This window comes from Camponotus floridanus, unplaced genomic scaffold, assembly GCF_003227725.1.
Source record: "Camponotus floridanus strain SB8 unplaced genomic scaffold, Cflo_v7.5 scaffold165, whole genome shotgun sequence".
NCBI classification, from domain to species: domain Eukaryota; kingdom Metazoa; phylum Arthropoda; class Insecta; order Hymenoptera; family Formicidae; genus Camponotus; species Camponotus floridanus.
Genome location: NW_020229287.1, coordinates 1 through 106397, shown reverse-complemented (window position 1 = coordinate 106397; position 106397 = coordinate 1). Strand labels below are relative to the sequence as shown.

Here is a 106397-nt window from a genome sequence, read left to right as displayed (position 1 = left end):
TTTTGTACAAATATATTTTATATTTAGCTATGCATTGTAACGAGTGTGTAATCTGAAATATACTAATAATTATTAGTTTAATTATAATTAAAAGAAAGGGGAAGGTGTTTTATTCTTTCTTGCGTTCCAATTACCGCACTTTATTGGCTCTTACTTGTCAATTTTTAATTACCTTTTTTTTAAGCACCGTTTCAACGATATTCATTCTGAAATATAAAAATCGATTTTTTCAGTGTTATTTCGCTATCTTAATGATCATATCACAAAACAAAACATAAAATATGTCTCTATTAATTTAACTTAGACTATAATATATCCAAAGTACAATCAAAATCAATATATCAAAATCAGAGAGATATATTTCCGATATTTTCCTTGTGAAAGAACGTTGGCGTACAGTGAATAACCATGTTTACCGAAAAATTTTAAAATCATATATCTATATCTCCTTTTAAAATGAGAGAGTTGAATCAATTTTGATCGAAATAATTTGAGCAATTTTAAATGAAATATATTAAATCGTTTATTTTTAAATAAATAAATTATAGGATAATCTCGAATTATTTTGATATATTTCTGTATATATTGTATTCAAATTAGAAAATTTGAATACTCGAATTAGTATTCAAATTAAAATATTTCAATCAATTTTTTTCATTCTGTCTTGAAAAGCAGTGATCCTTCCTTACTTCAACCTTACTTCTTATCTCCTCCCTATTTCACTTTTTGTTCTTTGATATAAAAATCAGGTTTAGTTTTAGCATAAGTGTGCTTATATAAAGCAACCGCTTTTAATTTTAAGCAGTTCATAATTCATCGAATTATGACTATTATGATCCCGTCAATCTCTCAATTCAATCTGAAACAAGGCGCGGTGTTTTTATCGCAATTAATTGGTACGCTCGACAGATTTTTGTCTCGATAGATAGATTTAGAGTGGATATTTCATTACCCCTTTCGATCAAAAGGAACTTGTTTGATCGAACAGTAACCAGCTCTTTGATCGCGTTTTTTTTGCGAAACGTCAAGTACAGAATTATTAATGACATTCTAGCTAGTCGGATATTCTCAGCATGGAGGCAAAAATGTTAGATATTTTTTGACATTTCGGAAACTGAGATAATGTTAGAAATAAGACAAAAATAACATGAAAGATAACACATGACAATAAAAATAACAAAATAACAAAATATTGTTGCAAATTAATGTATTAATAATTTCATTTTGAAAACTTTTCTTACGTGAATGAAATTAATCAAGTGAATTTCAGAAACTTAATATTCAATAAGATTAACTTTAAAGTGAAACAAAAAGAAAAATTGCAATTACAATCGCGTCTTACATAAAGATGTACATATCTGTGTTCTTTAATGGAATATCAAGTATCACGTAATCGCGGACGTGCCCATTGGATCGATGGGTATTACGTCGAACGTGAATCGCTTGCCGATTTTGCTGATAAGGTAGAACATACCGAACAAATTTATAGTAGTGTTCAGTTCCGTGTTACAGAATTTCAATTCAAAAAAATCTGTTAGCTGTATTACTACCATCTCTATCTGTCAAATATTTCATTAAGCTTAATTATTTGACGTAACAATTATTTTCTCAAAAGATAGCAACATTTTTATCGAATCAAACATTTATAATTGTATTTCGTGAACATACGTATATATTTTTAAAGAGAAAACTTCAAATTTATCAAAAGATTCTTTAATTTTACAAAATCAAATGAATATGTGTATTCTGCTGTTTGCAATATTTTATATTTCACTTTTATTAACATCGCCAATTGTACTTAAATGGATTTTGCTATAACTACTTGCGTAACTACTTGAAATTATAGCAGTTACGATTTACGTACTTCGAGTTTACCGAAGACACATTCGGTATTCCACTAATAACTCATCAATAATTAATTTCCAGATTTAGTTGCTTATCTTCCTCAATAGATCTGCCTTACTGAGCAGATCTATATATCTCTTGTTTTATATAATATTGTATAAAAAGTTAATAGCATATATCGTAGGAGAAAAATTAAAATAAATCACGTACGAAATTAATAAAAGAAAACGTTTTTTAATTTGTATTTCCTTAAAGTATTGTAAAAAGTATATCTCTTAATATTTTTTTTAAATGTACATTTTCCGTGATGCATTAGAAAGAAATTGTTAAGATAAAATATTATTAAAATATTAAATACGAAAAAATAAAATAACTTCAAAATATTTATTTATAAAGAAAATAAAATAATTTAAATCAAATAAAATACAATACTCGAGGTTTAATCTAACAAACATAATAATGAATAATTGAATGCAAAGGCAAAATTTTTTCTTCATTTTAGATTATTCAGATTTATTGCGAATTTAAGAGAATTGCATTACACGAATGAAATTAAATAATTTTGTAAAAGTTTTCTTTTGCCCCCTTTTTAAAGTATATTTGTGCCCTAGATTTATGTTACTTCTCGGAGTTTCAATTAAATACTTGATGTAGTCGAGTCGAAATTATTCCGACGCACGGTTATAAAGTCAAATAATGATACGGAGGGGTCGGCAGAAACCGTGGGTGTGTACTATGTGTTAAATCTCACATCAATAAAACCGCCGGTTCCCAGACTGCTTGTCCCCTACGTTTCATATCGGATCTACGCATATAAATAGGCAATATATATACGTGTAGGCGCAATTGGGATAACATGCAGTTCGGTCAATTCATTTCTCAAAGGTCAGATTTTCCGGAAAAAGGAGTTGTATACATGTGCATAATGTCTCTCTCCACCCATTCTCCTCCTTTCTTTCTCTTTCTCTCTTTTTATCCCCCTCCCCCCCCCTCTCTCTCTCTTTCTGTCTGTATATATATTTTTTATTTAATATTAAATCTTCGAATTATAGTGTGCACTAATTATATTGAAAGTGAAGTAGAGACAATTTTGCTATTCCATTCAAAAAACCTTGAACCTTGAATCGCGCATTATTAAGAGATGTTCATTATTAATAATTCGCGGTTTTGAAATAATGAAAATTATCCCCACTTTATTCTCAAATCTCGAGATTCAGGGTCGCAGCGAAATTATTTCGTTCATTATTTTCCAGCATATGACCGAGGAGATAGATGCTGCATTGTTGCACAATTGTACCATTACCCCCACTTACGCTATTCATGCACTCTTGCATCTAGCATGTAAGGGTAGGAATTTTGCGTGCTATATATTTCAAGGTTTGCTATTACGGGATTCCAGTGCGTATATAGTACATTCAATAGTTTAATTATTTATTTATTAAAACTATTTAATTTGTTTTCGATAAATAGCAAAAATATTTATTTCGTAAAATTAGCATAATTTTTTCGAAAAAGAATTGATTACAATTAATATATTTACGAAGAACTAAATCGAATCATACCATTGTATATAAAGATTTATTTTTTATATTTTAATGTTTTTATATTTTTATAGAATTAAGTTAGATTTAACTTGTTAGATATTTACATACATTATCGCATATTCACATATATACTATATATTTATAGTATGTATCTTTTATTTTTATTGTTGTTTTTATTTAATTTTGCAAACAAGTCTTTCTAATCCATTTTATCAATATCTAATATATTGTTTATATAATAGTCATTATCTATAAATAATAATTATAAAATGTTGTCATTTTTAAAAAGACAATAAAACACGCTAGAATAAAAAACCCATTAGATCACTGTAGTTAGAGATATCAAACTAACAATGATCGTGACTTAAAATAATAACGATTGGCTGGTTCGGTTGAGGAGATAACAAGCGTCTTCCGCCGACAATTGCACGATGATCCATTTATAAGTTACTCTGATCGCAAGTAGAAGATGCTCGCATCTTGTCACACAGGATGCATCCTCTAATCTGTTGATTTGCCGCGATCAATAACGTGATTTAAGGACTAAATTCTGTCTTATTCGAATCATAACTATATTGTTCACAGTTAAATATCTTGCAAATATCAATTTTATCGATTAAATACAATTCTTTTCTTATGTTGTTCTACACACGTATTGGCTGCATAAATTTTTAAATCCTTTAATAAATTAATATATAAAACAATTGGATTGAATTTATCGAAAATTTAAAAAAAATTTTAATATAAATGTTTGCCTGTTTTTAGCTCATTATGATATCTAAAACTGTCAACTCTCGGCAATATTGACTTCGTATGTACAAAATTATATATCAGTATAAATTAGACATCGGTTTGATTTGTTCACCGAACAAGACTCTTGAAAACCTGACAATCCGGATCACTGTGGTTGGCAATCTTATCCATTACCAGATCTCGGTCTTGATTTGCAAGATTCTAGTTTCAGACTAATTATAGAGAAAATTTTATTACATTAAAATAACTTTTATATTTATTTTTAAAAAACCATTTTAAAAAGATCTATTTTCCATTTTCTATTTTAAGTGGATGTTCATTTTACATTTTCAAATAGACTCTATTTTGCATTTTCTATAAATAAGTTCTGGCTCAAATAAGTATGGACAGCTATTTTATATATCTGGTTGTAATAAAGTTAATCAGCACTTTATTGCTAAAAAAGTAGGGATATATCAGTTTGAAAGACAGAGAGAAAGAGAGAGAGAGATTTATATCAATTTTAATATTTTTTCCTGAAAATTTGTTTTAATTAAAGCGTAATATTAAATATTTTTTGTGTAACCCAATCACAGTGTTAAAAAAATAACATAATGAATCAATTCGACGACTTTATTATTATTTAAATCGATAGAAATAATAAGTCTTTTAAAGTAAGAAAACAAATTAGACACTACATTACTACATATTAATAATGTAGATAAAATTTTGTTGAGCATATAAAATAAAGTTTTTGACTTCACAAGAATTAAATGATCTGAAGAATTATCTCTTGAAAGCTGTTTTAACTATCGTCATACGTACAATACTTTTTAGATGCAGACACATCACTTACCTAGTCTAACTTACCTAGTCTAACTACTAATTGATCAACTTAATTTTTAATATTATTGAGCAACTTAAATTGGATAATTTACTATAGACTTGGAATTAATCGATATTTTCATTTTACCTTTGTAGTCCATAATTTCGCAATGTCAGTTGTTCCATATATTCTCTTTGTAGTCCGCTTATGAATACTGCATTGACTACTATAGTTAACACAATCAGTAAATTCTAGTGAGCAAATGAATAAGCAACTATGATGAATTACCACACTACCATAAATTCTATGCACTTTAGTAATGAAGTAATACACGAAATATTGTCTAAAATATATGTACCTTTAAAGATAATGTTTCTCAAGTGAGAAGAAGATAACTTGAAAATCTCTAAGTAAGATATACATATCTTACTTATTGGATTTTCAAGTTATATATATATATATATATATATATATATATATATATATGTATAATCAAGTTATATATATATATATATATATATATATACATATGATATATATATATATATATATATATATATACGTATATATATATATATGACTTAATGCCAATTAATTAAGACTTTATTAATTGCTTTATAAAAAATAATTTATTATCGTTTCTATTTTTAAGAAATAATTAATTATCGTTATTATTTTTAAAAGTAACTTTTTTTTACTGTTATCGTTATTTAAATAATAACGAGTTATTACAATTCCCATTATATTTTTAATATTAATATACTAGATCAGACTTTTAAACATATTTAAAATTTACATATTTTTAAATATTTTATATTAATATATAACAAAAGGGATATAATTGTGATCGTTATTAATATAAACTGTATAATAATATTCATAGAAATAATTGATAATCAAGATTGAATTTTGTATACATGCATAAAAAAAATATGATATAAATATGATAGAAAAGTAAATAATAAATTAAATACAATTTATTTTTATCATATTATTGTCGAGTGTGTGAAATATTTTTCGCGAAACAGGATGCGAAGCCGCGACGAAGGACAGGGATAGAATCGGAAATTACGAAGCAGGCTAAACGAAAATAACCAGGGCTGATGCAGGTCATTGTTTACGTCACTAGAATCCGGTAACTTTTATTGGTGTTCTTTACGATGGCCCTTCTTTATTTGCACACAGATCGACTTTGACGAAGATCGGCGCACCCTGACCTTTTATTTGCAATCGCGATTATATTATATCTAACAATAAGATGCAATTTTTAGGCTGACTGTGTCAACGAAAATCTCTATTATTTTATTAAACAATAAAAAAATCTGATTGAAAAAATTATTTTTCTCATTTATATTTCTTTCTGTTCTTATTTTAGATGGTATGATGATCAAAGAATAACCATCTGCATTGATGTGTACGATATTCGAATGTTTGGATAACGTAATAAAAATAATAAAAAGAAAAGAGTTAAGATAAAGTAAACTAAATGTGATAAATAAAACACTTAATATCAATTTAAAAATATTTTCTCACATATAAAAGATATTAAATACTTTTTAACTTATAATTTTTTTAAATATATAAATATATTAATCGATTAATGTTCAACTTATTGATTAACAGAAACTATACAGATTTATCTTACCGAAGATTTTATTTCTCCTTATTCAAATTATTTTCTACATTATATTTAAAAAAGCAATAATCTGTAAAAAATTAAAAATAAAGAGCATAACAAGCTATACATACATATAAATAGGACACTTTAACTTTATAATCTAACTATTCTCTATTATGTGTTCAATCATCGAAAAATATTTTTAACAAAAAAAAGTTTCACATGTTCTACAAGAATGCTGCATGTATAGATTTTTGGTATATATAGCATATAAATATTTTACATTTAAATATTTTTTTCCATTTTTTTAATACAAGATCATACGAGATCATATAATTTTTTCTTGTATAAATTAATTTTTCTCATCATTCTATGTATAAAAGTATTAATGTTGAGTTATCAAAAAAATCAAAATTTTATGAGGAACATACATAACTCATAAAAAATGAATATAATATTATTAAATATAAAAGACTAATACAATGATGTTTTATAATTCTTTTTGAATGCTTGTTTCAGATGAGTCTTCTGGTCTCTCACATTTGGAGTGCTTGATTAATAAATTCCTTTGCCTTTCATATTTAAAGCGTTTTATTAACGCGAATTATTTTTATCTTTTATATTTAGAAGATTTCTCTTCAAATTCAATTGATTTGACACTTTATAATTTTTTTTATGGGGATATATTAAAAAAATTATACTCACTGTGGAGCTAATGAATCCAGTTGATATAAGAAATCGTATCATCAAAATTCTTGCAGGTACTTCTAAAGAAGTACTTCAAAAAATTGCGATTCCATTATGTCCAAGACTTTGAATATGCATTAACAGTGAATAGTGGTTCGAGTAAATGTTATAAAAAGAAAGAAAGAGGAAAAGAAACATTGAATATATCGTGAAAGATAAAAGGATTCACATTAATCTCAAAACGGCTGAAAAAGGTGAATCTACTTTATTGAATAGTATAAATACTCTATTATCACATATTTCTTACATATAAATAGACAAGAGAATCACCATATCTATTTTTTTTATTTCTTTAATAACAATAGCATTTATGTATCTCATTTTGAAAGTGCGTTTGTACTGTAGTATTTAAATAAAATAACACATATTAAATTTAATGACATGACATCTATATTTAACTTCAATATTTAAATATTTCAATTAAAAAAATAATAATGTAGTTGAATGGTTTAGTCAAGTTAACAACTTTTTTTCTTAGGGTGGTCCTCTTAACCGATCATACACAATGCATCTATCTTACAACTTTCCTTCATCTGTTTGCGAGAGCGATCACGTCGAGCCGCTTGCGTGAACCATCCCAGCGATTCCGAGCCCGGGTAGATTCGTAAGAAATCGATACGCGGCAAACCTGCCACCTGCTGGCAGCCTCAGTCCACCCTCGTACAGGTTACGCCGGTAGCTTCTTTGCGTTTGTTTCTAGGGCACAGAAATCAACCCTTTAAGAATCCAGGGGTCTCTTCCGGGATTGCAAATAAAGGCTTTAAGTTGCATCTACCTACTCGATTCGATCTCTTTTCTTGCTGTCATCAGCTACCTGTTTCTATCATTTCCCTAAACAATGATCGCGAGCTGTCGAGACGAGCTTCCTGTCACTATGCAAATTAGGATATGAATACGGATGCAATACGTATGGCGAAATTGCGAATACCTCTAATGCACGAGTTACGTCGAAAACTCAGAGCGAATGAATAATTTCGGTACGCGACAAGTCAATAGGCGTGCTATAGCTTTTTCTCTTAACAAAAAAAGAAGAACGATAAAGGGAGAGAGAGAGAATAAAAAAATATTATTAGTAATAAATATATATTTTCCAAAAAATAAATAATACCATTATCCATTAAAAACACAAATATGTAACAAGTTGAATAGAAGATTATCATATAATGTATATCAAAATGTGTAAATTAAATTTTTTTTGTTTAAATTAAGCAAATTATCAGAAGGTTTTACTCCATTTTTGAAACATACTGTTATTTACTATTTAAAATTACATTGTTACTTACTGTCTAACTTAGATTTCACATTTAATACTAAATTTTAGATTTTATATTTAATACAGAAACTTTTGAATTAGAAATCTATATGTAAATTAATAAAAACAAAAATTATAAAGTTGATTATTCGGCACTTAAATGATCTTCACCTGAATAATCTTTGCAGATGACATTTGAATCAAACTATAAATAGAATGATAAACCGGAGCACGAAGTACGGAGAATGTAACAAATAAACCTGCTAAATATACATCATGATCCATAAAATGTTTTTAGCATTGACCATCTTTCACATTTAAATAATAAATTAAAATTTATAAATATAACTTGAATAAATATATATTGAAAGTTATAAATATTATTAAAATATTTATAAGATGATGTTTTTATAATTGTCATAAATTTTAAAATATTTTTATAAATTAATAAATATAATTATTGTTTTCCATATCTATATCTATATATATATATATATATATATATATATATATATGCATAATTATATACATAAATGGGTTATGTAGAGAGAGCTTTAAATGACGACATAAATAACAGCAATATCAATAAAATAGCAAAACTACCATCTTATGTATATTTAATTTTATGTTTTTATGAAGAATTTTACAAACACACACCGTTTTTAATTCTTGCTAAACGATCATTGTATTATACAAAATGATGTGAGTATCACATTTATTTATTTCTTATTCTTTTATTCTTTTATATTTATTTAGATTAAAAATAAATTAAAAATAAATTTCTTATTAATAAATTATCTTTAATATCTTATAATTATTTTTATAAAAGCGCAGATTGAAATTATTCTATATTAAAAAGAGAAAAATTCAGATAATTTTGCTCGAACAAATTAATCGCATTAAATATAAAAATAATAATTAAATAAATTGTTGCCTAAATAGAAAATTGCTTTCAAATTTTTGCCTAAATAAAAATTTGCTCTCAAATAGTCATGAAACTCCTACAGAAAAAGAGAAATATATAAAACAAATTTATACATAATAAAAAGCTTGTTTTTTGACAAAATATTTTGTATAATTTCTTTGTTCTTTTTAAGAGAAAATACGTCTATCTCTCCGTAAGAGAAAATACGCCTACCTTTCAAAAAATCAAAGTACGATCATTTCATCAATTTTGACCTAGTTTTGTAGTTTGAATCCTCCTAAAAATTTTAGATCAAGTATTTACTCGACTTATTTTTTCACATCGTGCCAGTCCAAAGTGTAATACGAAGCGGTAAACTTCTTCAAGCTCGAAAAGATTAAACAGAGAGAAAAGGAAATGTGGTGCGGCTGTACGAGAGGCGCGTCAGTTTATACGAAGACACGAGCAGCGGGTGTTGCGCTCGCACAGATATTGATCGCTCAGGTCACGCAACAGGCTGCTTGTCAGGACACCACTTGTCAGGTTGTGTTCCAAGGTAGCAGCCTGAAGGACCTTCTACGATATAATCCACAAAATCGAGAATCTATAATAATTTATAAGATGATGTCAACAGTACATGTGATACAGATGATTGAACATTACATGATTTCGAATTGTGCATACTCAGGTGCATTTCTATGTCGATTTGTCAACATTATCGATCAAGTTAATATCGTTTAATAATTTCTATGCTGCTTTCACTAAATTTTCGTACGAAATTACAGGAAAAATAGATAGATTCATATGCGCACGTAAAATAATAGTTTTTATTTCACAATATTATTACATGATTTAATGTATATGAAAAGTGCTGAGTATATATTTTGCTGAGTATATATTTCTTCACAATTGAAAAAATAAATTTTTTAAATTTTAATAATAAAAAAATTACGTTTTTCTTTTGTTATTTTTCTATTAATTTCTAAAGTCTTCTCTAGGAAAATGGTTTTATATGACAAATTTTTTATGTAAATTTTAATTTAAATAAGCCAACGAGTTAGTTTTAAAAAAATTTACTTTGAAAAGAGAATAATGAATGTGTAAATATAATATTTTAATAATTATAGGTATAAATATAATATTTTGCATAAAAATAATTAATGCTTAATTAATATAAAAACGTAAAAATATTTAATTATTAGTCAAATAAATTTCATTGACATATAAATGAAAAATCAAATAAAAAAGTCATCTCTCTACTTGTTGTATAATATTATTCATTTTCGTAGATAACACATCTACACATGCATGTAAATTATTATAAAATTCGAGATAATTTTTGTTTCCTTGTGTGTATCCTCTAAATGCAAACAAGCACTTTGAAACAAAAGAACCAATATCTGAAAAGAAGCAATTCGACATTGAAGTTGAGCCGCTTCATGCATAATCGAGATCTGCATATTTGACAATGGAATAAGTAGCTTTTTCCGCGAAACCTTCGGGAGATCCTTAATAAGGCAAAAACATTATTAAGAGTCTCTGGAAAACCTTAATAAGGTTTTCGCCTTATTAAGGGTCTCGGGAGAACCTTAATAAGGTTTTCGCCTTATTAAGGGTCTCGGGAGAACCTTAACAAGGTTTTCGCGTTATTAAGAGTCTCCGGAGAACCTTATTAAGGTTTTCGCCTTATTAGCGGTATCGGGAGAACCTTATAAAGGTTTTTGCCTTATTAACGGTCTCCGGAGAACCTTATTAAAGTTTTCGCCTTATTAAAAATCTCCGGAAAACATTATTAAGGTTTTCGCGTTATTAAGGGTGTCCGGAGAACCATATTAAGATTTTCGCGTTATTAAGGGTCTCCGGAGAACCATATTAAAATTTTCGCGTTATTAAGGGTCTCCGCAGAACCTTATTAAGGTTCTCATGTTATTAAGGGTCTCCGGAGAACCTTATTAAGATTTTCGCATTATTAAGGGCCTCCGGAGAACCTTATTAAAGTTATCGCGCTATTAAGGGTCTCCGGAGAGCCTTATTAAGGTTTTCGCGTTATTAAAAGTCTCCGAAAAACCTTATTAAGATTTTCGCGTTATTAAGGGTCTCCGGAGAACCTTATTAAGGTTTTCGCGTTATTAAGGGTCTCCGGAGAAACTTATTAAGGTTTTCGCGTTATTAAGGGTCTCCGGAGAACCTTATTAAAGTTTTCGCGTTATTAAGGGTCTCCGGAGAACCTTATTAAGGTTTTCGCGTTATTACGGGTCTCCGGAGAACCTTATTAAGGTTTTCGCGTTATTAAGGGTCTCCGAAGAACCTTATTAAGGTTTTGGCGTTATTATGGGTCTCCGGAGAACCTTATTAAGGTTTTCGCTTTATTAAGGGTCTCCAGAGAACCTTATTAAGGTTTTCGCGTTATTAAGAGTCTCAGGAGAACCTTATTAAGGTTTACGCATTATTAAGGGTCTCCGGAGAACCTTATTAAGGTTTTCGCGTTATTAAGGTTCTCCGGAGAACCTTATTAAGGTTTTCGCGTTATTAAGGGTCTCCGGAGAACCTTATTAAGGTTTTCGCGTTACTAAGGATATCCGGAGAACCTTATTAAGGTTTTCGCGTTGTTAAGGATCTTCGGAGAACCTTATTAAGGTTTTCGCGTTATTAAGGGTCTCCGGAGAACCATATTAAGGTTTTCGCGTTACTAAGGATATCCGGAGAACCCTATTAAGGTTTTCGCGTTATTAAGGATCTCCGGAGAACGTTATTAAGGTTTTCGCGTTATTAAAGGTCTCCGGAAAACCTTAATAACGCGAAAACCTTAATAAGGTTCTGCAGAAATACTTACTAACGCGAAAATCTTAATAAGGTTATCCGGAGACCCTTAATAATGCGAAAACCTTAATAAGGTTCTCCGGAGACCCTTAATAACGCGAAAACCTTAATAAGGTTCTCCGGAGACCCTTAATAAAGCGAAAACCTTAATAAGTTTCTTCGGAGACCCTTAATAACGCGAAAACATTAATAAGGTTCTCCGGAGACCCTTAATAACGCCAAAATCTTAATAAGGTTCTCCGGAGACCCTTAATAACGCGAAAACCTTAATAAGGTTCTCCGGAGACCCGTAATAACGCGAGAACTTTAATAAGGTTCTCCGGAGACACTTAATAACGCAAAAACCTTAATAAGGTTCTCCGAAGACGCTTAATAACGCGAAAACCTTAATAAGGTTCTCCATAGACCCTTAATAAAGCGAAAACCTTAATAAGGTTCTCCGGAGAACCTTATTAAGGTTTTCGCGTTATTAAAGGTCTTCGGAAAACCTTATTAAGGTTTTCGCGTTATTAAGGGTCTCCGGAGAACCTTATTAAGGTTTTCGCGTTAGTAAGGGTCTCCGCAGAACCTTATTAAGGTTTTCGCGTTATTAAGGGTCTCCGGAGAACCTTATTAAGGTTTTCGCGTTAGCAAGGGTCTCCGCAGAACCTTATTAAGGTTTTCGCGTTATTAATATTCTCCGGAGACCTTTAATAACGCGAAAACCTTAATAAGGTTCTCCGGACACTCTTAATAACGCGAAAACCTTAATAAGGTTCTCCGGAGAACCTTATTAAAGTTTTCGCTTTATTAAGGGTCTACGGAGAACATTATTAAGGTTTTCGCGTTATTAAGGGTCTTCGGAGAACCTTATTAAGGTTTTCGCGTTATTAAGAGTCTCCGGAGAACCTTATTAAGGTTTTCGCGTTATTACAGGTCTCCGGAGAACCTTATTAAGGTTTTCGCGTTATTAAGGGTCTCCGAAGAACCTTATTAAGGTTTTGGCGTTATTGTGGGTCTCCGGAGAACCTTATTAAGGTTTTCGCGTTATTAAGGGTCTCCGAAGAACCATATTGAGGTTTTCGCGTTATTAAGGGTCTCCGGAGAACCTTATTAAAGTTTTCGCGTTATTAAGGGTCTCCGGAGAACCTTACTAAGGTTTTCGCGTTATTAAGGGTCTGCGGAGAACCTTATTAAGGTTTTCGCGTTATTAAGGGTCTCCGGAGAACCTTATTAAAGTTTTCGCGTTATTAAGGGTCTCCGGAGAACCTTATTAAAGTTTTCGCGTTACTAAGAATATCCGCAGAACCTTATTAAGGTTTTCGCGTTATTAAGGATCTCCGGAAAACCTTATTAAGGTTTTCGCGTTATTAAGGGTCTCCGGAGAACCTTATTAAGGTTTTCGCGTTATTAAGTGTCTCCGGAGAACCTAATTAAAGTTTCCGCGTTATTAAGGGTCTCCGGAGAACCTTATTAAGGTTTTCGCGTTATTAAAGGTCTCCGGAGAACCTTAATAACGGGAAAACCTTAATAAAGTTCTGAAGAGATTCTTACTAACGCGAAAACCTTAATAAGGTTCTCCGGAGACCCTTAATAACGCGAAAACCTTAATAAGGTTCTTCGGAGACCCTTATTAACGCGAAAACTTTAATAAGGTTCTCCGGAGACACTTAATAACGCGAAAACCTTAATAAGGTTCTCCGGAGACCCTTAATAACGCGAAAACCTTAATAAGGTTTTCCGGAGATCCTTAATAACGCGAAAACCTTAATAAGGTTCTACGGATATTCTTAGTAACGCGAAAACTTTAATAAGGTTCTCCGGAGACCCTTAATAACGCGAAAACTTTAATAAGGTTCTCCGGAGACCCTTAATAACGCGAAAACCTTAATAAGGTTCTCCGCAGACCCTTAATAACGCGAAAACCTTAGTAAGGTTCTCCGGAGACCCTTAATAACGCGAAAACTTTAATAAGGTTCTCCGGAGACCCTTAATAACGCGAAAACCTCAATATGGTTCTTCGGAGACCCTTAATAACGCGAAAACCTTAATAAGGTTCTCCGGAGACCCACAATAACGCCAAAACCTTAATAAGGTTCTTCGGAGACCCTTAATAACGCGAAAACCTTAATAAGGTTCTCCGGAGACCTGTAATAACGCGAAAACCTTAATAAGGTTCTCCGGAGACTCTTAATAACGCGAAAACCTTAATAAGGTTCTCCGAAGACCCTTAATAACGCGAAAACCTTAATAATGTTCTCCGTAGACCCTTAATAAAGCGAAAACTTTAATAAGGTTCTCCGGAGAACCTTATTAAGGTTTTCGCGTTATTAAGAGTGTCCGGAGAACCTTATTAAGGTTTTCGCGTTATTAAAGGTCTCCGGAGAATATTAATAACGCGAAAACCTTAATAAGGTTCTGCGGAGACCCTTGCTAACGCGAAAACCTTAATAAGGTTCTCCGGAGACCCTTAATAACGCGAAAACCTTAATAAGGTTCTGCGGAGACCCTTACTAACGCGAAAACCTTAATAAGGTTCTCCGGAGACCCTTAATAACGCGAAAACCTTAATAAGGTTCTCCGGAGACTCTTAATAACGCGAAAACCTTAATAAGGTTCTCCGAAGACCCTTAATAACGCGAAAACCTTAATAATGTTCTCCGTAGACCCTTAATAAAGCGAAAACTTTAATAAGGTTCTCCGGAGAACCTTATTAAGGTTTTCGCGTTATTAAGAGTGTCCGGAGAACCTTATTAAGGTTTTCGCGTTATTAAAGGTCTCCGGAGAATATTAATAACGCGAAAACCTTAATAAGGTTCTGCGGAGACCCTTGCTAACGCGAAAACCTTAATAAGGTTCTCCGGAGACCCTTAATAACGCGAAAACCTTAATAAGGTTCTGCGGAGACCCTTACTAACGCGAAAACCTTAATAAGGTTCTCCGGAGACCCTTAATAACGCGAAAACCTTAATAAGGTTCTCCGGAGACCCTTAATAACGCGAAAACCTTAATAAGGTTCTCCGGAGAACCTTAATAACGCGAAAACCATAATAAGTTTCTTCGGAGACCCTTAATAACGCGAAAACCTTAATAAGGTTCTCCGGAGACCCTTAATAACGCGAGAACTTTAATAAATTTCTCTGGAGACCCTTAGTAAAGCGAAAACCTTAATAAGGTTCTCCGGCGACCCTTATTAAGGTTTTCGCGTTATTGAAGGTCTCCGGAGAACCTTATTAAGGTTTTCCCGTTCTTAAGGGTCTCCGGAGAACCTTATTAAGATTTTCGCGTTATTAAGGGTCTTTTGAGAACCTTATTAAGCTTTTCGCGTTATTAATGGTCTCCGGAGAACCTTATTAAGGTTTTCGCGTTATTAAGAATCTCTGCAGAACCTTATTAAGGTTTTCGCGTTAATAAGGTTCTCCGGAGACCTTTAATAACGCGAAAACCTTAATAAGGTTCTCCGGAGACTCTTAATAACGCGAAAACTTTAATAAAGTTCTCCGGAGACCCTTAATAACGCGAAAACCTTAATAAGGTTCTCCGGAGACTCTTAATAACGCGAAAACTTTAATAAGGTTCTCCGGAGACCCTTAATAACGCGAAAACCTCAATAAGGTTCTCCGGAGACCCTTAATAACGCGAAAACCTTAATAAGATTCTGCGGAGACCCTTACTAACGCGAAAACCTTAATAAGGTTCTCCGGAGACCCTTAATAACGCGAAAACCTTAATAAGGTTCTCCGAAGACCCTTAATAAAGAGAAAACCTTAATAAGGTTCTTCGGAGATCCTTAATAACGCGAAAACCTTAATAAGGTTCTCCGGAGACCCATAATAACGCCAAAACCTTAATAAGGTTCTCCGGAGACACTTAATAACGCGAAAACCTTAATAAGGTTCTCCGGAGACCCTTAATAACGCGAAAACCTTAATAAGGTTCTCCGGAGATCCTTAATAACGCGAAAATCTTAATAAGGTTCTCCGGAGACCCTTAATAACGCGAAAACCTTAATAAGGTTCTCCGGAGACCCTTAATAACGCGAAAACTTTAATAAGGTTCTCCGGATACCCTTAATAACGCGAAAACCTTAATAAGGTTCTCCGGAGACCCTTAATAAAGAGAAAACCTTAATAAGGTTCTTCGGAGACCCTTAATAACGCGAAAACCTTAATAAGGTTCTCCGGAGACCCATAATAACGCCAAAACCTTAATAAGGTTCTCCGGAGACCCTTAATAACGCGAAAACCTTAATAAGGTTCTCTGGAGACCCTTAATAACGCGAAAACCTTAATAAGGTTCTCCGGAGATCCTTAATAACGCGAAAACCTTAATAAGGTTTTCCGGAGTACCTTATTAAAGTTTTCGCGTTATTAAGGGTCTCCGGAGAACCTTATTAAGGTTTTCGCGTTAGTAAGGGTCTCCGCAGAACCTTATTAAGGTTTTCGCGTTATTAAGGGTCTCCGAAGAACCTTATTAAGGTTTTGGCGTTATTATGGGTCTCCGGAGAACCTTATTAAGGTTTTCGCGTTATTAAGGATCTCCGAAGAACCTTATTAAGGTTTTCTCTTTATTAAGGGTCTTCGGAGAACCTTATTAAGGTTTTCGCATTATTAAGAGTCTCCGGAGAACCTTATTAAGGTTTTCGCGTTAGTAAGGGTCTCCGCAGAACCTTATTAAGGTTTTCGCGTTATTAAGGGTCTCCGGAGAACCTTATTAAGGTTTTCGCGTTATTAAGGGTCTCCGGAGAACCTTATTAAAGTTTTCGCGTTATTAAGAGTCTCCGGAGAACCTTATTAAGGTTTTCGCGTTATTAAGTGTCTCCGGAGAACCTTATTAAGGTTTTGGCGTTATTATGGGTCTCCGGAGAACCTTATTAAGGTTTTCGCGTTATTAAGGGTCTCCGAAGAACCTTATTAAGGTTTTCTCTTTATTAGGGGTCTTCGGAGAACCTTATTAAGGTTTTCGCGTTATTAAGGGTCTCCGGAGAACCTTATTAAGGTTTTCGCGTTATTAAGGGTCTCCGGAGAACCTTATTAAGGTTTTCGCGTTAGTAAGGGTCTCCGCAGAACCTTATTAAGGTTTTCGCGTTATTAAGGGTCTCCGGAGAACCTTATTAAGGTTTTCGCGTTATTAAGGGTCTCCGGAGAACCTTATTAAGGTTTTCTTTTTATTAAGGGTCTCCGGAGAACCTTATTAAGGTTTTCGCGTTATTAAGGGTCTCCGGAGAACCTTATTAAGGTTTTCGCGTCATTAAGGGTCTCCGGAGAACCTTATTAAAGTTTTCGCGTTATTAAGGGTCTCCGGAGAACCTTATTAAGGTTTTCGCGTTATTAAGGGTCTCCGGAGAACCTTATTAAGGTTTTCGCGTTATTAAGGGTCTCCGGAGAACCTTATTAAGGTTTTCGCGTTATTAAGGGTCTCCGGAGAACCTTATTAAAGTTTTCGCGTTATTAAGGGTCTCCGGAGAACCTTATTAAGGTTTTCGCGTTATTAAGGGTCTCCGGAGAACCTTATTAAAGTTTTCGCGTTATTAAGGGTCTCCGGAGAACCTTATTAAGGTTTTCGCGTTATTAAGGGTCTCCGGAGAACCTTATTAAGATTTTCGCGTTATTAAGGATCTCCGGAGAACCTTATTAAGGTTTTCGCGTTATTAAGGGTCTCCGGAGAACCTTATTAAGGTTTTCGCGTTATTAAGTGTCTCCGGAGAACCTTATTAAGGTTTTGGCGTTATTATGGGTCTCCGGAGAACCTTATTAAGGTTTTCGCGTTATTAAGGATCTCCGAAGAACCTTATTAAGGTTTTCTCTTTATTAAGGGTCTTCGGAGAACCTTATTAAGGTTTTCGCGTTATTAAGGGTCTCCGGAGAACCTTATTAAGGTTTTCGCGTTAGTAAGGGTCTCCGCAGAACCTTATTAAGGTTTTCGCGTTATTAAGTGTCTCCGGAGAACCTTATTAAGGTTTTCGCGTTACTAAGGATATCCGGAGAACCTTATTAAGGTTTTCGCGTTATTAAGGATCTCCGGAGAACCTTATTAAGGTTTTCGCGTTATTAAGGGTCTCCGGAGAACCTTATTAAGGTTTTGGCGTTATTATGGGTCTCCGGAGAACCTTATTAAGGTTTTCGCGTTATTAAGGGTCTCCGAAGAACCTTATTAAGGTTTTCTCTTTATTAAGGGTCTTCGGAGAACCTTATTAAGGTTTTCGCGTTATTAAGGGTCTCCGGAGAACCTTATTAAGGTTTTCGCGTTATTAAGGGTCTCCGGAGAACCTTATTAAGGTTTTCGCGTTAGTAAGGGTCTCCGCAGAACCTTATTAAGGTTTTCGCGTTATTAAGGGTCTCCGGAGAACCTTATTAAGGTTTTCGCGTTATTAAGGGTCTCCGGAGAACCTTATTAAGGTTTTCTCTTTATTAAGGGTCTCCGGAGAACCTTATTAAGGTTTTCGCGTTATTAAGGGTCTCCGGAGAACCTTATTAAAGTTTTCGCGTTATTAAGGGTCTCCGGAGAACCTTATTAAGGTTTTCGCGTTATTAAGGGTCTCCGGAGAACCTTATTAAGGTTTTCGCGTTATTAAGGGTCTCCGGAGAACCTTATTAAGATTTTCGCGTTAGTAAGAGTCTCCGCAGAACCTTATTAAGGTTTTCGCGTTATTAAGGGTCTCCGGAGAACCTTATTAAAGTTTTCGCGTTATTAAGGATCTCCGGAGACCCTTAATAATGCGAAAACCTTAATAAGATTCTCCGGAGACTTTTAATAACGCGAAAACTTTAATAAAGTTCTCTGGAGACCCTTATTAAGGTTTTCGCGTTATTAAGGGTCTCCGGAGAACCTTATTAAGGTTTTCGCGTTATTAAGGGTCTCTCGAGAACCTTATTAAGGTTTTCGCGTTATTAAGGGTCTCCCGAGAACCTTATTAAGGTTTTCGCGTTATTAAGGGTCTCCGGAGAACTTTATTAAGGTTTTTGCGTTATTAAGGGTCTCCGGAGAAACTTATTAAGGTTTTCGCGTTATTAAGGGTCTCCGGAGAACCTTATTAAGGTTTTCGTGTTATTAAGGGTCTCCGGAGAACCTTATTAAGTTTTTCGCGTTATTAAGGGTCTCCGGATAGTTTTATTAAGGTTTTCGCCTTATTAATGGTCTCTGGAGAACCTTAATAAGGTTTTCGCCTTATTAAGGGTCTCGGGAGAACTTAAATAAGGTTTTCGCTTTATTAAAGGTCTCTGGGGAACCTTAATAAGGTTTTCGCTTTATTAAGAGTCTCGGTAGAACCTTAATAAGGTTTTCGTTTTATTAAGGAACGGTTCGGATTTTCCTTATTAAGGATCTCCCGATCTCGCGAAATCATACTTCGCTATTCATCTCATCTTTTCGTTCGATGTATCTTCATCTCTTTTTTATCTCTAATATTAATTTATATTTTATATATATCTGATAATATAGACTTTTATAATATACATTGGCCTAGAAAACTTTTACATTATTGTTACATTTTTAATACTTTTCGAATTACAGATATGACTAATATGAAAGACTATTTCAAAAACATATATTTTAGTTATTTTTTTATGGCTAAAATTAAATAATAAAAAAAAGTAATTTATATAATAAAATCAAAAATTATTAAATATTCACATTACATGTTATTATTATTATATTTTAATAACTATTTATACTTAATAATAAGAGAGAGAGAGAGAGAGACCACAAAATTTATTTATATTAGAAATTTATTTAATATACAAACGTTTTGCTTTACAACGCTTGTGTTATCGAGATTCACGTAGCGTGGAACACAACCCGAAATTGTGTGTTTCCTACTGAAAACATTCGTAGTTGTGACTTCGTGGTTCATGTTCATGTTTTATGTTTATAGAGGACGCATCACTTTCAGGTATCACCTAAAAGCGGAGCATGACATCTCTCGTTCTTCTCTCTGTTCCTTATTTCTCTAAAGCTGTTCGTGTTGTACACGAGTATATACGTGTCACTCAGTCAACCCGGTATTTGTTCGCAAGAAAATTTTGGATTTTTATTTCCTAATATCTTAGAAAAACCAACAAATATGACAGCATTAGCAGTATTACATAAATTTTGGTTGGAATATGCGAAAAATACACCTAAGAAACTCAAAATTATCGATGCGTACTTATTGTACGTGTTTCTTACGGGTGTTACTCAATTCATTTATTGTTGTCTTGTCGGCACATTTCCTTTCAATAGTTTTCTCAGTGGTTTCATATCTTGTGTATCCTGCTTCATTCTAGGAGGTAATGTGTTATTTGTATCATTTTATTTGCTCTGCATCTTTTTTGCATGCTTCAGAAATTATTTAATCAATTCTATGTCATCAATTATATGTCTATTTGAAATATTTTTGATATATATATGTACTAAGAACATATTAAATATATTTTATTAAGAACATATTAAATATATTTTATTAAAAAATTTTTATTTTAGTAGCCATATTCATCTTCATTTATTTTCAATGAATTGAATTGATTGTTGCATAATCTAATATTTTATTACACATAAAGTAATAGTCTCTTGATACATAATTTGTAAATGTAAATATACATATATATATATATATATATAAGTGTGTATATTTATTTTGTTTCAGTTTGTCTTCGATTGCAAGTTAACCCACAGAATAAAAGTCAATTTCACGGCATAAGCCCAGAAAGAGGATTTGCAGACTTTATCTTTGCACATATTATTTTACATATTGTTATAATGAATTTTATTGGATAAAAGGTACACAAGATACAATATGTTTATTAAAATAAATCAATGTATTATGTATGTTAAAGAATATATATATTTCTGATATATATCATGCTTTTTTGTATTTGTGATTATAATTCATAATTATTTAATAAAATTAATGAAAATAATTGTTTTTTCTCTTCTCTTTTTTTAACGGAGAGATAATATATGAAATTATTTTACCATCTTGTTTATATTAAATATGCATGTATATAGATTTATATGTAAATCTTTGTATAATGAATAAAAAAAGAGGTATAAAAATGCTTTATGTGCAATATAAATTTATTAGATGATATATTCTTTCAATACCCAATTGTTTAATTGCACATATATAGATGTAATTAAATGATTGAGAATTGGAAAGATTGGAAATTATGCAAAACGAAAAAGATTGATTCACTATATATTAAATGTATGTTAAGAATTATAAGAGTGCTATAATGTTTCTGAATAATGAATGACGTATATATATATATATATATATATATATATATATATATATAATTAAATATATTAGAATATTAATACATATCAAATATTACTAAATATTTTTTCAATAATAATGTTAATCAAAATCAGTTTTTCTATAATTACAAATATTATATGTCACTATTAATTCTTATGTCTATACTGGATGTATTAAAAACTGTACAGACAAAATAAAAATAATTTTTCTTAATATAAGTTAAAAATGTTGAGTAACATTTTTTCATACAAAATTAATTGGAAACAAAGCCTTGCGTGAAAGTTTTATTCTATCCTTTTTGTATTTACTTACTATTTGTATAAAGTCTCCTCTGTTTCATTTATTGTTTTATATTTCTTATAAATATATAGAATTTATATATAATATATACTATAATATACATGTTGATATATATATTTAGAGAATTATGTTATTGTTTTTATTCATAAAATTAAAAAGATTGGTTTTTATTAAGGTTTTTAAAATAATATTTTTATGTAATCTTTTAGTCATCTACTTCTCTTATTATTTTAGCATACAATAATAAAATGTATTTATTATATACCAACAATTATATAGGAATTTTTATATATTATTTAGAATAGGTAAATATAACTACAACAATCTATAATACATTTTATTTATCTTATTGATTGTGTACAATGCCAAGTGAAAGATAAATATAACATTAGAGAAGATATAGGACACCTCTCATATTTACAAAGTGCGTAAGGAAAAATTCATAATCTACTAGATATAACTTTTTGAGAGATTTAGAAAAGCATTATTGGACTGTTTTTTTAACTTAGTACCCTTCTTCAACCAGCTAGATATTATATTTCTTAGAAATAATATAATTCAATTAATCTTTAGTTGTATGAAAATATTCATTTCTAATTTTCCATATTTTATTTACATGTGAGGCAAATATAATAAAAATATAAATTAAATTATTTTAATAATTTTTAATGAGATTTACTTTTATGAAATAATATAATTTAAACATTTTGAGAAAAGCAATTATTATTAATATAATATTGTAGGGAGGCGAGAGAGTTCTAACAAAAATAATAAATTTTATACAATATAAAAATTACAATGAAAAAAATTGCCTCAAACAAAAATTATCTTACAATAGTTTATCACTTATTTCCCATTTGTATGCAACTCTTACACATTGATAAAATAAATATTTTGATGAATGCATATAGTTTCAATATAATAGTAAATGTCCGCGCTGATTTTAATAAAATAAATTTTTCCTCATTTATTAGGTGTAGATTTACACTAATTTTTATAATGTACGAATATTGTACAGATAAAATGATCTACAATTTGCAATCTTAATTTTAAAAGATATTTTGATGAATTTGAAATCTATTTTCTTTGAGCGAAAATGTTAAAGCGTTTATAATTTAGGAATTACAAATCAATGAAAAAAAAAAAAGATTTTTCAAACTTTAAAGAAATGAGTAGATAACGATATAATATTTAATTAATTTTAAATGAATTTTGAAAAATAGAACTTTAATTAAAAAGTTGATTATTAAAATATAATATTGAAAATTTCAGAAAACCTGTCATTAAAAATGATTGCGAATTGCAGAACATTACATATTTATATCCTACAAATATTTTTGAATATATGTTATGAATGCGTACATGTGTGCATATACGAATATACATAAATCTTTGTGTCACAAATTCTATCACATAATCATAAATTTGAAACTGAAAGTGTAGATGTTATTAATATTAGATTGTTGATGTTATTAATATGTAGATGTAATTAATAAGCCGTAAAATATTAAAGTATATATATTCTTTTTTTCTCGAAAACGTGTGTATATGTGTGTGTAAATGTTAATGTGTAAAATTAAAAATAATGCTCAAATACAATAAAAGTTACTCATTAATTATTATATAGAGCTTAAAAGATAATGTTTTATATTAAACTTTTTCAGAGATAAATTCCCTTTACGATGCAAAAGCAATGAAGAATAATTTTTAGTTTAAACAATATTGAACAACATGATAAATTATGTATCTTTTATGACTAATATCGCTTTTATATAAGATTATATGACTATAATTTAATAAATTTAATAAATTCTACTATTAGGATAGTTTCTTTATATGCTATTATGATAAAAATAAATATATAATTTTGATGAGCTTAATTTCTGGTATTATAGATATGTGTGACAAAGAATTTTCTGCAAATGTCGCATTTTCTTTATTTGTGAATAAATGTTAGGATTATTATTGGGTACTTCTAATATAAAAAAAATCTGAACTCTATATAAAATTTTACGATTACGTTTTTTCAATTTTAAAAAATTGAATGAAATTTTCAATTTTTCAATTTTATATTCAATATTATTAAATACTCCATGAAAATATTCAAATTTAATAAATTTCCAGACTCTATTCCATATTATACATGAAACCAAATTTTACACAATATTTACAATTTGTTATTTTAAAATTTTTGTGAAATAATTTACATATACTTTAGAGAGAGAAAGAGAGAGAGAGAGAGAGAAAGTATAATCATCAATTTTAGATTAAAATATAATAATATGAATTTTACAACAAAATTTTGACAAAGATACAGTCAAATTTTAAGGAAACATTTCCGAATATATAAATATAAATATAAATATAAATATAAATATATATATATATATATATATATATATATATATATAACACACATCAATTTTGTATGTATATGTATATCCAATTCTTTTTCTTTTTCAAGCAATTATTAAAATTCTACTAAGTATAACTAAATCAATGCTTATTAAATTGGCACATTTCACACTTTCACTTCACTTATGGCACTAAATACATACATTAAATTAAGATTTGGTATAATTATTACAATTAAAGATTATACTCTGATGTATTTGTATGTAAATTATTTACTGTTATCTTAAAAATTATATGAGGAGTATTGTACAAGAAAATTAAGATAATTTAAAATAAGATTTTAATCTGTTCAAAAGTGAATGACAATGCAACTTATATAAGCTTTATCAAAGAGCCCTTAATAAGATTAACTGTATCTTCTAACAATTTATTTTCTAAACTGTATGTATTATACATCACTGTAGGCATTAGTAAGTTTCACCAATGGTATGGTGTTTAAGTAAGATTGCGTAAAAATCTTAATCTTTCATCCTCTAATTTATTTGACTCATTGTAGATTTTTCATCACTACAACATTGAGTGGTTAGCACAATGTTAATAATCGTTTATGAGTATATCATTCACAACCTCTCGATATTCTTAGCAAAATTGTCATGCCTAATCTCTTGATTGTGACTTTAACTTGCCGTTTCTTTTTTTTCTTTTTTTTTTTTGGAACATTAAGAGCACTAATTGTTAAATACGCAAAACATTTTTCATTACACTCTTGCTGTATTTAATGATCAGTCATCAGCAAAGAGTACATATGTTGTCTATAATCTTGTTTATCTGAAAAGAAAAAATTTGCAGCCTGCCAATTTTACATCAACTATAAAACACTCTAAACTGAACTAAATTCAAAATAATATAACAAATCTTATATGGCTGCTTTTATTTTATTTAAGATATAATATTTTCAATATTCATTATCTATAAATTTGTCGATTCAATTTCAGATTTCCGATGCTTCTCTAGATATCTTCTACGTGCTGTTAATCGCATATGTTCTTTTCGTCGTTGAAGTATAAGTTCTCTTTCAGCAGAGGATTTCGAGAAACGTCCACCAAGATTGGAAGGTTCTTCTCCACTACAAAAATAATATGTGTGTGCATATATATATATATATATATATATATATATATATATATAAATTTTACTTAAGAAATGATTATTAGCTAAATTATTAGCATGAAACATTTTTTTATCTCTCTAGGTTCTTGATTTTTTATTTAAGATTCCTAATCTCCAATATATGCATTTAAAACAATTATGTAACAATTATGTTTATATTTGTTCAAATAATATCAGTTTATGATGTTTCTTTAGAGAAGATTTGATATTTTTTAAATTTCTAACAAAAGTCGTTAAATAAACTAATAGCAAATAAAATAATAACAAATTCATACGTGTAATCAGAACAATTATTAATAAATAAAAATGCTAGGATATACAATATTTTCTATACAATAATTTATTTTTTATATTTTAAATATAAATTATTTTTTATATCTTCATTACCTATCAGCAAATGGAATATCGAATCTAGGATCCGACGAATTTTGGACTGAAGAACTAGGCATAATATTTGTCATGCTCATTTGCGTCTGTGGGACGGATTCTGCTTGTGGTTCTTCGATTACATGATGCGGTATAGTTAATACTCCATCAAGTATATTTTCAATTGTCCATTCGATTGATCGAGTCATTCTAAGATCTTCCAGAATCACATTGCGAGGATAATGAGGGAAAAGTTGCTGAACCTAACAAAGAATGTTTTTTTCTTTTTTGTTATTTCCGCAAATATAGTTACTTAATATATATTGTGCTCTCCTTTTTAGAAATTAACAATTAACAATTAATAAAATAAACAATTTTTATAAAATTTTCTATAAAATATTTTGTATAAAATAAAAATTCATATAACTCAGTCTTATACAACTCAAAATTTAAATTTTATAAAAACAAATACCTGTCTTGCCATAGCGTCCATCTGAGAATTAGTATGTGCCAATGTAGAGATGTTACCACGTAGTCTGTTATGTGAGACTTCGACGGAAAAACTAGGTAACCAAGATACATATCTTGAGCCGTCGAGAAAGAGAAAAAAATGATTGCCATTTCTTCTTGTAGGCGTCTGTGGTTCAGGTGGTATTTCCGGAGTATTCTCCCTATGATTTGCTTGCATACTCAAGGCCAATCGGCAAGTGGGACACGATGTGTCCTGTTCTAACCAGGATTGTAAGCACGAATTGTGAAACAAGTGTGCGCAGGGTAACTTACGAGCGCTTTCCATTTTTTCCCAACATATCGCACAATTATCAGAGTTCTCGGCTAATTCATCTTGCGAAGCCATTGGATAACTAAAAATGCAAGAAATTACAACTATTTCAAAAAATTGTAATTTCATTTTTTTAAAAATTATTAGTTTTTATATGTTTCGTGTATACGTCTTTGAATTTACTTCAAATAATTCTAATGTTATGATAAAATTAATAATGCAATCACACTAATATTATAACATAAGTATATTACATACTTTTGCTCCATATGATTTAATACAGCTAAATAATTCCTGTGCTTCGTGATTCTCCGTTGTATCTCGTAAAATAGATATCTAAGTTGCATACAAATCACTAATGATGCCATGCTCAGAAAAATGTTACTCCATAAAAGCATGTGACAATGATGAAGAAAGTCGACTGCCAACACAATCAATTCCGAAATTAAATCCGTATAGTAAGTCAAAGGACCACGTTTATCCCAGGAGCGTTGTGCTGAAGTACCAGCGCCACGTGTATCATACAAATGAATTACATAACGTAGCATCACATGAATAGTACGTACTCCAAGCAGGATGCACTGTTATAGACCGGAATAAATAATCATTATAAACTAGATAAGATTAATCAAGTATTAGGTTGCTTTTATGTAATAAATTTTGCATTTCTCTTTCAATCTTATTTTAAAATGTAAGAGATTCTTAAATTATAATTGAGAACCAATTTGATGTAATTTAAATAAAGTATAATAAAATAATATAATAAAATATATTTTTTATATTTAAAAAGAAATGTGATTTTGAGTTTTTCATTCATTTCTACATATTATTTGTATCTGAGCTTTATTTGTTTAAGAAAGAACAAGAAATACATGTATATAAATTTTTTAATATTATTATTACATTATTAACAGATTTTTAATTTAAACAATGTTGAATTTGAAATTAATACTTTTTCTTGACGAAAAAAACGTTTCCAAATTATAAGCAATTTGAAAACGTTTTTGAAAGAAAAAAAGAAAAAAAAAACTTTTTTGCTATAAACTCTAAACTAAGCTTCAAATGAATTGAAAAATTATAATAGTACTTCTTAGTTATTTTTAAACACACATTATCTTTTATCACATTATCTTTTAAACACACATTATCTTTTATCTAGAATTTTAATCTTTTTAATTTTGTATAAATAAATAACATTAAAAATTGAATAATATTCTGATAATGATGACTGTATACAGTGCTACGATTTACCTCAGCTGCCATAAAAGCAAAAGTGTTGAAAGATATGAAGAAAAAGACTGCTGCAGTACATAATAGAAGCATGAATGAAGATAGAGCAAGAATTGCCGCCAATAATCCGAGAAGTCGTGCATGACTCCATCCTGGTGTGGTAGGTGAAAAAGATAACTGAAATATAAAAATTATAAATTGAGCATTATTTTTCTTGAAATGTATAACAATTTATTAATTGTTAAATCTTAAATATTTTTAACCAAACATTTTAAAATATGTACCAACTTTTATCTTACGTTAATATTTGTATATGTGAGTGAATAAATGAGCATGTGTATGAGTGAGTGTACATGCACAAATTACTGAGCGTGCATGCGTGTGTGCGTAACTAAATGCGTAATAAAAAATGTTTTTATATTTTGCAAGATGAGAGGTGGCTAAAATATTTCTCTACGATACTTTCATTTTTATTATTATACTCACGTATTCAAATCGGTCCTTGCAAAGCTGACTAAGAAGACTCAGAAAGCCGAGTGCCGTAAACCATGCCCACCAGAGTACGACCTCATCCATGTATTGTACATTCAAAACGCCAAAAACAAAAATAAATTTGTAAAAAACAAAATTCCAAAATTTATCCTTCAAATGTTGTCTTTCCGAAACACGTAGTTCGCCAAACACAAGCTTCTGAATAGATTTGCCAAGAAGAATCAACACACAATAAGCCATGTTGATCAAAGTCTATGGATAAAAAAAGGTTGTTATTAAATATATAATAGATATATCATATGAAAATATGTAATTTATTAGAAATATCTACAAAATAAAAAAAATATATATTATAATTTTCTTAAAAAATTTCTCGCATTTATACACGTACACAGTTATATTCTTCAACATAATTCGAAAATATTTAAAATTTTTTAATAAAAATTTATTAATTGGCATATGAATCTTGTAAATCTAATTTCAGTCCTTTTAGTAATGATAATTTTAATTTTTATACATAATAAGAAATAAATTATAAGAAATAAATTATACATTTTAATTAGATTTTAATTCATAGTTTTTTTTTCCACAACTAGCTCTTGGTATCTTATGCATATTAAAAACAAAATAAAATAAATGTTTTCTGATATGTATGCTACACAAATAATGAATAGTCGCAATAACTATATTGTTTGTTGCCAACTAGCAAAAAGGCCATCTAATTTTAAAACTCAAATTTTCTGTTTCAATGTCTGCCAAATATTTCGAAATATGTGAATTATTTAAAGTGCAAATTGTTGGAAGATTTTGACGTGAAAAGTTGAAATACGTCATAAAATAGAAAAAGAAAATTTTAATAAAATTATGCAAATTATTTTACATTTATTTGATATTAAATTAAATTAAACTTTTAAATATATTATCTTTTTAATATTATTATGTATTGAAAAATATCGAATTAAATATATGAAGACTTTTTCACTTTATCTTGCTACACAAAAAATAATTTTTTAAATTCATAAAATATGTTTAATTTTTCTAATACATCAGACAATGTTAAAAAATTACATAATGTTGTATAATATACTGATTACGTACTTTCTCTTTTCGCACAAAAGTATTTCGCAACGGGAAATATTAAACACAATATTTTAGATAGGGTAATTATGATAAGTGTATTAGTATTCATTAATAATGACTAAATTCGCTCAATTACTAAATAATATTGTTATCAAATAACAAGTGCAATAATGTGGAATCCTTCATCTCGAAATAGTATTTTATTTGAACTTTTTCTTTTATTATGTTGTGTATAACACAGAAGCAAAGTATTACATTTACATAACACAAATGCGGAACGTGGAACACAAGTTTTGCATTAAGAGTTTCCTAAATATAGTATAATGCATAACTCAGTTTAGAATATCTATTCAATATAGCTAGACATAATCGCAATAGTTGCATAATCTTGAACTTATAACAAGATACTTAATGTTATGAAATAGAAAGAAGAAAATGTAGTGTTCAAGCTGTTGTGTAACAATCAGGAAATATTGATTTTTTTTTCAAATAGAAAAAAAATCATTAGACATCAGAACTATCGATTTTATTTAGATCGCATGATGCAAATACATTAATATCATGTAAAACTGTTATTAAATTTCTCCTTACATAAATCATCTGTTTAATCGTCATTTTTTCACGATATATAATAATTAATGCATCTTTACTTTATTATTAAAAAAAAACGAAAAATGTTTAAAAAATTTCATAATTTTTATAACTAAAAAGTAGATGATATAAAGGATTTTTATAAAATTTTGTTTGCTATACATAATAATATGTATGTGTTGTAAAATTTAAAAGTACATATACTTTAGATATTGGTAGAATTTAGAAGAACATATTTCAAAATTTTTGATTATCAAAAAATCTTTGAAAAATGCGAAAGATTCAAATAAGGAATACATGAAAGATTTAAATACATATACGTATTTTATATTTAAAATACATGTTTTCAAATTCAGTAATTTTGAATAATCATACCCATATGCAGACAGGTTCATCAACCATACATTCTAAAAGTTCTTTGAAATGCATGCCAAGACTTCTCGGATCCGTCGGATTGATTTCATCTCTGGTTATAGCATCGATATGCGTGTGATTCGTTCTCCAAGCAGGATCCTTGATTATTTGAGTGGCATAATATATAGAACAGGATAATATGGCGAAGCTTATGGTGGTGTATAACCGGAGGTTCGGAACCGGTAATCGGTCTAAAAATTCCATCGGCATGATTGGAAGAATTTTGAAATATTTCTAATCGTTGAAGCACCTTTTAAATCTGCAATCAAATTTAAATTGTATTAGATTTTTAAATTCAAAAATTATTTCCTCTTATAAATCTTATACATTTATTTGCAATTAATTATGATAATTTTGTAATTAAGTAATAATAAAGATTTAAAAAATATTTATAAACAATTATTAATTTTTATTTGATAACGATATATTTGCAATAAAATAGTTTTACACATTTTCTGGTATTCACATTGAGAGTCAACTTAAAGAAAAAGATGTTAAATACATTTAATATCATTTTCCTTAAATTAAATAAGAATATGATATGAAGAATATAATATTAAATAATTATTTAGTCTATATTCTATTTCTAGTACATATGTATATTCATTAAATTGTTCTCTAGTTTGTTGCTCTATCATTATCATAGAAATTTTATTACTCATAATAATGTGCAATTTCTATATTTTTCGCAATACATATAATCAACACAAATAATCAATGTACTGCATTCTTTTCAACTAAAAAAAAAATTGAATTTTATTAGAATGTTGAATTTTTGGCACACAATGATTGTCAAACCAATAATTATAAAATATAACTATAAAAATTGAAGAAATATTATAAGGAACTATATTATAAGAAACATTTATTAAAGATAATTTAGAGATATCACATAAAAGTTATAAATAAGTTATAAATAAGTACATATAATAGTTATATATTATAGCTATTATGTATTTCAAAACATTATATTTAATGCAACTGCATTTTGTGCGATATCTCTAAATTATCTTTAAAAAATGTTTCTTAGTATTATAATATTTCTTGAATTTTTATATTTTACAACTATTGATTTAACAATCATTGTGTGCCAAAAATTCAACATTCTAATAAAATTTAATTTTTTTTTAGTTGAGAAAGAGAATGCAGTACATTGATTATATTATACATACATATATATATATATATATATATATATATATATACCCAATATATATAACTAATAACATCTTATGTCTCCCTCGAAACCCTACAAATTTTGTCTAAAACATTTTTTTCTAAAACCCTATTACTTTGAGATATCAGCCCGTTCTAACTAAAATGAGACACCCTATATATATATAGAATTTTAACAATAATTATTTAATCATATATAAATATATATATCGTAAAAACAGTTTTATAAAATTATTTCCTAATCTTATTTCTATATAACTAATTGTGAGTACAATAGTTTAATCCTTAGATTGAACAGTTTTGATATTATATTGTACGGTCCTCGACGATGCACATCGATTGACATGTCGAGTCACAGGTAGAAAGCGCCTTTCACGCAGCAAAATCGGTAAAAGGGTTAACGCAAATGTATTGCTACCTACAAAGCGTATGAACAAATAGTACGTGAAATAATTCGATTCGAGTGAATATTTTCACTATATTGACTTTGTGATTTTTTTTAATCATCAAACATTTTATACATATAATTAAATTTATTTTAGATATATGACCTAAAATTATCATGTTCTTTTAAGGAGGAAAACCACTGTGAAAATTTCAAAATATCGATTTTTTTTTTACTTTTCCGAAAGTGTCCAGTTTTGAAAATATGCCTGTCAAATTTCATAGGGAAATAATAAAAATTGACGAAGATATGTTCATTCTAGTGGCAGGTATGCGATCTTCTAGCACATTATTGTTACATTGTCCAATTTTTCGACTTTATTTCTAGAAATAAATATTTGTAGATTTCAAAATCTTTAGGAGATCTTATTTAGAACGAAGAGTCATATCTTAATAGGGAGGATCATATTTCAATAAAGAGTATTTTAAATAGCGAAGCAAAACCGTAAGAATTAGACATCTAGATCTTGAATATTCTTTAATCGAATATGTGCAATTCGTTTACGATTTGCTTGCCATTAGAATTATTTGTGATTATAATAATTGCAGAAGATTCTTTTCTGCCATAATGGATAAAAAAAATGATAAAATACACATATCACGCTTGAGAAGAGATCGAAGAAGCTAAAAATCTTTTTGGATTTTACATATATGGCCTTAGAATAAAATGTTTAAAAGTAAGTTAAAATACATTCCAGATTTATAATATAAAAAATCAATTTTAAAATTTTAAATGCGTTTTTCTCGAAACTATATTTTTCGAGGTGACATTGAACATCGATATTTCATTTCCTAATAACTCGATTTTCTTGAAATTAAAAAAAAAATATATCTATCGAATTTTTTCGTCATTTTTAATTTATATTTAACTGGCAGTAAAATATATAATGAGATTGGAGGGGAGAGGTAATCTGATAACTCACATTGCCAATTGGCTAGTCAAACACTAGAACTTTCTGATTGGTCAATTGTGCTAGTTACTCTACTAGGCATCGATCGATATGTGTGGATGCGTGCTAACAGCACCCTCTTAATAGCGCATATGACAATGTAATTCTTTTCTAATTAAAGTTACTATTTGTATATAAAACTAATATGTATTATTATTGAAAAAAACCTATATAAATTAATTTTTTATTTTTAAATTAATTGTATGTTGTCACGATCAAGCTCATTTTTTTAACAAATTCGCAAAAAATTGTGCCATGTTGCACCATTGGAAAATTTTCACAATTCTTTTCATTTCTTACCTAAAATAATTGTATATATAAAATGAAGAACGTAAATAGTTTTGTAACATATTTATCAAATTTTTATAGCTATTGTATAATTTCTACAATTATATATACGGTTATAGAAACATAATACAATTATACACACACATACAGACATTATCCCATTTTAACTTAATTAGATACTGTAATATCTCGAAAACAATGTATTAAAAAAAAAATTCAAATAAAAGTTGTAGGGTTTGGAGGGGAAAAAATGATGGAAATATTAATTGACTTTGAGGGTAGGCGTTAAGGCCTCCCCCATATTCCATGTAAAAAGTTAAAAGGATAGCCAAAAATTGAATAGTTTATATTTAATTTTGATATCTTATACTTTAAGTTGACATAATTTTACACCAACTATAAAATATTTCTAATTGTAAAATATTTATTTTTCGACTATCTTACTTCACATTTATGCACAGAATAATGAGAAGAATCAATTGATGTAAAGAAAATACATAATTGTTCTTAAGAAAATATAAATCTGCAACAAATAGCTACATTTTTTTTAACATTTTCGAATTCTTGTTATTTGTGCTAGATAAACGCAACAATTTTTCTTGATAAAAAAATATCATGAATTATTGATTTTTAATATACAATAGAAATTTGAAAAACTAATTTTTATTTTTATCTTTGATAATTCATGACATGAGTTATGAATTATGTATGTATTTTTTATACTATAAAGACTGCACAACATTTAACAAACATATTTAATATTAGAACTAACAAATATCTCCCACTTTTAAAGTTTTAATCATAATTTTTAATCTCTGTGAATTTCGATACTTTTTTGATTGGTATATATTCGACTTTGTTAATACAATTTGTGGAATTGGATTCATTATATTACAATTTGAAAGCTATGAGAATATTTCATATTCGTAAAAACTTATATTCATAATCTCTATTACATATTAAAAACCAATGATTTGATGACTCTTTATTATAAGAAGAATTGTTATACTCATCCAACACACACACAAAATTCGATAAATTCAAAAATATTTGTGCATTCCACCTTTTTGAGCAGATTTTTAATCAATCTTTACAATTATCTGTATTTTTCTGTTTATTCTTTTCAATAATTAGCACAATATATTATAACCTATAGAAATTCAATAAATATGTTACAAAATTATTGTGCTATTTTTATGTTTACACATTTTTTTTAACTAAAAGGAACAGAAAATAGCGAGATATTTTAACAGCACAAGCTTATGCTAATTTAAAAAAAAATGACCTGAATATGAAAACGCGTAAAGCTAGTAAGAGTTACATTTTTAAAAATTGTTTCTAATAGACTTTAAATTGTATTAAATAACGTAAAAAAACTAAAAACATAAATTAATTTATACAAATTTAACACAAAAAAGAATGATTAGAAAATTATTAATTTAAGAAGATGCGAGTTTATAGTCTTTCCTGATAAAAAAAGAAACATCAATGTAATATAATAAAATTTTATCGTTCGTAGCATAAATCTTATTCGACATATCGGTTTAAAGGACAAAAAAAGAGAAGGTGCAGAAAAATGTAAAAGTATAAAGAAGTATATGAAATAGATGGCCACATACACAATGATACCAAACAAAATTACCCTTCGTGGCTGGCGTCAAAACACATTTCCTTAAATGTGTCGCATAACCAATATCGTCAATGCTGGTGATAGTTATTTTTGTCGTCTGTGTAGTTGTCGGAGTAGCACTCTGTACGTATACACTTATGCACAGTTAAATGAGAAATGAACGATGAACACCGGTTCGCGAACCATACGTGACAATAAGAACAAGCAAGATTAAAAAAGTCTCGAAGGCGAAGGGAAAAAGAAAGCGAAAAAGATCGCACGAGAGATAAGACTCGTCGTTACGAGGAAGTGGGAAGGGTAAGATAAGCTAGAGACGGAGCATGGCGGAAAGAAGGAGAGAGGTAAAATATGACTTCCACGTCGAGAGAGACAGGCAGGGTTTTGTTCTCGACATGCATACGCGATGAATAAACTCGAGTCTTTTTCCGAGGCTGGCTCCTTCCTTATACGTCGCCGTTATTGCGGGCCCGACAGATGACGTCTGACGTACATCGCGAACGTATCGCGAAATCTCGATGGAAGACCTCGAAACTCGACGCGACACAAGTGCGCCTCATCGATTAGCACGACGGACGGATAGGCGAATATTCTCTCTTTACGTTGCCGTAGATACATCTGCGATATATCCCTCACAATTTGCGCGATAACAGTGGGTAACGCGGCATATCGCGCCTCGCGTCGTCAACCGACCGCTAATTCACTGCTAATTGCAGTTAACACACCGGGACTATCGGGACCGGGAGCTTAACACCGCACGCTGTCGGAAAGGAGACTGAATGCTCGATCGGTAACGCGACAGCGCAAAGTCGTACGTAGAGACGGCGGGGGCGTCCCGATTGACCGCAGCCAATTATATCGACCTATGCCTAGGATAACCAGCAACGATTAACCAATCAGAGAGTCCTATTTTGAATTGGCCAATTGGCGACGTGGTCAATCGGATCCCACCCAGAGGCGGCCATTTTCAATTGGGCAAACTACTTGGGCGTTTTCGATTGGTCGGATTTAATCTGCTCCAGGCTAGTTTACAAAACATCATTGACCAATCGCGGCTGTTTAAAGAACGGACTTCAGTCGTATCACGCCGCGATAAAGAACGCTCCGGTGTCACTAGCGTACTACACTAGTGCAGAAAGTTCAGTAACAAAAAACTAACCTATAAAGTCGGTGATTCTTCTACTCTCCTCGCGAAAGAGCTAACGTCCTTATCTCTGATTTTAAAACGAGTTTTTGTGAATTTTAAGCTTTCAACACATCACATTGGACATTATACACGTTTCAACTACACCTCTCTCTAACATTCGTGTAACGTATCAAACATGTAACGGTAAATTTGCGATGCAGTAGGGTATGTATGTACAATTAAAGACTATCTTGTATAAATTTACAATAATATAATTAAAATAATAAGACAGTTATTGTTACAAGTTATTATATATAGTTAATCAAATAACGCTAATAATAATTCGTAAAATTAATTATTTTCTTTATTTATGTTAAATTGCGTAAATTTATACAATCTTTTCTACTGCATTCAACTAAATTCATTATTCAAATTTTTTTCATTTTTTCTTTTTTTCAGAATTACAATAAAGTGGAATATTCGTCGAACAGAGAGATTGACAAAGATCTAGCGAATTGTGCGTAAGAATGTCGCAACAAAGTGCTATCGTGCAAACAACTAACACAGGTTCCGAGATGACACCCATGCTCGGAACTTTGCAGTCTGTAGGTCCTAATAATCAGGCATCCTCGGTTCTGCCCAATATGCAAAGCAATGTCAGTGGCACCACGACAACTACTATAGCACAGACGCAATCTCAACAAACACAATACGTTTCGCAGTCTCCGAAACAAGTATTACAACAATCATCCACTCCAAGTTCCTTCAGCGATTTTCCACAAGTATGTAGTCTATGTAAACATAAAAATAAAATCTTTATATAATTTATTTCTTATATACGCTACTTATAATTAAAAATGATTAGCATTGTATCTTATAATACAAGTTTCCTTATTTACCTTGTGTATTATGTAATATGATTTATCACTTTGTTTTAATCACAGTCATCTTAATGTATTATACTTTTTTAATGTAACATTTAGCAGCATTTACTACGTGACTACTATTATTATACTGTTGATTTTAGTTTTTAACAAAAACAAGATTACAAGATTTGGTAAGGGAAGTAGATCCTACCGAACAGTTGGATGAAGAAGTGGAGGAAATGCTTTTACAGTTAGCGGACGATTTTGTAGAAACAACGGTAAATGCAGCTTGTCTATTGGCTAAGCATCGTCATGCGAATACAGTGGAAGTTAAAGATGTACAGTTACATCTGGGTGAGTCATATATTTTGTATTATTTATAATACACTATTTAAAAGAAAATAGATTATAAATTAGAAATATAAATTTGATTGCTCGTTGTCTCTTTCAAAATAAATTTGTCCTTGTTCATATGTTTTAAGTCTTTATACTCACTTCAATTGTTCCATTTAGTTTTCAAAAATTATCAATTAATTAAAACTATTAAAATTGCTTAATTTGATACTATTTTTAAACATTATACATCATTATCATAGCATTCTTATCAAGAAAGTTTGTTTTTATAAGTTTCATTTATATTATGTCTTTATAAATTTTGAGTGCTTTAAAATATATTACTTAAAAAAAATTTTGTTCACTGCTATAAATTGCACAAAGAACACTGATGCTATTTATATCTGATATTTTAATTTTTAGAAAGAAATTGGAACATGTGGATCCCTGGTTTTGGTACAGATGAAGTACGTCCATATAAACGTGCTACTGTCACTGAAGCACATAAACAAAGATTAGCACTTATACGAAAATCTATCAAAAAGTATTGAATCATTTCTAAGTTACATTTCATTAATTTTAATTATCAAACTATTATATCTTGTATATTTTTAATTACTGTTGCCTGATAGTTTAGAATAATTAAAATATTCATCACACATCAATTTTTTTCCACAAAAGTGCCAATATTATTATAGTTTTACAATAAATTATAAAAATGTATTTGTGTTATGAAAAAATGTAAATATGTTCAAGCTTTTCTTTTGTAAATATTTATGTAACATAAGCCATATTTCCAAGGAATAATTGTGAATAAATAATATGTAAGTATATACACACACATGTTATTTTATCTATAAAATATTTCTCCTATATATAAATTAAATTTTTTTAAAATATACATGTGGGAAAAAATAATTATCTTGAAAAGTGGGAAACTATAATTTTTTTTACCATATATATCGCATCCTTGAAATTAAAAAATTGTTATTACTTTTCCGCATATTTATATATTAAGGAATAATTTATATATTAAGGAATAAAGGAATTTTCACTTTGTTTTAAATACTACTATATAAGAACAAAAAAATTATATATAAAACGTTTTTTACAAAATAGTATTTAAAAATGTAGAATATGTTATGAATCTTATACATAGATATTATACATGAAGGAATAAGGTAGAACAACATATCATTCACATACGCAAATTTATAAAGATTATACAAATATAAAGAAAATGTTCGCAAGCAGATTCTCATCGAGCAGGTATTAAAAATATATAATTATCTGTGTTTGTATGCCTATTATATATCATTATATATATGCGTCATAATTCAAATAGCGCTGGCAATGTTTCCGACCCGTGTTAATTTTTAATCTTCGGTTAATTATTATATTAGGTTTATCGTCGTTAACATACTCTCGATCGAAATATTTCGTTTTATATATGGCAAGTTTTAACAAAAACACATTTAGAAACAGTTTTCTCCAATTTTCAAGTTATAAATATCGGAAACAATAAAAATTTGAACATTTTGCAAACACAGTTATCGATTACAGTATAGACAGTCAAAACAATCCATCAGAATAATCCTATTTCTTTTTTAAGATTCACTTGTTTCCAGTTTGGAAGCTGTTGAAATTCTTCCTTGCTCATTCCCAATAGTTCCTAAATCATGAAACATATCATCTATAGTTTTTTTGAGACAAATTGTTAATATGTTATTTTTTTTGTTATTATCAATATATGTTTATATGTTATTGTTAAATATAACAAAAGTATTTTACTAGTTTTTATATATTATTAATATATGTTGCCTTATACGATAAAACAAAAGAAGGAAAAAAAATTATATAAACATAGGTCCAGAAATAAGTCGTTTCCGAATTATAGCCATTTTTATAATAAAAAAGTCGTAATTTATAGTCCGCTTGACATCCCTCTTTTTTAAATTTTTTTATTTTAAATTGAAATTTAAAAATTTTTAATTTAGATTTAAATTTAAATTCAAATGTAAAAATTAAAAATTTTAGTTTAAATTTTAAATTTAAATTTAAATTTAAAAATTCAAATTTAAATTTTTAAATTTGAATTCAAATTTAAAATTCAAATTCAAATTTTTAAATTTAAATTCAAATTTTTAAATTTAATTTTAAATTTAAATTCAAATTTAAAAATTTAAATTTGAATTTTAAATTTGAATTCAAATTTAAATTTTTAAATTCAAATTTAAATTTTTAAATTTAAAATTAAAATTTGAATTTAAATTTAAAAATTTAAATTTGAATTTAAAAATTTAAATTTGAATTCAAATTTAAAATTCAAATTTAAATTTAAATTCAAATTTAAATTTTTAAATTTAAATTCAAATTTTAATTTTCAATTTAAAAAAGAGGGATGTCATGCGGGCTATAAATTACGATTTTTTTAATATAAAATGGCTATAACTCGAAAATGATTTATTTCCGGGCCTATGTTCATATAGTTTTTTTCCTTCCTTTTATTGGATTTCGAATCACTTCCTGAAGTACTGCGGGCGATTTTCCGTACATCCTGTGTGTGTATATATATATATATATATATATATATATATATATATATATATATATATATATATAGAGAGAGAGAGAGAGAGAGAGAGAGAGAGAGAGAGAGAGAGAGAGAGTTTATATTCACAAATCAAAAATATATATACATGATACTAACTTGAAAGTGTTGTTGTGATAAATACAATTCTAAACGTGTAGGGTCGACTCCGTCTGGTAAAGGTCTTTGCAATAACTGAGCAGGAGGATATATGCTTTGTGTTAAGCGAGCCAATTCATTCTCTGCAGTTAACACTTCTCCTGGATGTCGGCCATCCTGATATGTTTAATAAATATACATTAGAAATATAATATATAAATTTCATACACTTGAAATATGATGAATCATACATGCATAGAAAAACGAATTTATTACTTTAAAATTAAATCCTTGTTTCTAGCAGAATATAAAAAATATAAAAAGATTTGAACAGAGAAAAAATATAATATACATATATATATATTTCTTTAAACATACTTCTATATTTAATTCAGCAACATCATCCCGATACATCCATTCAGGAAAGAGATTTATAAATTGCAAAGGTTCTAAACCAGCCCATACTAAATATATTGGTAAATTCGTTGTTTGCACATTTCGAGTCTTTCGCCAATATTGTATCGCCAATGTCATCGCTGCTCTTCTCTCAGCCTGCCAACGGATAGTTTTACTTCCAGATTGATCTTCCGTTCCATTATCAGGCCACCATCCTTGCCAAATCCAAATCACGTTTGTATCATCCAATAAAAATAAGGCTGAAAGAGAATTGCAGATTTCGATATAAGAATGTTATGTAACAATTTTGCTAAAAATTTTCGTAATAACATCTTCATATTTTATTTTAAAAATTATTGAAATATATAAAAATAAAATTAAAACTTAGAAAAAATAAAAAAAAATAAATAAAAATGTCGCAAATAAAAATGTAACAAAATTGGCTATACATTATTTAGAATCATTATTAAGTATCATTTTAATATCATTATTTAGTATCATTTTAATGTTTTAAAGAAAGTATATTTGTTTATATTTAGTTCATAAGTTAATTTGTAACAATAACAATTTGTAATAATTTGTAACAAAAAACAAACAAAAAAGGAGAAAAGTGAGGCTGATAGAAGAGAAAGTTTTAAAAAAGTACATTAGAAGCTTCCAGTTTATTTGATAAAATACTAAATTACAAAATACTTCTCTTTGTCAAATAAAATAAAAACTTTTTTCAAACCAGGATTAACGACTATATGCTTATCTACGAATTAATATTTGAAGTGCACTTTTAGAAATATCATACCTGGTTGATTCGCTTGATATAAATCATCCTGTGAAAACGGAAACGGTGTCGTGAGATCTGCACGATGGGAACATAATATTTCCATTGCGCGAAAGGTTTTAGAAATACTCGATAGATGATAAAGTCTTGGAGTATGATCTTGTATTTCAGACGTTTCCAACGACCAGTATAATTTTTTATTCATACCACCTAATGCTGAAAAATACAAAATAATACGTCGTTAGAAAAACGACATTATTCTACATTATATTTTTCATTTTTTTGTCTGTTTAGATTGCTAAATTAAAATTAAAAGAGCTATATAGAGAAGAAAGAGATCTAAATTGTTTCTTAATTAATTTGTAAATACATAATTCTACACCAGAATTTTATTTTTTAAATATATAATTTAAGAAAAAATATATTGTGTATAGGGTACCTACTCTTTCAAAAAAAAATTCCTTGAAAATCTTTTCTTTCTTTTCTTTCTTTATTTTTATATCTAATTCTAAGTAAAGCGAATTTAATAATTATTTATTTTATAGAGACATCTCTCGAGTTTATATAATTCTTGTAATATATAATTCTCACTTCTCATTTATATGTTATCAATGTCTGTCACTCTGAGTAATGTTGTGAAGGTTGTTTTAATGGACAGTCATTGTTTATTAAAAAATTATAAACAAAAAACTTTATGGATAATGTGTAATTTTATGACACCGTATACATTTCACTTTGACTTTTACTGAGTAAACTTTGTTTCGTTTTGCAAAGTACAGTTGGTATATGGTATCATGAAATTACATTAGACGTTTTTTATTTATAACTTTTTAATAAGCAGCAATCACCGACTAAAACGTTCAAAACATTATTCAGATTGATGAGCTTGATAACCTATAAGAATTATTGAAATTGGGGAATGTGTGGTCCCTATAAATAATTACCAAAAAAATTGAATAGTTTTCGTAAGATAATCATTTCTCATTTATATAACATTTTTATTCTTCCATCATTAAATATCGTAATAAAAATCATCAAATTCATATATATATAATGATTGATATTATAATATTATATTTATATTATTTGAAAATGTTAAAAAATCATATAGAATTCAATTTGCTAAATTTAATGTCTTTCTCACAAAATAAACTTGTAAATATACACAAGGTGTTTCCTTTAACTCGAGCACATAGAACAGATGTTTTCTTTAATGATACGAAACAGAGATATTCTAAGTGCTTCAGTTAGAGAAAACATGTATAAAAATAATATATTTTTAAGACAATGATTTTATTATTATGAACATTAGTGACCTCAAAATATTTTATAATTAAAATCTATCATAAAGGCGCACGTGTTTCTATCATAAAAGCGCAATGTTCACTAAAAAGATCACTCACCGTTACTAAATTCTTCAGGCTCCGAACCTTCATAAATTTCATGAATTTGTATATTATCCTTGTTTGACAATTCGACTTCCTCTGGTCGATTTTTCTTCAATTGATTTGCTGCTTTTATTGCATTCTAAAAAAGAGAAAAAGAATGAGACAAAGTAATCTGTGTATAAAATAACATCTCAGAGAAAAAAAAAACAAAAACAAAGTGATATAGAAAAAGAAATAAAATTAAAATAGAGAATAAATTCTAGAGAATAAATTTAAGAATGCAGCCGATTCATGTCCTTAGACAACATGAATTTGTAAATATAAATCCTCCATATATTGGAATATTTATATATATATATATATATATATATATATATATATAATTACATAATATATATGATATAAAAACTAAAATTAAAAAAAGAAACTACCACTATTTAATTTCTATTATTTATATTTGTTATATTATAAGTACGCAAAATGCGAGATTTATTGCAAAACTCTAGCCACGTGCACATAAATATTAATTAATATTGTACGTTTATTATATAATAATAATAATTTTTATTGTTTATTATATAATATTTATAATATATTAATATATTAATATTTATTATATAATAATAATAATTTTTATGGAAATTAATGGAAAATACCTCTCTAATATGGCGTAATGAGTTGTTTCCATGCCAGACGTATATTTTTGCACTTTTGGTGTTTAACAATACAAAAGAACCTCTACTTCTCAATTGTCGAGTGCTACAAGAGACTTCAATCAAAAATGTCTCAGAACTTAAAGTACCTCGGCAAATGTACAATCTCCATTGCTCATGTTTTTTCTCAGATTTCTTACCACTGTGCACTATCATCTTTCCAGAGAATAAATTTAAGAATGCAGCCGATTCATGTCCTTGGACAACATGAATCTGTAAATATAAATCCTCCATATATCGGAATATTTATATAATTACATAATATCTTTCGCTAAAAATTACAATAAAAATATATATTGCACTTTCAATATTTCAAAACAGAGAATTTAACAGAGAAATTTTTCCTTCTCAATAAAATTTCATAAAAATTCCTTGATTTTTTTCAGATAAAAAAGAAATCCTTGGAAATTCTAGGTTTTCCATATTTTTCCAGAAAGACATTTTGTCATTATAATCTGATAATAATTTCTTAAGTTATACTATAGCGCAATTTTTGCATTGATTATGCACATCACAATTATAATGCGATTTTTGTGTAATATACAGAAAACAGATTTGTACTTTATAGTTATATCGATAGAAGTCTCTTTATTAGAAGTCTATTTATATCAAATAAATGAAATAATTCTAGTAGCACATATATGATTGTTTTTTATTATTCTCACCTGAGGGCCTCGATCATTGCCCAATTCGACTGTTAGCAACGCTGCAGCACCTCTTTCATTCAAAGATGCATTTCTGCCCTGCCAAATAAAATATACGGATCTATCTCGACCCTTTGCCAAGTGTTTAGACGGCAAACCAGTGAGTTCCCTACCTATGAACACAAAAAACAAAAATGAACATGTAAAAATAATTGTATACTTTAAGAAAGTTAAAACTTTTATAATTAAAAAAATTTACACAAACATAGACTACGTTTACACGACTTGATTTACGCCGAAGTTCTAACATTGATATTATTACTACTGACGTTAGATGCCGTGTTAAACGCTCTTTTACGAAATGAAGTTATTACATCGATGTAGGAACTCAAAGTCGTTTGGCGAAAAGGCTTAGCGTTACTACATCGACATAAAAAGAATGTATAAACGGCCACAGTGTAACGATGGCAATAACGCCGTTAAAATTAAACATCTTAACTTTCTCTTGTTTGCAAATTTAGTATCACTTCATTGGTATCATTTCTTGGACTCACTTCACTCGAAAATTATTAAGTTATTTTAGCTTGGTGAGGATAGGACAAGCTTGAACGTATAAACACAACTCACTTTAAATAGGAGTTATAATATCAGCGTTATTAAATCGTAATTTGAAGCCGTGTAAACGTAGTCATATACATAAAGAGCTTATAAACTATAAGTTTATAAACTTAATAACTTTTTTAAACTTACTATTAGAAAATAAAGATTATGTTACAAAGTTAAAGTATAAAGGTAAAAAATTTTTCATTTCTTTTCTAAATATTTTTAAAAAATATGTGAATTTAAAACACGCTATAGAAATAAGTTCTTCAATTTCACGAAATTATATAACAAAAGACTTACCAGTAATAGTAACAGAGTACAACCATTGAATGATATAACTATCACCAGAATAGAATTGTCCAATAGACGATTCATTTAAAAGTGCATGCGAGAATTCATCGATATGCCATACCATCACGTTTGTGGTAACGACGACATACTCTTTCCTTAGCTAAAATCAAATAAAATGAAACTATTAGTTAGTTTTGTAATTAGTCGAATATTGATTATACATATATATATTTTTTTATAAACGAAAGTGTATTAAAAAACGCTTATGTCTTTATTAATAATTTAATTAAATTACTTTATAATTTTTTCAAAAATTCTCTGATTCTCCAAGTATTTTTCTTCAAAATTCTAGATAAAGAAAATATTCTAAAGATTTTTGGATGAAATTTAAAATAAATTTTTTATTATACGTATGTTTTCTAATGTGTTTTCCACCTATACAAAATAAAAATATAAAACCTTTTATAAATTTTAAATTCCAGATTTGTAAATGTACTGAAAAGAAAAAGTTAATAAACTTTTGTGAGATAAACATTTTTCATAATATTTTTATTTATTATTTATCATTGAAAATGGTCTTAAAAAGAATATATACTGCATATAACAATATTTTAATACATTGAATGTATAAACGTATAGATATAACAAATAAATATATATTTATAATATATACTAAATACATCATTCACTTGGCTTATCAATTGTTTACATTATAAGAATAAACTAAGAGAAAGATATAAAAAGAGAATATAAAATTTTTTAATTTCCTGAGTTTCAATAAAAATTCCATAAGTATTCCCTCATCTAAAAAAGAAATTCCTGAGACGTTTTCCACGTTTTTCATATTTTTCCAAGAAACAGACACCTTATATATTTTGCCTTCAATATATAAGTGTATAAATAAATTTTCCAGTATTTTTTATAAAATTTAATATTCATAAAAAATTGTGAATAATTTATTTATACACTTAATATACATAAATGAAGAAAAAATATTTCTTAAATCGTACTAATAAAAGAACAAATTACCTCGTTATCGTAATAACCAGTGCCTCTACCTAAATGACATCCTTCTAAGATTAGATCAACTGAAGTAGTGTTCGGTAACCACATATCGTCGTTATCATCCAAGTGTATATTTATAACACCATCGATTTGTCGTATATTGTCCTTTCGACCTCGCGCCTTTATCACATTTGTGACATTAGGCCAATCGAGAAATTTCTCTCGGAAGAGTATCGTCTCCACGTGTTGTGTCAATTTAGCAAGTAAACACCACTCAGGTCTGCTCTTGGCGGATTTTACGGATGAACTGGAACTTGTCCGATTACCGATTAAACGAGCCGCGTTAATCGGACAAACAGTACATTCGCTGTAATCGTATCCATCATTCCACATCTCCGTGGCAAGTCGTGTGGCGAGCTTCTTTTTGTCCGCCGTAACTCCTTTACCACTCCAAATATACATCTCGGTGCCAAAGTCAAACACTAGGATCTTTGCGAGAAGTATAAAAAAATACATACAACATAATATAATGCCTTATGTATTTCTAGGACGTAAAAGAGGACGCAAAAAAAGGCAAATAAGGAAGACAATTTTTAAATGAAATTTAAACCAAAAATAGATTTAGTAAAAATAGATTTCCGGTTTTGAGCATATCCAATCAATTTTGCAAAAAGAGAGAGAGAGAGAGAGAGAGAGAGAGAAGAAAGGGAAAAAGGAAGAAGGATAGAAGGAAGAGAAAGAGAAATGAAACAAATTATCAAAAAATTTATTGTTTAGACATGCACAACCGAGATATTTCGATAACGATAAACTATTATGTAATTAAAGTTTTAATGTACTTGAAATTTGTAAAAGTATGCAAGTGTGTAATTATAAGTAGCAATCTTTACGACATTTTTTATTCAGCAGTAATTTTGGAGATTGTAAAATGTAGATATAAAAAATCAAAATAGTTACAATTTAAAATCACATACGTTTCATAATATTTTTATCTTTTATTTTTTTTAATTCTTTAATCTAACCACAAAATAAAAATAAATCGTTTTTTTAAGGACTAATTGATTAATTAAAAAGAACCCTCGGTTCTGGTTGCCTTGAATAATTGAGAATAAACACAATATGAATGTTTTCATTTTTCACTATTCATTATTCTCTCCAAAATTCATAACTTTATATTGTGAACTCTGTAAATCTTTATATCTTTCAATCTTTCTGTAAAAAGCCTTATATGTAAAATTTTTAAAAATATTTTAAAATATTTTAATGATTTACTGGTAAAATTTCCGAATGGAGAATATAACCGTAATGATTTACCCAATATATATTCAGCACTTTTACTCATTTAATATTTTAAGAACTCTCTCTCTCTCTCTCTCTCTCTCTCTCTCTCTCTCTCTCTCTCTCTCTTTCTCTCTCTCTCTCGCTATATTTTATTTAGCAGATTTTATAAATATTTTATATTTTATGAAATAGTGAATTATGAATTATTTAAATGAAAAGTGAATTATGAATTATCTAAATAATAATTATGTATTTTAAGATGAAATAAGCAATTACCTTGTTCTTATCGAGCATTTCAATCTTAGGTAATGTACCCCAGAACTTTTCATGCGGCACTAACTGTTCATTTTTCAATTCATATACCATATTTGTATCGATAATAGCAGATTCATAGAGTTCATCTTCATCAGGATGACCAGCCTCGACAACTATAATAATATTATTGATGGGCATATAAAAAAAATATAATGTTGCATTACAAAACAATAAGAATGCAAGACATACCATTGAGTCTTTCATTATTGAACACACCAAGATACTTCCAAAATTGTTGGACTTCATCCTTCGTACAGTTTAATTTATCTTCGTTTACAGAAATAATTTTAGTCGCTTGACAACCTAGATCCTTTCGTTGTTGAATGCTCAACGCGATCTCAACGGCACGGGTTTTTTCAATGATATTGCTGTATCTCCCTATGTAGTTGAAAATCTGTGATGCCGAGAGCCAATTTTATTAACTATTAGTAATTAGTAAAAAAGAAAGAAAGTACAAAATCCGATCGATAAATATTCTACACTCTAATACAAATCTACTATACAAATTGTTCTATTTCGACTTGGACAATTTTAACTGTAATAATATCTCGAAAACAATGCAAAAAATGTTCCATACAAAAATTATAAAGTTTTAAGTAGCGCATCATATAGTAATATTAATACGATCTTGAATAACGTTATCAAAGTTAAGATATATTACAGTGTCCAAGTTAAAAACACCCTATAGATCTGACTCATATATAGTCACCATATGTATATATATCATCATAGATGATCATTATATATTTGATATCTATTTCAGAATGATTAATATATTTTCTATATTGCTACTTATTTTGTTAAAAAAATGAAAGTGTCAACTAGTATGTTGTATTTTATTATATATGTATATAATTTTATATATGTATATTTTATATATTATTACCTCCGATTTCGTTACTAATAAATAATTATCACCGCTATTGATACTCTCGGCGATAGGCTCAACCAGTCTAACTTGAACATGTCGTCTTCCTTTAACTAATATCAACATTATATCTTTATATGGTTGCAATTTATTCGCGGATACATTTGTTTCTGATATATTTTTCAGAGTCACTGTGCTAAAGTCTTCGGTAGACGCTAAACCAGCGAGAGCCTCAACAGAGAAGGAAGAATTCTTTGCGACTGAAACATTAATTAATTAAAAAATTTTGAATCTTAATCGAAACATTTTGAAATGTGCAAATAAGATGTCTAATCTCAAATTTTGCAAAAAAATACTGATCCTTCATTCAAAATGTCAGATAAAAAAATAAAGATTTAAAGATTTTTTTGATGCAATTTTGTAAAATATATATTGAGTAGTTAGACGTAAAATTTTTTTAACGAATTTAGATAAATATCTAATTCAGAGAACATTTTACTCTTTTAATAGAATACAAAATTATATTCATTTTTCACTTTTTTAATACAATACAAAATTATTATTAATGCAATATATATTTTAAGAATAAATCATCAAGGAATTTTTTTTAACTCTGAATAAAATTCCCAATAAAATTCCATGAGAATATTTCCTGGTTTTTTAAGGTACAAAAAACACTTTGAAAATTTTGGGTCTTTCATATTTTTCTAGAGAATAAACACCTTTATAAAGCGGCAAAGAAATTTAGATATGCTCACGTTTTTCTACGTTAAGGTTTTTGATCGTTCTCGCGACTATGTCTGTACGAATCTCGGTATATTCTGATCTTAAATCGGTGCGTGCTGCGAGAACTTTTAGAGGATTTCTCGAAGTGGCTCGTCGACGTTGCGTTCGTATGTTTCGTTTTTGCACTAATCTGTCGAGAAAATGTAATTTAGATTCTAGATATATTTACATACGCATACCAAAACATTTCGAACGAGTTGGACTTTTTTTCCTATTTTCTTTCTTTTCTTTTTTAATCTTTTACAAGTGATAATAAAAAGCACAAATTTACAATTTGGATTGCGGTGCAATTATATCGAAGTCATTTTCATCTAAATCAAGACATTCGGTTTCGCACTTTTCCAATGATACATTGCTAAAGAAAGAGGTAAACGTTTCATCATCCGTTTTAAGTACCGAAACAGTTGGCAACAAGACGTGTTCCGCTTTACATTCTTCACCTATAAAAATTACATATAAAAATTATATATAATAATCTATAACTTTTTATATATAATAAACTTTAATTTCATTAAATAAAAATTTATCGAAAATATTTAAACTAAAAGAAAAATCACATTTGTCGTTAGTTCAACTTTTTAGTAAGAATATTAATCACATCTGTCCCAACAATTCAATGACAAAAATATTCCTGTTAAAACTGCTAAAATAATATTATAAATTGTGTGAATATTTTCCTTCGTTCTCTTTAGAATGTAAATCGTCAGCGAGATTAAAAGTACAATATTTTTAATAGCCATTTAAAGCAAATTTTGATGGAAATTATATCAATACCGCTGTCGTCGCTAGCAGGTTCAGAGAAACTAGTACGCATGGTTGAAGACAAATCTTTGCATGGACTTGTAGGAGTTGATACTGCACCTGTGAAAAGATATATAATTCTCACCAAGTTCTGTTCTTATTTAGTATTCAATCAAGAATTAAATCTATCTATTATTTATTAAATATCTCTCCCGTTTTTTACCTTTTCTCGTTTTGAATCGCTGCGGACGTGGTACTTTTTTCTTTTGATTTGAAATATTCGCTATAGTGTCCGTGAGAAATGATGAATTTTCGTCTTTCGATTGGACCACTTTCATTTTACCAGCAACAGTGAAATTAATCGCGTCTGGTATCACGATTCTATTCTTCCAGCTTTCCATGGAGGACTCTAACTTTTCGATGCAGTCGGCCAACACACCTGACTTGAGCATCGTGTTCTCGTCCGCGCTCAATAATTTGTCAAATGATTCATTAGTTTTGCCATCGGCCACGCGTTGCTTCCAACTTGTGTTACCACTGTGACGTAGTGCGGCCAATCGATCGGCAATACTCACATTCGGCATTTCGCTCGTTTCTATGGATGCTATTACCTGGGTCGCACTGCGACACGGTTGTTCCAAACGTTGTTGTGCTTTTCGCCTCTCATTATCCCGCAAGTGTTGATGGATATTCTTGGTTAATGAATTAAAACATTGTGTAATATCAGTATGTTTTTCATTCTCAATAATATTATGTACCTCATAATCATTGGACGATGACGATCCCTGATCATCGTCGTCAACGTTTAGTTCCGCTATTGTTCTCTTCTCTTTTTTGTCATCGGCACCTTTTTCGTTGTCCTCATTATCATTGTTATCGTTGTCGTTGCGAAGATCCGATATCCTATTCGATTTGTCTATCGATAAATTATTATGCCACTTATCATCGCGTTTCATTAATATTCTATTGTTCGAAATGGTATCAATATTACAGTTATTTATGTCATTCAATAGAATTTTCTCATTCTGAAATATCGCAGTTTTATGAGAAGGCACTGTAGCTCTGTTTTCTACGTTATCACTTTTCTTAGAAACAATTGCTTGCGTATCGTCGCAAATGTATTGTAAATTGTGTTGCGTCACACTAGTCGTTATGTCGGAACTATCATCTAATCCCTCACAGAATTTAGCAGTTTCACTGCTTTGATTTTGACTCTCGATATCACATGAGTTTCCTTCACTTTTCGATGTTGTTGCACCATTCGCGTTTTGAATAGGCTTCAAGTTAAGATTACTCTTTAGAATAGAACGAAGAGACACTTCGGAATTCGACAAGATAGCTGGTTGTTCCGATTCCTCAGATTCCCTCTTGAGCATAGGCTTTGTCAATTTCGCAGTTTGCAGTTCTGCGACTTTAGTACAAAGATTTTTCGTATAACCAATGGACGATTTTAGAATACTTTTTGGTAAATCTTGCTGCAACATGCTTGTAAGCGGCGATGCATAAGGTGGTCTCTCATATTCCTTTGAATGCTCTGAAAAAAATAAATTGTTATTATTGTTTATTTTGTAATTGTTATTGCTTATTCACATATAAGTTTTTTTATAATCGATATAGTCTTTCTAATTGGTGTATTTTCTCAAAATTTTCTCTTTCCTTTATAAAATTAGTCAATTCTTATTAAAAATGATATGAGAAAAAAGAATATGATAATATTTTTATTAGAGAGCTCTATATTTCAAAATATAAATATATTTAATCTTTTTAACAAAATAAAAGTTTTAATTTATAAGTTTTAATCTTAATTTAGTAAGTTTTGCAGACTAATTTAATATCAAGTCTTAAACGCTTCCTGATTAATTTGTATGCGAAAAATAATAATTACTTTCGTGATCTTCAGACTCTCGATAGGAATAAAAGATATTGACCTACATTATTTCTCAATCAATTACGAAGATTCACTGTACATAAATTATAGTAAAGCATTCAAAGTTCGTCTTGGTTTTCTATCTTATAACCGAAATAATGATATATTGTCTTGATTAAAAGAATAATTGTACATTTTTCTGAAATGAAAAAGTTACTTCACCACATACATAATAAAAATTGTCGATACATTGGGCATCTTGAAAATTGAAATCTTGAAAATTAAACTTAAACAAAGCAAAATGTTTAAAAATAACAGTAGCTTCATAAAATGCCTCTTGTATTAATTAACTTAAAAAAAAATAAATTTAAACAATATGTCTTTACGTTTCAATCATTAGATTAGATATTGGCTTAGATTCGGTGTACGATGTCAATCCAAATTCTTTTGATTCAAAATTTTCTTGATAAAGTTGAATATTTTTGTAAATTCTAAAAAAGCTACATAAAAATAAAAGCTAATTCAAAGCTTTAAATGTAATTTATTCCTTTCCCTTATCAAAATTAATAAGAATTAATCATTTTAGAAGCGAAAATATTTTTCATGTTTATCAATGTAATCGATACAAATATTATTTTATTTAATACTTGCCTCCGATTAAGGTTCGAATTTGATGATTTACATTCAGTGAAGATATCCGAGACGCCACTTCAACCTCCTCGGAAGTTACAGGCTGTGTTTTGTAGCGTGTGGATAATCGTTTATTCTGAGTTAATCTTTTCTGATATGCAGCAGTATTTGAAGTCGTAATCTTTTGATCGAAAAGTCGCACGCGTTCGGCTAAGCTGAGTTTAGATGGTTCAGGTTCGTTAGCAAGTGTTCCCGAAATACTCAACGCAACGGTGTTGCGCTGATTCTGTAAAACTGCCTCACGCACTTCTTGAGAAGTTACCGGTTGCGTGTTAAATCTTTCGCAGGCCTGCGTCTTTTTACGTTCGCGATAACGTTGAACACCGCGAGATGATTTCTGCATAGATATATGTTGAGAATCACCAGTTGTAGCGCTCACCTTCTCCTGTAGGGCCTTAAAGTGTTGTGTCATCTTTGACACGCTATTGTTGCGATGAATAGTAGCAGAATTCTCCTGTATATCCCGCCGATCCTCCTTGTTTTTCATTTCTTTCTTGTCAGTCGTCTGAGTAAGATTCTCTATTCCATCGCGATGATTGTCGGTGTCTACGTCGGTGTCGAGCTTCACGAAATATACATGAGAATCCATTTTATTCTTCTCCTCCGTATTATTCATATGATTTTGTTTGATTTGACAGGATTTCCCACACGACAGCTTACTATCCTCAACTGCACAACTAAAAAAAAAAAAACGTATAAAACATAAATATAAACAAAAACATAAAAACACACTAATATTATATACATATGTATATATTAATAACTTATATTCATAAACTCATTTATTTTTTTAAACAAATCACAAATCACAGCACCGTGGAACGTTTATTCATAAACACATTACACATGACTATCCTCGATTTCTCGTAGCTTTGAGATTTGTGTGCAGATGGTCTATAATTAAACTTGGCATGGACTCAAAGTATCACTAAACTCATACATTATTTATAATAAATTGTAAAAGATCCAATTTTCAAATAATGTTGTATAGCGCAAGAAAATTTTCTATCATATCAACAGAATCAGAATTTGACTCAATTCTTTTATTGGAGTGATGCTGTAGAAAAAAAATTGTATATACAAAGATCTCACTTGTATATCAAATGGCTAGACATAGACTTTTTTAAATTTGAATTTAGATAAGTGAATTTTATTGAGAGAATTTTTTCACTTTTCTACTAATTAAAAAATATGTAGTTATATTAATGCACTCTTAAATAATTAAAATTAAAAAATTTTGTTCCATGTAGGAACAAATATTTGTCACACAAAAGTTGTAAAAAATATTGAAGCATCCCTTCATTCACTAATAATATAAAAACAAATAGAATTTAAGTATTAATAATAATACAATCTTACATCAAGATTCTAAGATCTTTAAACTAGAGTTTTTAAATAAGGTGTTTACTCAAATTTTGTAAAAAAATTCTTGAAAATTTCATAATTTTTTAACTTTACTTGTTCAAAATTCTATGTAAATAAAATTTTTTAGAGACTTTTAAGTGCAACTTTCAAAATTTTTTTTATTGTGTGTGTTTTCTAACGTTTTTTTATTTATACAAAGAAAAAATAAAGAGTTCCTCTTTCAAGTGTCAAAGGTTTTAAAAATGTTTCAAAAGATTTAAAAATATACTGAAAAAAAACTAAATAGCTTTCATAAGAAAAACATTTTTTATTTAACATTTTTATATTTTTATCACTAAAAAGTACTATAAAAAATATTGCATATTCTATATTTTATTAAAGTAGAGATGGATATATATTTATAATATATTTCAAGTACATATAATTTGCAAATTGGCCAATTAGTATAAATTATTAATTGCTTACAATATAAAAGCAAAATTGGACGCGTTGAGCAGAGAAAAAACTAACTTAGCAACAATCGAATGTGATTGATTCATACTTTTAGATCCAGTATACTAGCATTGAATGTTATAAGAATACAGTTTTCTGAAACACACTCGTCAGAGAGATTGTTTTTTTTTTAAATTGTCTGAATTCCAATAAAATGAGAATTCCTTTTCATTTTTCAAGGATCAAAAAATCCTTGAGAATTCTAAGGGAGTTTCTGTTAAGCAACTTTCCTCCATGACATAGAGTATTTTCATATTATCGATACAAAAAAATAAAGATTTAATAAATTATGTGTTACAAAATATTTTATTGATATTTGAATGTTCTAAGTATCATTAATTCACATAATTGTATATTTGTTGTTTGTATATAATGTTTTAATAAAACAATTATTCCTTCATATTCTATCATATTAATTTAAACATACCTATTTTCTGCATAGGAGATGTCACATACATCGGGTCGATCGGTTGTGAAACTGCAACTTGCAATTGTCGATGTATGCAATACATCGATTGGTGAGCTTGACTCGAGAGACCTTCGTTTAGTTAAGACGCGGATTGACTCGACACAATCGTCGTCGTTGATGGATCGCGCGTGGCCCACGGATTGGGCTCTCTTTCGCAAAAATGAGTTTGTCGTTATGTCGCGCGTATCATCATGATAACGACTACTGCTCGATTGCTTCAATATAGGTCGTACATTCTCGATTTCAGTTGCTCGATTTTTTAACGCGGACAATTTTCTCGGTGAAGTTGACTCTGTCTCATAACCGCCCTCTTCGTATGAATTTTTCCGTGAAGACTTTAAAATTGTCTTCTTTGGCCTATCATGCTCGTGTTCATCCGAGTCTGTACTTAATTTCTTCTTTAGTATAGGTCGAGGCTCGAGAGACGAAACATCACCTCCGGCAAATTCTTCCTTGCCATATTTTTTCTTTAAGATCGGCCTCACTTCAGATCCATCAAGACCATCGGAAACTAAACTCGTAGTCGTATTAGCGATTGTGTTTCCACCTGCATTCGTGTTTACGACATCCGACACAATAGTCACATGATGATTAACACTATTAGCGCGCACATTGTTTGCGAGTTTTCGTTTTAGAATACTCTGCGGCTCTGGAAATCCTAATTGCAATTGGTGAATCTCTCTGTCATCTTCTTTAGACGATTTGCGCTTCAATATCGAAGCAGGCTGTTGATCAGGACTCTGATCTCTCTTGACGATTTCATCTAATGATGATCGCCTTTGATTTTTTAAGATTGGCCGAAACTCCGAATAGTTGTTATCAGCAAAGAAAACATCGGGAGAACAGCTACGACGACGTAATATCTCACTTTCATCTAGACTGCTCCGTTTCTTCAGGATACCGTGTCTTTTGTGAGAGACAGGTTCCACGACAGACGGCGAGAAAGTTACTGGTGACGGCACGTGAGGGGAACTGCTGGATGACGTTTGACGTTCGCTTCCTTCGCCATCGACTGTTTTATGTTTAAGGATTGAAATTGGCGCATGCTTCGACACGTTACACTTTTTTGGCGAGGTTGACATTTTCTCGGTCGAATGATTCGCGTAGCCTGTAGCAGATGCGAGTCTTTCCACACGTTCCATGGTAGCTCGCGTTAGCGCCGTTAACATATCCACTTTGCGTGAAACCTCCGAATCGTCACTACTGAAGAATGAAAGTCAATTTTAATTATAATTAGTTACGCTTTCTTTCCAATATTACTTTTGCTAATAAAATACTAATGGAATGAGATGAATGCAACATCTATATAATATATTTATATACAAGATATTCTATTTTACAATTTCCATATTATTACTCATAACGATTGATGTATGTTAAATTTTAGTTAAATATTTTGTTTTAAGAACATTAGAATGGTTTTGTTTCAGATAAAAAGACACTTTAAAAATTAGAATTTTTATTTTTGTATAGTATTATATGTTTCTTTAAAAATAAATCAATTTTCCCTCATTTAATCCCATTTTGATCATTCTGTATGTAAAAATATTTAAAAAATTAATATATTTTATACATATATCTGTATATTCAAAACGTCTGGTCTTGTAAAAAATGTCCTAATCTTTCAGATATTTTTTAAAATTCTAGATAAACAGATTATTTCAAAGACTATTTGATGCAAGTTTCTAAAATAAATTTCTTTATTGTATGCGTTTTCTAATATTTTTATGAAAATTACAAGGAATACACACACGCGCGCGCGCGCGCGCACGCACGCACGCACGCACGCACACACACACACACACACACACTTATTTTTAAAAATATAATTCATAATTTGCTTACAGCACATATATGCAAGCGTATATGCATGTATCTACAAACAGGTATATATATTTCTTCATTTTTTTGAAACAACATAAAATATCTTATACATTATTTACTTTCTTTTCATTTCACTTTATATTCAAGAATAATGAAAAAATTGATTTATATAACAAAAATATAATTTAAAAAGATAAAATTGAATTATATAACTGAAAATATATAACTGCATTTAGAATAAAAATATATTATTGACAAAATATTATCCTCAATATCAAATAACGTTTATATTTCAAACATTATCCTTACGTTTCAAAATATTTTAACGTATTATTCAAAATAAGACATTCTATATGTACATAGATATGTAAAATGCAGATTTATCTTAAATGCTTCGTGTAAATACATCGATTATTGTATATATATACCTAGGTTGCTGTATAATGGAACGCTTTGTGCTGACAGTAGACGCAACAGATGATGATGGGAAAGTCTTCGAGAGATTCTTCATATTGCTACATTGAGCTTCACTTATCTTTGAATCGATATACTTTCTGCGTGGACTAGCAATTGTTACTTGATGATTGCTACAAGAACCAATAGAACTTGATATTTCAGATACTTGATTTTGTTTGTTAGATTGCCTTCTAAAGCGTCTTTCGTTGGAATCCACTAAAAATTATATATATCGAATTATTGAAAAGAGAGAGAGAGAGAGAGAGAGAGAGAGAGAGAGAGAGAGAAAGAGTCTACAGTAATATAAAATTAATCTTAAAGTATTTTAGTTAACAGTCATTTTATAAATTGTATAACGTAAAAGTATATGTACATATGCTCGCATATATACATATGGCACATAAAAATCAAATAGTTTTTATTAGAAACTTCCACAAAACTATTTTCCCTTTAAGTAATTTTGATTTTATCGTGTTTATGATTTTACATCAAATTTTTTTATCATTTATCTTTATTATTTTTCAAAATATTTTCTATTATGATTTTTTCTATTATGATTTTCTCTAAACTATTATGAAGAAGTATAAAAAATAATTGTAGAAGTATTTTTATACAATTTTCGGTATTTTAAGAAAATATTTCATTACAAAAATCTATTATTAAAAAATAATAAATTAATAAATTTCTTACCATCTCTTGAATAATCTGTAGACACTGCTTCTACATGACGTGATTTATTTAAATAAGATTTTCGTTTGTAGGTCTTATCTCTTTCCTTGATAGGATTCACGGTAACACCATCATCTAAAGATGTGGAATTTTTCTATACACAGAAATATACATTATAAAAATATCTGCATATATACACAATACATAATAATACATGTACATATATGTATGCATAATTATGTATGTATTTATGTACAGTGTTTCATTTTAAACAGTTTAGCTGAATATCTCGAAACTAAGTTCGATAGACAAAAATGTTCCAGACAAACTTTTTATAAGATTTTGAGAGGAAAAAAGTTAGTGATCTTGTTTTCAATTAAAGTCATTTTTCAGGATTATATAAAGATCAATCTTGTTTTTTTAAATAGAGAAGTATTTTTTATAGCAGATTCTCTGAAAAGATTGCTTAATTTTGCATAAAAGAAACTTCTAAGATATGTATCTATTATGTTTGTATAGTTTTTTATGTATGTACAATTATTTTACTTTTGTATTAAAACTTTTCCCTATGAACTTATGTTAACTTTATATTAACTTATGAGTATTCATTGTGGAAGAGAATTGTCAATATTATGAGTTGGTTTATCTTTCGTGTCATTATAAAAAATCCTAAAACACTTTATACTAATATTCTATTATTTATACTAATTTGTAACTTTGATTTTATTTTGTAATTTTGAAATTTTATACATATTTCTAAGAAAATTGTGAAAATTATTAAAATCAAAAATGTTAAATAGTTAAGAAATATATTAATTTTTAAACAATAAAAAATATTACCTTTAATTTAACAAAAAATGATTTCTTCCAAAAGTAATTCCCATGAATTGTATTTCATTCATTACTTTTGATATACAAATTTATTATTATTGTGTATTTGTATTATTATGTATTTGAATCATTTAATTATCAATCAACACTTCATCAATCAACACTTCAAAATCAGTTTTTAAATTAAATGTTTATTAAATGATCAAAATAAAAATAAATAGATAGCAAAATATAAATTTTAGCATTTAAAATCTATAGCTATTAATAGTTAAAATTCTTATAGCAATTTACTTAACTAATACTACTTGCAGTAAAATGTGTATCATTTTATGATTTTTATCATATAGATGATACTGAATAGTTTTCTCGGTAGCGTATAAAGTAAGATTTTGTTACATCTTACAATAACGTTTTTATTTAGTTTCGCTATTATTTAGTTTCGCTATTATAAAAAAATAGGCAAAGAGACTTTAGATATTGAGCAAAAAATATTAAATATTAAATATACATATGTTATGTATTATTAGATATTATTATATCTAACATTTGTATGTAATTATCAAATAATAATAATAAATACTTACTTGTTTAGTTGATGAATTGCACCTTTGAGAACCAGGAGCTTCTGATCCACGTTTTTTAGATAATGTTACATCCATTTCTAAAAAGAAATAATTATATAATACCTATATAATAATTATGTGTATAAATAAATGAGTGTGTGTGTGTGTGTCAGTTAGATAACATCAATTCTCACTACATGTTTCCAGAGAAAAAAAATTGTTTCCAGATAACTATTAGTAATTAATTCATAATCAATATATTTTTTGATTGAATTAAATTTAACCAAATATATAAATGATAATAAAATTTATTATTTTTTTAGCTATTTTTATATAAAAAGTAAATACATTTTTTGGAAAGTCAAATGAATATGTTTTAGATAAATTTAAAATATATTTTTATACCTTTGAAATTTTCAATGCATAATATATTATAAATATATTAAAACATATAATAGAATTATAATACTGTAATAATATATTGTATCATAGAATGATATTGACTTATTAATAACATACTTATCATAGTTAATAACATTTCGTCAAGTTTATACATGTATATCCCATATTAAATATTAATATATTAATGTATTAATACATTAATATATTAATGTTTTAAATGTTTTATTTCAAATAATATAAAATATATATAATCTACCTTTTGAAAATATAAATAGGAAAAAATAAATATCAGACATTAAAAAATTATTAAATAGACTAGAAAAAAAAATGATACAGTCAATAGTACAATATCATATTTTTTTAAAAGAAAAATACTTTATAGTTTAGAAAATATTGGGATACAAAAAATATGTAAAAAATATATGTAAAATTAATATATAATTAAAATTATATAATTTTTAAAACATAGATAACTTAAAATATTTACTCACCGTTGGATAACATTATAGAAGCAGCTCGTAATCTAGAGGTTTTGGTTTCACGAATTTGAGTAGTTTTACAAATTGCACAATTTTTATTTTTATTCTCCTTGGACTCTATCTTAGAAATTATTTTATTATTCTTCTCCGCTGTAAGACTACATTGCTTCTTCTTTACTGTGAAATTAAAGGCATAAAATTAAAGACATGTGAAAGCAAGATATCTGAGGTTTACACAAGCAATTGTTTAAAAGTATTGGTATAAATTCTAAAGTATTATTATTTTTTAATCTATCAAGATACAATTTGAGAAAATATAATCAATTAATATATATAATCTATAGCTTTTGTACTTACTAATATTAGAGGAACAAGTAGTCACATCTTCCTTAATCAATGATTCAATGTTCTTTTGATCATAATGCTGTAATTCGCCACCTTGCAAACAAATATTTTGATTCACCAAACGTGTCGTAGTATTTTCCGTCTTACTTGACAAATTCTCCTCGCTAGCTGCCATCAAAACTGTGGTACCAGTAGCTACCATTACTGAAAGTGCGATATATTTTTATAACTTATTTACAATACTACTTTAATATATGCACATTATTACAGGATTATATTTTTTAAGTGATCAAAATTCAGAGTTTAAAATATATTGGGATTTTCTCTTAACTAGCTTACCAGTTTTAGTAGATGCAATTAAACATATGTATGTAGTTTTTTGAAGAGAGCAATAAGAAATTATAAAAAATTGTTATAAAAGAGACAATTCTCAATATTAAAGGCATTAAATTCTTACTCACTTAATGTGAATTAATTTGAGTTTCCTTGCGCTGCGGCCATAATTTCACTTTCGAAAACTTTCGAAAGAAATTGTTGAACAATAGAGAACATAGCACAGAGATGACGCATACTACTATTATGACTAATTGTAAGTTATCACAGTTACTTAATAAGTACTATGTATAAAATGATATAACTCGCGAGACAATCGTATAATTTATATAATAAGCTTAAGCAAAACATTTATATCACATTTACATCAAGAATGAAAATTGATGATTGAAGAAAAAGTGAACATTTTTATGAAAACGATGTCATTCTAACGAACTATATCGAACTGATCGAACCGATCATATCAATGGGTGCATTTAACGCGATTAGCTGAGAAAACTGTTGAGTTGTCAACATGTAATATTCAAGTTTAGGTTGCACACTTTCTACTCCGTTTTCAGATTCTGCCATAGAGCTTACATATATCTAGAGATGCCCTCGGCCATAATTTTCTTTTGTTTGCGCGCGCGTTTCTAACGTTGCGCCATTTTTCAAAATCTCACTTGCTACTACTCGCTTATTAATTAATCTTAGGTCCGTGTTCATAGTCGAAACTTGAGCCCGCGGCACACGATACGATTTTTCATACCGATTATATTAATATATTATTCGTTGCGACTCCGGAAACTCGACACGTTTGCTTTGACTTTTCGATTTTTTTTTATTCGCTTGTAGACAATTGTAAGATTTTAATTAAAAAATATTTGTGAGCCTTTCGTTGTAAAATAAAAAATAAAAATGACTGTTGAGTTGGTTGCTCTCATTTTTAATTTCAATCCTATATAATAAGCATTAAAGTTTTATTTTCGTACGATTGATAAAAGAGAGAGATAGAGAGAGAGAAAGAGAGAGAGATTTTATACTTTTATCGATATCGTGAAAAATATAATCAAAATATATATGCAAAATCTAATGTAATGCATATCGAACTCTGCTGAAGTCTCTTTAATTCGATTTTCTCCCATTATAAATGGTTGTTTCTCTGTAAACTATAATTTCGCTTATTCCTATTCCGCTTACTCAGTATATGTGATGTAATCGTGCATAAAGTGAAAGAAAGGCAAAAATTCTATAATATTAATCGATTAAATCGATTATGTATCTAATATATTTTTATTTTCCATATTAGAATATATAAGAATGTGAGGATTGAAGAAAAAATTTAAAGCTCGATTTCAACAACTGCTCAACAGGAGAATTCGATTTTGTATTTGAATATTGTGACTGTAGTAATGAAATCAATAAATAATTGTATCAACTAAAATATTTTATATAACAATGTTTAGATATGTTAAAAAACACGCACGCGTACTCATATGTATATACATATATACAAAGAGTACGCACGCATATATACATATACATACTCAATATATAAATTCTAAAATATAAATTTTTACATAGAAAATTATTTTACATAGGAAAATGCGTCAAATATGAATTATTTGGTTTCGAAAGATTACATACTGTGTTCATCAGAAAGACACATTCTATAATCGGCACAATTTTATATACAGAATAATAAAGGGAATAGGGAACTGTAAGAATAAACATGTAATTCTGGATCTACCATTTAAAAGAAATCCCTTAAAATCTCAAAAGTAATATTTAATTAACAAAAACAAAACTGTATCGAACACAGATTATACTTCTTCAAACCAAATAATCTTTATTTATTGGAAACATTTTTCTATATAACATATATCTAAAATATATATCTTAGAATTTATTGAGAATACTAATTTTTAATGATTTCTCTATATGTGTATATCTATGTGTATATAATACATGTATACATGTGTGTATAAGTTATATATATATATATATATATATATATATATATATATATTATTAGCTTAGATAATTATATTTTAAATGGTTTTAATGTATAATTTTATAATAATAATTATGTAATATGTATCTATTATATACACTTTTTATAATAATAAATGATATACTAATCAGTCATGAAAAAAGAAGTTTTTCTTCGTGTAGGATCTAAAACAAATTCTTGTATTAATTTATATAAACAACAAGTCAATGGAAAATTTAATTTGCAATATATATAAAAAAAATATTGTTCCTATTTGGCTAAATGACGAATGATGTTCGTTCTCTCTCAAAGTAACGTATAAAGGATATGATAAAAATCACACATATTGTATTTCTCGATTTTAAACAGAAGGAATCGTAAAAGAAGAAAAATGTCGTTTGTTTAAATATTAAATTTCAAAGATATAAAATATTAACAAGCTTCATTTTTAATATCGTTCAATTTAAGTAGATTTTAATTTTAATTTCTTAAATAACAATAATTAAAATTAATGTAAAAATACAATGATTTAATAATAACTTTCGCTATAAAATTTTTGTTATTGTAAGAGAAGTCAATTTCAAATTTACAATAGCAAAAAAAACATGATAGAAATATGCAAAGTTTAAAATTAAATTTAAAATTTTAAGTTTAACATATATTGTATTCCTTATGCATTAACTTTTTATACAATATAATTTTTTCAATATATACATGCCCATGATACAAATGTATCTTTATCATTTAAAAATACTTTTTATAAAGACTAACCGATTGGCAAATATATTAGGGCTATTCGCAACCTTTGACCTTAAAAGCAATTAATCAATCAAGCATATCCTACACTCTACACTCATGTTTATTTTAACTTAATGTACGCATATATATATATATATATATATATATATATATATATATATATATAATGTATGTGTATTTGCGTGTATTCGTGTGTGTGTGTGTGTGTGTATATATATGTATATGTATATTACATTTAATTATTTATTTACATAATTGCAATTTTTATCATAGAGATATTCCCTTTTCAAAAATTTCAATGCAAGAAATTAACATAAAATGCAATACTTAGCCAGAAATACATGATACAATGCTTTATGTCAAGTATTAATATGTGATAAGTGTAAAGATAACAATTATTTGTATGCTACATAATATAGATATCATATAGAAAATGTAAAAAATATACTATTAGAAAAATTAAAAGAATTTCTGGAATACTTGTTATACAAAATATTCTCTCTATAAAAAATATACAAGATAAGCTATCTAATATTGTGTATCATAATTAGTTGAAATTATTTTATTACTCTTTTACTATTTCTTAAATCTAAAGTAAAAGAAAAGGGCTTCAAAAGAAATTTTACATGATTACAAGAACAATATAGCATATGTGAAAAGTACCAAGATAATCTTTATTTTTTTAAATAGTATTTTGGTTTTCTCTTTCTTCTTTAATAAAAATCATCCTATATGATACCAAATAATCATATAGTATTAAAAAGCTATCTATGTGTGTGTATTATGTTATATAATACATACATCATATTGCACACATAGCAAACATTTCATATAAATATATAGATGTATATCTATATGACATTTTTAACGCAACCAGTAAAATTACTACATATACTGCTAATTCATGATGAGTGCAATAAAAATATACATGAAATAACTCTATCAATAAGTAAGCGATGTATGTCAGCAACGTTAATTTTAAAAGTTTTAAATCTATCAATTTTTGCAAAAATGAATAGTAAAAACTCTACAAGAATCTAACATATTTGTTTAAATAATATAACAATTGAAAATAACTGACAAATATATAAACCATAAAAGTGACAACAAGCTAATAAGAGCAAAAGCGTGAAAAATGGAATGCACAAATTATAATTAATGGTACATTAATATGGAAATAGCGTTTATAATATTCGTCGAACATATTTTCCTATGCGTAAATTATATTCAGTAAATTGGGATAATTTTTGATAATCATTTAAATCATATGAAACATATTTAAATGTCAAATATCAAATAGAGTAGGATAGAAATGTGCGTATGAAATTAAAATGTTGTCAATAAAGAGAGATTGAAGTGTTATTATTGTTAAGTAAAAGATATGAAAAATAAAATAAAATATTTCACGCCATTTTAAATTTTCCGGCATAACTATATCCCTCTAAAATGTGCTTTTATCATCATTACTAAACTGAATGATGTAACGAGACAACATGTGTGTATAAGACGTATGAAAAGTGTTTGGTAATAACAGTATCACCTTTTGTTTACAGATAGAGCAGATTAAATTAAGTTAAGAAGTCCTTTATCATTTTGCAGTTTCTGCAATAATTAATGAGAAATTAATTTTTAAAAAATCGATCAATTCACAGAATTGATTAATAACGTATATACATGACATAATTTTACATGAAATTTATGTATATAATATATACATAGCATAATTTGACATGATTTTGCATGAAATCTTGCATGATCTCTCTTAAAATATTCACTTTCTATTATTTTTCTATTATCTTGCCTCAATATTTCTATATATAAAATAATAAGAGAAATTAATTATTGAATTAATTATATAAAGAAAATACATAGTTATTTTTAAGAAAAAAATATGTAACAAACAGCCTAATAATCGACATACATAAAAAATTATAAATAATGAAAAATGAATATTTTACATTTTATATATTATGTTTTAAATTAGAGGATATAAAATATCTCGTAAACTATTTAATTTTTAGCCATTCTACCTTTACAACTTTTAATGTCGAATGTTGTAAGAAATCGATTTGTATAAAAAAATTAGAATAGTTCCAGTTAAAAAAAAATCTTTATTTTTATTTTCACATGATCTTTAAAAAAATCACCTTAGTAAACTTAAGATCATTCACTTTTTTCTCTCTTAAAACTATAAATTTTGTCTGAAATATGTTTTTATATGATATCAAGTTTTAAAGAAAATGTCTTGCAATACTTTATAAAACACTTTAATAGTATATATAAATGGTGTAATTTCAATGTTTCAATAGAAATCAAATTTGGGGATAACACGACATCATGCTTTGTGGAAAGAATATCATCAGAAATCGAGCTCACCTGCGAGCATGGTAGGAATGCGGCAAAAGTTGAACATACACTGCCATTTCAAAAATATAAAACAAAAGTACAGCAGAAACATAACATGGTTATCATAATAATGATACAAAAATGATATTACACGCACGCACACACACACATATGTATATACATATTTATAAATATAAATTATAACATAGTTTATAGAATTAATTAAACTTTAACGATCAATTCCGAATTTGTTGGAATTGAGTCAGAAATAAAAAAAAGCTGATAAAAATAAATACTTTTAATCGTGTTAGTCGCGTCTTGCAGATTTTATTTCCTGTGACAGAAATTTAAATACGAAATAGATACACCATATAGTGATAAAGAAAAAGAACTATAACTAAAACATATTTTAATATTGCTGTGATCTTTTAATAGTACTTAATTTTGCTAATTCTGCCATTATTTTATAGACGGACCATGCTGTTTCTGCTGTCCTGAGATAACAATTTGTACTTAATTTTTGCCGCATTTTTGTTGTTGTGCTTGCAAATGAGTATAATTTCTAATCAATATTTTGCCAATATAAATGATGATGTCATACTGAATTTTGATTTACTTTCTATTGACATATTATGTCAACATGCAATGCTCAAGTTCTGCTATTTTTATGCCAAGAATTTCTGCTTAAATTTTACAAGCACATTTTATATTTATATATAATATTATATATGTGTATATATATATATATATATATATATATATATATATATATATATATATATATATATATATATATATATAAATATAGTACATATTTATAGTATAAGTATATCACGACGCAAAGATTGCTTATTTTCTGCTACGCATTTCTGTTGACACTAACTAAAATAGCGGATTATGCGCAGTTGTTGCCAGAGGTCTATATAATATATAGCACATAATTTGCAATATATGATTTTGATAGACTTAGCTATATAGGATCATGATTGAATTTATTGGTATACTGATGACATATTGCTAGCATTTTGCTATTTTGTATATACATATCATTGAATGAAAACCAATCAAGTGTGCTTACAAATACGTAAAGAGAGATAGACTGTAAAATAAAGAAAGTAAAACAACTTCAGAGAATATATTAAGAGAAGCCACAGGAAATGAAAAAAATGATTTAAAGAAATCTATTGAAAATCTCTTTTGACATTTTGATTTTAAATGCATATTTCTATCCTCTATGTATTATTTAATGCTTATGTTTGATTATGACATGTATGATTTAATAATTCAATCAAGATAGTCCAAACACAGATCTAAAATGTTCTATATTCTAAGTATATTGTATTTTTATATTAATATACTATCAATTTACGCATTGACTTCTGTGCTTTGGTCCTTATTAGCCCCTTTTCATCGATTAAATATAATCTTTTAGCTTTATTGGATTTGATTGAAATCATATAGCCATTTACAATCTTCTATTTACATAAAATATACACACACATAGTTATTTTAAAAAATATAGATTATCTTAGAGAATTTGTATAAGTATATGATATCAAAATTTTTTTCAGCATATGTTACCTTAAAACCACATATATACACATATCCTTATTTCAAACTAATTTTTGACCAATAAAATAGTAAAAGAATAATTATATACGAAGTGAAAATATTAAATGGTTTATCTGTATATCATATTGTAACAACTACAAAATTCAAGTAATAAAAAGTCATTTAAAAAAATTAAATATTTGTAATAATAAACGAAAAATGTATTCCATTCATGACTTCATTGTATAAGGATAATCAAATCATATATTCGTACATCCTGTCATTATACCAAAAATTATTGCACATATATTTTTTACACATGATAATTCTTAATAGAAATGCTGTTCACAATTAATATTTCTTTACATTATAATTTTATATTTTAAGTAGTACACATTATACATTGTTTAATGTGTACATTCTTGTCATTAATTTTTATTTACTGCAACAACATTATCACAATGTGTGATTACAGTAAAATTATTTTATATAAATCTACTCCTGTTGTAAATTGTACTGGCACAAGGAAAACAAAAATTTGTTTATACCGAATACAAATAACAATATCTTTCCTTATTTTTCGATTCCTTATAACATATATTCAATAATACAAATCAGAAAATTTAAAATTGTTTGCCTACGCGCATGTCTAACACAATACATATATATATATATATATATATATATATATATATATATATATATATATATATATAATGAAAAGGAACATTGCAAATTATAATAAAGAACAATAGCATTTGGTGCACATGTACTGCAAATAGAATGCATGTAGGACAATTCAGTGATTTTTTTTTCCTGCACATCTACAACAAATACTATTGTTAATACTTATTAACAAATGTTATACTAATGAACAAATTCTCTTATTAAAATTTTATTTGATGAGTTTTTTCAATAATTATTCACTTTAGTTAAACCTAAAGAAAATAAAAAATATATTACAATTTGAGAATTATTAAATATGCAAATAATTAAAAATGTTTTAGATGATATAAATATATCTAATAAATCTCTTCTTATTTACAACTTTGTGTTATAAATAAGATGGCTCTTATCTTATCTCTCAAAGTAAACATTAAAAATGATATAATACACTGAATGTTATATATATACATACAAATATAATAACACAATAATGTTATTATATATATGAAGGATGGCAATTTTAAAATACCGTTTGTGTATGCAACATTATGTATGCAACGCGTATGTGCAATACTGAAATAGTGATAAACAGTGTATGTTACACTAGGAATGTAACGTAATGTATAAAAAAATGTTACATTATTTGTTAGTTGTCGTCAAACAGTAATACATGAAATCAATTGCTGACAAAGTTGACTGTATTGCAATTGGTCCCCGCTAATCCTACGCATTTTTATTCCTTTCACTTCTCTTTCTTCCGATTCACATACTCTAAGTTCAATTTGTACGCCACCTGGATATTCTAAGCTAAGTCCACTACCTTCTACTTCTTCCGTTGAAAATATAAAACCTTTTGGTGGCGCTCTTGCATCTATTATTTGTTTGACACGACCTAATATAGCTTCAGAATTTAATCTGCTCGATTCATCGGACAAAGTAACTTCGACTTCGGTAGGTATTGTATTAGTAAGTGGCCTACCAATACCGCGTGTGATACTGGGTCTCAAAGGATCGCATGGCTCTGAAATAATAAAACTCGGAAGAGTGTTATAATGAGGTAACGCGTCTTCGAGCGAGTCAGGTGATGGAGACGGAGAAGGTGAACAATTAATTATCGTTACTTGTCCTCCAAGAACATCTGTCACTGAAATTTGTGGTGGTACCTATAAGAAAAATTTTTAAATTTAGAATTAAACATCATAAATCAGTTGTATAAAATACTACATATAATATAAAAAATTTGTTTTATTTTTTTTTATTTTTTTTTTCTTCCAAAGAAAATCAGAAAACCAGAAAAATCACAATTTTTCACTATTACAGAGTAGAAATGTTAATGCAATGTTTAAATGACTTTGCAACAATAGATTAAATAGTTCTCTCTCTCTCTCTCTCTCTCTCTCTCCCCCCTCTCTCTCTCTCTCTTCACCGTAGAGAGGACGTATCAAACATCGCTCCTTAAAAATGATTAAACAGATTAAATAGAGAGAATGATAAAAGTTGTTGAAATCATAGTATGGACGGAGATTAACCATCTCGTCGGGATATGCAGTTTTATGAATTGCAAAGAGTTTTTTCTTTTCGGGATGAAATATTAAAGTCTCGACAGGTAGACATAACAGGTAGACAAAAGTGCTGATGTGTGAAAAGTGAAAAACTCACAAAGGCCCATTTGAGAAATTTATAATTGAAATTGAAATTGAATTGTGTAAAAGATGCATGTATGAAAAAGATCATTGGCGGGGAGCTTCAGGGATAGATGGGGATCAACAAGATCTACAAGATCGATTACAACAGCAAGTAGTGGAAGTAGAGCAACAGACACGGGTGAATCTTCGAGTATCGAAATAAAAATAAATTCGATTATACGAGAACAATGAAAGATGAAGTATCATGTAAGAAAAGTTAAAATGCTGATTAAGAAAGCAGTCTAATGATTGGGAAATAGTAAATAAAAGTAGGAAGATTTGAGAAGAATAATGCAAAGAGATGTTGACAGTTCACTTGAAAAAGTGCAAAGAAACAAAGAAGTGAAGCAATAAACAGGAAGAAAGAAGAAAATATTATAATTAGTATTATAAACCTAAGGTGCAACACGGAGGAAAATAAAGCTACTAAAAAGTTGATAAAAGAAAAAATAGATATCGCAAGAATATGACTATGAGAATAGATTCTAAATCAATTATAGATAATGTAATACGATTTACAATAACATGTACAAATTGATGTTGAAGATAAGTGGAAATTAAATAAGAACATTTTCTTTTTTTAACCATATATTATTTATATTATTTACTGACAATAGAATTTGATTTAAAACTTGAAAGATGAACTTTAAAAGGAAAATAGATTATATAATTCGCAAACTTTAAAATTTATTGCAAAAATAAAATATAATAAAATATAATAAAATATAAGTTTTTCATAATATAAGTCTTTATTACCAAAATTTCCTATTTTTTTATGTAGAATCAAAATTTAAAATAAAAAAATCTCATTTTTAAAATCTTATTTTATTTTAAAATATATTATTTTCACGAAAACCTTTATTTATAATCTTAGATTATTTTATGGTTCAAACCGAGAGTTAAAGCATTATTCAAAAGAGCATAGCAATTTAGTCAAAGTAAAAAATATTAAAAATATTAAAAAAGTATTAAAAAATTATTTAAATTTATTCTAAGAGTCTATATTTAATGGTCTATATCTAATTAAAAAAGAAATGGTTTGGATATCACAATAAGAAAGTACATTTAAAAATAAATTTTTCATTTGTTTCTTTCAAGTGTACATATCTTACTCTTTTGAAATTTCTGTCATACTAATAATACTTTATATCACAACAAAACTTTTCATACATACTGAATTGATTGTATACATACCCTTGGTATTTCTACAGGATGTTCTTCTTGTATCATATCCAATGCTGGGCTATTACTAGGGGAATAACTCACAGGAGTAGTAGCAGGTGATCTATGATGTCTAAGTGGACTTAGATCTAAAGGTGTTGCCGGTGGTTGTGCCGGTGTACCGTGTACAATACTACCCTGCACACCGACTGGCGTCGTAGATAGACCACTGAGACCTATATCATTAATAAAAAACAGAAAAAAATGATTTTACATGTATTAATAATGAATTTACTTTTACAAAAATTTTTCTTTTATTTCAGATTTTAAAATCAAACTGAGAGGTTTTATCATGTATAGTGAATATTTTTATTGAACAGTTCAAAACCAACATCAACTGTCATTTACATACCATATTGTCATATTATTATAAATATTTTTAAAATATCAAAAATACAAAATTGATTGTATGTTTAAATACAGCAAACTACTATAGAAATATATAATAAACATCCTTCAGAGTTATGACAGTATAGTTATTATTTTGAAAATCCGAAATAAACTTATGATAATGCATATGTGTTAAATTAATAAAATATTCTTTGGAAAATGGAATTAATACCTTGCGTAATTGCTGCTACACCTCTTTCATGTACAGGAGATCCAGGAATACTTGCAGGGCTATGTGAAGGTGATGCCAATCTTTGTAACTGTTGATACTCTTGTTGAAGAGCTTGGATACCTGGTCCGGGAGCACCCGATCCTTCTGATGCCCGACGGACAGGTGAGTATCTTTCAGTAACAACATGACTGCTTGGCTCCTTATATGAATCCCTATTATTCACTAAAATAAAAATCCAAACATTACAAATATATTCTAGCATCATCAAATATTGTATTTGTGCATTGCATCCAAAATTAATTTATATAAATTGCAAAATTTCACTAATTCACATAAGCTAATACTAGCAAAATATTTTTATATTATATAAGATTTAAGAGAATTTATCATATTTAAGAGAAAAAAATTTTTTTTTCATATTAATATCAGAAAAACTAATTTGGAATAAAAGTTAGAGAATTTTTCCTTCTTATAAGAGGGTGTATATCCTATAATTATAAAGCAATTTTGTTTTGTGTAAAAAAATTACGAGGTATTAAAGTCACTCGTATTTTTTAAATGTTACTACACATGAGTTTGTTATATACACACACACACACACACACGCACACGCACACATATATTAAAATTTCCTCCCTCTCACATCACGCACGCATACGCATGTATGCACACGCATGTACACACATACACATACATTCTGTAAAAATATTCAAGCAGAGTTATATAACACATAACACATGTATTAAGAATTCAATAGTTTATTTATATTTTTACTCAATAATCTTCTTTATGATTGTATTACATTTTAAGACTTACCTTTCGTAACAATATTGTATAATTTGTACATAAATTTTATAGATTTGTTTTTAATAAAAGATGTATTAGAAGATATATACTATAAATTATAGCACTATCCTTATTATATTAATATTAAAAATACCTCCAAACACATCTTGTGCAATTACACAAAAAAATAATTCATAAATTAACAAAAGTGCAAAAATTACCAGTACTAGTGTGATATAATGAAGATTTCCTGTGGTGTGGAAGTGTTGATCCTCTAAGATGAGTTGGTAACAATCGCGATGGTAGATAAGCTCTATTCATCCTAGCTTCTACCTCCATTACCAGTTCCGGGTTTATAACTACATGCATATTACCAACCAACGAGGCATGGAAGTGCAGTGGACACAAAAAACCATGCAAAATCAAAGATAAAACTGAATAAAAAATGTATAAATATTTAAAAAACTAAAAATATTTGAAGGAAATAATAAAAACATAAAAAAAATATAATGGAGATAATAAAAACATAAAAGTTGCAAAAAGCTCGCAAAATTAATGAAATAAATATTACATCTATAGTATATTTATATGTTACAATCAAAATTATCTTTAAAAAATGTTATATAAAGAAGTGTATTTAATGTATATTTCAGATATATTGAAAAAATTATTGTACAAAAAAATATTGCTTTAATATTTGTTTCATTACTTAAAGTTGCTCTTTCTATAAAAATGATAATATAAGAAAAGTGTACACGAATTGGAAAAAGAATTATGTATACTATAAAATTTAATTATCCTATTACTATGTTTTAAAATTGTTATAATCAGAGAAATAGAAAAATATAAATGTGTATTATATTTAAATATTTGTTTTTATGTATCTTAATATGATTGTAGCATCTGTAAGATGTAGTTTTTGATAAAAAATTTTCAAAGGCTGTATGTGTGTGTGTGTGTGTAAATAAAAATGTATATCAATAAAAATGATAGCAAAATATATTGAAATCTCTCGAAGACTGCGAAAGAATGTTGTATCCCTTCCACGTACAAAGCCACACACTAAACTAAGTAATATGAGTAGAGATAATGGTTCAGTTACACAGCAATACATAAAACTGCGAATACGCTATACTCTCTCCCGATGATCTAGAAAGAGTATATGCAAGTTTCATGAATAACTGTCATGTGAAATGATCCTTTCTATGGTCAAAGATTAACTAATAAAATATAATATTTTTCGTATAATATTTTGCATGAACATATGAATTTAGCGCCTTTTTATCTTTTGCTACAAATTCCTTTCTATTCAAAAAGCAAGATTCAGTTTTACATAATTTTCAATTTTACTGTTATTAATTAAACTTTGATCGCTTTCCTTACAAAAGTAATGATATCAGAAAATTGCGCTCATTAAAATTGAAAAATGTATATAGAATTTATACAGGGTGTCCTAGACCACCCCTCCAAGATCAAACCAATGACACCATCTTATGTTCCCCTCAAAACCATACAATTTTTGTCGAAAACGTTTTTCTCTAAAATGCTTAGTTTTTGAAAGAAAAGGGGTGTACGGGTGGTCTAGGACACCCTGTATATATAGAATTTATTCTTATATTATTCTTTGATTATTATTATTTCAATATTAATATTATATTAAATAATATATAGTATTATGATTATATATTTTAAATATTGTGTATACGCTTTTTAATATAATTGTAGAAAAGATAAGATATATTCTTGGAAAAAAATTCTCAAAATAATCATATCAATTGCAATAAATGTATCACGTGTAATAAAATATAATAATACAATTAAAATAACAAAAGTTAATGCAAATAAATTAGTGCTGCTATATTTGCTGAAATTATTTTCATGTACATTTGCATTTTAATATTTTAATATAGCTCTCTAAAAAATTTAAAAAGTAGATCTATACATGTTGTTATATAAACGAATTGAAGAAAAAAAATGTGTATATAAATATATATATATATATATATATATATATATATATATATATATAATAAAATAGTTAAGTCTAGCTAAATTAAGTGAGCATGTAAAATATATAAAGAAATGGAAGTCGATTGTAATTCCTAATAGAAAATAAAGAAGTCTTGAAAGAAATTGTGAATCATAAATCATTTCAGCGAGAAAAAATTATTTAAAAAATTATTAAAAAATGAGCGGTATGAGTTATATCATGAAAATTATAACATTTCTTATTCAATTGAATATAGCAACTTTTAAATAATAAGGATAAGAAAATCGATGATTTCTTTTAAAGATAAAATAGATACATATACTAATAACTAAAAGAAAAATTACTATATTAAAAAAAGATTCTTAAAGTATATTCCATTTTTGACAGATTAAAACTGCCTCCTCGAAGAAAATGCAATTTTTATTTATAATTAAATTTCTTTAATTTTAACTTTCCTTCTAAGGAAATTCAAACTCTCTTTATTTATAAATTTATTTTTGGTTCTCATTTACATATGAGTACACAAGTACACAAAATAAACATTCAATAAAAATTCTAATTTCTTTGTTACACAATTATATGATATTAAAAGTGAAAATTATCTTTTTCTTTGCACTAAATTCAAATAAATTAATGTTATTGCATAACATTATTTACATTCCATAATATAAATTTGGTAATATATAAAAAAATTCAATTTCTTATGCTCTTTAATAAATAAATGTCCAAAATAATCCAAATAAATAATCCAAAAATTATTCAGACTTTGATGTTGTAAGTATTTCGAAGTGTTTAATTGATCAATCAGGATTAAAAAATTTTTGTTTCTTTTGTCTTGATCGATCAATCAAATATTTTAAAACATTTATAACATCAAATAAAATAAATTTTTAATAATAATATAATAATAGTAATAATAAGTTTACAATCATATTATATAGATTAAGATATACAGATTTATTGATTAATTTATATTTTATTAATCTGTGATACCAAAATATGACATAGGTAAAAAATTAATTTTTATTTATATTGTGCAAAGAAGAAATCTACATAAATTTACGTTGTATATATAATTCTCACAGGTATTAAAGAAAAAGTTTTAGTATCATTAAAGAAAAATATCTGGAGAAATATTAAACATTTTAATGTTAAAATCGTTTGAACCACAATTCATTATAAAATTAATAAAATTTTGTCCTAGAAGAATCAGTTTCCATTTTAGAGAAGATGATTTTATTGTTTATTTCAAAATTTTATTGTTTAAAAATGTAAGAAATCCACGCTTAACATATGCATACTTTGCTTTTGCTATTTTTAATCGGAAATAATTGGCAATAAAATATAGACATTAAAAAGCTCTAAATCATGCGATTTTAATTATTAATTGTGAAAAAATTCAGTACAATTTAACCGTCATACCTGGCCGCTGCATAACAGTGCTAAGACCACTTCTTCTTCTTCTATCGCTATTTCCATTATTACTACTATTGTTATTACTGCTCCCTTCTCCACTTGTAGTACTAACACCAATACTTAATGACTGGGCACATTGTACTAATCCTGAACTGCCACTCTGTAACTGTTTGCATACATTTGTTTAAAAATTAAAAAAAAATTTCAATACAGAATGTTTTAGCAAACAATTTGATAGTCTAGTATCAACAAATAAAATAATCTACATAGAATGAATCAGGAAACATAATGCAATCGAAAAAGAAGTAATTTCTTGTACAAAATTAAAGTTAAAAATGTGAAATAAAATATTATATAAATATACACAAAATATAATATTATACATATATATACAAAACAATTATGAAATGTGTAAGAACTTGGAAAAATTAATGCAGAAAGACAGATGTCTTAAATATTAAAGATACTATGCCTAAAGGATTAAATCAATTTATTTAAAACTAATTTAAAACTAATTTAAAAATAAAATTATGTTAACTTGCATTGTTTAGAAAGAAACTATTGTGAATTTAGTTACAAATTAGTTAGAACTATAGAATTAAAAGAATAAAAGTAATATTTTTAGTATTTCATCATTTCATTACTACTATTATTTTTAATTATATTTATTATATTATATTATTATATTATTTTAATTATATTTTGCATATATCTGTAATATACTTACAGATTGTAATTGTTCCCTGCTACCAGGTTGACTCCAACCACTTTCTTCATCATTGTTAATATTATTACTATGCTGTTGATGAAATATGTGAAGATTTGCTCCACCATCTGAAGCTCTTCTGCCAAAACTTCCTGCTGTATATATAAATATATATAATATATAATAAAATAATATATAATATATAATATATAATACAATATATACTAATAACGTTTTAAAAGAAAGAAGTTGAACTGATTAAAAGTTTGAATTTAACAGCTTTAAGATATTAAAGTAAAATTGACAAAGATAACTTCCTATAAATATATATAAATATATAATAATATAAAAACATGAATTATTAAGGTATTTCTATTCATCATATTTATTTTTTAATAATGAAATTAAATAGTATATTTGAGAATGTTAACATACTTATATTATAGTATAATATAATAATAAATTCGTTATGTGTGTGTATATTAAAGAGTTATAATCATAAAAATGATACAATGATTTAAAAAAATTAACAATTTTGTTATTATTTATAATTTTTTGTAAAAATTAATTTTGTGTGCATGAGTTATAAAGAAAAATTAACATGTAACTGCTTATTATTATCAAAATAATAACTTAAGATAAAAGATTAACTAAACATTTTACACTATAATAGATTATATGAAAGTTCATACATAAAAATGAGAACTTACTGGCACCCATTACAGGAGGCGGCTTCAGTAAATGCTGATCTTTTATTTGAAAATTTTGAGGTGGTTGGTGTTGAACTAAGGGAAGATTTAATGGTAAATTTGTATGTGGCAAAACTTGAGGATCCATATTAGAATGAAGAATAGGAAGAGGTCGTAAAGTTTGATATCCTGACATATGATTATAGGGATATGATGTAGGAGACTGATGCACTGCATCACCAGGTCCAACTGTATGTCTTCTTGTTGTATGATAAGGCGTTCCAGAAGGCAAATAAAGACCACTTTTCTCTTCTGTTTCTGCTTCGGTTTCCCCAAACTGTCAAAAAAATACATATATAAAAATCTGTAGAGTTATTAATTTTATAATACATTGTTAGATGTAAAGTAATGCTATAAGTCATATGACTTATTAATCTCCTTTTAATTACTTGTAGATCCAAAATAAAATTCCAAAGAAAATTTACTATACAATTATTATACAACAATTTTATAATAAAATTTGTATTAGTTTCAAAAGTGCATTCTGCACAATATTCGCTCTATCATATGTCACATTTTACTTTATCGAGTTTTTGTTTTAAACAGATTGAATTAATACTGTATTAGATAGATCCATTTTTACATACAGCATACAAATCAATACAATTTGATTTATTTACATAACTTTATAAATTTTAATCTTATTCACAAATATTTTAGAGAAAAAATTTGATAGCAATCACACAATGCATAAATTTTATTTCTTCAAATTTTGTGATTGTGAAGAAATAAAATAGAAGATAATCTTGATCTTGATATTTGATGATCGATTTTTTCATACAGAATAAACTGTATAAATTGATACAAATTAATATTTTTTAATTTAAAAAGATATAAAAAAAAACTCTTAATTGATGCCTTTTTATTGATTGCGAGAGATATGTTTCCAATCTTTGAAAGTTTTCCTAATCAAATCTTGAAAAAATAGAGAAGAATAAGTTAATTGTCTTTTTGCTTTGTCCTCAAAAGTTACATAATTACCTTCTCCAATTGATGTGCACCATCTGGCAAATAATCACCCGATATATTTTGGATATTGGGTAAATTAGGCATTGTTGGTTCTAATCGATCAACGAGTAAATTGTATATAGCTGACACATGATCAAAAGTGTTTCCTTTGATGGCTTGTAACAATGTATCTGCGCTGAGTCCAGGCAATCTTAACATATTCTCTATCACTAATTGATTTAATTGGGGTGCTACGTCAGGACTACATCTGAGAATATATACAAATATAAAGTATATGTGTACACACACGCGCGTGCGCGTGTGTGTATAATATAAGATCTGCATCCTAATTGTTAGTCTCTTACGTCTCCTTCATATTATTTTGATTAATATTATTTTGATATCATATAAACTATTGTTAAATATTTTTATATTTATAATTTTTATGTTCATTATTTATTAATTTTTTCAAGAGCTCTTTTATATTTCTTATTCTTGTTTATATGAAATAGCATATAATAAAATAAATGTGACACAATACATACCCTCCAGGTTCTAACTCCACGATTCCATTTCCACACATCCATGAATGTGTTAATATTTGTGAAATACTTAAACGCCGCTCTGGTTCTACTACTAACATGTGTCTGATCAATTTTTCGCAATCTAAAATGATAAACATGTTTAACTATATAGAACATATAACTTTTAATATAATCGAAATAAGAAATGGTAAATTTGGGAAAAAACTGCTCAATTTGTTTAAATATATAAAAAGCCATAGAAAATTTTTATCCAAATGTTGCATTAATCTGTTATTAATCTGTAAATAAGAGCAAAAAAGTTTACTTGCGTCGCATTTAAACACTGTGTAACATATTTTGTTGACATTGCGCTGACGAGGAATCAAAAATGATCCGAAAAGTTCGCTTTTTATTATTGTAATTTTGATGTCAAAATCAATCAACAATAAAAAAAGTAGGAAATGTTTCTTTCCTGCGCTCCAACTACTGTGGTTCTTATATGCCAATCTCGATTTAATTTGTAAAATTTACTTGATAATTGTACATTTTCATGTACAATAGCTTCTTTTGAGTAAGATATTAAGAAATATAATATATATATATATATATATATATATATATATATATATATATATGAGCTGTATTAGTTATTTATAAAATAATAAAATAATGAATTACTCTTGTATTTCTGCATCAAACTTTCAGAATATTTTAACAAAGATTTCCTACTAATCATCAGTATTTATCGTTTTAACTACAAATTAAAAAAAAAATTTTAAAAAAAACGTCAATATCAACATATTTAACATTTCATGTAATTAATAACAATTTAAAATTTCAAGTATTATTTTAAATGTTCTAAAATATTTTTGTATGGAATAAATCTTCCATAAGAACATCTAGAAACAATTTAACGATTCACAATTATTTATTTTGTTCATTATTAATTTTGTTCTCAAAAAATTTCATTTTTTCGTTCATGTTGAGTTATATTATTACATATTTCAAATTTTTGATATTTTTAATATACTTTTAATATTCAACCATATATATAACTTTGAATTTGAGTTCAGGCAATTACAAGTTAATTTACTAATTTTATACCATATTTTTATTTTCAAACTGTTATCAAAAAATTATTCTGACTTTGCATAAGTCAATGTATTATAAGTTGTAAATAAATTAAACATATAAAACCCGATTGCGTCAATGTTATCCTGGCTTTAAGCGATATTAATTATATATCTATCTATATTTATTTATTTAAGAAGAAAAATAGAGACACGAGTCTTGCTTATAAATCCAAAACAATATTGATGCAACATGGCCTTAATGTTTTAAAAAATATATAAAAAGATAAAAAATTAAAGATTAAAAAGACATATATATATATATATATATATATATATATATATATATATGAATAAAGAAATAAATAGTTAAATAATTTAATCATAAATATTTCTTATGAAAAAGAGATGGAGTAATTTATATATATATATATATATATATATATATATATTTATTTATTTATTTATTTACCTGCAGACATAAAAAATGGTATTCTGAATTTCCCTGAGACAACTACTGATCTTAACAACTGCATTGTAGGTCCATCAAATGGTAGAGCACCACAAACTAATACATACAAGACAACACCAAGGCTCTGAAACATTTATTTGTTATATGTAACATCAGTACAGTTAAAAATGAATATTTTAAAAGATATTACATATATTATATATCACAACATGTTAAAGTAAATTATAAAAAGTTTCATAAACTAATTTTTTTACTTTGCCTTGATATTTTTATTCAAAATAGAAATTCATACATGTAAAAATAATCACATGTAATTACATTTAAAAAAAGATAAAAGTAATATTTTTAAATCTCGGAAGCGTCGATTATTTGAAATCTTATAATCATGCACTTTTATTCAAAAAAACTTTTCTTTTGATATTATTTAATTTTCAATATATCTTGTCAGAATACATAAAATGAAACATTCTGTATTTTACACACATGTACACACGTATCCCAAACAGAAAAACACCTATATAATTACACATACATATGATTACTGAGTATTTATGTTAATAAATGAAATACACTTTTAATTATGAATATATCTCTCTTAGAATATAAAATTTATATGTGTAATATTGTATAAAAAAAGCAATAACATACCCATACATCAGCTCTTGGACCATCGTAATGTTTTCCCTCAAAAATTTCAGGTGCAGCATATGGTGGTGAGCCACACCATGTATTCAATGGAACACCAGGTGTATATTCATTACTAAATCCAAAATCAGCAAGTTTTATATTATTGTCTGCATCAAGTAATAAGTTTTCAGCCTGATAAGATAAAAAAGGTAAAAAGTTATATAAGTATGTATACAAAACGATGTAATAATAATATTTATTAATAATTAGAAAGAGACTTATATAGATTATTTTTAATATATAAGTTAAATTTTAATATAATCATAATAAATCTTTAGAGACCTTAAGATCTCGATGAACCACCCTTTGTTGATGCAGATAACGAACGGCAAGTACAATCTGACGAAAAATTCGTCGTGCTTCTGGTTCTGGCATTCTACCATTTCGAACAAGATGATCAAATATTTCACCTCCAGGAGCATATTCTGTTACTAAATATATCATTTTCTCCGTTTCCATTACTTGATATAGTCTTATAATATGTGGATGTCGTAACCTTTTCATTATATGCACTTCACGAAAAATTTTTGCTAAGTTTTCTTCATTTAGTTTAGTTTTATCTATTATTTTAATAGCAACCTATAAAATAATTAAGCAAATTAATAGCAACAATAAATTATAATACGCAACATCGATATGTAAAGAATATAGTATGTAAATATGTAAGGAATCTGTGTAGTGTGTGTGGTATACACACACATATATATATATATATATATATATATATATATATAAACATAAACTTTCTAATGATTTACATTATTTATAAAATATATTAACAAACACATTCTATGTATCGTAAAATTCTTTATGTGATTTTTTAAATATATACACTAATATTTTAAATTAAAATTTAATTTTAACAAAATATATGAAATTATACTTTTCTTACATATAATTATATTTTTCTGTGCGATTTTGAGGTTTTTATTTGTCTAAAAATCTCTTATTTTAAATTGAAAATTGAAAATTATTGAATTATTGAACTATTAATTGAATTATTGAACTTTAATTTTTTCCTCAATATTTTCTATAGTTATTAAGGAAAGTTAATTAAATGAGAAAATTTGTTATTAACTTGTTTATATTTATATTACATACACACACACACACACACACACGTCTAAGACATTCCATCTCCAGCATTTAATATGAATTTCTTAATCGTAAAATCAATCATGGACAATATGACAAGAGCAGTATCATTATTTAAACATTGAAAAAGAAAGTAAACTATCACATGCAAGTCTATACACAGAACTGATTATTAACTTATTGTTAGTCAATCAGTAGACAGCATATCTCTCTTATAAGTAAAATTATAAGAAACAAAAGAATAGATAATTAAATCTTTAAAAAATTCTTCAAAACTGTTAGATTTTTTAAGATAAGAAAAAAATAACTGAAAACTCTAAAATTTCTAGATTTTTCTGAAAAAAAGAAAAAGAAAAAAAATGTTAATTTCTCAATGATAACAATTTCAAGATATTAATAGCTTCTAAATTATAAGCTGAAAAAAAAGAGAAAATTTTATATATATATATATATATATATATATATATATATATTAAATCTTAAGAAATCTAATGAATAATAAATCAATATTTTGTAATTTTATATAAAATCAGTCAAAGCATCTGGCAAAAAGGACATGTAACAATTTCAAAATATTCTATATATATCTATGTCTTGATACATAAACACATTAAAAATCGTGTAAAAACTTTTATCTATTAAGAAATGGATTTGTTTGCAAAAATGGAAGAGAGATAGAGAATGAACATGTTGTTTTGACAATCATAATTAGTTATTAAGTTAATTAAAGTATATCAAAGATTGATTAGAGGTTATTCATTTATAATTTTTATATATACAAATATATTTATGCATGTAATACATATCTTTGTTATAAATATATATATGAAATATAAATATACTACTGTTATAAATATGTATAAAAATATAAATGTAATTATTAGTAAATGTATCTACTATTAATATCACATATAATTATAAAAACAAGTATTATATGTCTACGATGATAATATTAAACAAAATTATCTAATAGTTTTTAGTTTAATTGTAATTGTAAATATATAATTGTACATCTATAGTCTTATGCATATGTCCAAGTAATGTCTTTATAGTCATCTTTCTTTTATATTTTTCTCCTCCTTTTTCATAACAAATTTTAGTAATAAAACAAAATTTTTTGTATTTAAAATTTACATTTAAATAAATGTGTTTTTTTACATGTACAAATTATAATCTAAAATTAATGAGAAAAACATTTTTCCTATAATTAATATATTATTATATTTACCTGAAATGGCTGATATTATTTTTAATAACAAGAGTGAAGAAATTTATATCAATTATATATTTTAAATTATAACACAATACACGATATTCATTCTTTTAACATTAAAGATTAAAATATTTATATTTTTTCTTTAATATTAACTATACGTGTATCATGATAAAATATAATCACTAAATTAATCAGATTTTTTATAATCATACATATTAAAACTGTAAAACAAAATATTCATAATAGCAGCACACAAAACACACATACACAGAGAGAGAAAGAGAGAGAGAGAGAGAAAGAGAGAGAGAGAGAGAGAAAGAGACAGAGTTATCCAGAAAATATTAACGACAAAATGACGGATTTCATGTTTGCAACATAGATTCTTACGGCGTCTTTTACCTTAGATTTTGTCACGACGTGGGTGGCCATTTTAACTACGGCAAAATTTCCCTTGCCAATAGTCTTTTCCAATTCGTAATAACCGACACGTATGAGTTTGTTGACAGAGAATTCCTGGGAAACCTCATTGTGCGACGTCGGCGCGGATGCCATTTTTTAATCACTTGTCTCGCTCGTACTTAACTCGTTGCCAATTGCAATACTGCCTAGTACGATATCACGCCGACAGAGGAGTTGTATTAATTATCTTTTGAAACTGCCATCTAGTGGCAATGTGAATAAGTAATATACTTCGATTACAAAGGCTGATATTCATAGTTCGTCGGTTTGTTCGTGCTGTTTACACTCGCCAAAAATTTTTACATTTAATACTAAATTTTCAACGCCGATTGATCGGATCTGAAAGTAGAAACCAATCATGTTTGATTGTTACTTAGCGTTTGAGTCCGCTGAATGCGGCCAATAGCACCATGAGCCGCTGGTTTAAATGGCGAAGCCAATCAGCACTAAGGCACACAAAGCCTTAGGACACAAATAGCGTTTCCGAATGCTCAAGTTCAATCGCTCCGGGGTAGTTTACTAGACGTTATTGATCAATCCGGGGTAGTTTACTAGAAGTTATTGATCAATCACAGCCATTCTTCTGAAGAATGTAACCATATATTCTTCATAAAAATACGTAAGCAATGAAGCGTAGTCAGTAAGGGCTCCTGCACATTGGACGCGGCAACACTTGCTGCGCGGCGAAAGATGACGCAGTAAGCCAACACAAAAGTTGGATTGAGTTTAACTTTGACACGCAATGAATGTTATGTATCTGCCGATTGGCTATCGCGTCAGTTTCCGCCGTGCGGAATGCGCTGTGTATGCAGTAGCTCTAAGCAAATTGACCAATCACGATTAAACAATAAGCCAGCCATATTGAAACGTAAGAATTCCGATTTGTTCTTACCACAGACTTCTATATAATATACTAGACTGCGAACTTCTTATATACTAGCCTTATATTCGTGTCCCGAAAAAGTATGTACTAAAAGTACTGTACTGCGCATGCGTCAAATAAGCTGATGAAGAATAGTTATATACAGGCTGCGATTCAGTAAGGGCTAGAGAACCTCTAGGAGAGAGAATGGACAACTGATCAAGCTTTTTCATGATTGGTTGGCAGAAAATGTATCAATTTTAGCTATTGCGATGCCAATGCAAAATATGATGACACACAAATAGGACACACATGACACACATATATTAACCTATTTGTGTGTCATCATATTTTGCATTGGCGTCGCAATAGCTAAAATTGATACATTTTCTGCCAGCCAATCATGAAAAAGCTTGATCACATGTCACATGATCAGTTGTCCATTCTCTCTCCTAGAGGTTCTCTAGTAAGGGCCTATCCAGACAAACTTGCATAGGTGCATATGCATAACATAAAACCATATGGACCAATGAGCATCGAGCATTAAATCGCTATATTGACTTACATAACATAATACTCGATGCTCATTGGTCCATATGGTCTTATGTTATGCATATGCACCTATGCAAGTTTGTCTGGATAGGCTCTAAGCGCTACAAGTATTGCAGAGCATTTGTAGCAGCACTATGTTAGTTCACTTAGCATTACGAAATGCTATAGTAAACCTTATGACGTCATGCTAGCAGAAAACCACATTCCATGTCAGCTTATTTGGCGTATGCGCTAGTTTTGTACATAAAAATTGGGTATATTTAAAAGGTCGCAGCACACACTTTTGCATAAGCGCATAACCATAAGCATAAGGAAATTGATTGGTCTCCAAGTATATGGCATAAGAAAATGAACCAATCAATTTTCTTATGCTTATGGTTATGCGCTTATGCAAAAGTGTGTGCTGCGGCCTTAAAAAATAGCGTCAACCATTGGTTGAACAAAGAAGCAACTACTTACTTCTTTGTTCAACCAATGGTTGACGCTACTTTTTAGCGTCAATGAAAAGGCCGCTTTACACACTGAAAAAGTTGAAACTGTTTGAACTTTATTTTATTGACGCCAAATCTAGAGAAAGTCTAGTGATTTTAATTTGCCGCTGGTTTCTAGCGTCAATGAAATTGCACCTTTAAGGTGCGGCCTCATTGACGCTAAAAAGTAGCGTCAACCATTGGTTGAACAAAGAGGTAAGTATAGTTGCTTCATTGTTCAACCAATGGTTGACGCTACTTTTTAGCGTCAATGAGGCCGCATCTTTATGCAAAAGTGTGTGCTGCGGCCTAAAGGCTTTCGCACATGAATTGCCATAACCATAAACGTAAAACGTAAATGTAAGCTGAAGAACCAATCAGAATATTGCTTTAGCTTTATCGTCTTCGCTTTATGATACATAAAGCTAAAGCAATATTCTGATTGGTTCTTCAGCTTACGTTTACATTTTACGTTTATGATTATGGTTACGACACGACCAATGTAAATCCAGCTTAATATTGGGAGCTTTCCAGCAACGACACAGAGCGACACAATATCATTCTATCTTTGTTGTTTACTGATGTTGAAAGAAGATAGAATTATATGCTGTGTCGCTCTGTGTCGTTACTGGAAAGCTCTAGAGAACCTCTAGGAGAGAGAATGGACAACTGATCATGTGACATGTGATCAAGCTTTTTCATGATTGGCTGGCAGAAAATGTATCAATTTTAGCTATTGCGACGCCAATGCAAAATATGATGACACACAAATAGGTTAATATATGTGTGTCATGTGTGTCCTATTTGTGTGTCATTATATTTTGCATTGGCGTCGCAATAGCTAAAATTAATACATTTTCTGCTAGCCAATCATGAAAAAGCTTGATCAGTTGTCCATTCTCTCTCCTAGAGGTTCTCTAGAAAGCTCGGGTGGCACCCGATTGACCACGTCGCCAATTGGCCAATTCAAAATAGGACTCTCTGATTGGTTAATCGTTGCTGGTTACCCTAGGCACAGGTCAATATAATTGGCTGTGGTCAATCGCAGCGTGGTCAAACGGGACGCTCCCGAAAGCTCCCATCTCGTCGGTGACGACACTCTCTCCTTTTATTCACTCTAGCGTCTCTAAGAATATTGTTCCATCTCTATATATTTTATATGTCTATGGTAATTTCGTTTGACAATATTATTATTATTCGCACAGTGAATATATACGCAGTTAAACGCAGTTAATTCGCTAAAAAGCAATTTAAAGGATTAATTGTTTGAATTGTCAGTGTATAAACAAAGAATTTTTAAATGAGGAAATTGGATTTAGAAATATGGGGAGCCGAAAGAATAGAAGCTCAATTGGAAGCTGCTCGCGATGGACTTCGCGGTCTGGATCGCAATATTCGTAAAATTCTCGGACGAGATCTCCCTGACGGCGAAAGTGGTCCGCTGCAACCATCTAGGTTATATTTAATTCAAAAATAATCTTCATTTATTCTCTAAATGCAGTCACGTAAAATCAAGCACATTTAAAGTGCTTTTAAGTGCGATAACTCTAAATATTTTTTAAAAGCTTATAGATTATTTTGTGCAGTTATGTATAACATTTTTTTAACTAATCGAATGATTTTCGTATTTACAACATTTAAATTACTTTAAATTACTTCTGGTACATTCACATCATATATTTACATTAATTATATTGATTAATTCCATATACTTATTTACCAAATTTAACTTGTACATACATAATATATTATGTATTCGTATATCTTTATATGTACTTTTGTATGAATTATTTCACTTTCCTTTAGAATATCTCAAAAACGACCATTACAAGAAGATCGTCGACGAGCTGTAACAGATTTTGTGAATAATGAATTACCTGGAAGCAAAAGACGATGGCAAAGTTCCAATGTAGAGCCAAAAACAGTTTTCAGTAGATTAAGCGCACGAGTTCCCTCTAATGCTGACGATAGTGCCGATGAAGATGATAGCATTATTAAGGTAATTTATTTTTGAAAATAATTACTAATACTTTATACTTGTATGTAATTACTATTTTTTAATAGAAATGTTTACATCTAATGTAAAAAAAATCTTATTATTATAAGGATAATTTTATATTAAATAATAACACGAGATTATGAAGAAATCTATAAATGCAAACACATGTTTTCAACATTTTTCATAATTTAGTTTTTGTATAAGTAATTGTGAATTAATTGAGTTTTATACAAGTAATTGTTAAAATATATCACTAATAAACATGTATCTAATTAATAATATATATACACACATATACACAGGGTGTCTATATATATATATATATATATATATATATATATATATATATATTACACAAAAATTATATACATAAAAAAGATTGTACATGGGAAGAAGGACATGTGTATGTGTATGTGTATATTTTTTTAAAGAATATTAACAAATACATTATTATTTCTTCATAAACTTATTAGCAGAACTTCTTGAAGATGTTGATTTAAATATAGCAATGAATATAGTCATATAACTATTATATCATAATGGCTTGCTTATAAGAATTGTTCCATGTGAAATTTTTTGATTTCACATGAGATTTTTGGATTTTTTTCTTTTCCTAGATGTATAAAATATTCGCTTAGATCTTTTGATTAACACTACTAAGTCTTTCTTGTAGAGATTTAACTTATATTAGCTTATATTATCTTATAAAAAACTTCAAATATATATTGTTTAAGACAATATATTAATATATAAATATTTATCATAAAATTATGTTTAGATTTTAGTTTATTTTAATAACAAATACTAAAAAAGAGTGAACTAAACAAATTCGAGATATTTTTTAAATATCATATTTTTAAATATAATGAAAAGAATCAGTCATACACTTAAAAAATACATGATTCAATTTAAGAAAATTTAATTGATTTTAATGTTTAAAATATTTCCACAGATTTTTGAAACATATGCATGCAATTTTTGATATTTCTTCAAAACAATTTAATATTCCAGTACTATTTCTTTTTGTCATTTTTTTTTAAATCTATTTATAAGTTATAACGAGTTTTGACAAGTTGATTATCAATATCGCTAGAATTTCATTGGAATTTCATATAAAATTATCAATAATTGTATTTGTAATTGGTTCTTACTTTTTCAGTGACAATATAAATAATTTTTTAACTTGTTCTTCAAAATAAATTTAAAGATATATTAGAAGATTTTGATTTGTAAATAACAATATCAATGTGTATATGATTTTAATTTGTTTCAATATATTATTTATTATCAATTCTCATCGAAGAATGTTGTTGATAAAATTATAAAAACTAGGATTGATAAAAAAAGTCCTATTAAACAAATTGACAAATTTTTACAAGTCTATAAATCTTAATCGGTTTAATTATTATGTGAAAATAAAATAAATTATAAAAACAATCAACAATAAGGAAAGATGTCAAAGAACAAATAAAAGTGTACAAAAACATTTCTTGCTAGGTCCTTCCATATACATTTAAATATAATAAATTCTTTTTAATTTTTTGGTGTAATTTTTGATTAGTATTATAAAGTTATAGCAGATAAAATATAGCATATAAAGTTATGGCATGTAATAAAATTATAATAGTAGATTCAAACTTTTTAAGTTTACTTAGATTTCATTTTCTGTAATTTTAGTTTAAAATTTACTTAGTTTTTATTTTTTAATTGTTTAATTTACTTAGTTTTTATTTTTTAATTGTTTAGTTTTTTAATTTATTTAATTTTTATTTTCTACAGCTTTACTTTAAAGAATTAAGAATATAATGAAAAAATTTTAATAATATAATTAAATAATAAAATTATAGTCTTCACAATTAATATGAAATAGATGTTATTGTGAGAAAACTTTAAATTATTTGAGAAATTGTCAGAAATATATAATATAAAAAATTTTAAAGTTTCTTAAATTATTAAAAACTCTTTGAATAATTAATAATTAATTAAAGTTTTATATAAGAAAAATCATATAAGAGGAATGATTTCAAAAACTTATAACTTTAAAAACTTTTAGAATATTTTGATATATATATATATTGCATATATATTTTCTATTATCTATTCCATACTATCTTATATTTTCTTTTACATACACACACACACACACACACACACACACACACACACACACACACACACACACACACATATATATATATAGAATTAAATATAATCTAATATGTATTTTAATATTTATTAAGCCTGCTGTATCATCCAGAGTAATAGCTACTCCTCGAGAAATTCCTTCACGTCAGGAAGTTATCAGACGGGAAAGAACAGATGAACGTAGTCGACAAAGAAATAAACGTATGTTTGGTGCACTTTTGGGTACTTTACAAAAGTTTAGACAAGAAGAGACCAAACTTAAGGCAAAGGTAAAATTAGTGTTTAGATGTATTTAGAAATTTACATTATCAAATATTGCATTTTATATTATTAATAGGAAGATAAAAAAGCAGAAGTTGAGGCCAGAGTAGAAGAAGCTAGAAAACGAGAAAAAGAAGAGCTACGAAGAGAAAGGCAACAATTGTTTTTGTCACGGAAACGACAATTAGCTGAAGTACGAGCATTGGAAGCAAAACTTGCACGTAGTCGGCAGTTTCAGGATTGGCGCAATGCACAGTTATCTCTTGCTTCATTTATAAAAACACGTGCACAACCTTCCATTTATTATATACCAAAGCGCAAACATCCACAGACAGATATATTATTAGTGCAATCCACAAAAGAACTTTATGGTTAGTATTTACACAAATATTATTGTAAATTTATATTTATATTTATATACCTATGTTAAAATTTTGTATTATATCTTATAAACTTTTTTTCTATACATCTTATGTATTCTTTTGTTATATTTTAGAGGAAATTGAAAGAAGGGAAAAAGCATTGATAGAAGAATTAAATTTAATAGAGATGCAGATAGGATTAGGTAAAAACTCACAAAATTTTGAAGCGTCTACATCTTTACATATAGTAGAAACTTCGCGCTCGATAGAAGAAGGTGAAGAAAATCGAGATCCTAATCCAGAACTTATTGAAGCTGCAATCATTGATAATGCTGATGTCTCGATACAATCTATAATAAATGAAAATTTTGATGATAATGATATGGAGAAAAAAGAAGAGATACAATTAAACCAAGTTCAATCAGATGAAAATAATGGGTAGTATAAAAATTTTCTATGAAAAAAAAATTCAATATACTATTGAATGATTCAATAATAAAATGATGATTTTCATATTAAATGTTGCATCTTCATATCTTCAAGTATTATTTTATGCTTGAATAATTAAAAATAATATTTAAAAGATCAAAAATTTGTTATTTTATTACCATTATGGACCTGTATATCCAGTTTTTATAACTCCTAATCTATTGTTATAGTCATATTGAATTATAACATTATAGAAATAAGAAGTTATAATTTTGTTTTCACAATATTGAAATATAAAATAATTTTAAGTATTTAATATAGATCTCTCTCGTATTTAATATAGATTATATAATATAGATTAATATAGATTAAAATAGTATAGATTATATGATATAGAATAAATTATATACAAAAAACTTAATAAATAGAATTTAACAATTATCGAAAATAAAAAAAATTTCAAACAGCACTATTAGACGCGGACGCTTATATGGGACGCCTGTGATGAGCTGATACACATGATAAAACGCACAGACACGTACACACATGCGGACGTACACACACATACACACACACATAAACACACTTTCTCTCTTTTACTTATAGTCATTATTATCCCAATTAACATTATTATTATTATTAATTGGCTGCAATGGAAAGCTTGTATCTACATTATATTAGAAAAGTGTTGTAATTGGGTATTTTATTATAGTTTTAGTTTCTGAAGTATTTTAGTCGAAAATTTATTTGACATAAAATTCCAGGTAAGCTACTTTTAGTGATGCCTCGATATGTCGAAAGCAGTAACGTTGGATGATTCAGTTCTTTGTACATACGACGTCGCTTAATATCTTTAGTCGTAAAATCGAAAGTGCATCTATATTATTTAAATAAATTGAAGATAATTTTTACATAATTTTCATTTAGATCAATTATTACTATTCAGATCAAAATATTACTTCCCTCTTTAAAATCTTGTCATTTTTATATTTAAATTATTTTTCTAAAATCAATCCTATTGGCAAAATAAAAATGAATTATTTAAAATAGTTTACCCTATTGATGTTATGATGATATACAATGATTAAATTATACTTATGAAAACATTGTAGCTGAGATATGATAATAAAATCGATTAGATACCTTTTTACAGTAAACATAGATTTTTGCTGATTAATATTTCAGTGTTTTATTTTAACTTTAATATTCTTGAATATCTTTTATTATTCTATATGTATATATATGTACGCGCATTCATATGCATGTTCCGTCTATATATGCACGTGTATAATTGTTTTTTTCGTTATTTTATTATTTATTTGATTATTTATTTGATTATTTGATTGATTATTTATTTGATTATTTAATATTTTATTTCTTGCAATAATAAAATAAATACCATATGATAATTCAATATAAAATGTGTGATTTTAAAAAGTACATATAAATCAATATAAAGTTCCGAGATTAATACAAAATAAATTAAGACTAATAAAAATCAAGCATGAGATACAAAAATAATAAAATTTCTTAATAAATATTAAGTAAATGTAATAATTAAATTTAATAATTAGTAATTAAATATTTTGGTCCCATTTAGAATCATCGTCAATAACTAAAATAAATAAATGACACAATGAAAACTGAAAAAATAAATAAATAAATGGAATATAACATACAATAAAAAAGATAAAAAAATAAAATCTATAATATAAATATAGGTAGATGCCTAAAATATAAAGTTAAAAGGTATTTGTTTCAGGACTCATATTTATCTTTTTCTTATTTCGATCAATATTATCATGTAACTCTCTATATATTTAATCTTACAATTAATATAAAATAAAAAATTTTGATTTATATGATATTATATAAAACACACACAATATGTAAGGTGTCTCGTAATAATCGTATCATCTCTCATGTATAGGTAGAACGAGTAAAATAGAAATAAAAATCCTCTACTTTTCTGATTTTTGTATTAATTAGAAGTTAATGAGCAGTTAATTAAAAAAGATGGACCAATTCGTTATAATTACGCGCAAAAGAGATAGCTCGTTATTATGTGCTATCAGACTCGAGGCCCTATCGCTAGACACAATTCATATGTATGTTATAATTTGCTATAATAGTATTGTTATAATTTAGAGCACTCTTTTAATCTTTGTCGCTTTGTCGCGCGCTTAGTAATCGAGTAATAGTAATCGCTGTTACTTTTCTTTGCACGATGATGCATAAATTGATCGATCTCTTATTTTAATTAATTTTTTGTTAATCACGAAAATCGGAAAATAAAAAGGATTTTTCTATTCAGTTTTACCTATTTTAGTTGCATAAATACGAGAGATGATGCAGTTATATTATCGGATACTATATGTATTAATGTTCATTAAAATGTTATCTTATAATTATAATAAAGTCGAAATAACTATTGCAAAATACTGTTCAAGCTATTAAAAGCATAATATACACAAATGTATACAAATATATACATCATGTATATATTTGCATACATTTGTATCACATACCACTTACGAGCTACGAGTAGCTCGTACGCTTATAGTATGTAATGCAGTAGTACGTAATGCAAGTATATTTCAAGCATATATATATATATATATATATATATATATATATATATGCTTGAAATACACTTGCATAAATTGTAAAAAATTGCTTGTAATAAATTGTCAATTTAAAGTCATAGCTAGAGACAATTGTTTTGTTTATTTATTAAAATAAGCCAATAAACTCTTAAATATATCCATGATATAAATAATTTTAGAAAATATACAATTGGATGTTTATTCAAATATATTTAAATATAAATCAAATATATTAGTCTTACTTATTTTTATCTTATTATACTTTTTAATATTTTTAATATTATTGCCCAAGAGCAAGATTATTCACGTATTTCATCGATTAAGAGAAAGGTTGTGCGGTAAGATCGCGTAACATGTTCAACGTAATGCTTGAGTTTCAGTCTTTCGCTTTCTCCGCCACGACGAACTACTCGATCGCGTCACGTGCTCTCGATTTTTCTCTGGAAGTGCTTTTAATAGGATTAACATCACTATATTCATTGAAATGTTGTACTGTTAGTGTTGCAAAGGAATCTAGTTGACTTCTGTTATAAAAAAAAACATGGTGTTTTCATTGGTATGTAATTTAATTTTATAATTACACATATTATAATATTATACTATAATACTAGTATACACAAAATTTTTTAAAAGCAATGCAAAGTTAAATTTTATTTATTTTCGAGTAAATTTTATATTAATAGATCTATGATTTTGTGTCCATACGATCTTAATGCGCACGCGTGCTATATAAACATATTTAATATTGAGAAAATAGAAAATAAAAAATAAATAATGTTCTCTCTTTCTTAAATAAATGCCAATGTTTTCGTTAAATAAATGCCAAATACAAATTAACTAAAAGATTAATAAATATGAATTTTTGATAAGCTTATGAAACACTTTGTATTTTAAACAAATATAACAAAAAACAATAGTAAATACGTATAAATAATAATACGAATTTTCCAAGGATATATTTATACATCTATACACATTTTTATAAAAACTAATCTTTCAAAAATATTGCATGCAAAAAATAGGCATAATTGATAAAAAAATTAATTATAGAAGAGAGAGTTTTATTGTAGTTGAGTTTTAAGTGTGTCTATGTACATATGCGTGCGTGTGTGTGTGTGTGTGTGTGTGTGTGTGTGTGTGTGTGTGTGTGCATGTATGCGTTTATATTTGTTGTGTGTAACTCTATGTGTGTAGTAAGCTATCTTTTTAAATTGCATCAACATTGTATATAAATCTTTCGAATATCTAATTGTACTTAGATTTGTCATTTCAAAATTTTAATATTTTCTGATTTTCTTTTTGGGTTATTCATAGATTATAATTTTCCGAATTCAATTTATATTTATATTATTTACTTAAAAGGAAAAAATATTCAACGTATAAAAAATTTCATTTCAAAAATACTTCAAATTCATTAGTTATGCAAAGATCATGATTAGAATATCAATTGTCTAATTTCTGAATTCAATTTTGCTTTCTTCTGAGAACTCTATGTTTGATAGTTTCGAAATAAAATACATATTAAATCTAAAAATACTCTAATTATTTGTTTTTTATTTATTATAGATTATTGTAATGTTTGAAAAATCAGCGGTTTATATTTTAATTCACGAATCATATTGCGGAATTTTTTAATTTCTAGGATATATTACTTCAAAATTTTTTACCTTTTAACTTAAATTTATTTTAACTTAAAAATAATATAATTTAAATATTATATAGGCAAATAATAATTCAATTATTAGCTTTTTTGACATTGACATATTATGTCAAAAAATGTTTAATTGTATAATTTTACATAAATTTGCAACATTTGATCTGAAACAAAAGATTTACATGTAAGGGAAAATAAACTTCTAATTTACGTGAAAGACGATAAATTTTATTGTATTTTGTAAAGTAAAATATTTTACAAGGTACAGGACAGGCATGGACAGGATAGACGCTTTTCTTCTGCACCTTTTTTTCCTCTCCTCAAAAAATTCAATTCTATAATTCAAACCTAATTTTACTTAGAAAACAGAAATTAGTTTGTTTAACTAGATTAGAATTTTTTCCAGATAAAAGTTAACAAAAACTATATGACAAATTATTTTATTTTTGATATAATTATAGAAAGTAAAGTTTTAAATGATTTACACATTTAATCAGATATATCAGTTTTTTCCTTAATTTCTGGAATAAATTATAAAGTAATGACGGTAAATGTGTACATTAACTTGCACCTCATGCATCACTTTCCTTTTTACATATTATAGAGGACGCAATAATACGCTCTTTGAATTATGTGACACTCTACTTTCATTCCTGAGATGTTGAAACATTATAATTTTTATATTTACTTGTATTACCTCTTTCTATATCCTACTTGTGTATTTATTTTTTTGTGCATATTTCTTTTTGTTTATAATTACTCATTTTGTCACTGTAGGTACGCTTTAGAATTATTGTTTAATTTTGCTAAAAATTAATTTTTATTATTTGCTTGTCACTGTGTCACTGTCAGTAACTCACTCACTTAATAAATATATATTAATATGTTATATGAGAACAATAAAATAAAATGTAATATATATAAAACAAGTACTATATAAAAGTATTATATTGTGCATTGCGCGTATATATATTGTGTGTGTGTGTGTGTGTGTGTGTGTTTAATTGTAATTTCCCCCATTCATAAATTTAATATATAATATATAACATATGTTATATATTATTGTTATATTATAATTATAGTCTATTTATAATTAATTCATAGAATCGATCATAAAATTGATTTCTAAACAAATAAAATAAAAATTATATATATTTTATTTATGAAACTCTCGCAATTTTTTATTTATATAGAAATTCAAATTTTTTTGCTTCAAATAAGTAAATAGACTTTATTCCATTTACTCGATACTTATTAATACTTATTAATAAATTACTTTAATTTCAAAAATAATTTATTTAATGTTTTAAATCTTTTGTTGAGATTGTATTAGAAATTATATTGTCAAAGTTGAAATAGATTTTTTGAATCTTATTAGTGCCCACCTTTCATATGCATTTTATGACAAAAACTTTAATATGAATTAATTAGAGACCTGGTAAGTGTCTAATTGACTAAGACATAATAAGAGTCTTGCCATGTGATATCCAATTTTGATTGATCATCTAGTATCTGGACAATTCTCGCTCGTATTTAATACAGATACAAACCATACACTTAATATAAACATTATATTTCAACAACATAAATAAAAAATAAACGTTTCAGAAGAATTATATAATAATCGTTTTATTAAAATATACATCCACTCATTATCACCTTGATGGCGAGACTCTTATTATAGAGTCTCTGAAATTAAGTCCGATTTTATCGCGTAACGACAAACGAAAAAACACATATAGCAATATTATTTATTTATTTATTAGAAAATAATTCCTTTTTAATATAATATTCCTTTAATATAATATTCCTTTTTGAAGAAGGAGGATTAAGATACATCAGCAGAAAGTTTGTTAGATAATAAAAATATAAAACATTTAATACTTAGAAAATAACATATATAGAATTATAAAGCTTATTATAAAGTATGTCAGAAAAACAGTAAATTAGTATAAAGCTTATTATAAAGTATGTCAGAAAAACAGTAAATTGCAAATAAATTATAGAAAAGTGGAAGCGAATTAAGAACTAATCATATTAGTTTCAAGATAATGATGCAACACCATCATTTAAATGATGCAAAATTCGAATGAAAACAATCGATATAATTAAGCAAATCATTTGCCAACAGATACATTCTATTTATAATTTATACTTTGCATAAGAGGTAAGAGGTAAAGCATATGCCTTCTCATTGATCTTGCTAGAATATGCAATTCTATATTGTGTAATAAGCCGGACACATGCATAAATACACACACACACAATCAATCCTCTCGCTATTATATAGAGAAGGACTAAATTTAAAAAGATTTTTCTGCTGTTTGAATTCGTTCAGTATGGGTATATATCATAAGAATATGATCTAAGCAATCCATTGTCATCTTATTTATAAACAAACTTGTCTTATAAAGATATATACTAAATACGTTCCCATAAGATAATCAGACATAGAAGAAGTAGTCAATATATCAATAAAAATGATAGTGTAAGCATACCTTAACAGCACACTATATGTTCATTACAATTGACAAAAGACATTCTCGATTCTTTCTTTTCTTTTTGAGTACTGTTATTGCAAAATTAATTATTCTAATAATTAATTTTTACTTTATGTTTTCAGATTTTCGCAAAATATCAAAGAGAAATATTTCGGAAATCTTCCTAATATAATGATGTATCGGATATATGACGTTACAAGTACTATTTACACATATTAATATAATAATTAATTTTCCTTATCCTGCATTTTTTACGAATATATTGATTTATAATTACAATATAAGCACAAGAGTATAAAAAAGACGTATAGTAAAATAAAGTAATAAGAAATAGCGATAAAAATTGGAATTTATCCTATTCAGTTCGACTTTCTCAAAGAGGTGTTTTATAAAATGTAATTCAAAATATTTAATAATAAAAAAGAAGCAAAAATATTCGTAAACTTGACTATTTAAAAAATTTGGACAAAATTAATATTGGTTAAATAAAATTAATATTGGAGAACTAGTAAGAAAAATGAATGTCACAACAATAGTCGATGCCATAAAAGCAGCGTCCATCGTACTCGGGGTCAGCATCAGCAAGATTACTATAATCCCAGTATTGATTGTCGCACTCATGTACTTCAATTATGATCTCATGGATCCGGAAAATCATCCGCGCGTTACGAAGGAATTAAAAAAAAGTTACGATTTTGTTATTATCGGCGGAGGTTCGGCCGGCAGCGTAGTTGTCAATAGGTTGACCGAAAATCCAAAATGGAACGTGCTATTACTAGAGGCCGGAGGTCATGAAACAGAGATAACTGATGTGCCAATACTATCTCTATACTTGCATAAAAGTAAACTTGATTGGAAATATCAGACAGAGCCTCAAAATACAGCCTGTCAAGCTATGACCGATCATCGATGTTGTTGGACTAGGGGCAAGGTAATTTTGATAATTATTACAAAACTATGATTATGAGGGAGAGAGAGAGAGGAGAGAGAGAGAGAGAGAGAGAGAAAGCCAATAATATCAATATAATAATATGTACAAATATAATAATACAAATACAATAATAATAGTGAAAAGGCTAATGTGGAATCAACGTCATTTTGATTCATCTAAAATTTATTGAATCGAAATTGATATCGAAAATCAATTAATTTTGATTAAATTATTCTGTCATAAGAATGGCTTGTTTCTGAGTTATCTGTGTCCAAACTTCTAAATTTGTCTAAAATTAAAAGATTACTATTTACATACGACGATATATGGTTTTCGAATTGATTAGAGTTAACATCGATTCGAGGCGCACTTTCGTAAAAATCAACAGAAGATCGATATAAAGGAAAAGAAAATGATGTCGATGCCAACTTTCGTTCATTTCATTTTATACTTGGATCAATATTATTCAATGATGGTCTTGATATATTTCAAAATTATTGAAATCGAGAGATGATCCTAAATAATTATCAAATGTCAATCCGATATTGAATTGAATTCTTATATATATATATATATAAATATTTTAGCGCATAAACAGTTTGAAGTTTACAAATATAGGTTTCCCTTTTTCTAAAAATTAATATTAATTATCGAACATAAAGATATCTTATAAAGATGGCATGTATTATCATATACAGGGTGCTTCCGCAACATACAGATCGGTAAGTCGGGTTGCCTATCTGACGATCGGTCTTCTTTTACCGACCTCGCATAATTGAAAAATAATAAAATCAGAGGATCGATCATGTAATATTTTTTCGTGAAAAGTGAAAAAATTCCTTGATTGATACCTTGAATGCAAATCCGTAGGGAATGAGGAAAGTGAAATCAGCTTTTAACATTGATATAGTGTAATTGTAATATTTAATAACATTATATAAAGAAGATCTTAAAAATAAAATTCGAAACGCGTTTGCGTAAATCACTCTTCCGATAATTCGGAGAATAAGGAAAAATTTTATGCGGAGGATTGCTTTATGTTTAGAAGAGAATGGCTGTTACATTGAGCATATATTGTGAACATTAAAAAATAGTTTTTTGTTTAAATTCATTATATTTTATCTGTGTTATTATATTTCAATTGTGTCATTTTATGTTATTAATGTTATTTAAGTTATTTATGTTATTAAATATAATGTTATTTATGTTATTAAATATTACAATTACACTATATCAATGTTAAAAGCTGATTTCACTTTCCTCATTCCCTACGGATTTGCATTCAAGGTATCAATCAAGGAATTTTTTCACTTTTCACGAAAAAAATATTACATGATCGATCCTCTGATTTTATTATTTTTCAATTATGCGAGGTCGGTAAAAGAAGACCGATCATCAGATAGGCAACCCGACTTACCGATCTGTATGTTGCGGAAGCATCCTGTATATATATATATATGTGTGTGTGTGTGTGTATATATATGTAAAAATCTCAAGCACTGTGTACGAAATGTCAAATGTATATACATATTATGATTGTATTATGTATATATATAATATACAATCAAAATTGGAAAATAATTCCTGATTTCTACAATTATATTACAATTTCTTGTAATCGAAATATAATATCTATTATATTGTATATATTAATTATATTACGAGATTAGAAATAATTCTTATCGAAAAAAAAAACAGGTTAAAAAACTCATTTTGCAGTTATGTGATTATTCATACTCAATCTACTCAATCGATTAAATACTTTAGGTCCTTGGAGGTTGCAGTGTTTTAAATACTATGTTGTACGTCCGAGGAAATCGACGAGATTACGATCAATGGCGAAATTTTGGTAATCCTGGTTGGGGGTACGAAGATGTGCTACCGTTTTTTATGAAATCCGAGGACCAAAGAAATCCATATTTGGCACGTAATACAAAATATCATGGCACAGGTTCGTATACTTCAATTACCACTGTATAATAATCATGTATTATGTGAAATATAAATACTTTTTTATTTTTATTATTCTTAATTTTCCAGGAGGATATCTAACTGTGCAAGACAGCCCTTATGTTACTCCATTAGGCGTAGCGTTTCTTCAGGCTGGCGAAGAGATGGGTTACGATATTTGCGATGTCAATGGCGAGCAGCAAACCGGCTTCGCCTTTTTTCAGTTTACAATGCGACGAGGTGCTAGATGCAGCGCTGCTAAAGCATTTGTGCGACCTATTCAGCTGAGAAAAAATTTTCATCTTTCACTGTGGAGTCATGTAACTCGAATACTAATAGATTCGCAGAGCAAACGAGCGTACGGAGTAGAATTTATTAGAAATGGTCGTAAAGAGATAGTATTTGCAAAAAAAGAAATAATTCTCTCCGCCGGCTCTATCAATAGTCCGCAATTATTAATGCTCTCAGGAGTAGGACCACGTGTCCATCTGGAGCAATTAGGAATTCCTGTAATTCAAGATTCACCTGGGGTTGGACAAAATCTACAGGATCACATAGCAATTGGCGGTCTCGTTTTTCCGATCGATTATAAAATCAGCATCGTGATGAATCGAATGGTAAACGTCAATTCTGCACTGAAATACGCCATCACCGAAGATGGTCCGTTGACATCCAGCATCGGTCTCGAGGCGGTCGGTTTTATCGCCACCAAATATGTCAATCAGACCGACTGGCCCGATATCGAGTTCATGTTGACGTCTTCGGGAGTGAACTCCGATGGTGGCAATCATGTAAAGCATGCTCATGGTTTAACTGACGAATTCTACAATGAAGTATTTAGTGAACTCAACAATCGCGATGTTTTCGGAGTGTTTCCAATGATGCTTAGACCTAAATCGCGCGGCTATATCAGACTGAAATCTAAAAATCCTTTAGATTATCCATTGCTTTATCACAACTATCTCACTCATCCAGAAGATGTGGCAGTACTTCGCGAGGGTGTTAAAGCGGCCATTGCCTTCGGTGAAATGAGCAGTATGAAAAGATTCGGTTCTAGATTTTATAGCAAACAATTACCCAATTGCAAGCACATTCCACTTTATACGGATGAATATTGGGAATGCATTTTACGCATGTATACTATGACAATATATCATATGAGTTGCACCGCTAAGATGGGCCCGTCTAATGACCCTATGGCAGTTGTGGATCCGCAATTGAGAGTCTATGGAATCGAAGGTCTGCGGGTTATTGATGCGTCAATTATGCCGACTATTACTAGCGGCAACATAAATGCGCCTGTCATTATGATTGGTGAAAAGGGCGCTGATATGATAAAGACAATGTGGATGCAATCATCTTACCCCAAGAAAGATAACGTCACTGTTTCTTGATGTTAGTCAATTGGGTACTATTGAGTAACGTGACATAAATGATGATTAATCAAAAAATTGGATCAAATAAGTTTTAAGTGAATCATTTGAATACATAATTATATATAGTTTTGGGAAAAATTAACTTGGATTTTAAGATAAGAATGTAATTCAAAAAAAGATATTCGTAATTATTTATAATTAAATATTTGAATGTGTAACGTATTTATAAAGAATAATTTAGTAAACCTGATACAATTACAAATTACAATTACAATTACAAATTAGTTAGATAGCAGATACAATTATAAATTAGTCACAGTAGTTTTATATCAAATATGTTTGAAAATTTAAGATAGAAAAAATAATATTAGGAAAAATAATATTTACTCCAGCAAAAAATTCTTTTATAGAATTTGATTAACAATAAAACTTGTATTAGCTAAATAATATTTTAATTTTATAAAATATATTCTTTATTTTTTCTCTATTACTAATAGAATAAAAAAATATTAAAAATACAGAAAATATTATATTTCTGACTGAATATTACTCTTAAATTTGTGTGTTTAAAGAACACAGATGTGTTCAGGGTTATTTCTCTATGTGAGCTATTATGCTCACATAATATTTCTAATTATATAATTGAACAAAGTTACAAAAAAAAATTTATTTTTTATCTTGAACTAGAATATTTTTTACAAAGCGTGCGCCATGCATGCGCCATTTAATTCCTTTTACTGTGTCATATAATACGAAAAAATATATGAGTACATTACTTGTATATATAATTATGTATATAAAAACTTATTAGATACATTAAATAAAGTACACATTAACATTAGGAAATTAAATGGCTCTATATGTGAAATATAAATTTGAATTTCACAGCAAATACTAAACGCTGATAGTAGTGTATCAGATTCATCGAAAATTAATTTCTCGACGAAACCGATTAATTATGCCTGAGGCATAAATTTTCCTTGGTCTATATACGGTCTACATATTTGATCAGTATATATTTAAATATCAATTCGAAATTTTTAATAAATTTCTCTTTACTCCCCTGAAGAAGCATTGCATTGTGGATTTCTTCAATGATTTCGTCAGTCATTACGGTTTTTAGGCGATTTGAATGTTCATCATCATTTATGATATATGACTAATGATGTTTGATTCGGGTCGCCAAATACGTCAAAGCATAATAATGGAGAGAGTAACCATCAACCATCTTATAGAATGGACTGAGCATCGCGATAGAGCGCTGTAGAGAGAGAGAGAGAGAGAGAGAGAGAGAGAGAGAGAGAGAGAGAGAGAGAGAGAGAGAGAGAGAGAGAGAGAGAGAGAGAAGAGAGAGACAGAGAGATATTATACATATGAAACTTATTTTGTCTCTCTTGCTAGCATGCCTGGTAGTTTTTTCAATATATCGATGAAAATTATTAATGAAATGTTAGCAAAAGAGATAGACATAATAGCCTCCAATATAATACCTCTTTCTCTCTACAGCGGACGCTCGCCTGTCTATCATGATGCTCAGACCACTCTATTATAAGTCGATTAAATTTTCGAAATTATATATATATATATATATATATATATATATATATATATATATATATATAAACACTACACTTTGTTGCATTCAATGCCAGTTCTAATGACATATTTTATGATGTGATAAGGTTTGCTGTAGCGCACTATTATATTTATACTTTAAAAATAATCTTGTAGAATTATATTTTGCAATTTAAGAAATGTAATTCTTTTACGATAAAATAAACAAGTTTGACAACTAAGTTTTTCATAATACAGTATTAATGCAAAAAGTGTCATTATATTATATGTATAATGTAAAAGACAATCAAAAGTATTTGTATTAGAATTAAAAAGTGACTAGTTTAACAGATTTGCTCAAATAGTCTACAAATATATACATCTTGAATGCAAATTGTTTGGTAATCAAAATCATATCTTTATAAAAAAATAGATTTCTTGTTACAAAATACAAGTATATCTATGTGATTTTTTTTTCTCAGTATATATATATGTTGTTCTCAACAATATATTTCTTATAGTCTTAAAATAATTTTATGTTATATAAATAAAGATTTGTAAATTAGAATAATAAGTTTTTAAACATTATATATATTATTTAAACATAGATGTGAAAAAAATTTTTTTATATGATACTTATTTTAATTAATGATGATGAATTGTGATCAAAGCAGGTAAAAATGATCCTATTACCAAGAATAATATTTCTTTAACTTTAAGTCCAGATGATGTTGTACCTTCGTTTGATAAATGTGAATAATTACTACTTCTTGTCATTAATTCTGGCAAAACATGTACAGTAGCTACATAAAGAAATGTTCCAGCACTAAACAGCATAGCCAAGCCAGTCGCATTGACACTACTCAATGTTTCTTTTCCTTCCTGCAACAATGCAAAATTTTTTATTGATTAAATAATAAAATTAAATTTTGTATCACATACCAAACTAACAAGAATTTTAAAAAACAAAAAGTATATGAACTGATGTTACATTCAAGCTCATCGAAATAATGTAAGCATAGAATAAAAGGACTAAATTTTAAAAAAAAATCCATAAAAATTTTATTTGTATATATCGATAGGAAATATATACAAATAACATTCATTCTTTAAAAAAATATCTAAAATTAGTACCCGCATTTTCTATTGTTTCTCTATAATATATATTGATTAACTATCTTGTGCACTGTATGTTATTTCATTACAATCGGTATCTATTAAGCAAAAATTATGTAATTTAATAACAAAAATATTGGGCTAATAAATAATATATAAATGATTTTATTCGTTAAATGCTTAATACAATTGCTTCTAATGTATCTGTTCTAAATCGTGAAGCATTTTTTTCCAACTTGCACCAATATGTTTTGCATACATATATTTACAACAATTGTCATTGCAGAGATTGCGTTTCGACAGTTTGGATATTTATAAGCATACTGTAGCAAGAAGAGTAATTTTATGTACTTCATTATATAAATTTTAGCATCAAATTTGTTTCTATAATATAAAACAAAATACTAACACATTTTATTTAAGTATTTACTCTAAATTATGTCATTCTACAGAGCAAGTATTATAAATGTTTAGATATATCAGTATATGGTTATGCTTTTGTGCATCAGCAGGAACATTTTTTCTTTTCAGATAATAAATGTTTCTATTAAACAATATAACATATGTATAGAAGCAAAGAAACAAGTATAGTGCGCATATGGATGTAACTGTAGTGTGTACACATCTTGCGATACATTCCATATACTCTTTAACAAAATTAAAATATTAATTTGAAATAGGAAGAAAAAATATGTAGGCAAGATAATGAAATCTTTATGTAACCGTAATGTAACAATATTATAATAATTAATAAGTAATACTGAAAAATGTACTGTAAAACGATTATTTTGAAGAGTTTTTAAAACAAGTAGGTTCTCCAATCAATTTTCAACCTATTTTAGTTAGAAAATTATCAGATCAACTATTTCAATGATTTTAGATATATTATAGAAAGGATTTTAGATATATTATAGAAAGGAAAATACTGGATAGCCCTTAATAAACATTAAAAATATTATTTATTTTTTTAATTCCGAATTGTAAAGTAAGATATATAGATATTAAAGTCCTTTAATAAAAAGTCGCTTTACATTGTTGGATGTTTTAGATACAATAATAAGGTCCCAAGATTTTTTAGCTTAAAATAATCGAAATTATATTCATATTACTGATACAAGTTTTTATTTGTATATTACTTAAAATTGCAAATATTTAAATTAAATTTAGATGAGATTAATTTATGAGCAATATAACTTTACATATTAATTTAGGGTTAATATTAGTATTACTCATATCTGTAACTAAATTTCAACAAATTCATTTTAATAAACTTTAATTTAATTGTTTAATTAATTATAAATTAAATTATTTATTTGCAATAAATTGGAAATCTCTTAAAGTTTTTTTCCTTTTTAAGTGACAAAAAAGGATATAATATCGTAAAAGTGCCCTTATTCAAAATATAGATTTACTATACTTAAATGTAATACTTTCATACAATATTGTTTACATAAACTTTGTGTAGAAATATCTTCAAATATATATAAAAAGTTATTATGGCAAACATAGTTTAACAATTACTCACTTTTCCAAATTCCAAATATGTCCAAGTGCAAGACAACGGTCGCAAGGAGAGAAAATTAATAAGTGTTTCTGCTTAATTTTCCTTTCTAATCTACACCTTCATGAAGAAGAAAATGCCACAAGTCCAAATGCAGCTGGCGCCTAATAAAAATAATTTAATGTTAACGATAAAAAAAATGATAACTAATTTATTACTTACATTTTTTATTAAAGTGCTTAAGTAGCATAATTCATTTCTGAAAACATTGTATATATCTTACTTTGTGTAACATTATTGGCGAAAAAACTATCACTTCGACATCACTGAAGATGTAGTAGCAGCAGCTCCCAAGCAACTCCATCACCGCAGCAATGTACTTATAAGACCTAAAGTTGCTGTAATACTTTTTGTGTTCTTCCTCCCACTTTCTGGCTGAACATTGATCAATTAAAAGCAAAATACAAAAACCAAAGTACTTAAACTAATCCAATTAAAGAATGTAAAAATTGCCTATAAAAAAAAACAGGAAAATACTATTAATTTACAAACATTAATTCATGAAATATGGTAAATCAGTAAATGCAAATTCATACTATATAAACCTTTTTCATTAGTAATACACAGTAAATAACTGCTCCTTATACCCTCAGGATAATCACTGCTAATGCAGTACCACAAGGAGTCCTGCCTCCCAATATTGAAACTAAAGTTGTACTTGTCTATGGAAAACATATTGTAACATAAATTACAAGATTCAAATGAATACAATGAATTCTGATTGCCTATTATATACATATCATAATTTTATATTACATATAAATATCTTCTACTTTATGATCTTACTTCTGATTAAATTTATATATGGCAGTGT

The 106397-nt window shown here is 27.5% G+C and overlaps 7 protein-coding genes and 1 pseudogene across 12 annotated transcripts; 4 read left to right on the top strand and 4 right to left on the bottom strand.

The window, feature by feature from the left end:
- Positions 1–20213: 20213 nt before the first annotated feature.
- Positions 20214–21101, top strand: LOC105254808 (dolichyl-diphosphooligosaccharide--protein glycosyltransferase subunit DAD1). Its single transcript, XM_011263719.3, has 2 exons — positions 20214–20534; positions 20891–21101. The coding sequence occupies exons 1-2, from the start codon at positions 20330–20332 to the stop codon at positions 21019–21021; spliced, it is 336 nt and encodes a 111-aa protein (XP_011262021.1). The 5' UTR covers positions 20214–20329; the 3' UTR covers positions 21022–21101.
- A 3382-nt stretch (positions 21102–24483) lies between these two features.
- On the bottom strand, positions 24484–35557 carry LOC105254809 (E3 ubiquitin-protein ligase AMFR). 2 transcript variants are annotated; one of them, XM_011263721.3, is made up of 8 exons: positions 34762–35557; positions 30246–30543; positions 28194–28451; positions 27729–27884; positions 26736–27058; positions 26169–26559; positions 25718–25959; positions 24484–25286 (listed from the first exon to the last, which is right to left on the bottom strand). In XM_011263721.3, exons 2-8 carry the CDS (start codon positions 30492–30494, stop codon positions 25130–25132), a joined length of 1776 nt encoding a protein of 591 aa, XP_011262023.1. In that variant the 5' UTR covers positions 30495–30543; positions 34762–35557; the 3' UTR covers positions 24484–25129. The 2 variants fall into 2 exon arrangements, with proteins under 2 accessions (XP_011262023.1, XP_011262022.1); XM_011263720.3 differs by having other exon boundaries at positions 34785–35557.
- Positions 35558–35922: 365 nt separating this feature from the next.
- Positions 35923–37773, top strand: LOC105254810 (transcription initiation factor TFIID subunit 12). 3 transcript variants are annotated; one of them, XM_020028614.2, is made up of 4 exons: positions 35923–36077; positions 36355–36677; positions 36923–37115; positions 37518–37773. In XM_020028614.2, the coding sequence occupies exons 2-4, from the start codon at positions 36423–36425 to the stop codon at positions 37643–37645; spliced, it is 576 nt and encodes a 191-aa protein (XP_019884173.1). In that variant the 5' UTR covers positions 35923–36077; positions 36355–36422; the 3' UTR covers positions 37646–37773. The 3 variants fall into 3 exon arrangements, with proteins under 3 accessions (XP_019884173.1, XP_025262962.1, XP_011262024.1); XM_025407177.1 differs by having other exon boundaries at positions 35923–36124; XM_011263722.3 differs by having other exon boundaries at positions 35923–36120; positions 37518–37772.
- A 470-nt stretch (positions 37774–38243) lies between these two features.
- Positions 38244–60728, bottom strand: LOC105254811. Of its 2 annotated transcripts, XM_011263724.3 has the most exons (25): positions 60503–60727; positions 60054–60245; positions 59709–59873; positions 58837–58913; positions 57443–57575; positions 56725–56968; positions 54431–55675; positions 52108–52823; positions 50348–51123; positions 49813–50281; positions 49623–49709; positions 49120–49288; positions 48821–48978; positions 48081–48322; positions 47384–47588; positions 47156–47307; positions 45623–46087; positions 44603–44753; positions 43721–43872; positions 42999–43268; positions 42358–42481; positions 40976–41170; positions 40162–40439; positions 39805–39960; positions 38245–38766 (listed from the first exon to the last, which is right to left on the bottom strand). In XM_011263724.3, the coding sequence occupies exons 2-25, from the start codon at positions 60241–60243 to the stop codon at positions 38680–38682; spliced, it is 6906 nt and encodes a 2301-aa protein (XP_011262026.1). In that variant the 5' UTR covers positions 60244–60245; positions 60503–60727; the 3' UTR covers positions 38245–38679. The 2 variants fall into 2 exon arrangements, with proteins under 2 accessions (XP_011262025.1, XP_011262026.1); XM_011263723.3 differs by having other exon boundaries at positions 38244–38766; positions 49813–51123; positions 60503–60728.
- Positions 60729–68154: 7426 nt separating this feature from the next.
- Positions 68155–83347, bottom strand: LOC105254816 (serine/threonine-protein kinase SIK3). Of its 2 annotated transcripts, XM_025407178.1 has the most exons (13): positions 83195–83347; positions 80767–81063; positions 80446–80616; positions 79798–79921; positions 78277–78397; positions 77765–77999; positions 76745–77060; positions 76056–76189; positions 75335–75494; positions 72144–72281; positions 71137–71358; positions 70548–70750; positions 68155–68831 (listed from the first exon to the last, which is right to left on the bottom strand). In XM_025407178.1, exons 1-13 carry the CDS (start codon positions 83345–83347, stop codon positions 68325–68327), a joined length of 2781 nt encoding a protein of 926 aa, XP_025262963.1. In that variant the 3' UTR covers positions 68155–68324. The 2 variants fall into 2 exon arrangements, with proteins under 2 accessions (XP_025262963.1, XP_025262965.1); XM_025407180.1 differs by lacking the exon at positions 72144–72281.
- Positions 83348–86321: 2974 nt separating this feature from the next.
- Positions 86322–90368, top strand: LOC105254812 (pinin). The gene is made up of 5 exons (XM_011263725.3): positions 86322–86593; positions 86945–87137; positions 89378–89551; positions 89620–89914; positions 90040–90368. Exons 1-5 carry the CDS (start codon positions 86439–86441, stop codon positions 90345–90347), a joined length of 1125 nt encoding a protein of 374 aa, XP_011262027.1. The 5' UTR covers positions 86322–86438; the 3' UTR covers positions 90348–90368.
- Positions 90369–97572: 7204 nt separating this feature from the next.
- Positions 97573–101495, top strand: LOC105254813 (glucose dehydrogenase [FAD, quinone]). Its single transcript, XM_011263726.3, has 3 exons — positions 97573–98026; positions 99794–99977; positions 100067–101495. Exons 1-3 carry the CDS (start codon positions 97613–97615, stop codon positions 101368–101370), a joined length of 1902 nt encoding a protein of 633 aa, XP_011262028.1. The 5' UTR covers positions 97573–97612; the 3' UTR covers positions 101371–101495.
- Positions 101496–103524: 2029 nt separating this feature from the next.
- On the bottom strand, positions 103525–106245 carry LOC112637425 (annotated as a pseudogene).
- Positions 106246–106397: the final 152 nt, after the last annotated feature.

Excerpts from the sequence above, each read along its gene's own strand:
- LOC105254813 (XM_011263726.3), top strand. The coding sequence starts at position 97,613 with ATGAATGTCACAACAATAGTCGATGCCATAAAAGCAGCGTCCATCGTA. Across the intron at positions 98,027-99,793 it reads GTTGTTGGACTAGGGGCAAG|GTCCTTGGAGGTTGCAGTGT; the intron begins GTAATTTTGATA and ends TAAATACTTTAG. Across the intron at positions 99,978-100,066 it reads TACAAAATATCATGGCACAG|GAGGATATCTAACTGTGCAA; the intron begins GTTCGTATACTT and ends TTAATTTTCCAG.
- LOC105254809 (XM_011263721.3), bottom strand. The coding sequence starts at position 30,494 with ATGCCGATGGAATTTTTAGACCGATTACCGGTTCCGAACCTCCGGTTA. Across the intron at positions 26,560-26,735 it reads TTAAATCATATGGAGCAAAA|TTATCCAATGGCTTCGCAAG; the intron begins GTATGTAATATA and ends TTGCATTTTTAG. Across the intron at positions 25,287-25,717 it reads GATATTCCATTTGCTGATAG|TGGAGAAGAACCTTCCAATC; the intron begins GTAATGAAGATA and ends TTATTTTTGTAG.
- LOC105254812 (XM_011263725.3), top strand. The coding sequence starts at position 86,439 with ATGAGGAAATTGGATTTAGAAATATGGGGAGCCGAAAGAATAGAAGCT. Across the intron at positions 87,138-89,377 it reads AAGATGATAGCATTATTAAG|CCTGCTGTATCATCCAGAGT; the intron begins GTAATTTATTTT and ends ATATTTATTAAG. Across the intron at positions 89,915-90,039 it reads ATCCACAAAAGAACTTTATG|AGGAAATTGAAAGAAGGGAA; the intron begins GTTAGTATTTAC and ends GTTATATTTTAG.
- LOC105254811 (XM_011263723.3), bottom strand. The coding sequence starts at position 60,243 with ATGGTAGCTACTGGTACCACAGTTTTGATGGCAGCTAGCGAGGAGAAT. Across the intron at positions 46,088-47,155 it reads AAATGCTCGATAAGAACAAG|ATCCTAGTGTTTGACTTTGG; the intron begins GTAATTGCTTAT and ends CTTCTCGCAAAG. Across the intron at positions 40,440-40,975 it reads ATATCAAGCGAATCAACCAG|CCTTATTTTTATTGGATGAT; the intron begins GTATGATATTTC and ends ATTCTCTTTCAG.
- LOC105254808 (XM_011263719.3), top strand. The coding sequence starts at position 20,330 with ATGACAGCATTAGCAGTATTACATAAATTTTGGTTGGAATATGCGAAA. Across the intron at positions 20,535-20,890 it reads ATCCTGCTTCATTCTAGGAG|TTTGTCTTCGATTGCAAGTT; the intron begins GTAATGTGTTAT and ends ATTTTGTTTCAG.
- LOC105254810 (XM_020028614.2), top strand. The coding sequence starts at position 36,423 with ATGTCGCAACAAAGTGCTATCGTGCAAACAACTAACACAGGTTCCGAG. Across the intron at positions 36,678-36,922 it reads CCTTCAGCGATTTTCCACAA|TTTTTAACAAAAACAAGATT; the intron begins GTATGTAGTCTA and ends TGTTGATTTTAG. Across the intron at positions 37,116-37,517 it reads AGATGTACAGTTACATCTGG|AAAGAAATTGGAACATGTGG; the intron begins GTGAGTCATATA and ends TTTAATTTTTAG.
- LOC105254816 (XM_025407178.1), bottom strand. The coding sequence starts at position 83,347 with ATGGCATCCGCGCCGACGTCGCACAATGAGGTTTCCCAGGAATTCTCT. Across the intron at positions 72,282-75,334 it reads CACTGTTATGCAGCGGCCAG|TTATAAACCCGGAACTGGTA; the intron begins GTATGACGGTTA and ends ATATGCATGTAG. Across the intron at positions 68,832-70,547 it reads ATCCTGTAGAAATACCAAGG|GTACCACCACAAATTTCAGT; the intron begins GTATGTATACAA and ends TTTTTCTTATAG.